Here is a 144,179-nt window from a genome sequence, read left to right as displayed (position 1 = left end):
CATGTGTGTAGTCCTTTTCATGAAAATATGACAATGCCTAATCTGTGAAATTTTCCTAAATGTAGTAATAATAAATATTCATTCTGCTTCTTGTTCCTTTCACTTTTCCTTCAATAGCTTCCTTGCTTATACCTTTCTGATATATTTAATGAAGTTGTTTCTTCTATGTCAATGTATTCAATATGATGTATTTCTGAAATGTTAGAATGCCATCTTATTTTTGCAAATAAAATGAAGACCTTTGTAGCTAAAGGAGTTGAATATGCATTGTTGTGTGTGGTTGGGTGTGTTCAAATTTTAAAGTCCATCTCATAAACAACTTCCTCCTGAAATTCTACTTGCTGAGAGAAAGCACATCCTTTTCTCTTGCATTTTATAACTTTCCTGATTTATTCAAAATTTTGAGTTAAAAAATGATTTTGTTTTGAGTTATCATTTGGGTCAATTGAAATCTTTTTGGAGGCACTATGCTTTGTTCACTTTTTATACCCTTCACAGACTTTAAGAATGTTCTTACATAAGCTAACCACACATATAGTTTCTGTTGCATTGAGCAGAATTTACTCATTTACCACAGTATCATAAGTAATCCTTTAACAACATGCAATCTATTACTAACTTCCATGTGTTTTAGGAATAATTCTTATGTGGCTTCTGAAAGATATGTCTGCTTACATTTTCTTCCCCATACTGATTTTATTTCATATGGCTTCTCTCCTACAGACTCATGAGTAAAAATCAAGATATCATCTTTGACAGAGTTTTTACCCTCACCAATCACATGTATTGGCCTTATCCTCAAAAATGGATTCCCTGGAGAAATGGGATTTAAACATTTTTTCAGAAGATTTTCTCACAACAGAAGCATTTACAGTGTTTCCCTTGTATGAGATCTCTGATGAATGACAAAGTTGATTTCCGAGCTCATTTTTTTTCATAGGTACCCAAAGTATAGATTTTCTTCCCTTGAGGATCCTTTGGTTGGCCTTTTGGCAAAGTGGTTTTCTCAGAATTTCACCCAGATCTGGAGTTTTGTTATACTTTGATCAAATGTTGATTTAAGAGATTATTTAAAACTCATTTTCAAGCAGAGTTTTAAGAGTTTTAACCAATTACTTTTGCTTTAGGGCTTTCCTATAAATAGTTGGTTAACCATATCTTTCAGATTTTTAGGATAGATATATATATATTTGTACTCAAAATTTACAGAAACTCTTTTTTAAGATTGGTCTTTTAGAATCCTCACATTGACATTATATAATCTCATAAGAGCATTTACTTTGTGGATCTGGGTCATTCTTCTTGCTCTCCTGGGAGAGGAGCTATGGAATGCATGGTTTTAGTAATGTCTATTGGGTGATATAATTGGTTTTCCAATATAAGCATGCATTACTGTATTGAAATGACCTAGTCTACTTCTTATACTAAATATCAAGTTCATTCTCAAGTTACAAGATGATACAGGAGATTTGTGCAGGACTGAAAGACTCCACTCAATCTTGCTGGCTTTAAGCATTTTAGCCAGAGGGAGTGTCAGCATTCATTCAAGGTTCTTTGTCTCATAGACAACAAATAGGAAAGTTTATTAAGCAAAAGAATGAAAGCTCCCATAGAAAGGGAGGGATTCCAAATGGGTGGCTGGTGAAGTAGCAGGGTCTAGGGGTTTTTATTGACCTAGTTCTGGGTGTGGCTCAACTTCATGCTAATTAGGTGCTTGAAGGGAGCTATGCTCATTAGCTGATGCAGATTGGAGAGCTATGTTCATGTTTTTAATATCGAGGGCAACCAGCAGTTCCCATTTATATCTGGGATTCCTTTCTCCTCCTTTCCCCTCTCCATGTCAGGGGAAAATAAACAAGATGTTTTTCTCTGTGGTTGAAACATTTTGTGCAAACTTGTATACAAAGTTGTTTTTCAAGATAAGTGGTTACAGGGTCTACTTCCCAGTGGAATTTTCCTGGGACCTGCCCCGCCACCCAGCTATTTTGCCTGCTGTTGGGTAACTATTCTACTTATTCAAAGATAGGTTGGTGCTGCTAGGTGGGAACCACACTTTGAGAAATACTGATATGGGTAATTTCCCAACATTTACCCATTAACTTTTTCATTCATTCATTTAACAAATATTTATTGTGGACTTGGGATATAGCTCAGTGGAGAACCCATGTCTAGAATGCACAAGTCCCTGAATCTGATCCCCAGCACAGCAAAAATGAAAACAAATAAGGAAATCATATTAATGGGATAATGAATATGATCAAAGTAGATTATATACATGTATGAAAATGTCATGATAAAACTCACTAAGATGTACAAAAAAAGGAAGTAAATATATTTACAGAGGGAAAAGTATTTATTGCATGCCTACTATATTTTATGTTTAAGTTTATATTCTTTTCTTTATTATTTATTTCACCTAATCAGAAGAAATATGGAACTGGACCAAAAAGTAGATAAACTAATAAGGTAATTTATGTAAATTATTAATAAATTAATATCTAACTTATATCTCTTTCAAAATAATATGAATCAATCCAGTGTTATTTATTAGGTGCCTGTATTATACAAGACTTTCTACTAGAAACAAAGAACAAATAGTAATAAATTTGAAAATATTATTAGTTATATGAAAATACATCTCTATGTATGATTTGTAAATTTTGTTATTGATCTTACTGTAATAAAATCTGACAATTAAAGTATGCTATTGTGGTCTGTTATGCTAAGTAAATTTTATTTTACTTTCCTTTCCATTTTAGCTTTTGTTCTCTTATTGTTTGAACTCAACTTAGACAAAAGCAATATTGGGTACAGAAATGTGAAACATGAAAATCCTATACTAAATCTAAATTCATTTTAAATTTTTTTAATTGTATTGATTTTCATGAGCTTTTACTTATTATTCAAATATTATAGTAAAATAAAAAGGAAGATTCTGTGAATAGAAAATAATAACTAGACATGATTGGCACGTGCCTGTAATCCCAACGTGCAAAAGCAGAGGCAGGAAGATAGGGAGTTCAAGGCCAGACCAGATTACATAGTGAGTTTAAGGTCCACATGGCCTGCTTAGCAAGATCCAGTCTCAAAAAACAAGCAACAACAATAACAAAAAAGAAAAACAAAGAAGAAGAAAAGATGCCTCACTCTCTAAGACTCCAAGCTCATTCACAGGTTTGTATTTGTAGATGTATGTGTGCATGTGTGCCTCTGGTATTTGTACACACACAAATGTCTGATGGCTCTTCTCTGTGCACGTAATTTTCTTGCAGTCTTGAAGAAAAATTTTGTGTTTTTCAATTATTACAAGTGATTTCCCATTTTCAACAGTCTGCATAATTATTTAGATGGCTCCATAAATTTTTATTTGAACAAAATTTCACCACATTTCTCTTCATTTTCACCTTATAAATCCTTCTTTTTCTCTAATATGAAATGTGGTGTTCTTATGAAATATTCCAAGTAGAGATGTTCCATGGTGAATGCTATGAGCATTTTAGTGAATGTTTATGAGTGTTATTAGGATATAGTGTGGACAGAAGTGTTTCAACGTTTACCATCACAAGAAATTTATGATTTTTATTTATCTGATAGATATTAAAAGTGCTTTTTTAAAATTTAATTCACATATATTTCATTACCAGTTAATTTTTAAAACTTTTCTTCCTATTCTTAGACAAACATATTATCCACATAACAAACTTTTTATGTTTAGTAAATAAGACTGCTTTATGTAACTGTGGATACTATACATATAACACAACCTCTTTACTGAAAGTTTATATAAACATGAAGTAGAATGTGAACACTAAACTAAAATAAACTGAAACTTTGTTTTCAATTGAAAATGAATGTTTTTCTCATTAACATTTTTGGATCTAAAATTCAGACTATCCATAATTTAAATATTCTAACAAGATTTCAGTTTAGTAAGAAATATGTAATTGGGCATGGTAGCTAATTGTCTGTAATCCCAGCTATTCAGGAGTCAGAGGCAATAGGATCCAGAGTTCAAGGCCAGCCTTGGCAATGGTAATGTTGAGAATCTGTTTAAAAAATGAACAAAACAAAACATAAGAAAGGATTAGAGTTATAGCTCAAGTAGTAGACAGCTTGTCTAGAATGCCAAAGGCCCTGGGTTCAATCCCCAGCAACACACACACACACACACACACACACACACAAATTAATAAAGATTTTTTATAAGGTAGGAATGTATGCAAAATAATATTGCTATCAAATGTTTTATTGTCTTTTAGATAATGATGAAACTATATTTCAAATGCCTGAAAAATAAATTTTTTTAGATTAATATTATGGACTGAATTATGTTTCCACCAAATTCATGTTGAACCCTAACCTCCAATATATTTAAGATGGAGAATGGCACTTTTTAAAGGGTAATTAATTTTAAGGTTACCATTAAACATTATTAAATCTCAACAATAGGGTTAAGCTCATAGCAAAATGGCAGCCTATGCAAGCCAAGAAGGTGGCCCTCCTCAGAACTTGACCATGTTGACATCCTGCTGTCAGACTTCCAGCCTCCACAAATGGAAGAAAATAAATACATTTCTGTTTTTTAAACCACCTAGTCCATGGTATTTTATTATGGCATCCCAAACAAACTAAGTAAACTAATATAATAATAATTATACATGTACTTATCCTAGACATATTCATTGGAGACTAATGCAGAATTTTGTTTTGGAACCATCCAGAAAAAGAATTCCAATTCTTTCAGGGCTTTCCCAAGAAATTATAATATTTTTCCTATTTTGTTCTGCTTTTCCCACAAAAGTCATTGGGTTGTTATGAACGGAAGTAGTTTGCTAGCAGAAAAGCATTAGAAATAAAAAGAATTAATGAAGGATAAAATTCCAGGTGCATATTGCACTTCTATATTGCCTGGACTATGTTCTTGTAGTTTTAATCTACGTTATCAGAATCATTGACTTTGGTGCAAGTAACAATACAATTTTATATATAAAAAGAGTAAACTAAACAGATGGTGTTTACATCCATGAGCAGGAACTTCCCTGTCAGAAATGGTTTGACTGAGTTCTTAAATAGCAGAATCTATTATTTTGAGCATGAGAACATGATTTCACTTTAGAATACACTTATACATCCTCCAATGCCTTCCCATCATGGTATGGGTAAATAGTTTCAAAGGGCATGTTTTGGAAAATAACTTGTTTGCAACTTGTACTCTCTTCAGGAAGAAAGTGGGAAGTGGTTAGTTAATCTGAATCATCCCCCATTCTAAGGTAGAACTTCCATAACCTTGCAATATATCTCTTAGCACATGCCGCCAATTTTGCTACATAAATAAATTTAGCAATGTGTGTAACTGCCGAGGAAAATTGTAATTAAATGAAGAAAAAAATGTCAGCTAAACAGGCAAAAAGCACATAGTTTCTAGTACCAGATTTATTGTTCACAATCACACCAAAATCTATTTTGTCTGCATTAGTGAGACTCCATACTCTTGGAGGTAAGAGACTATGATGAATAGTTTTTATGGCCAGGAATCTTTTTCACATTTTTTATTCCTGCTTGTTTTCCTTCCTGTTTATGTAACTGAGAAAGTTTGCTGTGATAAACACAGGCGGGTCACAATATCAGCATATGGTAGGTCCTTTGGATACATTTATTAAACTGAATGTGTTTACCTGTTATCAAACCTTGAGATAAATTCCCGAACTTATATTTATCAACTTTATGGCCTTAAATCAATTACTTTTATTCTCTTAACCAGGATTTTTTCATTGGACATAATAGGTACTCAGTTTTGATGTGATTAAATAAATAAATATAAAATAATATTTATAATGTAGATAACCTGACCCTAAGACATATTAGTTACTTCCTGATGTTGGATATTCTATCCTATCCCCTTCTATTTTAAAAAAGAGACCCCAGGTACTAATGGCTGTAATTCTAGCTACTTGAGAGGCTGAAATTGGGAGGTTTGAGGCCAGACTGGGCAAATAGTTTGCAAGACCCCATCTCCAGAATAACCAAAGCAAAATGAACTGGAGGTGAAGCTCAAGTGGTAGAGTGACTGCTTGGCGAACACAAAGCCCTGAGTTCAAACCCCAGTTCTGCGAAAACACAAAAAAAAGAATTGAAAAATGTTCTATTACCACTTCTTTTAAATCATCTCACTTAACAAGCTTCTCAGAATCAAACATAAATTTCTACAAAATTAAAATATGGGATGTCCCCAATACAATGTTAAGAGATGAGGCCTTATGGATTCATAATTAAATGGACTACTGAGAAGTGGTGGAAACTGTGGCTGGGGAGGCCAAACTGAAGGAAGAGTGTCCCAGGGGATGTTCTTTTGACTGATAGATCTTGTCCCCAGCTTCTTTCTCCCATGTCTCTTCCTACTATTTGCCATGAGGTGAGCCTCTTGGCTTCCTAGTATCCTTTCAGTCATGATGTTCTGCCTTACCATGCACACACCCAGAAGCAATGGAGTCAAGCAACCATGAACTGAAACCTCTAAAACCATGAGTCAAATTCTTCCTTCCATAAGTTCTTTCTTCATGTATTTTGTCACAGTGACAAAATATAGGGGAAGTTTGCACTGTCTGCTGTAAGCTGAATACTTGTATCATCCTGAAATACATAGGTTGACATGCCGAATAGTTGAATTCATGTTTTGAGTTTATGAAATCTCTCTTACACCATCCATATACCTGGATGTTCCATATCCTCTTCACTACTAGATTTTTCCCTTTAGCCATGCAAGCCAGTTTAGAGCTCTTCTATTTTGTATTTATTAGAGAATTAACTGTCAAGACAAGATGATGCCTATCAGGCACAGGCTTCCCTTGGGAATCTGTCTTTTCCCAGGCATGATCATGCAGCACAGCATCTTTGCTCAATCAAAGGAAGCTATCTTTCCTCCCTCTCTGCTTTGTGGACAACTTAAAGTAAGACATGTTAGAGATCTTTTCAATTTTATCCTCTTTCATCTTTATATGATGGTACACATAATGTGTAATCTCTGCCTTACAGACTTCTGTAGTTCAAGATCAAGCTACAGCTTTACATAGTCCAAAACCAGCATGGACCCTTCACTAAAGCAGAGTTGTCCCTGTCTGCCTAGGTCTCTGCAAGGCTTGTTTGCCAAGGATCAAGGGGTCTATGTTTTCTATGAGCTAAGATGACTAAAAATAGCCCTACCTATATCAATGAAGCCACTTGCCTGTGAACAAAGTGGTCATAAACCATAATGATCCACCAAGGACAAAACTCTTAGGACACACAAAAGCCTTAATAATAAAGCCACCCGACAATTTCTCTCACTCCTTCTGATATTTTCATTCCCAAACATTTTCTTGACTTTTTTCAAGGTTCTCAGTCCAGTCATTGGAGTTTGAGGGTGATTAATATGTAACAACATTATTTTCAAGCTTAGTTTAGAACTAAATAAAAAGAGATAGGGAGATGAAGAGCCATAATATCCACTTTATTGACACTAAGGTAAATGAAGACCCTGCCTCTAGATATCTGGGAAAGTGAGCTTGCTAACACTTTACTTACTGAACTGAGCAGACAGAGTCACCTTGTCACCGAGGAATAGAGAATTACTGCTATGCTACCAACAAATGTCATTATGATTCTGAATTTCATTTCTTAAATGAAGACCCAAGAACTGAGAACTTAAATAATCTGAGAAACTAATGTTCATTAATTGCACACTAACATCAAAGAGAGAGAAATGCTCTTATAAATATGCAACATTTTTCTCAATCTAGTTGTTTTGATGGTAATGATATTTAGAATATGCTAGTTGCTTAGGATGATAAGGAGAATCTTTTCTGTGAAGTACTTCTTTGAAGAAAAAATTTCCGCACTCCCTTTGGGTCAGTGCTTATAAGTATGTGGTAGTAAGGAGTGTCGTCACATTCAAAGGAAGAGGGAAGGCTCTTTTTGGAATGCATTGTTCCCGTAAGTTTTGGTAGTCACCTCCATCTTCTCCAGTAGAGAATTTTTTCTTAAGTGAGCTATACAGCTGACATTTTCCAGGATAGCTATGTTACCTTCTTTGGATCACTGGGCCTGAGAATACTTGAAAACCATTACTTTTGAGTAACAACCCATTGTTAGGCTAATTTTTGGCACCCATTTAGGCACTTTATTGACCTCACATTGGAATTCTTAGCCCACTGTCATTACTCTCCAGCTCCTAAGGCCAACTGCTTATTGAGAATCTTCTCTTCCATACTGCTGCTCTCCTTCCCCTACTCCATATGGAAATACTCCCCATAACCTGTTAGGAAAATATGCCTGAGTTGTAACCTTTAATATAGACTAGACTTGCAAGTGATCCATTCTTTCATGCACCCATTTAATCCTAAAATATTTAAGTATCATATCTATGTATCAGATGCTGCAGGAGACCTAAGTTACCATGATGGGAAAGACATAGAAATAGCCATGAAAGAACTTAAAGGACATCCAGAGCTGTGTTTCCCCAGTGCCATCCTTAGAGTCTAACTAAACATGTAGACTTAGGACATTTTGTTATAAAGACCGAATCTTGGGCTTCACTCTACATCTACTGACTGGATTTTGTATTTCAATAACAACCACAGGTGATAGGTATACACTTTAAAATTTTAGAATCATCACCTTAAAACACTAATTCTGTGGTATGTTCCACTATTAAAAATGTTCTGTGTTCAAGTCAGTATCAGAAATTCTGGATTAAATCAAGTTTAAACAGTTTCCTGTATTGAATAGTTTCGTGAAAGTTTTTGTATATAGTTTTTTTATCTCCAAGAAGTATGTTCCCAAAAAGCACTGTATTTCCAATTTTTTGGTCAAGAGAGCATATATAATTCATAATATTTAATGGACATAAGACTATATAATACCTTTCGGAAAAATTGGAGCACCAAGACATTTTCCTACTTTTTTCATTTTCTCTTCTGAAAAAAGTTCTCATTTAGTTACTTTTAAACTCTACCATAACAAATACTTTTCTCTCCAACAGACATTTTTCTAGTAATGGAAATTTTTTTCAGGCATTTAAACTTTCCCTTTCCTATCAATCTGTATCGCTAGTTTAGATGTAACCCATCTCATAGTAATGGACCAGCAAATCAATCGCTGTGTTTCTGATTCAAGGATAGTCATATCAACTATGTTGAGCCAGTGATGTTAGCTGTTATCTGGGGAATGATAAAGGAATAGGAAAGAAGGAGAGAGAGGACAGAGGAGAGGGAAGAGAGGAGAAAAGAGAGAGGATAGAGGAAAGAGAGAGAGAAGAGAGAATAAATGAGATTACTTATGCCTTGAGGGTACAATAATATAATATGAGTACCTGTATATACCTATACCTGAAGATTGTACTTCAGGCATAGGTATATACTTCCACCATTTAAAAAGTTGTTTGAATTAGATGTCTGTTACTTTTATATCAAGGGCCCCTTTTAATGCATCTAGCCTATTAGATACATTAATCAGATAGATATAGGGCCTTCTTGAAAGGCGTGTTACGCTATGGATGGCAAATGAGGACAACATGGCGCAGGACCCCCATTCAGCCAGTGTTCCCCGACTGTCCATTTTCATGCTGGGTTATGGTCTACTCTAAAGACAAAGATTTGCTTATTGATGCCACAGTCCTTAGTGTTAACCTCCATTCATTACTGTTGGCCACCAGTCATTAGTGTTCTCACAAAAAAGCATCTGGTATACCTGAAAACCTGTCTAGATGTGTTTGTCAAACCTGGTTACTCCACCTGGAAATCTTGTTAAACATTTAGATTTAGGGATTAATTTAGAGGCACACATTGGAGTTTGGGGATGGGACCTAGGAACTGTGTCTGTGACAACCTCCTGTCTGGTAATTACTCCTGATAGTGCTTTCATCATGGCATTTTCCGGTTTTGACAAACCCTAATCTCCAGAACCTTTGTTTTCTCTCTGGCTGTCAGTGTTCTCTGGCTGAGCAGTTCCTGTCCAAAACTGTCCAAAATTGCATGTGCAGGAAGGACTCCCCCATAAGTAAAGGGGTTGACAAGATGGCAATTATGTAGACAAAAAGATGGCTGCACCTCATCTTCCGGAGCAGTATGAGACAGCAAAAAATGCTGAACATGAAAATATTTGCTATGTGCGCATTCAAGCATGTTATGTAACCACACATGGCAAGAGGCCACTATTCCCATGAAAGAGGAACTCCTGCACCAGTAGGGCACAGTGTGGATGAAAAAATGCTATGTCATACTTTTCCTCTGCACCTCCTGTCTTCTTTCAATTACCTGTGCTTTGCACACTGTTGTCCTTAGCTGGACCCAACTCTCCAACTTCTGGAGAACAAAGACACTAAAACTCTGTCTTAAATCCTCCTTGAGTATATTTTCCTGTTTCAGAGGGAGCAGCCATATTTACAATCTCAGTGTCTTGGGTCAAAATGGCAAATATTCAGCTACATTTTCATTCACTCCTGAATTATCTCATTCAATCCTTGTTTTGACTTGCCCATTAAAATACACAGCTTCCAGTTAAATTTGAATTTCATAAAAAGTGGGTGTTTTTTAGCATAAATATGTCCCAAATATTGCACAGGAAAAAGTTGTGCTAAAATATATTTATTTGTTTTTATATGAAGTTTAAATTTAAATGAAAAAACTATAATTTTACTTGCTACATCTGGTAGTTCTAATACCTCATAACAACCTGTAAGGAAGACACAGCAAGAGTCCATCTTATCTAATTTTATAGCTGCAGAAACATATTCCATATGGTCCTGTTTTCTCTCTTTCGTACCATTAGTGGGCTGATTTTCTCACCTCTGATCCAGGACTGTGTTTCACCTGGATTGCTTGAGGGATGGATGAAGAATGATTGCACACTGATCCTAAGTACTTAATTTCAGCACTCATGCTTTTAGCTTTTATTGAAGGCATCGTGGTTGTAACAATGAATTGAATTACGACTAAAGTAACGTAAGTCATGTGGAAGAGAAAATTGTTTATATAAACAAGTATATTTCTAGATAATGGATATCAAAAAAAGTGTATTTATTTAAATATTGGTTAAGATGACTCTTCTATAGGTCTAGAGGGCATAGCATACTACATAATGTAGATAAGAACTAAATATAAATCTTCATTGGATTAAGAACCAGGAGGTCTTCTTTTACTGAGTTGGAGAGAGAGGAATAATTATTAGAACCCAGGACTTCAGACATTGGGCTGTGAAGTCAAATTATCTGGGTTCAAAGCTGGTTTTATCTATCCTACTTCTGTGTTTTGGGTCAAATTGCTTAATATCTGTGACTCAGTTTCTCATTAGTAAGATTGTGTTAATTATTGTAAACATCTCACAGTGTTGTGATATGGATTAATTAATTTAATACATGTAAGGAGCTTGACAATTGTGCTTGGCAAGCAGTAAACACTCAATAAACTTGAGCGTCTATGATTATAATTATTTTCCTTCTGCAGCTGCTGCTACCAGCATACATTGTAATTATCCTAGGTTTCCCCTTGTCCCAAATTACCTCTTTCTGATGTCATTTACTGTAATAATGAGTCACATAATTTCAAACAGAGGTTTGCATCAAATCCTCCCCCTATTAAGAGACTACAAGTGGCTTTAAGTGGTAGAGGCTGGAGTCCTGCCTAAACTGCCAAATTCCACCCTAAATTCCAAGAATTGGGACAAGTATAACTTCTATGCTGACCTGAAATGTGATTTTATCTAACTATCTTCTAGCTTTTCAAGTAGAGATGTTCAGGTAAGGAGCCACGTTGAACACATGAATTTATCACAATCTCAAGCTTTATGTCTTATCTCCATTTAGCTTATCAGTGAAGGAAATTTAAAGCAATAAGTTATACAGATAATTTGGAGTGCGTAAGCCTGAGCATATCAGACTCAGGTTGAAGTCATTTGGGCCCTGAAATGAGGCTGGCAATCACAGCCAACTTCTGCAACCCAGTGTGCCCCCTCCATCTGCCAAGAGTTTGAGCATTTGATGGGTTCCTTGCCCTTTTTTCAGCTGATTGCTCTGCCCCATTACTGCTGACTTTAAAATATTCAAACCACTAATGTAATATGCAGCACCTGTGGACTCTGTGAAATATTAGCAGGGCAGTAATGAAAATTGACTGCAAGTGTAATGACAACAGGTGAAATTATTCATAGCCTGCTCATGTAGCCAGCTTAAGATATAAACTCAATGGGCACAAATGGAATAAGTTCATGATAACTATGAAAATATCCCAAACTGCTATAGTAATAAAAGTAAATACAATAAATCTTTCCTGCAACTACAATAAGGTCACTAACTGCAAATGTAATAAAATCTATCAACAGCTGCAATATATTTGGAACATATTATATAGCCTACAAAGAATTATACCCCCTGCTGGTATGACCTCAACAATGTCATGCTTTGTCTTTTTCCAATGAGTCCACATCTAGCAGACTACATGTTGCCCAATATATATTAAGTATGACAGAGTGTTAATACAACCAGGTTTGGTTGAAAAATGAAATTCTCAATCCAGATGTGCTCTTTGGCCATTTTGCAAGCAGAGCCAAAGGCTGTGGATCTCCCACCAGGGGATGAAGTGCTGCCAGGAAAGCTAAGCAGGGAGGTGAGGAATTGATGAATTGCTGGATAACCTTCGATGTGGTATCTGAATTAGAAAAGTGAACACTAAAGGAGTGGGGACAGAGTGACTAGTGTGAGCAAGGGGTGTGGGAGTGATAGCATTCTGTACAGATCCCAAGGCACTATACTATGTATTTTATATCTTTGTATCTTTCCTCATTTTCTCCCCCTTCTTTTTCCTTCTGTAATTCAGCAAATATATGTGAATGCATTGTAGTTTACAGCTACTAACTCTATTCCAGAGACAAAGGAATAAATAATAAAGTCACGTTTCTGGACCTGTGAGACTCTTAAATCTTGTGGGAGAATCAGACAGTAATGAGGTAATTCTAACACAATGCAATTAAATCCATCAGCAGACAAAAGGAGTGGGTATCAGAAAAAAGCTGAGGAATACCAGCCTTGGAGGGTTTGGCAGAGTTGTATCGGATTTCTTTCTTCACAATTCTTTCTCGAATTCAGCTAGATCTTTTTAATTTTTCTTGTTATATGTTGAATGTAATACTAAGCATTGAGGAGCAACAGGCATAGGATATTGTAGGTGAGCTTTTCAAATCTATATTAGCTTCTTCTAAACCAAAAGTAAATTTTCTTCTAAATTATTTTATCATATTTTTCTCAAACATTGCAATTATTAATTATTATAAGTTTTAAAAAGTGAGACATTGAGACAATTCAGCCCCCCTCTGGTCTCCTGTAAAGTGATCAATATTAGCACCTGCTTCATATGTTATTATATTCTAACAGGTCATAGTCCTTCTTTCTGGAAGCTGATATATATATATAATATATATGTAAATAAAATATCTATGTTATATCTGCCTCTATATATACATGTATATGTTTTACTTAATAGTAGCTATAGCATAGATATCTCCTAAAGGCAATAAACACAAAACTAACATTATTTTAAGTGCTGTAAAATACTGCTTTCACTGATCTCTCTCAATGAAGAAAATTCAGATGTTTTTAGGTTCTTTCTTTTTTTAATTATATTCTCCTCAATTTTATTGTTTTCTTACATTTATTGCATAACCAAAAAAAATCTGCAGCAAGCATTTTTGTACATATTGCTTTGCACACGAACTTCATCCCAGAATACTGAAAAGAAGTGAAAAATTAGAAAGTATGGGGTTTTATTTTTTAATAGATGTCACCAGATTACTTTTCAAAATGCGAGGGTAACTCATATTTTACTGGAGATCATTTTGGCTGCTAATTTCTTGCATCTAGCCACTAGCACCAGGCTAATTTGAAAAGTAAAATATGGTTTCTCGTTGTCGCTTCAACTCCCAATTGCCAGTGAAGCTGCTGATCTTCGGGTTTTAGTGGGGAGGGGAGGGTGGTTTGTTTTTAATTAGAATTAAAAGTGCAGAGGGGTTTCCTTGTTATAATTCCATGGATGTATACAGTATAATGTGAAAAAGTTTACCCCCTCCATTATTTTCCTGTACACTTCCCTCTTCCCCTCTTTTTCAGTTTTTGGTGGGTTTCATTATGCTGCCTGCATGTGAATATATGAAGCATACTTTGATTCTCTTCATCCCTTGAAGAGAATCGTTTCTTTTCCCTCTCCTCCTTCCCACAGATGCCCTCTGAAAGGCCATTCTGACATTCATGTCCCTATATTTTTATTAATATCATCATCATTTTAAGTCTAGATTCCACAGATAAGCGAAAACCTGCAAAATTTGGCTTTTTTGAACTTGGCTTATCTCACTCAATATGATGATCTCCAGTTCCATCCATTTTCCTGCAAATGACATAATTTCATTGTCTTTATTACTGAGTAATACTCCATGCCATGTGTGTTTGTGTATTATATGTTATATATGCACATTTATATGTGACATATATATATATGCACATATGCCATATTTTCTTTATCCGTTCATTAGTTTTTGGGCATCTCTGCTGATTCCAAAGCTTGGCTATTGTGACAGAGCTGAAATAAACATGGGTATGCAGTTATTTCTCTTGAATATTGACTTTTACTCATTTAGATATATGAGCCACTGGGTCATAAGGTAGTTCTGTTTTTAGTTTTTGGAGGAAACTTCATGTTGATTTCTATAGTAGTTGCTCTAGTTTACATTTCCACAAACTACATATGAGCGTTCCTTTATGCCCAAATCCTTGCCAACAGTTGCTGCTATTTGTTTTCTTGATGGTAGCTCTTCTGACATGTGAGATAGAATCTTAGTGTAATTTTGGTTTGCATTTTTTTTATAACTAAGGATGTTGAACATTTTTTTCATGTATTTATCAGCCATTTAAATTTCTTCTCCAGAGAGCTGTTCTATTCATTTGCCTAGTTTATTAGTTGGATTATTTGGCCTTTTGCTGGTTAGGTTTTTGAGCTCTTTGTATATTCTGTACTATAATCCTTTATCCATTGAATAGCTCTCAAAGATTTTCTCCCATTCTGTGAGTTTTCTTTTGATTCTAGTAACTGTTTCTTTTGGTGTACAGAAATTTTTTTAATTTGATGCAGTCCAATTTGTCAGTTCTTGCTCTTTTTTTCTGGGCAATTGAAGTCCTATTCAGAAAGTAATTACCTGTGTTTATATGTTCCAAAATTTTCCCTGTATTTGTTGCAGAGCTACAGATCTTACATTAAGATATTTGATCCATTTGAAGTTGACTTTTGTACAAGATGAGAGATAGGAGTCTAGTTTTAGTCTTCTGCAAGTAGATAAGCAGTTTTTTGAGTACCATTTGTTGAAGATGCTATCTTTTCTCCACTGTATATTTTTGGCCTCTTTGCAAAAATGTCAGATGGCTGTAGCTGTATGGGTGTATTTCTGGGTATTCTATTCTGTTCCATTGGTGTTCATTCCTGTTTTGTGCCAGTACCATGCTGTTTTCATTACTATGACTCTGTAGATTAATTTGAAGTCTGGTATTGTGATACCTCTAATGTTGCTCATTTTTCTTAGGATTACTTTTGCTATTTGGAGTCTTTTATGCTTCCACATGAACTTTAGGATTGATATTTCTATTTCCACAAAAATGACATAGGGACTTTGATGGGCATTGTATTGAATCTATAGATTGCTTTCAGTAGTATGGGCATTTTCATGATATTATTTCTGACAATCCAGAAACATAAGAGGTCTTCCCATCTTCTGGTGTCTTCTTCAATTTCCTTCCTCAAGGTTTTATTGTTTTCATTTTAGAGTTGTGTCACCTCCTTGGTTAAGTTTATCCCTAGGTATTTTATCTATTTTTTTTTTTTAGGTTATTGTGAATGGGATTGTTTTCCTAATTTATTTCTTAGCCTGTTCATTGCTGGTATATAGAAGAGCTACTGATTTTTGTATGTTGGCTTTATATCCTGCTACACTGCTGAAAGTGTTTATCAGATCTAAGAGTTTTTTTGGTGGAACCTTTAGGGTCCTTTAACTATAAAATAATATCATTTGCGAATAGGGATAATTTAACTCCTTCCTTCCTTATTTGAATCCCTTTCACTTTTTTCTCTTGCCTTATTTTTTCTGGCTAGGAAATAGTGAGTAGGGTGAACACATTTGACCTGTTCCTGAGTTTAACAGAAATGATTCAGTTTTTCCCTGTTTTAGTCTGATGTGGACTATAGGTCTGTCATACACAGCCTTTGTTATGTTGAGGTACATTCTTTCTATTCTTAGTTTCTTCAGAGCTTTTATCATTGTAAGATGCTGAATTTTAATAAAGGCATTTATTGACCACTCAGATTTCTTATTCTGTGAGTTGTCTATTGATCTAATTTCCTTAATTTTGACATTACGTATACTTGAGCCAGCAATTATTTACATTACTATTTGAGTTTATTTTGGTCTTTGTGTTCATGGAATTCTTTTTATGTCTATTTTCCTTTGTGATATCTGAATTTCTTCCAGTTTGGTGAGTCTGTTCTTTCAAAAACAAGCTATATCAGAGTTCTGAAGTTTTTGTAATATATTGTTTTATTTTTAGTTATTTAAAATATGTGTATAAAGTTATATAATATATTGAGCATGTATGTCATTACTTATTATTACAATACTTACTATTTTACATGTATTATATAATTTGTCATTTTAATGTTAGATAGTCAATCCATACATAAGTTAGTCTGCAATGAATTTTTAGTTTTATGTGGCATGTGCTTTATTTTCTTACAGCTATGTAAATACTTATGCTTGCTTGAGCATGTTGCCATCTCAGTGAACTATAAATTCTTACATATTTAGTCATGCTTTCAGGCTGAATTTTCTGAGTTACTAACATGTTATTTTGCATTATAATGCTGCAATTCTAAGTTTGGTGCCTATTAAGGCAAATTTTTTTTCCTTAGTTCTTTTCTTTTTGATAATAATCAGATATTTATTTCATGAACTTCAATATCACTGCATGCAGTTTTTAACCAATAAGTCAGTATACTAATTCTATACTTATCTAATAGTTATGGGAAAATGTACATTTTGTAGATTATAGTCTTTCTATTGAAACACAGCTTGGCCCTCTAACTGTTCAAGTTTTATATTATTATATTGTTGTTTGCACCTTCTGATGTTTCTCCATTTTCATTCTGAGTAGTAGAAGAAACACCTTTACACTTGATGTATATATAATTTTATAATCATTTTGTAATGATATCTGCATACAACATCTTTGTGTTCATGTGTGCTGTCTTGTTGGGCAGTTCCTGGTATATTAAACTATCACTCATATAGAGAGGATTTCTTATCAAATGATCATGTAGATTTACACACATAATTTTATTTTTGAGCAAGTTGAATTAACTAGCATTTCCAACCAATATAAAATTGTGTCTTGTTCCTAATTTTAGTGGATATGACATTACATTTAATCTTTACAAATGAACTTTCCTATTATTGAGTAATGTTTTACTTACTGTTTGCCTTAGTATTTTTATCTAGAAGTTATTGATGAATTGTACTAAATGAATTTTTAATGTGTTGCTATGATAATTTGTGTTTTCATCTCAATATAACCTTCTTTCATTTTTTGAAAAGTTTGACTTCATTTTATTTATGCTATGCTGTAGTAGCATTATTTAGTAACATAGTTCTCAATGTCTAATAATTATAATTAAAGTGACTTTTAAATTATGCATTATTATTCAAAATATGATTGATACAATTTTCAAATTTTTATCTTGGTAAATTTGAATATTAAGATTGCACTAGTTTCTAAAAATGGAATGAGTAATGAGTGGTTTTCTATCTTTTGTTACCTATAACTTTTTTCATAGCATTAGATTACATTTTAAATATTATATAGAATTCATCTATAAAGGAATCTGATCTAATATCTTTTTTATTATTTTATCATTTTACATTTACTTACATTTGTATAGATTATTTGGGCCACCTTGAGGTAGTATCTTTATAGATGGTAAAATATTTAATTAATTTCACTGTAAGTTCTGTAGCTTTTGTCCAACTTCTATACTTTCTTTGGGCCCTATTTTGGTAATTTATGTTTTGCTAAAAAATCATGAATTTTTCTTCAAACACTTTAACAAAACAAAACAACAACAGCAAAACTCAAACCACAACTTTTTAAAAAAAATCTATATAATTGATATTTGTTTTGTATTATTATAATCACTTCCTTTTGTAAATCATATTCTTTTGTTTTTCAAGAATAGAAGATAAGGCTCCATGGATAAAAGAGCAGACTGGAAGCTTCCTCTTTGCAAATCCATGAGTGTGAAGAGTTCAGTATCAGAGAGGCTATGGTTTGAGGAGGGAAAAGAGTAGATGAGCAACAGTAATCAAGAAAAAGGTGCGAGAACAGACAAAAAGGATGGAGAAACAGAAAGATTATGCAGAGAAAAGTAGGAAACAGTCCATAGCTCCAACTCTAGCTCCCTGTGGGGAGGAGAACCTGTAGCTGCAACAAAAAGGTAAGCCAGGAAGCTCTAATGACAACAGACTTGCAGTCCTAGCCACAGGAAAACCCACAGTTCTTGCAAACCTTAAATCAAGTGCAGGGATTTGTTGTGACAATGATTCTTCCTTCATGCCAAGCTAGTATTGGAGAAGAAATCCATTGCATCACTCTCTGTAGTGCAGTGTTATAGCCAGGCACCATCTTGAGAGGAGGTCTGTTGTTTGAGACTGAGCTATTTGAGGTGGGTGGGGGGCTCACAACATGGAACAATCACAAGTTAGGGAGCTTTGAAACAACCTGCCAGTGTCTGGGTGGGAGATGCTCACAAGAGGCAGTTGTGGAGAGTGGGAGGGTTGGGCAGAGACCAGCTAAGAAGTTTAGGTTGCAGAAATCTTGGGGGCTATGAAAGCACAGTGAACACTGCTCACCTACTTTGTGGTGAGGAATGAGCCCAGTCACCTGTGTATTACTGCAGCAATTAAGAACTCCAAGCTGGGAATAGTATATTGCTCAACTTCCAGATCTACCTTCCTGGCATGCTGGTTTATTACTCGTTGGGACTGAGAACTCTGAGGTTAGTCTCAGCAGATAACTCAATTTCTTCAGCTTCTTCCCTCTTGAATGGTAGTTTATTCCTGACTAGGTTTGGAAAGCGCTGAGACCCGCAGGCAGAAAACTGTGTTCTCTCAGATCTCCCCTCAAGTGCAGATCTCAAGCTTCAGTAGCTATAGTCATATCTGACAAAGTGGACTTCAAACCAAAATCAATCAGAAAGGATAAAGTAGGTAACCACATACTAATAAAGAGAATAATCCAACAAGAAGATATAATGAGGATAAATACATATTCACTGAACTTTGGTTCACCCAATATCATAAAACAAACTGGATATAAAACACAGATAGATCCAGATACAATACTTTGGTATTGACTTCAATACTTCACTATCACAAATAGATGGATCATCCAGACAAATATCAACAAGGAAATTTCAAGTTAAACCCCTCCATACATCAAACAGGCTCAATAGACATCTGTAAAATATTTCATCCAACAATAGTAGAATGCACATTATTCTCCACAGCACATTGACTTTCTCCAAATTTATCACATTTTAGGCAATAAAGCAAGTATTCACAAATACAAAAAGAACTGAAATAAATTTTTGTATCTTAGCAGGTCATAATAAAATAAAATTAGTAAACAGAAAAAAAAATACTACAAAAACCGTACAAACACATAGCAATTGAACAATTAACTTCTTAATGATCAGTGGGTAATTGAAAAAAAAATGAAGTTTTTTAATTCCTAAAACCAAATGAAAATAAAAGTACAATTTACCATAACCTTTGGTCTACCATACCATAAACTGTGAAGCAGTTTTGATGAGGAATTTTATAGCTGTGAGTGCCTACATTAAAAAATCAGAGATCTTAAATAAATAATATGATACACTGTACTGTAAGGCTGTAGAAAAACAAGAACAAACTAAACCCAAAATTAATACATAGAAAAAAATTAAAATCAGGGCAGAAATTAAAGGAAAGGAGACAAATATGTAGCAGATCAGTGAAAAGAGATTGACAAACCCTTAGTCAAATTAAAGAAAAGGAAGGGAAAAAAGACTTGAATTAATAAAATTATAGTTGAAATAAGAATTTTACAACAGGTCTAACTGATCACTGAAAATTTTCTTAGAAAAATATTATTAGATTTCAGTAAGTTGGAAACTACAGAATAAATGAATGTCTAGACACATGTGATCTACCAAAATGCTATCAAGAGTATATAAATAAGCAAAACAGATGTATAATGAACAATGAGACTGAAACAATAATAGTCAACCAAAAGAGAAAAGTCCAGGACAGAATGGATTCACTACTAAAATCCACTAGTACTTTAAAGAATAACTAACACCAACATTCCTCAAATGATTTCATAAAACAGAAAGGGAAGGAACACTTCCGAACTTATTCTACAAAGCCAGTGTTATACTGATAACAAAAACTGGATAAGGATACATTAAAAAAAATGGTACCCTAGACCAATGTCCCTGGTATTCTTGATTTTTGTATTTATGCAACACTTGCAAACTGAATTCAACAACACATTAAAAGATCATACATCATGATCACATTGGTTTCATTTTAGGGATGCAAGGATGGTTCTCAACAATTGCAAATCAATAAACATAATACAATATTTAAGCAGAATCAAGGACAAAATTCAAATTATTATCTTAGTAGCTGCAGAGTAAGCCTTTGACAAAATTCAACATCACTTCTTGATAAAAGCCCTGAAGAAACTAGGAATAGAAGGTCTTATCTTAACATATTAAAAGATACAAACAACATATCTATAGCTAATATTATACTGGATATGGAAAAATCTGAAAGCCTTTTCCCTAAAATAAGTAACTAGACAAAGATGTTCAGTGTTTCACTAACACTCAATATAATGCTTGAAATATTAGCTAGAGCAATAAGGCAGGAGAAAGAACTGAAAGGGTTATAAATAGGAAAGCAAGAAATCAAATTATTCCTATAGGAAAATGATATTATATTATGCTTAAAAGACCCAAAAGACTTCACCAGAACACTCTTAGATCTGATAAACAACTTCAGCAGAGTAACAAGATACAAAATCAACATTAAAATTCAGTAGCGTTTATATATTATAATATCAAACTCACTAAAAAAGGAGTCAGAAAACAATTCTATTCACAGCAGTCACAAAAAAAAAACAAACAAAAAAACCCCAAATCCCTAGGAATACACTTAGCCAAGTAGGTGAAAGACATCTACAATGAAAACTATAAAGCACTGAAGAAAAATTGAAGACACTACAATATAGAAAGTCTTCTCATATTTGTGAATTGGGAGAAGTAATATTGGGACAATGGCCATATTACTGAAAGTGATCTACAGAGTCAATGCAATTCCCATTGCTCCCATGTTCCAATGACATTCTTGATAGAAATACTATAAAGAAAAAAGTCCTACAATTCATGTGGAAGCACAAAAGACAGAATAGCCAAAGTGATAGTGAACAAAAAGGAGCAATGTTGGAGGTATCATAATGCCTGATTTCAAAATGCCAGAGGAATCACAATAATCAATTTCAAATGACATTACAGAGCTATAGGAACAAAAATATTATGGCATAGTCACAAAAAAGGACCTGTAGATCAATGTAATTGAATATAGGACCCAGAGATAAACCCACACAGTTACAGCCATCTTATTCTCAACAAAGTTCCAATTATGTACAATGGATAAAACACAGCCTCTTTAAGCAATGGTGGTGGAAAATTGAATATCCAGATGTAAAAGTTTGAAACTAGACAGACCCCTTTCTCTTACCCTGTGCAAAAAAAAAAGAACAACAATTCAACAACTCAAAAATGGTGGATCAAAGACCTAAATGTAAGATCTGAAACTTTGAAACTACTGGAGGAAAACACTTTAAGATACAGGTAGAAGCAATGACTTTCTGTACAGGACTCCAATAGCTCAGAAAATAACAAGGATTGAAAAATGGGACTATGTCAAGTTAAAAGGCTTCTGCAGAAAAATAAGAATAATTACTGGTGTGAAAGACAACGTACAGAAGAGGATGAAAGAAAACACCACCTACCAGAACCTATGGGACACAGCAAAGGCAGTCCTAAGAGGAAAGTTTAAAGCCATGAGGGCATACACTAAAAAGACAGAAAGATCTCAAATAAATGACCTAATGCTACATCTCAAACTCCTAGAAAAACAAGAGTAAGCAAAATCCAAAACAAGCAGAAGGAGAGAAATAATAATAAGGTCTGAAATTAATGAAATAGAGAAAAAAAAAACCATACAAAGAATCAACAAAACAAAAAGCTGGTTCTTTGAAAAAATAAAAAATATTGACAAGCCCCTCGCAAATATGACTAAAATGAGGAGGGAAAACACCCAAATTAGTAAATCAGAAATGAAAAAGGGAAGATAACAACAAAAAGGGAAGAAATCCAGGGAATCATCACAGATTACATTGATAACCTATTACAAGGGCACCTGCACACCCATGTTTATTGCCGTACTATTTACAATAGTCAAGCTATGGAAACAACCAAGATTCCCCATTACTGACAAATAAATTAAGAAAATGTGGTATTTATACACAACAGGAGTTTACTCATCCATGAAGAAGAATGAAATCTTATCATTCACAAGTAAATGGATAGAACTGGAGAACATCACCTTAAGTGAGGTTAGCCAGGCTCAGAAGGTCAAAAATTGCATGTTCTTCCTCATATGCAGATTATAGACCTAAAACAAATGCAATAATATTATTGGACATAGGTCACACACTAAGGGGAGAATATGAACAGAGGAATAGGGAAAGGGAAAGAAATCTAAAACTTGAATGTGGTTGATGTGCACACTTTAGAGGAGTGAATATAGTAATCTTACACTGGACAAAGCCACTATGGGAAGGGAATGAGGAAGTAGTGAAGAGACCTGGTAGAGATGAACCCATGTGGGTTGTAATACACAAGTACTTGGAAGCAGTGCTAGGACTCTCTCTGTATAGCTATCTTTACCTCACACTAGCAAAAACACTATGTTTTTCCTATTATCTCTTATAGAAAATGTAAAAGATGTTTTCTCTTCAACAAAATAGGAGAACAAGAGGGTGGAACAGGTTCTGCCTGGAAATTGGGCTGTGGGAAGTGGCCCAAACAGTGTGTACACATGTAAGTAAATGTAAAAACAAAAAGTGATAAAATAAATGAATGAATAAATAAATAGGTCATATGGTAACATTATTCCTACATATGCCCACATTTTAAAATTCTCTCCAACAAAATCCTATGCTTCAAGTACAAAGGATAGCAGAACAGTCAAAATTTATTCACTTTGATCATACTTTTTCCATACTTCTTTAGATGTTGTCTCTTCATTAGCTAATTTATTTGAAATTATTTGTTAATTTAGTTTGCATATGTATAAGTACATGTATATAGAAGTAGATGTATTTATATATATTATATACAGTTTGTCATCTTCATTCATGGATCCCAAATCCATGGATAAAACCAACTGTAATAAAAATTGAATCTTTTCTAAATATGTACAGACTTTTTCTTGTCATTTTTCCTCAAATTATACACTATAACAGCTATTTATATATCATTTACACTTTATTGTTTCTTTAAGTAATTAAGAAATGATTTAAAGAATGTGGGAAGATGTGTATAGATTGCAGGTAAATACTATACAATTTTATAACAAGGATGTGAGCATTGTGGGGTCTTGCTAACCTTGAAGTGTCCTCTAGCTTTCCTCCGGGGATACTGAAGGTCAACTTTATGTATACACTTTATGTGTATACAGAAACAGATTTATTTGTTAATAAGGCTTAAAATTGTCAAGGTTTCATCTGCTATTTGTTCTGTCCTGGTCTAAAGTGAACCACCAGTTTCTATTCTTCTCCTTTCCCTACTGAAATTTGGAAAACAGTTTAGAATAATTTTTTTATCAGTACTGACATATTTTGGAGGGCAAATCTCTGTCACATCAATCTATTATTTTTCTTCCATTCTATCCATACAATACATACATAATGCATTTCTCTTTACTCTCCATATGTAACTATAAATATGAAAACAAAATGTATAAAATATAATACTGACATTTTTTGAGCATCCATTATGTGCTAGAGAGTTTTTGTGTGACACAGGGTCCTTATGTCACATGTTTATGTTTTAATCTCCAACATTGTATACATTGACTGGCAGGGAAAAATTGCTTAATTGATCATTATCAGGAACAAGAAATATATTTTAGATTTTAGTAATTGTATTAAGAAAACAACCAACTTGAATATGCATGAAAAGACAACTTATGTAGGAATTTCTGAGTATATGGTCAACCAGAATACTCTTGTCATCTACGACTTTCTTTGCACCATTCTAGGGATTATTTTATAGTATTAAAAGTACTTTTATTTGACCCTTTCCAAAGTTCAGTTAAATTGGCATAACAAGTTTCTTCATCTGAACTCATAGAAAGTTTAAATAACTTTTTCTGTTTCAGAATTTGGGAAAGAACCCAACCTTCTAACTATGAGTCCACTGCTCTTTTCATTACTCACACAGCATCTTAACTGCTTATTTGAATGTCTTTTCCTGTGACATGAAGCCATGGTTATTTACATCTCAGGTATTATGTTCTGTTTCTCCGGAGTTCAAGGGTTTTTTTTTTTTAGGGTGAGTCTTGGTCTTCTATTCTTTTTCTAGGTAACATATAGATCTGTAGATCCTTAATAAATAGCTAATAAGGACAGATGGAACAACATTGCACCTGAGGTTTATTTGTGTACACACTTATGACTTTAAACATCTCAACAGACAAACTGGGCATTGGGTTATGATAATAGTAGGGACATATAAAGTACACAATTTGCAATCTCCAACTTACAGTACAGAAATGGATGGGCCATGCTTCATTTTGTACAGTGCCTTTGGCTAGACCATACATGCTATCTTTCTAAGAACACAGATTATAAAATACAGCCATAGAAAACAAGAAGACAGACATACATTAGTGGGAATGACTATGGTATCTTACTGGACCAGATAAAGGAAGCTATATCTGTCTACTATTCCCCTTTGTTAAGTTGCTTTGATGACATGAAGAGATCTTTGATTAAATATGACATTTCAGTTTTCTTTATAGGCATTCCTACATGTTGTGAAATAAGATCCTCATTTTCTGAAGATGTATCTTTGTGAAGGAAACTGGCATGAGATTTTGTTTCTTCTGGGTGCTGGGGAAAAAATATGTATATATTCTATGATTTGAGGAAGATTGCTATATCTCATCTCATTTCCTATTCTAGATATAAGTTTCAACAACATTATAGCCCCCGATATCTATATCTAGTCTCAGCTAATTCTGTTTTCTCCAGAATATTTTCCCAGAGGTGCTTCCTTCTCATCTTTAGTGTATGACCATAGGATTTTGATGCACTTGAAAATCCTCACCTGCCCTTTGCTGCTAGTATGTTTTTATGTGTATCTTTAACATGATTTGTATTAGAATTAACTCTTTATATCTCTATCTGCTCAGCTAGACATGATCTATTTAGAAGCTATGTTCAAGCCCTATTCACCATTGTATTCTTACCACTTAGTACATACTTTACCATGACTACTAGTGATTCCAGAATTAAACAGGTAGTTAAGAGATAGGGGTGTATCTTAGTGATAGAGTACTTGCCTAGCATGTACCAGGCCCTGGCCTCAATCTGTAGCATGGCAAAAATTAATTGGTTAAATAATTTAATTAAAGAGTAGTTAATTATTTAATAAAATCTACTTATAACAATTGTCCAGATATAGATAGTGGGAAAAACCATTTAAATATGAAGGATTACTAGAGATAAAAAGAAAGGAAAAATTTAAATGAACACCCAGTAGATGGAATATAGACCCTCTGATGATTCCTATACTATTGTAGTTGAAGAGGAGAGAGGTCAAGTTTAACTTCCTGCTTTCTAGTTTGGAGAAAAAGTTAAGTGTGATACTATTACCTGAGATGAGGAATCCAGATGGAGTCCTAAATGTGTACGTCCTCTGATTAGTGTTGCCTCTGCGACACCTGAGAAAGCACAGGGTTTTAGATGGAAATGCATCATGAACAGAGTTCAATAATGTGATTTGCATTCACTTCTCATTCTGCCTGCAAAGTCCTCCCTCCCATTCTTCATTTTGGTAATTGCTGCCTGTTTTGAGAACTTGACCCTGGCCCCCATCCTCTGGGGAGCCTCCCCTAACCTGCAGATTGGATGAAAGTTCTTTCCTGTGAGTACATCTTGCTTCTCTCTGGCATTGAACTTATCATATCACACTGTCTCAGAGGAGATGCTCAACACTTATTCATTTATTTTTTAATGAAGACTTATGGAATCAATAAGAGCGGTCTCTATAAAAAGAAAATAAATTGTTTAGTTCCACAGCACCATGAATTAGTCCTCACTGTAAAAATAGAAAGGAAACAATATACCCCAAGAACCCGGAAAGCACAAATCTTTATTAAGGCCAGATGGACTTTTTTTTTTATTTCTTTCTCAAATCAAGGTCTGCTGCAGCACAGCATTACAGAAGATATTGCTTTACTTTTAATTTCTATTTCCCATTTCAAAATTACCAAAGTTGTCTTCTTCAGATTATGCTAAACTGAATTTGTTCTGCATTATTTTTTCTTAAATAAATGGTCTTGCTTCAGGGGTTCACTCAATTGGTTGGAAGGAAATTCATGACTCCAAACCCACACACAACTTCCAAATTGAGGAAAAGTTATTTCTGGAAAATAATTTAGAGGAACTAAGTCACTCAATTTTGGAAGTAGCACTCACATTTAGGAGGCAACCTTTCTACAAACAATATATTAGAAATAAAGCTCTTTAAAGTGACACTCAACAAAAGGATTTGTCCCACTCTGGGTCTGAAAGTTTGACTGTCACAGTCTTTGGTCCATGGGTCTGGTTTCAATAACTTTCCATAACAGGAAGAGAGTCATTGTTCAGGGAGCTTTTAGAAAGAAAGACAAAAAATGAGAGAGAGAGAGATTACTTAGGGAAATTGAACACTCATGAAAGCCATAGACAGTTTACTGAATATCTAGACAGAGATATTTATACACACCAATTATAAATAGCACATTAGAGGGATTTGAGATAAATACCACTTTTTAAATCATTAAATACAGCAGAGAGATTGACATTATCCAAAGGCTCACATTTCTTTTCTTTCCTTTTAGTTTCATGTATCCTATTGAGGGTGATTCAGGCATTTTCCACTCCATATTTATGTGGTGGCAATAAGAATCATATAATTCAAATCTGTCACATGTTGCAGTGATGAGACCAAAGGAGATGCTTGACAAGTATGCTTTCCTACACTTTTCCATCTAAGACCCCCGGATACAATAGCGGCTGCTTTAGGAGTATAGAGGAACACTAATTTAGCTTTTGTGAAACATGTTTCCACACAGTGGTTTTTCTTTCAATGTGGTATCACTGCAGAGAGTAAGTGAGAGAGTTTAAGCTTTGGCCATCGTGGAGATCTATATATCTGCCAGCTATTGATCCCACTTACGGAAAAGCAGATAGAGCCTAAATTGTGCTGAGCTAGTAGATTTTTTTTTTTTTAAACAGAATTGCATTTCTTTGACTAGGGGCTCCGGTACAGTAATTACTTTTCTTCAAAAGAAAGTTCTTAGCCCATCACAATGGCAACAGACCTAATAAAGCCAAATGGATCCCTGAAGTTATTGGACCTGATCTTCTAGCTGACAAAAGCTGTTTCCTTTAGTGTGAAAAGGAACACATTTCTGGCCTTTATTTCCTTGTTACAAAATTCAAATAAAGTTGCATTTTGCTAGCAAACTCTGAATACTTTGTCTCCTTCAGTCCTTTCTTTGATTTTTGAGTACATTGCCCATTGAAAATTAATATATTATCATTGTTTAGAGGATTAAAAGTCTTTGACTAACTTATAAGTCAAATTGAACTGAGTATAATACATATGGGAATCTTATCAGTATATTGCTAGTATAGCAGTTTGGGGTACAGTAGCCTTGAGTAGGATCCTGGGCTCAGGAATTTCACTTATTGTAGGGGAAAACTGGGAAGGGACCTTGCCCTACTGAGGCACAGACTTACAGAAAGCCTTACAGAGATAAGATAAGTGAAGCAACTGGGGTGCAGTATGAAAGAAGACTTCCCTCCCAAGGTCTCAAAAGTCTCTCCCTTTCCTGACCCTACACCCAATCAATTTATTTCTTTTTTTTGTGTTGGGGGGTAGGAGTTGGAAAGATGCAGGCATTTCATGCTGGGGGACATTCCAATCTAAAGGTTATCATAATGATTATAAATTTATATAAATTAATTACAAATTAATATTCTTTTAGTATTTCTTGATTCACTATGAATCAGGCTCTATCCTAAGTGCTTTATTTTTTCATTAGTTCATTTTATACTATCTACAATGCTATGGTGTAGGTACTAATACTATCTTCATTTTCAAGATGAGGAAACTGAGGCACAGAGAAATAAAGCAAATTGTCCAAGGTTCTCACAATAAGTTTAAGAAAGAAAGAAAAAAAAAAACCAAAAATTAAAACACTGGCACAATTAACTGAAGAGCTAGATCAAATAAAGTTTGAAGAATGGACTGTCACTTTAGAAGAAAATCTGAAGCTTCTTTCCCATACAGGTAGGGACTCCTGTGACAGCCTGTGACTCTGGGCTTGAATTAGTATCAAAGAGTTGATCTGCAGCTAAGAATATAAATAAAAGGAATCAAAAAGACTATTTTGAAAAAAAGGTAGAACTGGGATTGTATTAGTTTATTACAGCTTCCAAACACAGGCTAGGTGGCTTAAACAGACATTTAGTTATTCAAAATCCTGGAGTCTAGTAGTCAAGGTGTTGTCAAGTTTGGTTCCTCTCTTTAATTCACAGACAGCCACCTTTGAGCTCTGTCCTCACATGGACTTTTCTCTACGTATACACACCTCATATTTTTCCTCTTATAAAGTTGCTGTTGGTATGGAATAAAGGAACCACTCTTATGACCTTGCTTAACCATAATTACTTCTTTAAAGGTCCTGCCTTCAAATGCAGTCACATTGAGGGGAAAGACTTAAATTTATAAGTTTTGGGGAGATACAATTCAGTCCATAATAAGTATATAAAGTCAATCTAAGTCATGTTGCCCAAAGGGGAAATATCAGCCAGGAAAGACTAGGATCTGATGTAGTAACAGACAACCTTAAAATCTTAGGAAGTTGATACAATAAGCATTTATTTCTTGTTCACACTGTAGGTACAGTGTTGGTGAGCAATGGCTGTGTTTATGTGTTCCCCCAGGGTCTCAGGATATCAGAGGCATATCTTGATACATGCATCCACCTGTGCAGAGAAAGGAAAAAGAAAACTTGGAACATTATATACTGGCTTAAAAAAATTCCACCTGTCACTTTGCAGTGGCAAAAACAATGCCATAGCTATGCTTAACTTGAAATGAGGTAGAAAGTATAATTGTAAAGCAGAATGCCTACGAGGATCACAAGGTGTTAGGCAGGGAAGCAAAACTCCAATGTCTGTAATGTCCTTGATGGTGAAGAGGCAGTTTTAAGGATATAGTCTGTTTCACAGACTTTTTTATTTGTCCTTTGGTTTTGTTTTGGTTGAGATTTAGAGAAGCAATTTAATTCCTTATTTTGTATCACAGGATGCTTGGCATTTCTGGCCATGTCTAATCAAAGTCAGTAGCTCTGCCCTGCCTCATAGGATAAATAAAAACACCCCTTACCTCAATATATTTTCAAAGCCTTCTCAGGGAGGGAGGTGAGGTTGGGTGTGATGTTGTAATTTAGGAATAGTCACTTGTGTCCAATCTTCATTCCAGAGTCCCAGTTTCTACTGTGTTAGTCAAAGTAGCACAAAATTAATTGTCTCACAAAGTTCACTCATTTTCTCATCATGAGAAATGGAGATGGAATGAAAATACTATCACACTGTCCATGAAGAGTCAGGTATCACTTTGTTAATAACTCTGTAAGAGATTTGACATCAGGGAAACCAGTGAGAAGAAAGCGGATTCAGAGCAAAGGAAGTAAGGCAAGGGCTCGAGTAGCTCTGACATCTGCAGAATTTGCAGAGAGAACTTTGCTGAAATGCCCATAACATTTGGTCTTAAGAAGCAGACTTAAATATTAATTGCAACAAATCATAAATACCGCAATTTGCAGAAAGCATGTGGAAACACTTAGCTGGATGTGTTATGGTCTGCATACGTAAGTAGGGAAGCATATTGGCCTTGCTAACTATGGCTAACATCAAAACTGGTGAAATGTACCGATTTTAATACCTCATTTCATTGTTGTTTTGCAGCAGTAAAATACTTTTGCAATTATATAGCTTCAAGCATTTCTTATGGAAAATTACTTTTTCTTAACATAATGACCTTTTAAGTTGTGGTAATACTTCATTTTAATTTCAAAACTATTTATACTACTGACAGTGCCATATGATTTAAAACTTTTATTTTATGGCCTCTTGTTCACTGTTGTTGTATAAATATCTCCCACTTAATATTATTTTTAAAAGTGAGGGTGGTAGAAAGACGGCAAAAAAGAAGGAAGATTAATATCTTTTTTGTCTTTACATGTTTTAAAGAAACTTGAAAATGTACAGAAAATGGGAAATATTTTCAAGAACTACAGGAATTTATTTAGGTAGTTTAAAAATTAATATACAAAACATGAGCCTGTTTTTACATAAAATATTAATAATTTATGAATGAGAAGAAAATTTCCCATCTATAAACTTCCTAGAATAGATTTTTTTTTTTGAGGGACTGGGGTTTGAACTTGGGGTTTGTGGGATAGATTTAGCAAGAAATATGCATGATTTAGATGAAGGTAAATTTTTAAAAATTCAATCAAGGGGCATAAATAAAGGTTTAAATCATTGAGTATTTTTATTTTGGAGCTCACTATTATAAAATTTATGTCCTCATAAAATTCATCTGTAAATTCAACACAGCCCTAATTAATACACAAATGGATTTTGTTCAAAATAAGCAAGGAATGTTATCCAGGGAAATAATATTAATAAAATAAAAAGACAAATGGAATCAGGCTTGGTGGAGTACACCTATAATTCCAGGAGGTAGAGACCAGGAAACTGTGTTTCAGGCAAAAAAGTTAGCAAGATCCATCTCAACAATTAATCCAGGCATGATGGAGTACACTTGCAATCCCAACAACCCAGGAAGTATAGGTAGAAGGATCATGGTCCAAGACCAACCCCAAGCAAAAACATGAGTCTCTATCTGAAAAAATAACAGAAAGCAAAAAGGGCTTGAGGGCATGGCTCAAGTGGTAGAGTGCCTAGTAAGTGTGAGGCACTTGAGTTCAAACCCCAATATCATCAAATAAACAAACAAACAAATAAACAAACAACACTGAAAGAAAAATATGCTAGGTTGGAGATTACATAATGTTAAACCCCAATAATAATTAATATAGTTTTCTGATGGATGGTATATCAGTCTGAATAGGCTAAGTTGTATTGTAGTTAAAAAACATAAGAAGAAAACCAACATAATGACAAGTAACAACAGAAGTTTAATTTTTGTTCATTCTATAGTTCATTGCAGATCACCAATTTTAGGCAAGTGAACTCTGCCTCAAACTCTTGAGTCCTGAGTATTAAAGATTGATGGCAAATAGATAAAACAATGCAAAAATATCTTGCATTAATAATGAAATGCTTCAGTACCAATACTTCTGTTCACAACTCGTTGGTCAGAAATGGCCCAGCTAATTATAAGAGGGTCAAGAAGTGACATCCTTCCATATGCCTGGAAGATAGTGAGCTGACAATATTTGGCACTCAATTTCAATGACTTATACAATAAGAAATAAGATAAATAAAACAAGCAGGAGCATTCAAAGACATATAGTCTAGGATCTAAGTTTCTAATAAAGTTCAAAATATAGTATTGAAGGTGTGTGTGTGTGTGTGTACCTGTGTATGTATGTGTTCCTTATAAAATAGATAATTATTCCTTTAGGAAAAATTTAACTTTTTAATCTTATGTCTACAATATGCTTAATGTTTTTTACACGTCTGAAAACATTCTAGAGAATAAAACAAACAGAAATTCCTGTCCTTCCTTTGCTTACTGGAAACACGGATCTAATGAATATATGATCCTTGCGCTTGTGGATCTGAATCTGACCTGAACATGTGAATGCTTCTGAGAACATACCTGATTTTACATATATTTTTTAAGCTTGTGAGCATTACACTCACAAATAGATTCAGTACTTATATAATCCTTCATTTTACCTGAAACCATCATATTGTTGGAACACATAACATAATACCCAAAATATGGCACCTTGGTGATTAAGAAAGTTTCAGAAGCTAGAAGGTCACTCTGACCTTTCCCCACTTTTCTATGAGAAGCATAGACACAAAAGAATCCTCTAATCTACCTTGCCAGAGGTCTTGTGTGTCTCCCAGGAAGGACCACTAGAGGGTAAAGCAAGAAGAATCTGAACAAACAAACTATATTGCGTACTCCCTACCCACCTTGTCACCATGACATCATATCATTTGCATCAGGTCCTATCCACACCAGTCCATTCTTTTCAGTGGACTTAGCATAAAAATACAGTTTTCCTTGGGTCTTTGGGACCCTTTATTTCAGAAGGTTCCTATGTCTTCTGAAACACTGACTAAACAATGTTATGCTTTTATTTTGCCAATCTTTCTCTTGTTAATCAAGCTTTAGCTGTAGACCATGCAATGAGTGAGGAAAACTACTTTTCTCAACTGAAATATTTAACTATCAATGAGATAGGTCCTGTGAGGGAGTGGATAGGAGGCCAGAGGGTGAATGGAGGAGCAAAGTAGAGTGAATATGGTTGATGTTCCTTATGTACAATGAAACAATGAAACCTTAAAAAAAAAACAAACTTATTTTATCTGAAAAATAAATAGTAAAATTTGAGCCTTTTGGAATTTTTTTTTGATATTTTAGGCTACAGTCTATAAAACAAATATTTCTATTCTTGAATTTTTATTTCAAAAATGTTTATTTTATATGAAATCATGTCCATTAATTGAATAAGAGTAAATAAAATAGTAAACTAGAAACAGCATGATTTCTTGTAACCTGCTTCCTACACATGTCCATTTTTCATATTTTCATGGGTTTTTCATTTCTTTTTCTTTTTTTTGTCTGTCTTAGTTTAGAACAATTATTTCTTTTTCTATGTGGTAACTACTATATAGAAACAGTCTGATCCTTTAAAGTTTGAAATAATGTAGTAGAAAATCTTGAGACTACCCTTGAGATTTTAATCTTAATATTAAATAATTCTTGGATAGCCAATTCAAATTATTTCTATGTATTTTCTATTACATAAACAAATATATTCTAGAAGAATTTCACAGCCCTAGAAATCAACTGTGATGCGTTTATTTGTCTCCCACTCCACCCACTCCTCCCCAGGCCCTAGCAAACACTGAACACTTTGCTGTCTCAGCAGTCTTACAGATTTAAGTTGATCCCTTCTCACTTATAAGAGTCCCTGTGATTTTGAGTCATTATCCTGCCTTCCTAGAGGATGGAGAGGGAGAGGGAGTGGGAGTGGGAGAGTAGGAATGGGAGAAAGGAAATGAGAGAGAGAGAGAGAGAGAGAGAGAGATTCTTATAGATGCATGTTTTCTCTACAGATGTAAATTTCCCTTACTAAAAGGTAAATCATACTCTGTTTTCAGAGCCTCATCTGTGTATGCTATTTCTCAAAATAATCAGTTCAAAAGAATCCTTCTGCCAGAGAGGCATATTTTGGTCTCCTTATTATAATTATACAGATCTATTTCTGAAGTTTATTAAATCACATTAATCTGTTTTCTATTCTTTCACCAATACCACTCTGCTTTGATTAGCATAGTTTTGGAGTAGTATCAGTTCTCCGACTTTGCTCTTCTCCTTCAATACCAAGGAGGCTATTTTTTTGATTCTACGTATAAATATTTGAAAGAATTTTTTGATTTCCACACACACACACACAAAAAGAGTTGAAAAAACATTTGTTAAGATTTTGATTGGAATTGTGTAAAATCTGTAGGATTTTATACAACTTGGGAAGAACTGACGACAATGTTGAGTCTTCTTATCCATGAACACTGAGTAATTCTCATTTATTTATCTCTTTGATTGCTTTCATCAGAGTTTTATCATTTTCCCCAGATGTTGCATATATTTTGTTAACTTTATGTCTATGAATTTCATTTTTTGAGTGCTGGTATTCATGATAATGTGTTTTTAATTATGTTTTCCTCTTGAGTGGTGTATAGAGAGCAATTGACTCATGTATATTAGTTTTGTTTCCTGAAAACTTTCTATAATCATTGATTATTCTAAGAGTCAGATTTACCAAAAAAAAAAAAAAAAGAATAAAATTATAGCATTTAAGTTTAAATATCTTGATTGACTCTATATAGAATCAGGTACCACTTTGCTCCATAACAGAGGATGAGTGTTTCTGATTGGCCAAGAGAAAACTTTGGTTTTATAGTCAGACAAAAGAGTACAAACAAATGGAAAAAAATGAACTGATAATTTCAGTTACTTGTAATTTGAGGACAGAAAGAGCAGTAGGAAAACATCTGATTAGTTAATATCAGATTAACTTTTGTGTAAGGATTAAAGCAGAGGGAACTTCATTATTATACCAATTAAAACTGGCCTGTTTGGGAAATTTGTCTGTTATCTCTCTAATCCTGATTTCTTAGAAATTCAGGTAAACAGCTTAGTTTCAGTTTGGTGACCTGGAACCTTACTGTCAGTGACTTCATTTTGATATTTAGTCTGTTGAGGTCAAGCAGGGGCTTAATCCAAAGTATTGGCTTCTTGCAATTTTTGTGTAATATACTCTATTTTATAAAATTTGCATTTTCTCTTCTTGGTTTTCTCAGAGTTACTAGAACTGTGGATATTTTATTGTGAGAACCTAAACATATATGTACATATATTTATTTATTTTAACTAAGGACTTAAAAAGTCATATTGTGTTTTCCAATTTATTATTTTCTGTTTTATATTTAAATTACTTTTTCATTTTGTGTCTTTTTGGTGTCTTTTTTAATGCTATCTGGTCTAAATTCTGCTTTGCATAACTGCAGATATTCTCATCTTGCCAGGTGTAGTGGTTTCTGCTTATAATCCCAGAGGATTAAGTGTTGAAGTCTAGCCTGAGCTATGTAGTAAGACCCTGTCTCAGAAACAACAACAAAAATACAAATATTGCAATTCTGCTTTTTAATGATAAAAACATTTGTACTACTTGATTTGACAGAGTTCAACTTCATATGTATCTTCTGCCTAGACTGTAATCCATAATGGAGTATGGAGTCCTAAAGCTGAAATGCTTTCTAGCTCTGGATCCTAGAAATATAGAATGAGAACAAAGGCAAAGTTGAGGACTATGGAAAGGCAATTAAAATGAAAGGCCACCATGTTTAGAAGTTTGTCTTCAAGAGCCTCAGGTGGCTATGCTCTTATGTATACAACATGCAGGACTAACATACATTCAGAACAGGGCTGTCTGAAATTTTTCATTCAGAACATTTCTCAGGGATGCCAGGCCTCTCAACATATTTAAAAAGTGGTAAAAATAATGAGACTACTAGGGTTATTTAATGGTACTGTTTTTGTAAAGAAGATGTGGAAGTGAAATTGATAAAATTTATAGAAAAGTTTTGGATGGATTTTAGGACTAATAGAATTTTCAGGATAACTTTATTTTTAATGCCACGAAAGCAAATATATAAATAGGCTTTATAAACCACTTTCTTTGAGTAAAGAATTTTCCAAATAGGTGCTTATTTTAGAGATGACATTCAGTTAAACAAAAAAGCAAATCAACCACAAAGAGTCAAAAAAAAAAAAAAAAAAAAAACCCAGGGCATAACAGAGAAAAAAGATAGTATCTATTGAGAAAGAAAATGGTTCTTATGCTCAAATTCGCTTTGCAAATTCATAGCATTTATCATCACAGATTATTTAGTCATACAATCATGTTCAGACTTACTGCATTGCTGGACTTCTATTCCCTTGAAGTCTAACTCTTGGATCATTAACTATTAATGAGTGAATGTCTTATGTTTAGGAATAAACTCTGACCCCTTGAGATATAAGAGGACAAATCTTATGCACATATTTTTTCTGTAATGAAACATAACTGGACACAAAATAGAATTCAGACCTGATGTTAATCCTAAACATTATGTGTAGGCCCTTATGTCTGCTTAATTCATGTGACCTCTCTACGCTGGTTTCCTTGTACAAGAGGTCATGTGAATGAGGAAGCAAAAACCTTTCTTTTATGGAGTTTATGGTAGTGGAGAAGTTAGACAGACAACATTTTTCTAAGTAATGGTAAAGGGCTACAAAAATAAAAAAGCAGAAATAGAGGAGACTTAAGACAGAAAGGAAACCTTCCCTGTTGCCTCTGACAGCTCAGCAGAATGAGGTGACAATAGACAGCTTAACGGAAAACACATAATTTCATTGAACTTGAATGGGAACATCACAGTAATGTTTAGGTGGTTATCTGCCTTTCTTCATAGGGCAGAAGTGGAAATGCAGGTGATTTTAAGGGGTAGTAAGTGCTTTTAAGAAAGACAGGAGATCCAGGAGACAGAAATTAGCTCATAAATGATGTTCTTTGTAATTTCTTTTTTATTTTATTGTTTTTACATTTACTTACATGTGTATATGTTATTTGGGCCACCTCCCCCTGCCCTCTTGTTCTCTGACTTTGTTGAAGAGAAAACATTGGAATTTAAATGAGTCAGAATCTATCTTCTGAAAAACTCCATTCAGGTATAAATACATTCTTTAATCTTTTCTGTGACAGAGGATGAGACTTCGGGGAGGAATGGAAGTCAATTGTGTTCTTTTAGTTGGTCCTATCTTAAAGTAAATAAAATTACATAAGAACAAGCCCTTTCCTGCCCCTGTCAAAGAGAAATAATCAAGAGAGAGAAGGTGGTGGAAAGTCAGAGAGACCTTGATTCTAAATCTCAGCATGTTAAAGCACCACATTTTGGGGAACACTTTCTAAACCCCCACAGAAAGCAATACTGTGATAGTGATAATGGGGAGAGAAGGCAGCTTCACAATGAGTGTGCAAGAATGCTGAAACACAATTAATGTAAATGAACCATCCTCAAGATAAGAAAAATGTTTATTTTGGACACTGTGAGTAATATAAAGTCCTTGAGGAAAAAACTAGCTCTGCCTGCTCCAGAAAGGGCTCGGATTTGCCTGTGGTTGAGCAGGTGGTGGACATGATGCTGGAGAGGTGTGGACCCAGGGCTTTGAAAGGGTTTAAACCAGGAAATTAAATGATTCCTCCAGTTGGAGGGACTATTAAGAGTCTAGGCAAGAAAGAAAGGTAGCACAGAAGTCAGTGATTTTAGCAGGTTTGGAGCAAAGTGGTGGGCCCATGAAATAAATGTTTTAGAAAAAACAGCTTTGTACACCTTACTGTGCTGTGAAAATGTACTGTAAAACGTAATTATTATGGTTACTTGAATATATATTTTGAGGTAGCATACCATTATGTAGCCCAGTATAGTAGTTAGCTTTCTCATCCCTGTGACAAAATACCTGACCCAACTTAAGGGAGAAAGATTTATTTTAGCTCTCAGTTTCAGAGGTTAAGTCCACCATGGTGGAGAGGGCAGAAATATTGACATAGAATTCCTGCACTCTCGGGTTTTCTTCTTTTTCCTTTTTATTCTGTCTTCTACCAGTGAAGATTTCCCTCCTGTCCTAAGTCTCTATTTCCATAAGCTGAGTCCCCAGCTTATGAATGGTGCTCCCAACATTCAAGGCAAGCCTCCCCCCACACACCCTTCAGTGAATCCTTTCTGGAAATGCCATAACAGACACACCCAGAGGTATGCTTTAGTAATGTCCTAGGTGCTTCCTAATCAAATCAATTTGACAGTCAAGAATAACTATCAAAAAAAAAAAAAAAAAAAAAGAATAACTACCATCCCCAGCAGCCTCAAACTCTAGATCTTCCTGTCCCAGCCTCCCAAGCACTAGGATTACAGGAGTGTTCCCAGCCCTAATATTTTTAATAAATTCATCAGGATAATTCCCAACATCCTTTACTCTTCTTTTTCTGCTTTTAAATAAATTAGCACACTGCTATACTATAAGCAATCTTTGCTTCCCTAGTCCTTTTTGAATGAAACAAATTAGCTTTTGATAAAACAGTATCCAGACACATAGTTGCTCCTTTCTAAATATGTGCCATATTAATGACTGCATAAATAAAATATGGCAGGCTTGTTACAAGGCTGTTAGATCAAGGAGATATTTGAATGAATGAAACAGATTAAAAGAGTTTACAGCTACAAGATAAAATCAGTTTGAGAGACTTTTCATTTCAGGATGGGAATTTTACAATGTCACTGACTCTGGGATATGTTTACATGAGATTTCTTGGCAACATTAGCTTAGTCTGGTAGCATGAAATAATGTATATAAATGAGTTTTGAAAAGAAAAAGTGCCACGTCAATAATGGTAAGAATTTCTATCATTTACTTTCTGACCTCTGTGCATCAGATTTCATCCCAGCATTTCACATACATTATTTTGTTTAATCTCACAAATGTCATAGAGGGATGATATTATCCTTGTGTTTTGAGACTGAGGGAACTGTCACTCAGAAATGTTATTTAACATCTGGTTAAATATAAAGATACAGCTTTCAAAACTCAATTTGACTTATGCCCTTGCCTCAATGAAGAGGTATATTATTATTGTGATTTTGAAATAAATATTAAAGTACAAATATTCAGCAATCGTTAATTTTTTTGGAGAATGTTTTAAAAATTGTGCTATATGTGTTCCTAGAATCATCATAGAAATACAGATTTTAGAGACTTAGAGACAGATCTGTAAGTAACTAGATAGTTCTTCATATGTAATTCCTTGCTTGACTTTCACGTGCTCAAGGTCATTGGAAAGCAAAGTTGGGATTCAAATCCAATTTGGTGCTCTTTAGACCATAGCATAGTGACTCAGAATCTGACATTTTGTTCATCTCTATGTTTACAAGATGACTAAGATAAAAGACCCAGAGAAATCTATGAAAGGTTCATTTTGCCATCAGTGAAAGGAATTTGTGGTGTATTTGAAAGAAAAAGATGACACAATAAAAGTAACAAATAACTCTGGGCTAAAAAAAAAGTATATACTACAAAATGCCTACAAATAATGAAACTAGGGAGCCTAGCATTATCATGAGGGTGTATTGTTTCAATGTCAAGAAATACAGAAATGAAATGGAAGCTGGAGATATCAAAGGTAAACTTAGCCAGGGTCAGTGAGTCAGTAACAGAAATCTCTGGAATGCATGACAAGGAAAGCAGGAGGAGGTAGTAAACAACAGAAGGATCACTGCCCTTCGAATTCTAAAAACTTCTCAATTGGAGAAGGATTTTCATATCTCTGATCCCTTCAGCTCAAAATGACCTCTAAGTGACAAATACTCAAGATACTTCTTCCACTCCCCCTCCAATTGTAACCTCTGAGTGGAAACGAACAGGGGCAGAGAAACACAAGTCTGGGAACCAGAGGTCCTCCTTCCACTCAGGGCTAATCCCTCTTTCATAAACACTCAAAATGTTTCCTCTGACCCCATTCATAATCAATTCAAAATGCCCTTCAGCCCCACCAAAGTCTTCACAAGTATCTGAATTCCATACCATGTAATTAAGACAACTAATTTTTTGTTCCAGAAAAAAAAAATGTGGTTTCATTGAGCCCATCTACCAGTTTTCCTTTAAATAGGGGCTAATTCTTATTTCTTTTGAATATGCAGAATCCTAGTTTTGTTATGGATTTCAAATTAATCCAGGGTACTCACTGGCATTCTCAGAAACTGAATGTTAATCATACCCATGATGGAGTATGAAAAATAACAGAAGTAAGGTCATTAGATAAAGCTGTAATTTACTATAGTCTACAATATTAGTAAGCCTGTACCCTATGATGACATATGTTTTTCTGGTTTTTTCATACTACTTGTCACATTGATGGCTAAAAGAGAATTAGAGTTTCCAGGTTGCAAGTGGGAAAGAGTGTCATTGGGAATCATACAGACTAATGTTTGAGAGGTGTCATTTTATTTATCATGGCAGTTTACACAGCTGCTTCTCCATTGTACTATGATCCAATCACAGCTCACTATTTACCCTGCTCCACTGATATATTGGGCTTGGAGAGCCTTCAATTCTCTATGAGAAGAGAGATAAAGATGTTTTCAAATAAGGGAATTAAATGTATGGGAAAACAAATAAACAAACATAAAAACAAGAGCCAGATGAACATAAGAAATAGGCTTTCAATGGAGGATGTAACTACATCATATAAATAAATCAACCTCAAAATCTTCCATGCCTTTTAGTCTATGGCATAACATACACTACTATTTTTCTATCTAACTGCCATCACATAGTAATTAATTTTTATGTGATTACTTTGTTTGATATCAGAGCTTACTCTATAATTATTTTTAGAGCAAGCTTTGACTGCATTGCTTTCCATGTCAATCCCTCACTTAGCAAGGCCCTTCATACATAGGAGATATTTGGCACATGCTGGTTGAATGAATGAATGCATATTCCTCTTCTTTAGTTCCAAATATTTTATATTTTCTTCTGGTGATTCTTCTAAGAGCTACTGGCTTACTGGCTGGAGGTTTTCACTTTACCCTGTTCTTCATGGCCTGATTTCTCTAAGCTTCCATCTCTATGACAAGGACTGTGCTGTTTATCTGCCAAAAATTGACAAGGCCAAAGTATGTATTAACAGGCATTTATTTTCATTTTTTTATGTATTTTCTAAAAACATTTATTGCCCTTGCTATCTTTTAATATCACATTTGACACTGGTGGCACGAGATTAACTATCTTGGCCTTTTATGCAAGGAACTTTAGTCTGTCTTTTGGAGGAGACAGATCAACAAATAGTGTGCATTCTTCTGTCTGAGTGTCTTCAAAAGCCATGTGTTAAAACTTCTGCATTGTAGTAATACTAAGAGATGGGGCCTTTTGGGAAGTGATTAAGTCATGAAGATTCCATCTTATGAATGGATTAGTGGCTTTAAAAGGTCTGGAAGGAAGTAGCTTAGTCACTGTTTTGCTCTTCCACTCTTATACCATATGAATACACAGGGTTTGTCCCCTCAGGAGGATGCAGCAATCAGGCATTATCTTGGAAGTGGAGAACAGCCCTTACCAGTCATCAATCTGCTGACATCTTGATTATGGACTTCCCACCCTTCAGAGATATAAAAAGAAAGAAATTTCTATTATGTATAATTATTTATAAATTACCTTGTCTGTCGTATTTTGTCTCAACTGCACAAATGGACTAAGATGTTCTAGTTCACACTATAGAAAATCAGAAAGGGCACAGAGACTTCTGTGGAGTGGAGAGGAGAGGAGAAGACTTGGTTCAGTCCTGCAGGGTGGTCTCTTTGGAGATCCCTTCTACCCTTCTTCCTACTTTCTTTCTTTCTTTCTTTCTTTTTTTTTTTTCTTCCTACTTTCAACATTACCTTTGTGCTACTGACTGGGATGAGTCATACTCAAAGAGTTTGTGACTTCTTGGTTGTCTGTGCTCTTCCTCCACCATCTCCAGCCAAGTCTCAAATATAAACCACACCAGGTATACCTTTTAATAAGATATCTGTCTGTCCCATAACAGAGACTGGTTTGCTGTATTCTTTGTTAATGCTTCAACCTAAACTCCACCTACTTGGCTAGTGTTCTAACATGCAGCATACTACCCAATATGTACTTAATGAAAATGTATTGTTCAGAGCACTAGCTTACAAGCCTACAGCTGTTTATATTCCTTGTTGCTGGGACACATTCCTGAGAGCCAAGTTCCCACATTCTTCTAACATTTGAAATTTCAAGCTCATTCTATCAAAAGTGACCAGAGGCCTAATAATTATAGGTCATACAGATTTTCATATGATTTTATATTTAAATTGCCTAAGTTTAATTGAAACCTTTGACTAATGATGGTCCTTCTCTCAAAAGAAAGTAATTGTAAAAACAAAATCTATGCACAGTTTCTCCCATAAATCTAACATTTCCTTGCAAAAACACAGCAAAGTGCTTTCAGCAGAATGGGGAATGTAACTTCAGTTCTGATTCTTCTCAAAGCTCCAACTCCCAGAAAATTAGTGAAAAATATTGGACTTCAATACAGAGTGACCAGAGTTTCTGCCACTTCTCTTCCATATGACCCAGAGGAAATCATGGAACTTATTTGAGCACCAGTTTCATTCCTATTAAAATTAAATGAAAATGACTAAATTAGTTGTTGAAGGTGTTAAATAAATCATAATGAGAGACGTTCCTTATCCCGTGGCTATTGTGTGAGGGACACCATTTGAAGCATTTCACATATATTAACTCAATAACAACCATATGGCTTAGGGGTTAATATTGTGCCTATGTTTTAGCTCCTATGTTCTAAGGCACAGAACATTTACGAAATTTACTTACCAAAGGTGGTACAAGAAGTTGGAAAACAAGAATCTGAGTCCAAGCAGGTTGGCTCCAAGCTTTTATCAGTCTTTATGCTGAAGCACACTTACGGCTTAATAACCACTGTGAACTGTCAGTCTTCCTCCCTGGCTTGGATATAGTATATTCCACAGAGTTGCATTTGTGAAAGCCTCAATTCCACAAAGGTGCTGCCAGGAAATAGTAGAACCTTTAAGAGGTATGGCCTTAGGTTACTGGTGGGCAGTTCTCCAGAGACCCCTTGAGTTCTTGCAGAATGTTATAAAAGGAGCATTCCTGTCTGTGCCAGTCATCTCTGCTCCCAGTTGGAGATGTAATAATTTCCTTTCTCTTGCATTCATTCCTGCCATTGCTATCTGCTCCATGAATTGATACAGCACAGCCAAGGGGTGATCTTCACCATAGAGCTTTTGTCATGCTCCTTTGACTTGGAACTCCAAATCTGCCAGTTAAATACACTTTTTCATGAAGAGCCTGAGTCAGACACTTCTTTATATGTATACAAAACTGACTAACATATCTCCTTTCTCTGTCTGTATACTGATACAGATTTCAAGTAATGAATGTAACACTGTCACACCAACTCATTGGGAGCTAGCACATGGATGTCTTTAGGAGTACAGCAAATAGTAAAGGAAATTACAATATTCAATTCAAATACTGATGCATCAGAAATGAGTAAATCAATTTAACTTCTCAAAAATATTGATATTCACAATTTATTTCTACTTATTTGAAAGACTGTTTCCAAAGTGCTATATTCTACAGTGTCTGAAATAATCATCACAATTTGTTTTAGTAAATGACTTACATAGCATTTAACTTCCCCAGTGCTACCCCTACACCCACATCTAGATGGAGAAAAGCCCTATTTTAAATTATATAGCTCTCTTACTCCTTGGTACATGTATTTTAAGAGTTATTGGTAAGCTCTGGGTTGCAAGTGAATTATTTGAAGTTTGGGAGGGTACTGTGGAGCCACCATGGCTAAAAGATGACCTGGTGACCCATTCTGTGGTGAGTCTCCAAGGACTGACAGCTTGAGAAGGAGCACATGTGCTTGGAGAGTTTTCCAGGGACAGTGGACTGCATTTTTGTCTCTTTTGTTTCAGAATGCCAAAGCACTATGGGGACATGACTGTTAACAATAGCGCTTGCCATTGTTGTGCTGTTATATTTTCTCAAGCCTTTCTGAGTGGCAGTCCCTGGGGAGAGTGAATTATCAACCTGATGTGTGACTTAACTGCTCCTTTTGTTATTCTGCATAATTGCTGTCACCCAGGTAAAACTAAATTGTTTTTCTCCTTGGTAAATTCCCCCACACTCAGCTTGGAGCCCTTCTGGCCAGACAGGCCTAGGGAACCTGGCTATTCTAAATGCCTACTTGACTGGGTTTAAAAGGCTTTGTCTCTGAAAAACAAGTGCCAGGCACAGTGAGGACATTTGTTTAAATAATTGCAGTTGCCATTTATTTAGCAACTACAAAATTAGGATTATAATTGCTGGACCACATAGGGTAGGTTGGGAAGATTAAATTAGATGACACATTAAAACTACATAGTCCAGTGTATGGCATAAAATAAGATCTCAGTGTTAGATTTTATTGCTTTGTGACATTACATGTCTAATCATAAAGCCACCTTCTTAGATTCGTATTATGGGTCCCATTTTCTAGACGAGAAAACAAGAAAACAAATTTGTTGGAGCTGGAATTTAGAAATAAGTGGGTTTATCTCTAAGCAGATGAGCTTTAGAAAGCCAAGATGGCTTTCTAAATTCACCCAGTGTTTTTTGTCAAGTAAAACATTGAGGCAGTTTGTCATGGGAGAAATGAGCAATCACCGGACTGATTATAGCCTACAAGGCTTATCAGAGTTTCTGCTATTTGAGTAAATTATCCCATTTTTCCCATTAAAAACATATTTTCATAAAATTAATATAGTTGGTTAAATACAATAATTAACTTTGAAAAACAACTTCTTTGACCCTGACTTTGATTTCACGAAGGGCCTGGGGCTGATAATAGATATTGATAATGATGCTCACAACAATAATATAATCACAACAATAATGATGACAATAACAATGCCGATAATGTCTACTGCTTTCTGAGTACTCCCCATGTGTCAAACATTGTTCTAAGCATACTGTAATGATCTTATGCAAACCTCATCATAAAGGTGTTATCATTATCCCTGATTTACATATTGCAAAACTGAAACTTGGAGACATAAATATACTGAAAGTTACACCTGCTAAGTGGGTGAGATGGAATTTGATGCCAGACTGTCAGATCTGAGTTGTGTTCTTTTCCATAGGTAGTAAATGTTAAGTCTTAAACTCAACACTCCTTTCTCCTGGCTCACATGCTTTCATTTTTGTTCAAAAAGACGTTGAACATGGATGTCACTTGAATCCACTTTCTGCTTTGTTAGCATTTGGTCAGATTTTCTATGCAACTAGGCAATGACAGTTTAGAAAGTGCAATTTCCTCAGACTTTAGGGTAACGTATATTGGTAATGCCCAAATAAGTAAATCAGAGTAAATATAAGTACTTCCACTGACCACATGGATGATTCTCCATCAGGTCTGGAATTGGGTTGGAGAGCAGCACAGAGAGCAGGATAGAAATGTGGGTTGGAGAGATTGGGAAGTAAAGGAATTCTCTTTGGATGCTTCTTAGTATTTCTGGAAAATGGATATGTACTTTAACAAGTATAGCCATATATCTATTGTTTTCATTATATTTAAACTACAATACATAAAACTCAGCAAAATATTTGTTGATGAATATACACCACAGGTTAAAAAAAAAGGCTAAAACATTTATGTAGATGTGTGCCTAGTTTTTACTAACATATATTAGGTTCAAACCAACCTGGGCTTAAAGAATGACCATACTTTTGAGTCAGTTAAACCAACTGAATCTCACCTTGATCATGGTTAAAGCAGAGATTTTGATACTTTTCTTGTAGGTATGGTTTTTAGCACATGCTAGGAACTCAAAATTGGTACATATTTTTTATTATGATGGTCATCTTTTTTAATAGCATGTTTGAAATGACATTCCTTCGCTGGCAAAAAGATCAGTTGTTCTGATAAATTCACATCCACACTAAATTTTCTTGATATCCTATAATCTATTCAATATCTACATCTATAAGTGCCAGAAATTGCAAATATACTCAACTTTATATACAAGAAATTCCACTTTACACACCATTCTATATTTTGTTTAAAAAGCAAAACATATACATGCTTTTTTTTTTTTTAAACTCCTGGCCATGCACACTGGTAGAAAACAAGGTTTGCCATCCATCCATTTTTTTGATGTAATTTTTCATAACTTGTCATTAAATGTACAAAGACTTGGGTGCATATTGATAAGCTTTTAAAATAAAGTATAGACCAGTCATTTCCCTCTGGAGATCTGCTATGTTGCAAATTTCAGCTACATTCTTTAGGGATTGAAAGTGAGGCGTCCCTGAGAAACTGCTCTTCCCAGTGATCTGCCCAGTTGGCATTGCTGCCACTTTCTCATGGTCTGGACTTTACACATTGGGGTCAGATAGTTTGCAACTACTTGGCAGTCAAAGGGAGGAATTGATTTTTAACCTAGGATACCAGCCAAGAATTATTTATCAAAACTTTTCAAATAGAAGGCAGTATTATTGGGCCCTGCTGAGTCTGGGGCTGCTAGCCTGATTAATTTCCATGAGGAGGAAGGTCTTCAGATAATTTCTGTTAAGATAGCAAAGGGCAGACCCATCACCAAAACTCAAAGGTAAGCAGAAAATAGAGACAATATGTGAAACCTTTCTTTTCTTCCATTAAAAGCAAACAAACGTGGTTGATTTTTGAATGCATTTTCTCCACAAGCATCATTGAATTTTGAGCTGGGAAGCTACTCACTGATCAGTCTCCTGGCTCCCCTCACAAAATCTCTGTATAATAAAAGCTGACTCTAAAGCACCATTTTTTCCAGGAGTTGAGAAGTGTCAAGTTGACTTAACTCAAACCTGCTTGAGCACTGCCTTTCAAGTTGGGGACAGTAATCTCTTCCAGGATGCCTTTCTCATCATTTTTCTTTCTTTCTTTTTTTTAATGCTTTGACCCCCTGATCTGTGGTCCTGACAGGGCCTGCTGTTCCCCTCTCAATTTAACTGAGGGGTTAAATCAGAACAACAGGGTGACATTTGGTTTGTAGCAAATAGCGGTACTGCACTTGCCTATTAAAATTTTCTCTAAGAACAAGTTTGATGAAGGAAGAAGAAAGAAAAGGAAATCGTGTGTGTGTGTGTGTGTGTGAGTGTGTGTGTGTGTGTGTGTGGTGGGGAAAGATATGCTTGCAAGCCTGATGATAAAATCAACAGAGATTGAGAAGTACATTATGGTTTTATTTTCTGAGCAAACCATGTTGCTGAGGGATTTGACTGCTGTGAGTAACGGGAACACATTTGTCAGACTTTTCACTTCAGTGTGTGCTTGTAGAGCTGGTAAATAAAATACCTGAGCAGATATGAATTGCTCTGGTGTCCGGTAGCTGTAAGCAGAAGGGTTTACCTTACAGTTTTGCAAGTCTTCCTCTGGCTTATAACAGCTTTATATTGAGTGAAGATATTTGAGCGGCCATTACCCTACAGAAAAGCAGCTGAAAAATCAATTTGCCTACTAAGAAGTGAGCTCACAGATGTCAGGAGAAAAATGAAGTAAATGTTGATAAATGCATTTCAGAGAAATTCAGTATTTTTGTCCATCTTGTAATTTCGGCATAAATTGTGGGACATAATACACACTTGATAAATGACTTGAACAAATGCATGTACTACTTGCACATCACGTAACAGTTCACTGTTCTGCTCTTGGTCTGGGTAATGGGTTAGTATGATGTTAAGGAAACAAGCTACTTAGAAAACAAGTCAGAAAACAGACCAGCTCAACAGAGGTACTCAATACACATTGGCTGGGTAAATTAAAAATTCACCACTGAAAAGTATTGTCAGCGAAATCCTTTTTTGCTGTGTTTTTCTGCAAGGTTACAGGACTCCACACATAAGCAGAATATCAACCAAAAATATCCTTGTGGTAAATGATTGCCATTCCTTTTTACAGCAGAGAATTCCCATGACAGTCTAACTGAAGATTTGTCTAAAACAGTTTTCTAATTCATAATTAAAACATTTTCCTTGGTTTTAGAAAGGAGAGAAGAATTGAGCCCGTGGCTGTCCAGCTGGGAGTAAAGGGCCTTCGTGAAGAAGGAGGTGACATTCTTTCCATCCATAAATCAGTGGCTTAATCCTTAGCAACAGACACTAATCATTGCTTCAAGCTTTGCAGCTAAGTTAAGGAAACATCTTGTTGCATATTTGCGCGCGTGTGTGTGCGTGTGTGTGTGTGTGTTTGTGTGTGTATGCCTAACAACATTATTAAGGTATGATGACATATAAAAAGCTGTATTTGTTTAATGCAAAGTTTTTCATCCCATCTCATTTATTATTTTATTATTAGGTATATATTTGGTAAGAAAATATAACAAAAGATATATAATCTTAGAAAAGTTTTAAGAATACAGTATTGTTAGTTATAGGTACTTTGCTTTGTAGTAGTTCTCCAGAAATTATTTTGCATAACTGAAACTTTGTTGTCCATATATTGATTAAATATTTCACATCATCTATGTTTAAGGTCAAAGGGAAATTCTCCCAGCATCCTATAGTGACTAACTACTGAGAGAAAGAACAGTCTGAGTCTGTGTTAGCACACGCTTGGATGTATCTATATTAACAACCTTCACCTAACCTTGAACAAAGGTATCCCTATTCCCCACTCATTTTAGAAAAAAGATGCAGGGGAATATTTGCCATCTCCTGAATAACACTAGCCAATTTCCTTTTAACAAACCACGATATTTATTTATAGTCAGGTGCGGCATATCATGCTTCAGTCAACAACGAATTACTTAGTGATGTCTTAGCCATCTTTGTTTGTGTAAGTGAACTCTGTGATGGTCACACAATAATGAATGGACTACCAATGCATTTTTCGGAACATATCCCCATGATAAAGTGATGCATGGCTACACTTAGTATTTTCCTTATTACTTTGACTTAGATGGAACATAGGGTCAAATTTCCTACTCTGCTGTAGACTTCATAAAGACCAGGAATTTTTCATACTATCCATGCCCTATAGCATGCTGAAAGCTTTTATGGATATCATTTAAACACCATTTTTCCATTTCAATTTTAGCACCCTTATTTATGTGTGTTTTGTAAACCACCATTTACTTTTTTTGTATTGTGTGATTTGCAAATAACACATTTTTAAATAATTTAACAACAAACTGTACTAAAATCATAACTTGGTTACCATTTTGAGCAAGTTTCAAAACTTTTCTATGCTTTTGATTTCTTATCCATAGAATGGTAATCATATTTTCTTATAGTGGGTTGAGGAGCAAATTAATAATGCAAAGTATTGCTTGTGAAGTGGAATTTTTGCCATTGAACTCTGAGCTCTTGATATTGTTGCCAGGATGAAGTGTAACTAGTTTTAGATTCTCAGAGCCTTTGGCCACAGCTGGCACTACAAAAGATATTCATGTCAATGGCTTTGTACACAGAATCCTGTAGATATGGGTTGTCTTTTTGGTGTCTTCTCAAAGACCAATTATAAGGCAGGGTTATAGCAGAAAAATACCATTGAAATAAGTGTTACATGCAGGCAGGTAGTCTTCATTTAAATTTTTTATGATTTGTGGAACAACCTAAAGGTCCTCTGCTCTATCAAAATATCTTCTTACTCAGCCTTAATGAATGAATGAGTCCTTTTACTTGATATGTTCTTTTAAAATCCAATAGCCCTGGGAAGGAGCTGCTAATTAAAACTAATCCACACTGAGGAATTAACAGCAGGGCATAGTGTAGAAAATTTCTAGATGTAGAGTTAAAAGACTTACTAACTTGCCTTGTTACTTTGAACAAGTCCTCCCTTTCTTATCTGGAAATTACAAATGATTAAATTGACCGATAGATTCCTACTGTAAGCATTAAATAATGTAACATATGTGAAAATGCTGTTTCAAGCTTAGGAATGCTGTTTTTGTCCATCTTATGTGACATTCTTATAACTAAAAGCCCAGGACACCATATGCCTAAGATGGACACATTTTAAGATATTTTCCCTGGACTTCAAGTATTAGCACAGTAATACCTGCATGTATTCTTTTTTAAACAATGAGAGTTCAGAATTTGTGGAGTATTTGGGAAAATTAAAACTAAAGACTAACTGACTAATAATGGTAGTGCTATAAGATTTCTCAGATGCCCAGCTGCCTTCCCATGATCTTATTTTTTACCCATTACCCATGACCCTTCCAGACTTCTGGCTGTCCCTTTTGCATTTGAGAAAATAAGAAGACATTATTCAGCTCTTGACTTGACTTTTTCAACCTAAAATGGAAGTTATATTTCTACATCAACTTAGAGACATGCTGTTGAAAGGTTATCTATTAAATAGTTAAAACCAATGTCTAATATCAAGTGGCAGAGAGTTTCTACTCTATTCATCTGGAAACCTAAGTAGGATGTTTTAGAATTTATTGATCTAAGTCCTAAGAGTAAGACAAAGTGACTTATTGCATTTCAGGGATGATCACCTGAATACTGTGCTTGTCAAGGATTTGGGAACTTTCTGCCTGTTCTCTTTTCTAAAATCCCATTAACAGAGACCTTGTAGTCTAACCAGGTATTGTTAAATGGTCAGCATTACCATGTGGAGAGTAAAAACTTGCCACCTAGACTAGAATCAATCACTTTCCTGTACGCAAATTCATAGTCACTTTATTCTGCCAGACATTTTCACAAGCTTTTGTCTAATTTAATTTTCTAGTAAATCAGTTTGTTAAGTATTTTCATCCTCTCTTTGTTACAGAGCTACATAAGTTAAGTGTGTGGGGCTGAAATTCAAACATTCATGCTCTTTCTTTAAATACTTCATCTATACTGCTAATAACTACAGTATGAATGAAGCATTGATGAACACATAGGCTAGTCTCAACACTAAATCGCGACACAAATGGCAGGTCCACTTCTAACCCTGAATTGAAGCTCTGCGGAACTCCTGTGGTTCTTTACTTAAGTCCCTTATTGCTTGCATTCTGTTTTTATATCAAAACCATTTATGACCGTTTCCCAAACGAGAATACAGAATTCTAGAATTTCCCCAAAATCCAAGCATTTCCTCTTTATATCATATCCATCCATCCATTCATTCCCTTATCCATGCCATGCCTCCTGTTTTCTTCTGTATGTGTGTCTCAGGAATAGAAAAGTAATTGTAAAGTGTGTGCACAGTGGTCTCACTCTAACTTGTATTGGATGGATCAATTGCAGCTTTCTTGACTATTTGAGTTCCTTCCCCCAAGTCCCTGGAGATATAAATTATCCTTTCAAAGTGCTTCACTCACACATGTTTTTTATTTTAGGATTTTTTCCACACTAGGCATGTAACAAGTGATACTTAAATTCTGGGAAATAAGTTCTCACATGGTAGAACCTTTTGTCACCTATTTCAAAGGCAAAATCCATGTTTCACCTTAATCTCACTTTTGCTTTAACAGTCATAAAACTTGTCTGTATTCATTAGAATTGTGGTCACTGACACAGAGAATTAGCCCAATATGTGAAGAGTGTTTTCAGAATTTTTCACAAAACCGAGGAAGAGTTCCCTGGGTGAATTTTATTCAGGTTCACATAAAATTCTTTGCTTACATGTCATATATTTATGAGCCTTTACATTTGAAGTTATTGACTTCTGTGAGGAATATTACTACACCTTGTCTTTTGTTTATTTTGTTTATTTGTTTATAACTATTTTCTGCCATTGCTTTTTTCTTTTTGACAGTTCTGGGGTTGAACTCAGAGCCTTCACTCTTGCTAGGCAGGTGCTCTACCACTCGACTCATGCCTCCAGCCTCTGTCATTGCTTTTTGAAAACTAATTTTGCCTTCAGAATTCTTTCTTTTATTTACATACAAGTTGCAAAAATAATAAAGTTCTTACATACATGTCATCTTTTTTTTTTTTTTCTGTTATCAACATCTTAACATTTCCATGGTATATTTCCCTAAATTGAGATACAGGCAAATTATTACTACCTAAAATTCAGACTTAATTTTGACTTTACTAATTTTTCATTAACAACTTTTTTATTCCAGAATCTAATCCAGGGTACTATGTTGTGTTTCATTGTCATATCTTCCAATCTGTGACAGTCTTTTCATGTTTTTCATTACTTTGACACTCTTGAAGATTACTGACCAGATGTTTTCTAGAATTTCCCTCCATATGGGTTTATTTGATGCTTCCCTCACAGCTAGAGTGAAGATGTGGGCTTGAGAGAGAACACTAGGGAAGCGAATTGCTCTCCTCAGGGCATTCTATCAGGAGCATGTGATGTCCAAGTCATCACTGATGATGTTATGCTTCACCACTGGGTTAATAAAGTAGTTTCAGGTTTTCTCATTGTAAAGTTATTTTTCTCTTTTCCTTTGTTATCTCTTGGAGAGAACTGCTAAGTTCAGCAAACTCTCAGTGAAGATGGAGGTAAACTAAACTATGTTTTTCTGAGAATTGAATTAGACTTATTAGGCAAAAAAGATTTGCTTGCCTCAACACATTGATTTATTTATATCATTATGGAGTCATGCATTTATTTTGTACTATAGAGCATAATCTAATACCGTGTTATGTATTGTGCTGCTCAAATTTTCCCAGCTCTGGCCATTGGGAGCTATTTTAGGTTCTGCCACTGCCATTTATTTTATGTGGTATCAGAAGTAAATTTCTACTTACTTTTGAGAATTAATATAGCCAATATTTGATTACCCAATGGCAAATCAATATGAAAAAATATAAAAAATAATATATGCCAAACTTGTCTGTAGAATTGGAGCTGATGAGGTCAGAGACATCGTTTGGTATACTATTGGGTCCAGTCTTAGTAAATATCCCACAATTATTTTGAATTCCTCATTTAGGAGCAATATGTCTTCTTCAATTGCTTGACGAGGACTACTTCCTCTGACATCTGTATGATCTGTAGTTGTTGTAGGACAGCTCAGAGAGGTGTGGCACCAAAGCTTTCAGGAAGCAAGTTTATTAAACAGATGGCAGTGACTCCATGGACTCGAGTCCAAAGGCTGAGCCGCAGGACAAAAGGCGGCTTGACTCATATACCATTTAGAGCAGGTCACAGAAATGGGGGTACAGCTTGTCCCATACATGGTCACATGCTATTTCATTGGCTATTTTAACCTTTGGGAGAGGTGACCCTTCTCTGGTCTCACCCCAGGTGGTACTTGACATTCCCAAAATCCATTTTTTTGTTTGTTTGTTTCACTGTTGCACTGATTGTCTCTCATTACCTCCCTTTTCCCCTTCCCTGCCTTCCTTCCACAGTTCCTCTTTCTCATCTACTTTCTGTCACACAAATGCACCAGCTTGTATACACACACACACACACACACACACACACACACACAAGCACATGCACACATGTACAGGTAAATGTAACCATTGTGAGGTAGGGAAACACAGTTCACTTCTTCACTCCTTTCTTCTTTCCCTCTTCTCTCCTCATTTACTTTCTCCAACTTTGGAAGCCTATCTAGTCTTTTCCTTTCTGGTCTTTCTTATTTTTAAACTGTAGCAAGTAATGTTTCTCTTACTACTGATACAGGGAACTATTAATGAAGTGAGGGCAGTATCTTCTATAAATTTAGAAGTTTGATGATAAGATAGTATGATCCACATGGCAAAGACAGAAAGTGTTTTTTAATTGTCAGCAAAGAGCTACAAACAGTATATTTCTTTAAACATATAAGCACTCATAAAAATGTTTTCTATTATTTTATTCTGCCTCATTAAATGTTTATCCAACAAATGCAAGTTAAAGTTTTACCATGTGTTATGAACCTTTAATTTGTAAAAAGGGGAATCTACCTACTACCACTGTACCCCACACCAATGAATTTTTAGGAGCTGAGTGAAAACAGTGTGTATTTCAAGTTTTTCAAAGTTACTTGTTATACAAAAATAAATTCCTTTAAAGACTATTGAATGACTTTGTAATCATGTAACTGTAAATGTCTTCTCCAGAGGACAGTAAAGGTTGCTCTATTTGCATTCATTCTTTTCCATGACCTCCAACAAGCAACATTCCCTGTGATCCTTGTTTTATTTCATCAGCAAATTAGGAATCTAGCCTCAACTGTTTCCTAAGTCCCTTCCAGTTAAGATACTCTATTTTATAATGGGAAAATAATCATTTTGAATTAATAGACTTAGACTTGAATGTTGGTGCCATTATTTTAGACATGTTTCTAACATCTCTGAAAGTCAGTTCTGTGATGGTAGAGAATGATTTAACATAATGACTTCTCAGATGCATTTAAACTATGTAATATGTCTACAATGCGAATGAATACAGCCACTGTTGAAAGCATTCTGGAGATTCCTATAAAAACAAAAAGCAGAAGTACTAAACAATCCAGTGATATCACTCCTGAACATGTACCCAAAGGAAGATAAGTCAGGATATTATAAAGACACTTGCACATCCATGTTTATTGCAGCAATATTTACAATAGCCAATTTATGTAAATATCCTAGACACCCTACAACAGATGAATGGATTAAGGAACTGTGGTATCTATACATAAGGGAGTACTACTCAGTCATAAAGAATAAAATTATGTTGTTTGCAGGTAAATGGATGGAATTGAAGGAGATGATGTTAAGTGCAGTAGGCCTGGTTCAGAAAGACAAATGCTCCATGTTTTCTCTCTAGACCCAAAAGATAAACATACACAATTATATATACATTTATAAATGGTACGTCTTTGTAATAGTGGAGCTATTCTGTGGAACTCTGTGGAGGAGGGAAAGGAAAGTGAATGATAGTCAACAATACTGGAATACATTGCATCCTTCAGGTAGATGCATAAGGACACATACATACTAAAAGCTGTTGGATAATAGGAGATAGCAGGGAAAGGGTTGGGGGAGTAATAAAGTGCATTAAGCTGACCAAAAAACAGTATCTTCACAGCTGAGAACACTGATGTTGAATGCTGATTTTGGAATTAAAAACGAAGGACAGTACTAAAATAGGTCCTATGAAGGGATGGGTCTTTGTGGCAGGGGATAAAGGAGAGTGAATATGGTCCGTGTACCTTGTATACATATATGAAATAGAATGATGAAAGCTTTTGCAATTGTTTTAAGTGTGTGCCTGTTGGGGGGAAGTAGAATGAAGGAGAGAAATGGTGGAGGTGAACCTAATCAACGTACAATGTAAGCATGTTCAGAAATGTCACAATGAATCTTCCCTGAACAACTAATGTGTACTGATAAAAATGCTTTAAAAATAAGCAAAATATACCTCCATAAGTTCTGTTTCACTCCTTGTCTTTAGTTTCATAGCTATAAAATTAAAATAACGATAAAAAAGCAAACAAACCATTTGAACCAAAAGACATGTTCTCAAATTTTGACCCCATCCTTGGGATGCAATGGCTGATGTAATGACTTTCATTTTTATTTTCAGGTGATTATACGTAGGAAATATCTCAATACATGATAGTTCTTTCTTTTGTTAGATACCATATTGATTTGGTTGTGTTTGTCAAGAAGAAGAGGCAGCATTAGGACAGAAATTCCATCCCATGTTGTGAACAGGAACTTCAGAATCAGGGAGACCCAGAAGTGATTCATGGCTCAATGATTCATTCATGCTGGCAATATACTTTCAGGCTTCTCTGGTTTCCTCACTTATTAAAAAAAAATACCGATAGTATTGGGGGGATTAAACCAAGATTTCACATTCAAAATTCATGTTTATATTTTAAGAAAGAAGCACTAAAAACTGTACTTCTAATACATAACTAAAATTGGGATTTTGCCTTATATAGAGATGCATATGTGTAAGTGTATGTGCTTGTATATGAAAAATTATAACTAGATTAATCTCATGTTAGAACTACAGCTCTGCACAATCATCAGGAGAAACTGAGTGATAATGGTCTTTAGCTCCTTTATGTATTTAATCTCTTATTCATATATTCAAGTAATATTGACGGAATACTTACTGTGTGCTGGTGTCTTCTCTGGTTTGTAATTAGTTCTAGGCTGAGAGCATTCTTTCCCATGTTTTAAGGTGATGTTAACAAAAAGTCATAAGTTAAGTATTTGTGTGGTCTTAAATATTTGGTTATCAGCCCTCATGCACTGCTGGTGGGAATGTAAGCTGGTATAACCACTATGGAAAACAGTAGCACAGGGTGGGGGGTGTTGGCACAGAGTGTGGGGGGAGCTGGTGGGGAAAGGGGTAGGAGGATGAATATGGTGCAAACAATGCATACACATGTATGTAAATGCAAAAGTGACACTTGTTGAAACTGTTATAGGAATCAGGGAAGGAGAGGATGGGGGAGAGCAGTGGAGGGGAGTGGAATTCAAGTATGATCTACTTGATACACTGTAAGAACCTTTGTAAATGCTACAATGTATCCACGCACAGAACAACAACTAAAAACAAAAAACATTTGGTTAGCGGACTGTGAATTATGAGCTATATTTAATATCAAAAATGAAAGATAAGACATTTCAGTGCAGTAAACATTGCATTTGCATAGATGTTACCTAAAGTTTGCATAATCCTTTCTATTTGAAGACCGTTAGGTTTTCACAGATGGCAAGATGATTTACCTCAGGTAAGTCAGAAAAGCACTGAAAATTTCTTTGGAAAGCATCTTAAAAGTACTGAATTTTCTATAAACTTTATGGATCTTTTCCCCTGACTTTGAAAAAAAGAACAAGTATTAGTTCTGGAGCAAAAAGGATTCTAGGAGAAGATGCACAAGTGTCGTCTCTGCTCTCAGTTGAACAGTGTTTTTCAAGGATTTCTGAAACTTGGAAGCCGAGTTTTTTCTCCAAAAAAGAACTAATTGTGCAGTTCTCAACATGTTTATGTGTCAACAATAATTGCCTTGGGAAAATTAGCCCACAGTGAACCTGATAATTGAAGAAGAGCAGTCCTTTTGAATTCTCTCTCAATGCATGATTATTCGTCTGCTAAATGATGTGGCAATAAGAAAAAGATTAAGTGCGTAGTTTTGGGGACATAGAGATGTGAACTATTTGAAAAGGTATGCATGCGACACAGAAGCATAATTGTTAGAGTTAGTTTCTGGGGGCTACTGTTTTCTAATTATGTGGGCTTGAAGAAACTTCTCTGACTTGTAAAACTTGGCTTCCTCTTCTACACAAGTTGAAGTCAATGTTCTAACTCTTGGAGTTGCCATAATGACTCAATTAAATGCTTCATCAAAAGTGCCTAATGCACCCAATGAATGTTCAATGTGTGTGTGTATGTGTGTTGGTGATACTGTGATTCGAACTCAGGACTTTGTGCTTGCAAGGCACCACTTGAGCCAAGCCTCCAGGCTGAACGTTCAATATTTTTGCAGATTTTGGTATTCTTATCACTGTTGAGCGATGATAGTGGTAAGAATGGCTGAAAGCAATAGGAAGGACACCCTAAACTCTTCCTCTCTTTTAGTTTTGTACATGGTTTATTTTGTAGATATTTCCAAAATATTTCAGCTTCCTTGAATTGTTTTCATTTTCCACTTCTTTTTGCAGTATGACTCACACTGAGATTTTTTTTCTTTGCAGAGAATATAGAGGGAGCTTGCAGAATAGAAATAAGAACGCACTAGCAAAATATAAAAAAGGGTTTTTTTTTTGTTTTTTTTTAGAGGAAGCTTCCTGAATTTTGGAGTCAAACAGAACTAGTTTGGATTGTCCTCCCTCGTTCGTTATCTCTATGACCTTACATGTGTCTTTTAGTCTCTTAATCCTCAGATTCTTATCAGTTAAATAAAAAAAAACAATCACAGCCACATCCCAGGATCAGTATGAAAGCTCAGCAAGATAAAGAAACCATACAAATCAATAAAACAAAAAAATAATTAAATAGCAAAATGAGCAGAAGACACAAGCAGATAATACACAAAGGGAATCACGAACGACTGTTAAGTGTATGGCAAGCTTTTCCACTTTCTTAGTAATCTGCAAAATGTAAATAAGTCAAAAATAAGATATATAATTTTACCCATAAGAATGGCAATTATTTTTAAAGTCTGCCAATATTTAATATTAGAAAGGAAGTAGAGGAATAGAAATATGCAATAATGGTGAGACAATAGATTATTGTATCATTATAGAAACTGTTAACTAGTACAACTGGAGGTTTACATACATTTGGACCAAATAATTTTGCTATATAGTTCTAAAAGAGGAACAACTGTGGAAAAGTAGAGGATATGAAAATGATGGCATTTCTTTCACCATCTGTATACCAAAGGCTTTATACTGACTTTTATTCTTTCAGACATTCTGTAAATGTGGTTCTTAACTCCAGATAAAATATTCATGTGGCACGATCTTTGTAGATCGTACCCTAAAGTACCACTTATAGCTCCCTAATTTAGTTAAGTACTGACCTCTCTGCAGATATACATTTAATGTGTCAGTTATTCATCCAGGGGGCTGATTGGATGCTATCGTCAAAAGGACAGAAAGGGTTGGGTAGATAATAATGTGTTTTATACCTTGTGTCAGGTTTAGTGGTGTTAATTTTAACCTCTGCTGAAACTTAACCATTGGCCGGTCTTTCCAGCAATATTCACAAATTATTCTTCACACAAACTTCACTCATAAATCACCAGTTTATTTTACATATTTTGGGCATTCATCTCCAGATCCTAGAACTTTTCTCCCTCTTTTTACAAGGTCTCATTTTAATTGATGGTATAAAAATACATAAATATAACATAATATGCCACTGTGTATTTCCACAACAAAAAACTTTAAGCACTTTTTTTTCTCTTTGGATAGGGTCTTGTCATGCAGCCCAGGATGGCCTCTAACTCCTGATGCTCTTTCCTCAGTCTCCCTGAATGTATCCAGTAACACTTTTCCTCTTTGCCACAGTGCTGGGCTTTGTGCATCCTACGCGAGCAACTCTACTACTACTCCAACCCCAGCCATGAAACAAGCTCTTTTAATTAAGCTTCATGTAATAGATTCATGAGACAAGCGGAGTTCCTTCTTCATGATGCATATTGACATCCACAGCACTTTCATTATTTGTGGTTTGGCATCTCCTTCCTAGTTTGTTGACTCACTGTCATTTTAACTTGTTGGTCTGTACAGACCCAGTTTCCTTCTATCCCTGATGTGCTTATGTCAATGAAACTTCAAATGAAAATTGTATATAAGATGCATTATGGGTGAAACTAATGCAACTCTGAAAGAAGAAATGTAGAGATGGACTAAGACATGCCATCTTTATGTTCTTTAAGGTAAAAATATTGTTTCTAAGCTATATTCAGTATTTTCTATCTATTTGATCAATTATCCACATTGATCAAGTTTGATAAAAGGGACTCTAGAATGGTGATGGAATTTCAGCGTCTAATATGGACAATATAAAAAGGAGAAGCATTAGGCAGTATTGCATGTGCAAAGAGAAATAATAATAATAATGATGGACACCTATGATAACTGAAAGCTCCATACTGAAAGTACTTTTAAGTAGGTAAGGGTCTGCCCAGCTTTTGGAGGATGTTATTTCTGCTTCTCCTTAGAGATCCAACTTGTATTCTAAGGATTTATGCATACATAAAAATCTGTCTATCTGAAACTCTAAATTCAAGAACCAAGAACTTTATCATTTAAAAAGAAAAAAAATTTTTTTTGGTGCTAAGAGCTAAACCCAGGGCCTCAGGCATGTTAGCATGCTATACCAGGGTCCTACCATTAAAATTCCCAGCTAAACTTCTATCTTTTAAGAGTAAAACATCATGCTACTGCCTGCATGGAATTAAATTCTTCAACTATTCTTTTCAGGATTAACATTAAACGTGGAGGTTGTATGATTTCTAAGAGCCTCTGTGGGCTTTCCAGGGTTTCTAGATGTAGTTTTTTTTTTTCCTCTGTCCAGTTCCAGGAGGTGAACCATACACAGACTACCTAATTTAGACTCCAGCTCAGTTAATACTAAATATGGCCATAACTTATCCTTGTGAAATTAAATATGGTGCCCACAGAAATTCTCATGCAATCTTGGCATTCGTTCTCCTGATGCCACGATGAGCTTATTTGCCACTCTGACCTTTCAAAGGAACCATCATTCAGGGGTCCTGTCTCTCTAACCACTCCCACTTTTCAAGTATGAATCTTGTTGCAATGAAGGCGTGGACCTTCTCATTGCAAGTAAGTCATATTTTCCATTATGTAAATTGAACAGCAATGACTAAGGGAGTTCAGGATGGTATGGATTGAAATCAAATGAGTAGAGACCTTGGGAAATCAAATAGGCTAAATGACATATCCGCAACCCTTTTCTGAGTAGCTTGCAACTTGCTGCTGTCTTTATTAGTTGTTCATTGGAGACATCTGAGCTCCTGAATCATTGATCAAAGTCAAACCTTAACTCCCCTCTTCCACTCTAATAAAAATAATTGCTAACATACATTAGGACCATATTATATACCAGGAGCCATGTTAAAGATGTCACAATTTATTGACTGCTTTAAATAAATGCCTTTTGTACATTAGCATGCCCGAGAAGCTCCTGGAGAGCTGTAAAATACACATTCCTAGCTAATGTCCTTTCCCTACTTCCAATTCTGACTCAGAGGTCTTGGATAGGTCCTAAAATTTGCATTTCTGCCAAGTTTCCAGGTGACAGGATGCTGCTGGTCCAATAACTGCTCTGTGACTACTCTAATCACCCTATGTGATACATGAGATAACCAAGTCTGACCATGAGGATAAGTAATTTTTCTATGATCAAAACATAGGAAAAGGTAGAGCCAGGCTTTGGATTTGATGAGAAAAAAAAACCACTATCTCAAAGTCAGCATATATTATACACTGACCCTGGGTTCTATTTCTTCTTTAAATTGATTTGTTAATTAAGTCCTTCACATGTCTGGGTGTGTTTGACCTATAAACCTATGAACCACATACTCTTATGGCAAGTAGAGCAGAGTGAAAATATTCTTACTGGTTTCTCTTTTACCAAAGGAAACAGAGTGGCAGTAAAACCTAGAGGAGCAAAACTCCAGTAAAATATTTTGCTAATTTAAAACTATGGAGTTTCTGGCTCAGGTTGCCAGGGTCTGTGAATAGTAGCCAAACCACTGGCAATATCCCAAGATCTCAGCAGGATTGGGGATTCTGAGTGGACAATATTTCTTTGTTGAATTCTTCAAAGTAAAATTAATCATGACTGGGTATTGTTTAGAAATTATCAGGGTGTATACTTTCTAGTAATTGATTTCTTTCCACATAGACATCTTTTTTTCAATATAAATGGCTCTCCTTTATGGGTTGGTTTTATTCCTCTTCATGTGTGCCAGGGGGCAGTGTGGTTTAATTATAATAATCACATGTTTCTTGAGGCCATGTCACTTTATTTTCGCTGTCTGAAATCTGTGCTTGTAGCCTACAGGAGGATGGGGTATGTGAATCTTAGTTAAGTCTAGCTTCTAAATCAGCAATCTTGTCATTGTTTTTGCTTCCTAAATATTACGTTTCTCCAGACCAGGAACTCTAAGTCAATCTGAGTTTTGGAAAGCAGCTTTATTAACAAGAAGATAATGCCATACTTTGTGAAATTGCACAAGTCAGTGCTGAAGATCCATTTAAATATTAGAATTAAATGGAGGCCAAGTGAAATTAAATCCAGCATTAATATAAATGTGTTCCATTAGCAGGGTGCTAAACCAAGAAATGTCATAAGGTGGATTAAGGGGAAACTTTGTGACCTTTCATGACTTTGGATAGTCACATAGGACAATAGTGAATGCAAGGATACTATAGGAATAAAGACATTTGTGTTTTTATCTTATGACTCGTGCACTCACTATAAGCTCCCTATCTTTTGGAATATTTTATCATGATTGCAGTTGTCTATGAGTCCTTACAGGCTTATAAAAAAGATGAGTCTATTTGTTATTGATATTTGGCCTTTGAGAACCTCCTAAACATGTGGACACAAAGGACTCCTTTTACATTCAGTAACACAAGTACAATGATAAAGTACAGAACTGTGAAATCAGAATGTCTGTGTTTGAACACCGCCTCTGCCTCTTAACAAGTTTTGTGACCTTGAAAAAGTTGATTTCTCTGCCCTCAGTTTTCTCCTCTGTAGAACCAAGTCTGTGGGGTTGATGAGGTGAGAAAATGGGTTAATATATGGAAGGCATTTTGGTAGTAACTGGCACCTAGCAATTGTTACATTACATATGAATGATAGCATAGGAGATTTTAGGCCCTATGTTGAAACTCCTGGCTTTCATAAACCAGTTAAGGCCACTTACCTGACATCCCAAATAGGGGCAAGTAATGGTGAAGCACAAAGGATGTTTATTATATGGCACAAGCACACCTGCAGGAAGAGGAAAAGTAGCACTTCAACCCATCTTCCCTGTATAAACATTTACTTTCACTGAAATAGGAAGAAGAATTGGAGGCAACGGGAGAGGTATGCATGATCATTTAACAGTCACAGTCACAGGTGTGTTTGGGTGCTCAAAAATAGTTGTAGGTGGCAGCCACAGGTAGTCTGGTTGCTCACTGTCTCAGGATTTGTCAGGTAAGGCATTGTTGCAATAAGGGTCATTGCTGCCTTGTAGGTAGTCTTTGTCTCCTGTCCTACCCTTCCTTGATTCCAAGATGGCTACAAAGTGGCTCAGAGAAAGGAAAAGTTACAAAATGGAGACTGGATACCTAGCTATTATCCCACTTTTAGTTAATTTATGGACCCAAGTAAGGAGTCTGTTCTTTTTAGCAAAAGCAACTCCTAAGTACTTGTTACATTAAGAGCAGACTGGTGAGCCACTGTGGCCTCTTTTCCTAGGTCTTTACCCTGACGTTGGTCCTTGCAAATGTCTCATTCTTAGATGAGAAGAGCCATAAATGAAAGGATCCTAAGGAAAAGCAGCAGTTTACTTGTGTATTCTATTCTAGGTCTCCTTAGCTCTAGACTCCACCTGGCTTTGACCTAGAAAGATATTTTTTTGATGAAGAAATCAGTTGTCTTGTTGTGACAACTCTAAAGAGCACACTGCAAAGAGGAATGAATTAAGAGTATTCATTCTAAGAAAGTTTCTAAAACTCCTTTATTTTTCTTTTTGAAGGTTTTTCCCTTAGGGTATTAGTCCAATTTTTTTTTTCCCCTAAGAATGAGTTTTGTCTGCAACTTATACCTCTTCACCATCAACTTCTTAGATGGTTCAGAAATAGGAGAAACCATCTGAATCCACTTTCATGTTAAAGGACAGGACACTAAAGATCCTGGTCTAGAATATGTTATGGATTGAACCAAATGGTTATATTTTCATGGCAGTTTGATTCTCATCTCTATGGCTACCCTACTTGGATTTAAGCAGGGTCAATACTTGGCCAGCCAGAGAAGAATCTGTTTTCCTTCAAAATTAAGAGAAATCTGCCTAAATCAGAGGTCTAGAAGAATGACCCAGGTGTGGGACTCTGCTTGTCCTATATACTCATGCACGTAAAAGGAAGAAATGGTGGAATGCAAGAACAGAAGAAGGAAAGCAGTTGATTGCATCTTCCTGTATAATATACAAGGGATTTGCAGTTGGAGTTCCCTCTATTATACTTAAATGTAACTAAATCAAGGGCTGGAAGCTATGGTTTCAAAACTGTGCTAAAGGGGATATCTACAACTAACTGATCAGTGCTACTACACACATGCTTATCCTATGTCTTTTACAGTCATGAAATTAACTATATTTAACCATCTCACTGATTAATTTTCTATTGCATTCACCTGGGACACCCCCCATTTTGCTCAATCAAAGCAATTATTTTCCTGTGAAAAAGGATCTGCAAACAGATAAGGTTGCAAGTATTTTAGAAGAGTCAAAAATGTTCTTCAGATGCAACTGAATAATTAAATACAATCAGAAGTCATGTGCAATCCTAGTGTACTTATTCCCTAAAATCACCTGCTGAATATTGAGGGGCAAAATGACTTTCTAAGTAGAATGTCCATTGCATTGAGTGTAGAATCTATCACAATTGATTTCTTTCTTAAATTTTGTGTGTGTGTGTATGTTCATAGAGTCAGAAAAGGGACTAAGATGATCTGGAACTTTATTTACTAGACATTCTGAACAAGCTTAAAGCAACATCTTTATACCACATGGGGTAAGGCCTTTCTTGTGATTGAACTACTTTGTTTTGTTTGCCATCGGCATTAGGTATACCAAATCAATGTCAGAAAATAGAAATAGCAGGATGAAGGGGATTCAAAGAGGTTTAAAATGACCATTCAAAAGCGTTATTATAAGTGTTTCATGTTTTCCATATCGTGCTAACCTCTGTCTCTAGTTCATAAATCTGTAGCTCAGTAGTCTGTACATATATTCAAAACTAATTTTTCCAGATACCATAATTTTTGTTCATGGTGCCTGAGTCAATGTCCAAATAAATACATTCTCTCAGTGATGCAGAAAGCAGTGTATTAATATATTTTCTGCCAAACAGGTTTCCTGGATGGAGCCACTTTCTTTCCCAATGAATCGAATCCCCTAAAATGTCAATATGAATAAATTACTAATAACGAACTCTTCACTTACCTTTAATGCTTTGCCAAACACCAGCTTGATTGAAAAGCTGATATTTAGCAGAAAGAAGAAAGGGTGTATCTCAAGGAAGAATCAAACTAACAAGGGTAATAGAGTAGAGAATTTCTGTGTCGAATTCCATCTGAACAATCCTGTTTTTTTAAAGGTCGGAAGCTCATACATACTTGGAATTTTTGCTCTCTGCCTTTGATTTAACGCGCAAAATCAAAAGCCTGTTCTATGAAAAGAAGTGCACTTGAGCAACCCAGGAATGTGCTGAAGCCTTTCTACAAATTAATCTCTTCTTTAGTGAAGTGAAACATCGGGACCATTCAGCGATAGTGGGAGGGGCTCAGGGGGCTTGAATTTGAGCCAAGCTTAATGAGAAGGAGTTGGAGGCAAAATGGAATTGAACTGTACCTTGTTAACTGGTGAAAGCTGTGAATGAAGTGGACTTACTGGCCAAGAATTCTTTTGCTTTGTTGCAATTAACTATAGAGGACACTTCTGAGGTAGTTTGTGCAATCTTCAAATATCCTGATATATTTTTTAAGCTTTTATATATTTAAAATATTTGGGGAAGTAATTTCCTAATTCTGATTTCTAAATTTGGTGCTGTGTTGAGGATGCACAAGTTTATGTTTTAGTGGAGTAAACCTTATTCTTTTGGCTGTCTTACTTGAAATCTATATTACTAGCCATTAGATCAGGTGCAGAAGGAAAAGCAATGATAATCACAGACTGGCTCAGAGGGACTCACATTCCATTGAGAGCTGCTGGAATCTCTCAGCCACAGCAGCAAAAACAGAAACCCAGAGACCAAGTATGCACCAGGCTTTTAGCTGAAGTTCTCTCAGCAAATCATTCCTCTTAGGGACCACCAGCACATACCTTTCCCAGGGAGACCTTTCTGTGGTATAAGTGTTGTTTACTCCATAAATTTCTTCTATAGAAAACTTGCTGAGTGGGAAGGCTGGTAACCCTGAGAACAAATGTTCAACTAGAACTCAGGAAAACTTGGTTTTCTGACAAATAAATTCATCCCAAACAAGTTACTAAAACGTTCTGTGACTCAGGTTTCTTTTCATGAGCAGAAGATGAGACCTTTTTGCAGTTTCTGCAAAGCACATGCTGACTGCATTTTGCAATGGCTTAATGTGAGTCTCAAATTGCAAGTTACTTGTTTAGCACCTTGAGATAAATAAGAAGATGCACCTGATTTTGGATTGTATCTTCTCTCTTAAAACATTTAAAGGGTAAAAAAATTTATTTGCCAAGAATGGCCAAGGGACTGAGTGTGGAATCTCAGATTATTTTAAAGGGCCCTTCTAAGTAAGATGTGGTCTGTAGTGTCTGAAGAAAATATTCAACTGTTTATGTTTTTTCCTCATCTGTTACTAGTTTTCAGGTTTACAAATTTCATAATATAATACACTAGAGTATCAACATGTATACACAAATATATAATTTATTAAAAGTATATATGTGTATACACACACATATACAGAGAGAAGTACATGCTCAATTGTTTTAATTCATAGTCATAAGAATTAGGAGACTCCTGTTTTAGAGGAGGAACAATTAAATTAGTGAGAATATGTGTTTCTCTAATCAAAAGAAATAAAGGGTTCAAAACCATGTAAGAAGATAACATTTCAGCTTAATTCAAATTGTCTTTATTATGAATCTAAAATTACCCTTCCAAATATGAAAAGTAACTAGTTTCTATTATCATTTGTCAATTTTAATGCATACACAATTGGAATTACCTCTGACTTAGTAAGAGATGGAAGTCTATAAACACCAACTTTGGGGATTCTTTTACAACATGGGAAGATTACAGAGTGAAACACATTAATGAATTCTCTGGAGTGATTCTTGACTTTGCAGGACATTTGCACCTTCAGATCTACTTTCCTCCCTTTCCAACTGCTGTGACCTCAGGGTCTGCCGACCTCAGGGTCTGCCGACCTCAGGGTCTGCATCAACTAAAGGTCTTTGGATTCTTATGTTTCTGAAGCGTGAAAAAGAAAGCATCGATCACTTTAGCTCCAGCATGGCAAAGTGGCAAGTTGGCACTGGCAGAAGGGCAGTCCTCTGTCCTTCATGCTTCTCTTACAGGCCCTCTCTTTCCGTTTTCAGTTTGTGATGAAATGAGAGAAATCTTGCTATTACTAGATCATTGCTTATTGGCTTCCCAAATTGTGTCTGTGGTAGTAAGTAGACCTAGCACTGAACTCTTTAATTGCCCCTTTTGGTTTATACCCATTTCCCGTCAGTACTCTGATTACATCTCCATTTAAGTTCAACCCACATCTGTTACCAAATTATAGAAGATACATAGATGGATAATCTATGACATGTCTCAAGTTTTATGCATTTATCTATTCAAAGAAGGATTTTGATGTGATTCTTATTTAAAACAAAGTTTATAAATGATATATGTGGAAGCAATCTTTTAGCAGAAAATCTTATACCCATGATCTTTCTTTTCTGATGCAAGCATATCTATAGAAAAGGAAGCAGTTATCTTCTTAGACAATGGCTATTTAGGAGCCACATACCAAGAAAAGATGTTACCATGTAAACACAAAGTACAAGATACAGTGGTAATATGCTCAACAGATTAAAATTAGAATTAACTAGAAATAGAGGGCCAGACCTGTCCTGATGGGGTGAGTTGACCTCCCAAGGAAAGCACATATTCAGTTCATTGATTAAGATACACAGAGACAAAAGGTTCAGAGGAATATATAAATTGGGTTAAGTTTGGTTTTTAGAAAGAATTGACATTTCTACTATGAGTACTAAAAATTACATGGGAGTTTACTAAGGGCTTATTATGTACTTAACATGTGGTAGCATACCTAATTTTCACAAAAACTGATGAAACAGATACTGTTATTATCCTTACTTTGTTCATTAAAAAACTGAAGAAGGTATGAAAAAAAGTTCACTCAAGATAGAGACCTACACAATTTGACTCTATCTGTAAGATGATGGGTTTAGAAAATTAGTGGGAAAAGCATAGTGACAATGAAAAATATTTGATGGATGAACATAATTTTTTGCTCCTCTCCACCATGTAGTATGCTTGCCTCAATATTAGAATAACCCCAAAAGAGTTTTATGTCTAGTCTTTCTCTTTCATTTTAGGAACTCCTTCTCAGCAGTTACAATAGGATTATTTCAGGAAGGGAGAATAAAGAATTCTAGGATTCCTGTGAAATATATTAAAGAGATACATTAAAAACAGAGACCAGGGGATTGGCTTTTTAATAGTCATAATATTAGTGTGAAAATCACTTTTGAAGCAAATAAAGTAGAGATTTAACTGTCCAAGTCCTCTTCCAGGCCTTATATCAACTGCTGAGAGGCTTTGGGTGAAGTTTTGAAACTATGTTTATAATAGTAAATCAACTTGGAAATCTACTCACTTTGAGAAGTTGTGATGTCTTCTGGATGTTTAAAATATGCTACCTTGGTTGTTACTTATCACATTCAAATGCAAGTGTTGCCTAGGAGAAGACACAGAGTTGGCAGACTATAGCCCTGAATGTGCTGGATTATGTGGTTTCCTGCATGGCACAGGTGGGAGGGACCAGATGTTCTGAGTTCTGGACTGCTCTGACACTGAGCAGGCCCTGGCCTTGCTCCCAAAGTTGGCTGTGGCTGTCTTTTGGCCAGGCTATCTTGAAGATCAAATGCATTCCTTTAGAAGATCTCTTCCTAACCTTCTAGGATTACCTTGCATTTCTGGGACTGAAGTTCAGACTGTAGAAATAGCATTTCCCACAGAATGGAAAGTGTGAGTTGTATCAAAGGACTGAAAGAAAACACACGGATACATATCCATACACACACAAGAATGCATGCCATGTGAAATCATTATTAAGAACTACAGTGATTTTTGATACAAAATTCCAGATTCCCTTTGAACAAATGCCTTCGGGCAAGTCCTATAGGAAACAGAGGAATTAAATATAATATGTCATTAACTATGCTTGTCATTTCCTTTGAATGTTTATAGTTGGGAGTTAGGGTATGGAATGCATAAATGTTATACAAAAATTACAGTGCAGTGATTGCTTCCTTTGCCAGTTCACTCTCAGGAAACTCATGAAAGCGCAGTGGCATCCCTGGTATGTTGGAAACTTAAACTTTTACCTCTATTGAACCTCAGAAAACTAGGTCTGACCTAGAGTCTGTCTCATATAGCTGATAGGCATTTTGAGTGACTTTGGAAATGTGGACCTCCTCTGTGGCCAAATTTAAAATCTCTCCAAACGAGAGGCACCTTTCTTGGTCTTCTTTGTGCTTGACAGTAAGGAAGAGACAATGTTTCTTGGAAAGAAAGAAACAAACAAAAAATAGCAGAACTGGTCCCCACTAGTCACTTTTGATTTGTCATCGTTTGGGAAATGTGACTAGGGAGAAATTGTGGGCTGCATTTGGTGAAAGTTCAGTGTTAATTGGGGTCACAGCTCACTGGTCTCTTGTTTCTTGAAGGTTGTCATAACTCTTTCCTCATATGGTATAGTTATAACCTTTTGCTTCAGGATTATGGGGTTCTCAGACCCACATGAGGCCTAGGCGGATGATGTACAATTGAGGGATGTTGTGCTGGTATCAGCTCAGCTGATCTCTGCTCTGAGACCATGAATAACATGTTTAGGTTCTCTCTAGGCTTTATTTTTCTTTCCCAAAGGGCTTCAAGAAGCATTTGCATGATTTGTGTAGCAAATATCTTATCCCACTTCCAGTTAGGAACACAGTTTATATTTCTTCTATACCCCAAGACGTATCTTGGATTTAGAAAAATGCTTATTGACTCATCAAAATAGACCCAATGGTGACAAATATCCTTTATAATGTCAAGTAGTAATAATACTAGTAGTTAGTTAATGTTAACAGAGATAACCATAGCATTGGTAGTTACAGTAGTAATAGTAGTAGAGCGACTAACATTTGCCAATAACGTGATATTCATGAAAGGTTAATATCAACTTAATTCTCACAATAACTGTCTGAATCAGGTACTATTACCGCATCCAGCTTATAGCTGAGGAAACTGGAAAGAAGAACTCTAAAGTTACTTGACCAAGGTCAAGAGCAAATAAATGACAGAAATGGGAAGGGCATAAAGTTGGCTCTAAAATTCACATTACCACCCACTACATAAACTGTATGCGTTTGGATACTGAGCAGTCCTAATAAATACAGCAACCTCTTTATTCAGTCTTCTTGACTACTGTAGAGTATTTGACACATGAAGACTGATTCAGGAAGTCAGGGCTTAAATAATTAAAGAACAGGAAAGTAGAAATGGCATAATTCTACTTGACTACTTTCCTAATCACTGGACTCCCACCATGAAAGAGTTTTAGAAACTGAGAAATATAAAGCTCTCTGGCACCTATGTTCTTGGTCTCCTTTACAAACAAAGTAAATCAGATTGTCTTTGGTTTATTTATCCTTGTTGGGATAAGATCTAATTTGCTCCTGTTCAGAGTTTGAGCTTAAGGCTGGATTCTGTCTACATGTAGATCAGTATATTAACAAACTGGAACTTAATGCAACTTTCAAACTAACTGCATTCTTGAGTAAAAACACAAATACTTTCAGCTGTGTTTGTTTGATGATGTTCAATTTTACCTGTGGTTCTTCATACCTTTAGGGCATTATTGATCCAACAGATTTTTACTTCCTGATCCAACAGGTCTTTACTCAAAGAAGCTAAAAAAAGAAAGGAAGAAAGAAAGGCAGAAGGAAAGAAAGAAAAAAACAACCAAACTTTTCCATTAGTATTTATAACTGGCACACCAAGAAGAAGGTTATTGGCTGGAAAAGATTAGTAAATTTTAGACATCTTTAGGTCAGTTTCAGTATGGTGACTGCATTTGGAGACAGGGCCTTTAGGAAGTAAAATTTAAAGAGGTCACAAGGGTTGAGTATTAATCCAAAAGGATTGATGGCTTTATAAAAGAGGAAGAGACAGAGAGATCTTTCTTTTTACTAAAAAAGGAAGGACCATGTGAGAACGCCCTTAGACTAAAAGGCCTCCCAGAAGCCTGGAAGAAGGTACTCACCAGAGACTTATCATACTGGCACTTGGATTTTATTTTCAACAGAAAATAAAATTTCTGTTGTTTAATCCACTCAGACTATGGTGTTTTATTAATTTCAGGCCAAGCAGAATAAAACAACTGGAGAGCTACTTTGTTTCTTGTGTATATGTGTTTTCAACTCAAAATACTTGTTTTGCTTTCATTTTGTTTCTGTTCCTTCCCTTCACCTTTTTTTTTTTTTTCGTCTTTTGAGACTTAATTCTTTCCTTTTTCAATTCTTAAAATTAGACACAATACCTGTCTTTGAGACAGCCAAGTTGACCTTTTTTGGAGACAGAGTTCACATGACTTAGTTTTTTCTTTATTAGCTGCATCTGAAGAATATAGAAGGCAACTACTTTCTACGTTTTCAGTCTTTCTTCCTGAATTTCTCCAGCATCACACCCTCTATTATCTGATGCTCTATCCTTTATTAGCTGCATCTGAAGAATATAGAAGGCAACCTTACTTTCCACGTTTTCAGTCCTTTCTTCCTGAATTTCTCCAGCATCACACACTCTATTACCTGATGCGAAATTCAGAATGTGCTATCCCTCTTCGTGCGTACATGTGTACCTGGTACTCTGGACCTAGCTACCGTGTACCTAAGAGAAAGGTGCTTTCTTACTACAGACAGAGAAAATCTTTGTTCTTGATTATGGACTGAATCATGTCCCTGAAAAAGTCACATATTGAAGCTCAAACACTAGTTTCTCAGAATGTGCTATATTTGGAAATACAGCCTTGTAAGATTGTGAGATATAATGAAGTTAAAATAAGGCTATTGGAGGGGGTAGCTAATTCAATCTGCTGGTATCCTTACAGAAGAGGTGAGCAGGAGGCACAGTGATGCATGGAAGAAGCAAGTGCACATACAAGTGCAAGGGCAGCTGAAGAGACTGTAAGGGAAGATGAGAAACCTCAAGAGAAATCATATTGCTGATACCTTGATCCTGGACCTGTAATCTCCAGAAACTTTGATAAAATAACTAACTTTATGTTCTTAAACTAACTAGTATGTGATATTTTGTTATAGGTGCTCCAGGAAACCAATACATTCCCTGCAAAGTATTTGGAACATCCTGAGTGATGGGTATAAGTTTTGAGGGAAGAAAGCCTTCTCAGCATCTTTGATGTCCCATCAGTCAATAATAGTCTACTCTAAGTTGATTTTTATGGGCAAGTAGGATTTTCTTCTAGGCTTGTTTAGAATCATAAAACCATTATAGCCTTAGATGTTATCTCTTCCAATGGTGATAGAATGAGCTTACCCAAGGCTGGACATTTGTTAGTGGCCATCCCACTGGAGTTCAAACATCCTGACTTCCAATTCTCTCTTCCTGTTACCATCTAAAACACTTTATCTTGTTTTCCTTTTACCATTACTTCCATTTTAGTGTTTTGTTTCCTAACCTTTTCTGTCCATGTGTTTATCTTTTCAATATATTTTTATTTTCCTTAAGTATTTATTTTGGAATATATTTTTCTCTACCTGGGCCTATTCCCTTATAAACAAAATGACTATTTTGAGAATATGATAATGAGTTTTTTCCATTTCTTAGTTCCCTTAGTTAAAAACATTACAATTGTGTTCACCTACAATTCTCAGCTTTATCAAAGGTTGATTTTTCTCAAATAAACAGGTGCACTGTTTGTTATTAAGTGTACTGTATTTGTAAATATAGATCCCAAGTAGATTATGGTCACTGACTTTGAATTTTCTTCACTCCTGTATTACCAAACTTTTGTCCTTAGCACATAAAAGATGGTCTCTAGCTGTTTCCATTTTTAATTCTGCTTTCCTGAGCTACAAAAGAGCTTTTGTTATACCCTCACAGGAACTGTTGATGCCTTGTGAAGTCTAAGGATGGCTTTGTCAGATAGAGTCTTGGCATGGCCTCAAATAAGTACTCAATCTTCATATGTTGATGCTATGTATAGACATGTGTGGTACTGTGTAGGCATTTTGAAGACCATCTCTGATCTTTTTCAAATAAGGCAGTTTAATTTCAACATCAAGTTGAAGTTGTGCAGAATCTCTTTTTTAGTAGTTAACAGGGGATTTTAATAAAAAGTTTATCATGATGATGAAAGTAAATGTTTCTAGGGAAATTAACAGTGCACAAAGCTGTTTCACATACATGATTCCATACACATGTAGGAGTTTCCAGGATGAATAAAGTTGCATCCATTTTTTAGGTGATGCAGTGAATAATAAAAAATCTTAAATGACTGACTCTAGAATAAACCACTCTTCAGAACTAAGAAATTTTTTTCTCTAATCCTTTCCTTCATACTCTCTTCTTCATAATTCCTTGCATGTCACATCTCTATATTGGATAGGATATGATTTTATTTGCAAAATGTTTTGTGGAGTTTCTTCTAAGGAGTAAGGATACAAATATAAGCTTTAATTAAATAAAATTAATTATGAGTTTTAGTTATGGATCAGATGATTTTAAAACCACTAGTTTTTCTTGTTTCTTTTTCAAATTAATTTACACTATTGGTAAAATGTCAGTCTGTAATGACCTAGAGTTTTTAGTTCAAGTTACAATCCATAATACTCTGCTGTATGAGAAATATGGCACCCACAGCCTAAATGTGCCTTTCTCATTGGTTATTAATGTCCATTTGACAATATACGCCAGCTTAGAAACATGGAAAGGGACTGGTATTGTAGAGGTTAATAGCTTTTCAGACTTGGAATTAGAACTTGTCTTTTATGAATAAGGCAAGCTACCTAACCTCTGTGAGATTCATTCTCTTCACTATTACAAAAAGAAGTTATCATAATATCCTTGTCACAAGTTTGTTAGGAACATCAAATATAACAGTATATGAACTCTGCTTAGCACAAAATGACCTTTGGCTTCTAAAGTTTACCTCACTAAAATCAAAGCTAACCAAAACTCAGTGTTTCAGATGTTTCTTGCTTCCGTTATTAAATTAAAATTATGTAGTTTAATATTCAAAATGAGTCATAATCTCAATTCATTTTACTATTTCAGTGTCATGCCCCCCCACCTCCAACATACTTTCATTTCAGTCCCTGTGAATGCCACCTTTGCCACTTTTTCTGCCTTTTCCTATCTCATGAAACATTTATATTTTCTTTATCCCAATGTCATTTGTTGCCAGGCTAACTCTTCTTTCTGCAAATGTTCCACATTCCTTTAAGATGAAGTACAAGGAGAGTTTATTGCTTTGTCCTATTTCCTTTTATCTATAGGGGGTAACTATACATTATTGTCCATACGCCTGATTTATTTGTACCTATTTCCCACACACTTGACTCTTCCAGTAGACTTCAATGTCTTCAGCGTAGGTGTCCCGTTTGATTAATCTTTGACTTATTAGTCCCTGGTATAATGACAGGCATAGAGGAGGTACTCAATTTCTGCTAGGTAAAATTGAATTAATCAATTAATCCATAAACTAATGCAGAATACCTACTATAGTACTATGTGTCTGAGAAATGCCTTGGACAACAAAGCTTTGTCTGAAATATTTAGAAAGATAAAGCACTTATTGATCAATTGTTTAATCAGTTGAGATGATCACTATGAACTACTCAGCATGGTGCCTACAATAATGCAGCAGCTGAGAACACTTAAGGCTTTCACCTCAAGGAAAGAAAAGTGCTCACATTTGAAATGAAAAAGCAGAACTGGCTCTGTGAGAACTGTTCTAAGACTGCTGAAAAACTACCCACATAAGGTATGGGGTATCATATGCAGGTAACAGTGGCTTTTCTTTTTTTTTCAGGATACAGGATCTCACTGTGCTGCCTAGTCTGGTCTCCAGCCCCTGGACTCAAAGGGTCCTCCTGCCTTAGTCTCCTGTGAAGCTGAAACTGCAGATATGTACCCCACCACGACTAGCTTAGTTGGTTTAATCAGTTTTGTTCTGGTGATTTTAATGTTCTTTGAAAATGCATCTCACATTAGAAAATTTCAAGTGAATTCATGCAATTCATATTCCAACTATCATTTGCTTTGTATGATAGTAATAAAATCAAGTTTTATTTGTATTCAATTTGAGCTGTTCCAACAAACTATGAGATTGTCATAGACTAAAACCAAAAGATGTTTATGGAGATAGAACTAACTCCTTTTATGCTTACTTTCTTTATTTGGGGTATAGAATTTGAATCTCACTAAACAAGATGTGTTAAGTTTAATAGTTACTTGGAGCCTATTTGTCCATCACTTTTAAGGAACTAGAGATGCAATGAATAACTGGCTATGTGTCTTTATTATTTATGATTCTGCAGAACCAGTAAAAGGTTTGTTTTTTGGTTATTTACTCACTCATTCATTAATTCTACAGGAACCCACTTGGACGTGCCATTTTCTTAATCAGAGGGAATAAGTTTGTTGCAGAAATACTTAAGTACTTCTTATTTGTTTTTATCCTCCAGACAATGTAGTCCTTAATCAGATTTTTTTTTAGGCTTAAAACTTCTATTTCCATGTTTTTCTTTACCTTTTGACAAGCTTTTGGGCTTGTGAAGTTTTAGCTTACTAGTTCTTTCTTGCTTTCTCTGTGTCTCTATCTTGCTCTTTCTTTCTGTCTCTCTCTTCTTTCTTTTCTCCCTTCCTCTCTTCCTTCTTTTCCAAAATAATCCTCACATCTTCACTGATTTGCTCATCTGTTTCAGAGTGTACTTTTTCCTCTTATAGTACTTACATCATTTTGGTAACTTATTACCACTTTTGAAGGGAAACATGGAATCCAAATAAGAAATGCAAACAAAGGTAAAATATTTTCTTCAGTTAGTTACCTGTTTTAGTAATGAGATTTATGTAAATGTAGATTTAATTTAACTATTAAGGAGTGGTATAAGTTTTCTGATTTTAAAAAAAGTTGGGTTTAATACTGGGGTTGACCTCAGGGTTTCTTGCTTGCTAGGCAGGTGCTCTACCATTTAAGTCATACCTCCAGCTCAATTTTCTGATTTCTTATTAACATGGCATTACTAGCTTTCGAGGGCAGACCCAAAATGATAAAGTAAAATTGTATTATATTGTATTCAAGAATGGATAGATGTTTAGCTACATGTGTGATATTCCACTATTTCTGTATTTCTCTCAGTTATGCTTCATCGATCTGTCATTCATTTCTTAATTGACTTAACCAACAAGTATGTTCAAGATAAACACTCAGGAACATTTCCTGTTTTTTCTCCTTTCTTCAGTGCTTCCTATTTAACTTATCAGCAGATCTACAGATTCTGCCTCCTAAATGTGTACTGAATCCTTCCATTCCTCTCCATACTCATTTTGTAACCTAAACTAAGTCATTTGTTTCTTCATCTTCTCCAATAAGTTTCTTTTTTAAAAAAACATAACAAAATTATTTAGTCAAAGTTCTATGTGTTTCAGGAGGCTTCAGAATAAGAACCCAAAGACTCAGAGTAAACTGTCCATTTTTAAGCTTAGGTTTGATGAAGCACAGACTACAGTGTTGAAGTATGATTGGACAAAATGGTATTACCTAATGATAATAGATTCAGTAGGGAAACTCAGCAAGGCCTTTTTATCCAAATTCTCTTTGGCCGCTGGGGGCCAAAAGAGGACTTAAGTAACTAACTTAAAGTATCTATTCAGCCTTCTTTTTTCACATACTCATTTGAGGTCTCTGCATAAGATTTATTACTCTTTTATACTGTATCTTCCTGCTTACTTGCTTGTTTTTTAAATGCCTGCTTCTAAAATATAAATGTCCTGACACTAAAAATTGCTCTAATTTACCAATACATAAAACAATGTCTGGCAAACAGAATGCACTTAGGGAATATGTATTGCATTAATGGATGAAAATGTAAGAATCATTATCTGGGGACTATGCAAAGCATGGTTTAAGAGGAGCAAGCTTAGAGACAAGAGCAGTTAAAAATGCTTTTTAGTCAACTCTGCTTCTTTTGCCCATTGCACCAGTTTTAGCTACAGCTTGGATGGGCACTTGCTGTAGACTGGCAGCAAACAACCTCAAGGGCCTCACTTAATTAAGCTCTTCTGCCTCAGGGTGAATTTTTGGATTGGCCCAGTAGTTCAGAATTTTATGCTCCTGTGGACAACTCTGTCAACAGATGATGAAGGAAGACAGGATGGTGATACATTTCCCATCCTTTAAATAGACAATTCCAAGGTACATCCTATACATTCTATAGAACTATTCCAATACACTGAGCCCCACTGCTCAAACTCACAGCCAGCACATGACACACCTGTGGCTGACTTTTTTTTTTTCTCTGTCTCCTCCAGCTTTTCTACTCCTATTCCTCATCAACTGGATCACTTTTCCATCATACAAAACTCAAACCATTGCAAGCCTTTTGGATTAATCTATGCCAAGAGAGATGAAGATTCTCATTGGCAGGCTAAATTAACAGAATTTTAAGATTATCTGATGGTTGAATGTGGAGAAAACATAGGAAAGATTCAAGTATGACTCAAATGTTTGTTGGTGTAATCCATTTTAATGGGAAAGAAAAAGAGGAAATAAGATAAATACTTCTATGTTGTAATACATTAACCAACTACAAAAATCCAGAATGTAGTCAAATGTAAAAGTATGGATCTCAGACAAACATCTGAAAAACAGGTACAGATTTTTGGAGTCAATATCTACTTCATATGAGAAGTAGGTGAAGCAAAGAAAAGATTCTACAGAAGGAACATGTAAAACAAGAAAACAATAGGAAAAAAGAGTAAGGTTGCTGGGTGTTGCTCAGTGGTAAAATGCTTGCCTAGGATGTTCTAGGCACTAAGTTCATCCCCAACACTGAAAAAAAAATATCCTTGTGCAAGGACCCATCCAAGTCCTGGATAAAGAGAACTTCACACTTGAATGGCTTCAATGATTCTATAGTACAATAATTTGATTGACTACGGATTAGAGTGTTGCACATTAAGTAATCTATGGTCAAATATATTGAAAACTAGCTTAAACACACTCTAAATAGAGTTCTCAATTGCAGAAGACTGTTGACACTTAGACATAATTTGAAATTTTTCAAAAAGGAGAACATAATATATGGCATATTTATTTGATGTTTTTCTCACTTGAAGAATCACAGTGAATATTCTTCAGGAAAGCATTCACTGGAATGTTTTTTGTTTTTCTCAATATTTGTGCCCTGCAAAGACTCTCACATATTCTTTTGCACAAACATCCAAGGTGATCAATTATTAGGTATACATGTGGAGGGGATATTCACTTGTAACCTGATTCTGTTAATTGTTTTCTAACCTGTCTGATATCACTTTGGTATTTTATATTGCTTACCACTTCCTCTTTCATAAAATTCTTATCTCCTTTTACTATAACCACATTATTTTCTGTTCTCTTTTTATTTATATCGCTTCTCAATCTATTCTTTGTTTAACTACATCTTAAATATTTATATTACCCCTGCTCTTTAATTTAGTCCCTTTGTTACTCATCAATGAAACATGGTTTCAAGATGCTTAGGTGGAGTAAGAAATATATCTCCTGTAACTATGGAATATGCCCCATCATTAATTTATTCACTCATTCATTCACTAAATCTTTAATGAAATGGTCCTTTCTTATACACAATAATTCCTGCTCTAACATGTGGCCTCCTTATTCTACCACTATATCTGGAAAGATAATTAAGATTAAAAGTATCTCAGCATCATTGTAAGTGCATTAGAATTCAATGGGTGACAAATAATAGAAAACAGTCTATTCAGCTTGTGAAAAAAATAGGAAGGAGAAAAAAGATTAATCAGAATAATACCGAAGCAGTTAAGAGAATCCAAGCATAGGGAGGTAGCTGAGCCTTGGGAACAAATTAGAACCAGATATTCAAATGTCGTTTTTTCTGTCTCATTATATTAGTGGGATTATTGCCACTATAATGCTGCACAATATTTTTCAAGAGCATAAAACTGAGAAAATAATTTTCCTTGCTCACAGGTCTGTAGGTTAGCTCAGGAAGCTTGCTCTAGGCTATAATTTGTGTGGATTTAGCTGGACATGGCTGGGCTTCTCTCTAGCGGGAGGATTTGGTTTATGTATATGACAAATGCTTTCTCATTCCACTTGTACAAAAAGGATTCACCATGAGCATGTTCTTCTCATGGTGAACCCCTGGAATATATGAATCTGTGCAGAAATAGGGATATCTATTAGAGGCTCATTCTACAATAGGTATACTAACCCTCTGACCTCCTATTGACCAAAGCAAGTCACCTGGATAAGCCCAACATCAGTGTAGGGTCATCAAGTGGGAGGCACTATTAAGGCACTTGGCAAAAGTGTAGCCTTAAAGAACTGGGGAATAACAACCCAATTCACCGAACTCAGCATTGCATCAACTCATCAGGAATTCCAAAGGTGTAACATCACTCACTCTGCCAGGCTAATGTTTCAGAAATGCCTGTGACTTATCAACATTCACAATTCTTTCTCTCTAGCCAATCAAAAAATTTGTGTATTCTTTTATAATATCTTAGAATAATATAAATATAATTGATAAATTATGCATAATTTAAGTGTTATTTAAATTATAAATAATTTAAATATTATTTATAGATAATTGATGTATTCTTTTCTGGCTCCTAGCCTCTGTTTGCTGTTATCTACAACATTGGAGTTCCACATTTCATTTTGAAAGTTCAATTCTGGGATTTCATTGCTCTTCTGAAAGATCTCTAATTATTTCTCATTTTCAGGAATTAAAATTTCTTAGTGTGCATAAAAGTACTTTCATAATTTTCTCCAAACACATTTTTCATTTTTAACTTTCTTTAGTCACCCAGTATGAAAGCACACTCCAAACACAAATAACCACTTGTCATTCCTGTACAAGTCTATGTGTTGTGTGTGTATTTTACCTTTACAACTTCCTGTTACCTATCTCATATCTTTGAGTGGCTTATTCATTAGATTCCACCCCAAATTCCACCTCTCCTGGGTAGCCTTAGCTGAGTTAGCCCTCTTTTCTTCTGTACCATCACAATACTTCATATAGCTAATATATTATTTGCCATAGTATTTGAATATGTGGTATTAAACAATTTACCATATACCATATTTATGTTTTCCTTCTATTGGATCCTGAAGTATTAACATATACATACCATATATATTTTTTGTTCCTGTTTTGAACCTTATGAGGTGAGCATTAATATCTTCATCTTACTTATGGAGAAGTCAGGCTCAGAAAAGTTCATGAAGGTCATTATCCTTTTTAAGTGAAATGAATAGTGTTCAAAGCCAGGAGCATTTGACTCCATGGAATATGTTTTCAGATGGTATACTATAAGACTGCTCAATGTGGAACTACAGATTCATATGTCTATTTTTCTACTGGTGTGATGTAATCAAAACAGAGAACTAATGGTGCGGTAATTGGGCTAGAGGCATAGCACAAGTGGTAGAGTGCTTGCTTAGCAGGTACAAGGCGCTGGAACCCAGTTTTATTCATTTTTACACTTGACCCCAGATATCTGTTAGACCATTATGGCATGAATAAATGAAAACAAAAGTGAAGTATAGTGTTCTTCAGTATCCAGGAAGGACTGGTTCCAGGACATCTAAGGACTTCAAAATCTGCAGCTGCTCAATCAAGCCCTTTATATAAAATATATATTTGCATATAACCTGTGCAATATCCTCCTGTATATTTTAATCATCTCTGGATTACTTACAATACCTAATACAACATAGATGCTACCTAAATAGTTATTATTCTACATTGTTTAGGGTATAGTGACAAGGGAAAAAGGTTTTTATTTGTTCACTACAGAAGCATTTAAAAAAAACATTTTTGATCTATAATAGTTTGAATCAGTGAATGTGGAACCCACAGAGAAAGGCCAAGAGGACAGTAAAATAACTGATAATCCATTGATAGGTATCTGGGAACAGGATAACAACAAAAGCAGAAACAGTAACAAACAAACACAAAACTAGAGAGAGAGATTTAAAAAAAAGACATGGAATTTTAAGGAATAGAATACAGAGAGAAACTAGAGGGAAAAAAATTATAGTTTTTTTTTTTTGTTTTTGTCATAGATCAAGGAAAATTGTCTTATAGATCCAAACATGTGCCCTCCAGGATTTCTAACCAACTAATGGCAATCTCAGTGTATTATAGTTCATGTTTTATTTCATTTTCTTCCTGTTGTAAAAATGACTCTGTTCTGTGGTGAGAAAGTGTTTGCTTTCTTGCTTTTTGAATAATTTCCTGGGGAAAACTGCTAGGTTTATGGGAGAAGGGATGGAAAAGTTCAAAATTGGTATTATTATGTAGAACATTTTGAAAAGACCATAAATACATCATAAAGTGCCTTTCTTTTCAGAAGTCTGATTCCTAACTCCTCAGACTATAATTATTAACATAAACCCTTGAAGGCACTCTCTTGTCATGTGTACCTGAATATCCTATCTTGTTTTATCTGTGATTTTTTTCTACTGCTTTATTAGTTTAAAGAGCCCTTGGCTACTCTCTAATGAGAGAAACCAAGTTTCTATAGCCTAGGTCACCCTCTATTGCTTGAAGGTAGACAGAAGAAAGTTCACTGGGAGGTAAAAAAAAAAAAAAAATGTTCTGGCAGAGCAAATCCTTAACATGCTGTTGTAACTACCAAAACCAACTTGTTTAATACTGAATTTTAGTTTTTCTTGAACTAGTTAAAAAAAAAAAAAGAAAGGAATCACAGCCCTACAATACTTCCCCTTGGGGAATTAGCCTTATCTCGGTGTTCTCATCTCTTGTGTGATCTCTAAACACTTACAAATCTGCTAAACAACAAGCCCTGGTGTTTCCTTCTGAACCCCAAATTCTGTCCTTAGAGCAGTTGGCCTGGGGTGAGGTTTTTCAATCAGTGTCAGCTTCAAGCCAGCAGCTTGCATCCTACTGCAAAATTTATGGAGCATGCTGATGAGAACAATATGGCTCCCTGGGAAGATGACTGGGAATTGGCAGAGAAGTTTTCTAGGTCTGAGTTTTGCAGCTGGGCCATTGATTGTTCCTTCATCTGGTTGGACTTCAAAAGGTTGCATGCCTTGTTATCTGTTTTGCACCCTTAACCAAAAAGTTACTTTGGGAGTTCAAGGCACTTAGAATACATTAGATTACTTTCTGCAACCAGTCTCCCCTTTGCAAAGATCAGTCCATATTCAAGCTTTGAATTTCTAGGGTGATAGAGGAGTAAAGCAAGTGATATATTTCGGTAGTAAGTTACTTGATTTGTCTCCAATATAAATGGTGGGGGATTAAAAAAAAATGAATTGGGTGTATGGAAACCAAAGCATCTGGCATAGTGCCTATCATGTATATACACCAAAACAAGCATTTGGAGAGGAAATAGGAGTGTAGACACTGAAGCTAGATTGTCTATTTTTAAATCCTGGCTCTTTTCTTTATCAGCTGCATGGACACTAGCAGTCACTTAACCTATTGGTAACTCTGTTTTCTCATTTACAACATACGGACTGTAATGTTACCTCCTAGGGATGAGGTTAGGCCTGTGGGAGAAAATGCATGTACATTCTTATAAGGCCGTCTTGCACATAGCCAGTGATTAACTAATGTTGGTTTTTGTCGAACAACAACAACAAATAAATAAAGAATATAGATTTTAGCCACTTTCAAGTTCCATTGTGCTTTGTTTTTTAAATAAAATCAGTGATATGACTGAAAATAGCAATACCTTTTAATAGTTATTGTACTACTGAAAGTGACCTAAGGAGAAAAATGATGATTGTAATACATATATAAAATATCACATGTTATGTAATATGGCTTATACTTTATATTATATATATATATCAAATATGTATCATATACAGATTTTTACTTCTTAAATGTAATATATACAAACCTGATTTATATATGCTACGTATATCATCCTATATACTACTATATTTTATATGTTTTTTAAGCATACTTCTGATACTGCTGCTAAGTTTGAAGTCATTATGTAGAACTCTGAAATTTGAGTCCCCACACTGTGGCTGGTTTTGCGTTGACCGTCTATTCCACCTGGTCCGCGATTATCTCCAAGAACATCCTAACCTGTGGCTCCAGTGTGAAGGTGAGAGCCATCAGGGTTTAGACATAAGACAGCTGGGAATGATACAGAAGGACTTCTCTTTGTAATTTCTTGGTTCCTATTGTCACTCAGTGACATCTCAGTTTTTGGTTGGTTTGTTTAAATGTAGATTTTTTTACAAAGAAGCTGATGCCAAACCATAAGAATTTTTTATCATCGTCAGTGATAGACACAATAAAGAAGTCCAGAGAATCCATAGATGTGTCCAGATAGACATTTCCAATTAGAGAGAGGCTTTGACCAAATTATAAATCAAAAGTGGCAGCCAGATGTGGTAGGAGAAGAGGCTTTGGAGTCAGATGGTGCTGGGTTTGATTCTTGCTATCAAATGGATGTTTGTGTTCCTCCCAAACTCATATGCAAAAGTCTTAACCCCTGCCATGATAGCATTAGGAGTTGGAGCCTTAGGAGGTGATTAAATTAAGAGGGCAGAGCTCAAACAAACAGAATTAATACCCTTATAAAAGAGACCACCATATAGCTCTCTTGATCATTCTACCATGTAAAGACACAAGAACAAGGTGCTGTCCATGAATCAGGATGAAAGTCCTCACCAGAAACCAAATCAGTTAGTTGGCTGATTGAGCTTGGACTTTCCAGCCTCCAGACCTGTGAGAAATAAGGTTGTTATTTATACATCACCCAGTATGGTAGTTTTGTTATAGCAGCCTGATAGGTTAAGACAATTCTCCATTTGTTGGTTGGTAACCTTGAAGTTTTAAATTTCTGACTTTCATCATTTGTACTTGGAAACATTCTTGTTATCTCTCTGAGCCCTACTTTCAACATGGAGATGATTATACCTTCTTACTGTGGAGTTTGAAATAAGATACTGCCAGAGAATTTGAACAATCAACTTGAAAGTTTTTGGAGTAGTTTCATATTTTTTAGTGATATGAATTAAATCACTAACATGCTATCTATTAGAACTGTCAAAGCATAACCTAAGTTTTGATGAGGGGAAAATAGCATAGGTTTTGGAAGAAAGGTAAACTGTACCTGACTCTTAGGCTTTACTTTTAAGTGTGTTAATGTATAGCAAGTTAATAGCTATTACAGTCTTAGTATGCTCGCTTGCAAAATAAGAGTATCTGGAACCTTATTTCCTACACCATGTAGATAATATTAATGTGCATTAGCTTTCTCATTTTCTTTTTATAATAGGAATTTGATGTACTGGTTTTTTTTATTCATTTAGTCACATGTGCATACATAGTTTGGGTCATTTCTCCACCCTGCCCCCCTCTCCCACCCTCTCCACCCTTCCCACTCAGTTCCAGGCAGATCCTGTTCTGCCCTTATCACTGATTTTGTTGAAGAAAAGACACAAGCATAATAAGGAAGACAAAGCGTTTTTGCTAGTTAAGGATAGCTATACAGAGAGATTCCTAACATAGCTTTCATGTACCCATGTGTTACAACCCATGTTGATTCATCTCTAACTGATCTTTACACTGGTTCCTGATCCCCTTCTCATGTTGAGCTCTGTCACTTTAAGATTTCTGTATTAGTTCCTCTGGAGTGGGAACATCAAAAGCTTTCATATTTTGGGTTTTCAACCTATTCCCATATCTTCCGTATGTGCTCTCCCCTTGTCATATGATCCAAGTCCAACCACATTGCTGCATTTGCCCTAGATCTAAAGACCACATATGAGGGAGAACATATGATTTTTGGTCTTCTGAGCCTGGCTGACCTTGCTCAGAATGATGTTCTCCAGTTCCATCCATTTACCTACAAATGATAAGATTTCATTCTTCTTCATGGATGAGTAAAATTTCATTGTGTACAAGTACCACATTTTCTTGATCCATTCGTCAGTAGTGGGGCATCTTGGTTGTTTCCATAACTTGGCTATTGTGAATAGCACTGCAATAAACATGGGTGTGCAGGTCCTTTGGAGTAACCTGTGTTGCATTCCCTTGGGTATATCCCCAGGAGTGGGATTGCTGGATCATATGGCAGGTCTATGTTTAGAGATTTAAGAAGTCTCCAAATTTTTTTCCAGAGTGGTTGCACTAGCTTGCATTCCCACCAGCAGTGTACGAGGGTTCCTTTTCCCCCACATCCTCACCAACACATGTTGTTGGTGGAGTTTTTGATAATGGCTATTCAAACAGGGGTGAGATGGAATCTTAGTGTGGTTTTGATTTGCATTTCCTTTATGGCTAGAGATGGTGAGCATTTTTTCATGTGTTTTTTTGCCATTTGAATTTCTTCTTTTCAGAAAGTTCTGTTTAGTTCAGTTGCCCATTTCTTAATTGGTTCATTGATTTTAAGAAAGTTTAGTTTCTTAAGTTCCCTATATATTCTGGTTATCAGTCCCTTGTCTGATGGGTAGCTGGCAAATATTTTCTCCCACTCTGTGGGTGATCTCTTCAGTTTAGAGACCATTTCTTTTGTTGTGCAGACGTTTTTTAATTTTATGAAGTCCCGTTTATTCATCCTTTCTCTTAGTTGTTGGGCTGCTGGGGTTCTATTGAGGAAGTCTTTGTGTATACCTATTAGTTCCAGAATGCTTCCTGCTCCTTCCTATAGTAACTTCAGAGTTTCAAGTCTGATATTTAGGTCCTTGATCCATTTTGAGTTGATACTAGTACAGGGTGATAGATATGCATCTAGTTTCAGTTTCTTACAGACGGGTAACCACTTTTCCCAGCAACATTTGTTTAAAAGGCTGTCTTTTCTCCATTGTATATTTTTGACACCTTTGTCAAAAATGAGAAGGGTATAGTTGTGTGGATTCATATCCGGGTCCTGTATTCTGTTCCACTGTTCTTCATATCTATTTTCTTGCCAGTACCATGTTGTTTTTATTGCTATTTATTTGTAATATAGTTTGAAGCCAGGTATTGTGATACCTCCAGCATTGCTCTTTTTGCTGAGTATTGCCTTGGCTATTCATGGTCTCTTGTGTTTCCAAATGAATTTTAGGGTAGATATTTCAATCTCTGTGTTGAAAGTCATTGGGGTTTTGATGGCAATTGCTTTAAACATGTAGATTGCATTCAGTAGTATAGCCATTTTTACTATGTTGATCCTACTGATCCATGAGCATGGGAAATCTTTCCATCTTCTGTAGTCTTCTGCGATCTCTTTCTTCAGGAGTTTGTAATTCTCCTTGTAGAGGTAATTCATATCCTTTGTTAAGTTTACTCCTAGGTATTTGATTTTTTGAGGCTATTGTGTATGGAATTGTTTCCACATATTCCTTCTCAGTTTGTTCATTGTTGGTGTATAGAAAAGGTAATGATTTTTGAAAGTTGATTTTGTATCCTGCCACCTTACTGCAGCTGTTTATGGTATCTAAGAATTTTTGGATAGAGTTTTTTGGGTCTTTAAGATATAAGATCATATCATCTGCAAATAAGGATTTTTTGACAGTTTCTTTACCTATTTGTATTTCTTTTATTCCTTCTTCTTGCATAATTGCTCTGGCTAGAAATTCCAGTACTATGTTGAATAAGAGTGGGGATAGTGGGCACTCTTGTCTCATTCCTGATTTTAGGGGGAATGGTTTCAGTTTTTCACCATTAAGTATGATGTTGGCTGTAGTTTTGTCATATATAACCTTTACAATGTCGAGGTAAATTCCTTCTATTCCTAGTTTTCTTGGAGCTTTTATCATGAAGTGGTGTTGGATCTTGTCGAAGGCTTTTTTGCATCTATTGAAATGATCAAGTGGTTTTTTCTTTGCTTCTATTAATGTGCTGTATTACATTTATAGATTTGTGTATGTTGAACCACCCCTGCATCTCTGGGATGAAGCCGGATGGTTCACGGAGCTCAGGAGGTCTGCAGCTGTGTCCCAGTCACCATCTTAGATCACTCTTACATGAGTATGTTTTTGAATTCCTCAATTTCTTTACCTGTGATCACAGCTATGTGGGAGGCACAGTGTGTGTGGGGGTGTTACAATCTGAGGCTGGTCTAAGGCAAAAAGCATGGGACTTTATCTGAAAAATAACTGAAAACTAGAAGAGCTGGGGGTGTGGCTCATGTGGAAGAGCGCTTGCCTAGCAAGGCACAAGGCATTCAACTCAGTCCTTGCATCCAGCAGGAGAATTCCAGCAAATGCAAAGATTCAGTGAAAGTAACAGTTTACTTGAGAGGAATAGCTTTCAGTCTAAGGATTATCTCTAGAGTGGATGTATTATTTTTTGATTGAAGCAAAGGAAATATTCACTGATTCATGTGTTGTATAGTTTTGGCCTTTGGCATTCTTTTCTTCTGCATAGAATAGTCTTCTTCCCTTTCTTCTTTACCTAGTAAACTTCTGTTTTTCATTCAAGTCCTATCTTAAATATCAGATATCTCTATCAGATATCATTTTAGCTACTTGCATGGATTATTCTATTCAATCCTTATGGCACCTATGAAATTGAGAAGAAAGAACTGGACAAGACCACTCTACTCACATGTCATGGTGACCTAGTGGATTTGGGATTCTTGTCTACACTTATATATCTCTAAATTACCAACCAAATTCATTTTATTTCTCTCTTTTTCTGCTCCAAAAGGACTATGTACCCCTTTTATTTCAACTTGTGAAAATTTGGTGAATCATTTTCACATACTGTGTTTACTATTCAACAATGAATATCTCCAAATCAGGGGGTTTCACTTGTTCATCATTAAAGTCCAACTCTTGCAGCACTCTCTGGCAGACAATAAATATTTAGTTATTTCTGGGGTTAATGCTTGCACCAAAAATTGACCTCCAGTTTCCAAACATGTAATCAACTTATCTTACAACAGTTTAATATGATGCTTACAGGATGCAGTCTTTCCTGTGTCATGCAGAAGATTCTACAGGACCAAGAAGAGATTCAGGAGAAACATGCTATATTATGAATATCAGTTATCAAGAACCAGTAAGCATAAAAACACATGTTTTATGCTTTATACCTTTATAGTTATTGTCTGTAAATTTTCAAATAGTCAAATGAAAGTCATGTTACTTGACAGCTGTCAATATTAAAAATCTCAGTCTGGACCATGCAGATGTGTGGACATTATTCATGAGTTTCTCTAGTATTTGTAGAGAGATTAAAAAAAGGACCATTTGTGGGATTTACATAGATAACCTGAAGTTAAAAAGATTCTACTAATAGTCTGCTGAAAATTAATTAAGTCACTTTAATAAGGGAGCCAGATTTTTCCCACTAATGTTAGCAACTTAAGCTTTAAAAATAACATCTTTTCCGACCATATATATAAGAAGCAAAATTTACTGACCTTATTTGATTGGTTATCTATTTTTGTCAGTCCCTGAAGTAGCAAACAATTACTCTTGTCAGTTTTTGTTACAGTCTTGGAAAGATCTAGGGCAACTCTTTTTCCTTTTTTTTTCTTCATCATGTTTAAATGCAGACAACAAGGACACTTCACAGGCTGATGTCAAAGACATCAATCGTTTTTTAATGAGGCCATAACCCTGAGTAGCTCATGGAATATTAAAAATAAATGAACATATTGCTGTCACTGGGGATTATACTTTCTTGGCTGAAGGGTATCGATGAGAAAACACAATACCAGAACACAATACACTGAACTGCCTGCATTTCTAAAGACAGTTAATTAGCAGATGCTATATGAACAGTGCTTGTCCAAGTCCTTGGGTCACTCAACTTATGCCTGTGTCAGTGAGAGAACCATACACTGCTTTTCTCAATAGAGGACCAGTTGGCTAGTACACATGACCAGGCTTTATCTACACAGTCAATTGGGAGAATTAAAAGGTCAGTCATTCAGCAGGAAAGATTTCCTTTTAGTGGCCCTGTCTAGCAGGGAGATTATCCTCATGAATGAACAAGAATGAGAACAATAGTTTGTGAAGACCTAGACCCAGTCAATGAGACTACTGAGGGAAAGGAGGAGGTGAGACAGTGGATAGGAAGTAATCATAATGACGTTTAGACTCTTCGTCTTCACCTCAGCTCCCTTGCTAACTTCATTTTGCTTCACTCACTGTTACACAATTAGTGTAGAAGCAAGATGGAACTCCCCTATTTTCCTGTTTATACCTGCTCTCTCCTGCCTGCAGACCATTCACTGCCCATGCTGTTCACTTCCTCTGTGACATCCTTCTTGCTTTTCCTCCTAGCTCATGCCTAGTCATGATGCGAGTCTCAGTTCATGTATCACTACTTGTAGGAAGCTCCCTTGGTTCTTTCAGTCAGGAGGTGCTGGCCTACTGTGGAGACCTGTAGCAAAAATGGTTAGAACTAGCTACCAAATTTCCACCAAAAGGAGCTATCTCTAAGAAGCAGCTTCTTGGACAGAGACCACAATTTCCAGATTTCACATCCTCTAGATGGGATTCTTTAACTAGTTTTTGTCATGACCTGTGGATAGAAATGAAGCATATTATTTTAAGACTTATGTTGTTAGAGAAGTGGTTGTATCCTCTACTCTTCTGTTATCCTGAAGTTGAACATAGACACAGAAAGACCGCAGAGAATAGCCCAAAAAGGAAGCAGACAGCTGAATAACACATGGAGGCAAAAACACATTTCTACCATCTGGGAACACCCGCATTCAAAGCTATTGAAATTTGAAATTCATAAGTTTTACCAAGTAGGGGTTTCCTGATAATGTAATATCCAAGACTTAATTTAATGCATTGACTCTGCCACAGAACCTGCATTTTAAAATTAACTATAGTATGATATAATTACTGTTTTTTCATACAAGTCTTTTTGCTGGTGGATGTAGGAAAAATGGTATTTCATCTTGTAGCTCAGTTGGTTAGCAAACTGGTTAGAACTGTAATAGGGACATAAAAATAGAAGGAATAATGATGACCTGTAAAACTGCTCTATCATGAAAAGCTTCTCTGCGCAGTGATATATGACATTTATCTTCTTTAATCTGAAATTCTTGGGTAGTAAGGGTTAATATCTATATTTTCTAATGTATCACAATCAATTTTTCATTTGAATATATGTTGATTTGTGATTCTTTACCAAGTATTTTGAAAGAATTAGAGATAAAGCTGTGAAAAGAGAGCCTGTTTATTTATTTATTTATTTGTTTATTTTGTTCTTTTGTCCTTTCAAAGGTTGTGATCACTAGAGTAAATTCATCTTCAAATTTTGTTTTCAGTGTCATTGGGTAAGCTTTTTAAAACTCCAAATCCTCACTGGTTTTTAAGTCCAGAGTCACATAGTCATCCAATATAGTAATGTTATCCAAATCTTTCTGTTCAAAGGTATTTTTTTCTTGATTTAAAAAGTTACCAGGAGATGGGTACTATGGGTACTTGTGGCTCATAGATATAATCCTAGTCTCCTGTGAGGCTGACATTTAGAGAGTGGCAGTTCAAGGCCATCGTGCAAACATAGTTCGTGAGACCCCATCCCAATGGAAATAAGCTGGGGTGGTGGTGTGTGCCTGTCATCTCAGTAATTGCAGGAAGCACAATATATGACGATGTTCTCAAAGCCACCCTAGGCAAAAAAATAAACCCTATTTCAAAAATAACTAGAGAAAACAGGTGTGGCTCAAATGTCAGACTACTGGCCTAGCATGCTTAAAGCCCCAGATTCAAACTCTAGTACCATGCACACAAAACGTTATTAGATTCTCTTATGTTCTACAAAGGATATTGATAGCAGTATCCTTTGAAATTGGAGTTTAGCTGATGTAATTTGGTCCCATTATTTTTTGCTCCAAGAATGTCTGAAGTGTTACTTTGTATTGATATATTGGGAAGAGAATTCAGTGTACTTGTCTTAGTGTCTGATGAACCGATTTATTGTCTAAATTCTAATTGCATTCTGCTCATGCAAATGAATTTTTACAGATGACCTTCATATCCACAAAACTAATGAATGGTACAATACCTGATTTCTTCCTCACCGACATCTGTGCAACCTAATAATGCTAGTCCTATGCCCATGTAACAATCTGTCTTTGGCTTAGAGTCTGAAATTCATTTGCTCAACAGTTAAAATTCATGTTACAAGGTCAATTATTATGAATGATACTAGCTTGAAGCTAAGCTTTCTCCTTGTCTTTGTTTGCATGTCAGCTGAATTTCTGTGAGTGTAAATCTCATCAATACTTATCCAAGGAAACTAGTTTGAAGAATAATTGAGAGTGCATCCAGGCAATGACCAAGCACAGTTTGTTTTTTTTTATGCTTTCAGAATAAATTTCAAGGAGTGCACAGCAGATATCTCAGTTTAGCAGCTATATGGATGCATTTATAAAGTAGGGTAGACTATAGATAGGGGTTCTTTGTCAAAAGATAGTGAACATGGTTCCAGGGGCTGCTATTCTGCAGAAGAAGCAACATAGATTAGTCTCCATGAGCTTAATGACTTCTGTCACAATGCAAATGATGAAAATCATCCCCAACCATGAGAAGACTTAAATGTGATAATAGATACACTGTTCTTAGCTAAAGTGACTGGTGTGTGTTGACTTCTTGCTAAATGAAAACTTTAAATATTATTCTATGATACATTTAAAAAATGTAATTTTTCTAGCTGATCTTAAATAGGAACCTGCTGTTCCCACATTCTATTACCAGGATTCCCAACTTTTTCTTGATTCACATACTACTGCTATGAACGAAAGATTCACCAGCTGGGATTGGGTCTGGGCAATGCTAGAGCATCCACTATCTGGCAAAGCAAGGGAACCAAGCTTAACCTCAGATTCCATCTCATTCATAATTCTTGCCCTGATTACATCTGCAATGATGTCTTCATTAATCATTTTCATAAACTTGCAATAAAAATCATCTGACATATTTCTCTTTGCTCATTTATTTCCATTACCCACCTGACATAGAGCTCATTTCTTGAAAAGGAAAATAATAGTTCCTATTGCTTGTTATCAAATTATCAACAATTCTTTTCAATGCTATCCATAAAATCTAATTATCAACAATTCTTTTCAATGCTATCCATAAAATCTTAATGTATCTTAATAAGATATACTTTTGACTTTAAGAAATGACACTAAGTTAAAATAGTAATAATAATGATATTAATAATTTTAAAAAGGGAGGAAAAGAAACAATGGAAAAGGGAAAGAGGAAGAAAGAAAGAAGAAAATAGAGGAGAAAAGAAAATAAAAAATAATAGAAATCTTTTATTTAAAGCCTGTATGTAAAATGATTTTTAAGTTCCTTTTTTCTATTACCTAAAACTTTAACTTAATAAAAGTGAAATCATCATCTCAGGAAATAATTTTTAGCAGTAATCTAAAAATGCTAACATAAGTGAAAATGTTCAGTTAAATTCTGTAATTAATGAGCCTTCTATGTATTAAATTTTCTGTAGCATTATAAAAGAAAATGTGTTTTGCCTAGTGTAACATTACTTAAAGACAGTAAAGTGGACTTGGAGACACATTGAGTTTCAAATGCCAGCTCTAACATACCTAACTTTCCTTTGGGAAAGTGTCTTTAAATCTGTTACTTTTCCTACATGCTGGCAGTAAAGTTGCTGGTTTTATAGATTTTTTTTCAAAGAAAAGTCTGACAATGGCTATGAAGTATCAAGAAGAAGGTCACATACACAGATAAAGCAGATTTTAGTTTATGGCTGCCTGCCTTGGATTTTCATTGCACAGAGTAGCAAGATGCATGTGGTTATTGAGCCACACAAGCTGCTCAGGTAGTGTGGTTCTCAGAGAACTTAGAAGAGAGACAATGCTGGGTCTCATATATCAGCAAAGGTTGGGTTTCCTGGAAGGAAAAGAGGGGAGACTTTGCTACTTTAACTAGTGGCAATGGAATCAGAGGTGACTAAGACGAGATGAAAAAGGAGCTAACATTTGTTCAGCTCCCATGGGTGTCACTTACAGCTTCTTTGGCAGAATTCTTGGCTTGGGTGTTGACAAGAATATGCTTCCATGGAATATATAAAATCACCAAATAGAAACTTAGGATAAAGATTCTGCTGACTTTGGCTTTTGGAGGAAACTGCCTTGTTTGTGCCACATCATCCCACCCTGTAATTGGGAGGATCTGGACATAAAGCAAAGGAAGCTACATTTGTATTTCTTTCAGGACAATGATCAATGTTCATAAGCATTTGTTGAGTGTTGCTATTTTTAGTCACAATGCTGAGCTCCTCATACAACATGCTGCTAGGTAAGTATTTTTAATTAATTGTTAATTAAATGGAAAAAAAACTGAGGTTATCATAGTTCAGCAACTTGATCAAATTTCCAAAGAGAAAGTGACCAAGTCACTACATTTGGATTCTTCCCCCATCCCAGGATTGTTAGCATTTCATTTTTAAGTGTTTCTTAAAGTTATGATTAATTAATTATAAACTTTAGAACATACATAGATTCACATAACCAGCATCATAATCAGAATTCAGAATTATTCTATCACCTCCAAAATTCACTTACGCTATCCAAAGTAGGTCAATCCTCACTCCTACTTCTGGGCCAGTGCAGAGACTAACACAGCATATAACTGTCTGAGACTGGCTGGCTTCTTTCAGTCATTGTAATACCTTTGATGCACAGTCAAGTTACTGTATACATCAATAGTTTGTGCCTTTTTATGGAAGGATAATATTCTATGCCATGAATATATCACAGATTGTTTATGCTCTTATCCACTCTAAGGTAGGAACCTAGATTCATTTGGTATTTCTGTCACTCAGCTAAGAGGGCTATTCTATAGACCCATGGGAAATTTTTTGCATCTGCCTAACAATGTAGAATGTTGATTTTTCTCAGTTCTACTTTCCTTTCTAACACATTACTTCTTCTTTCTCTTACTATGTACATATATACTCAGGTGAGTGTAATGATAAGAGTAGTCTATAGCCAGATGGCTTAGTTTTCAAAAATCTTAAAAGTCGCTCACTGTGTAACATGGGCAAGTTACTTAATCTTTGTGGGTTTATTTTCCTATCTGTCAGACAGGGATAAGAATGTCTACATCATAAGCTTCTTATTAAGATTTCAAAAAGTAATATCTGGAAAATTTCTTCAAAACTGCTTGGTATATAGGTAATACTGAAAATAATGCTATCCCACTGCATCAATTTTTGGGTATAGTAAAAATAGTATGTGAACAAATTTGAAAGCACAGTTTTAATATTTGTATACATATAAGGAATGTATGAGTTTAAGATGAATTTCCAATGTCAAGTGCTGACCCTGTAGCTTAGAAATTAGTGTTAAGTGTCAGATATGCTTGCAGGATACATAGAATATGGAAAAATTAATCAATATCATCCATGTCTGTTAGAAACCCATTCTGAGAACTGACAATAAGAAGTGAATCAGGTTTTACATGGTAAATAGAGAATTATGTTTACAGCTATAATTGAATTTTAAGCACCAAAATAGATGTGTTGGTTCCTTCTACCCTTTGAGAAGATTAAACTTCCATTTCCTATATTCCCCTCTTATTTTTCTCAGCAAAGAGCCAGGACTATAAAGATGAAATCAAAGGATTCTCCCTTTTCTCTGTTGTTTACTGAAAAATGAGATTTTTCTTTCTTTTTTCATCATTGATCTTTTAGACATGTATACTTTTGCTTTTTTCCTTATTCAGAAAGGTAGTGGTGGAGATTATGTGTGGAAAGAATATTAACTTTTTGCTATTTAACCAAAGCTTATACAAATCTATTTGGATCACTAATACATTGTGATTACACTGAAAGTCTGTTAAGATATGGATTTTTCTTTGAATGTTCAAGTGCCTCTGGTTTACAAATAAAGCCACAATGTTTAATCTGAACACACTTAGAATAAGATAGAAAATGACGAATTTACCCTCCTCTTCAAAACAAACAAAATCCAAACTCTTCTGTTATCTCAGCAAAGAAAGAAAATATAGACAAAATAAAATACACCTGCACACAATGCAGTGCAAATCCATAGTGTCTGCTTCTACAAAAGAAATATAGTCATGTTCACTTCTCTTTTACCCATTTTTAGACAATTTACTCAAGATTTGTCATGCACTTAATAAATTTCTCCATTTATCTGACAAGAATTACTGAACTCTGTAAATGGTCTCTATACTTGTATGCATGAAGTCTTATTGTATTCTCCAAATTACATAACAATTTCTTAGACATTTGACAGTGCTACTTGTCTCTTTTCAGATTTTATTTGACTTAAACATTTTATTCTTTTTTGCCATCCCTTCTGTAACTATGCCTAAGAAAGCCAAGTTTACCTTACAATTAGATTCAAATAAGTCTTCCACTAATCTTCCTGTCCTTAATTTCTCCTCCTTTGCTCATCACCAGTTTGAACCAAATAAATTTTAAATCACTCCTTTCTCATTTCTCTGCTTCAAAGTCTATTTATTTCCCATACCTGTTCCATCTACAGTTCCCTAAAAACTTAATTGATAGCAAATTCTACTTCTCTTTTTGTCTGGTAAAACCTTTGTAGTTGTTCCTAATTCATGTTCTTTTCTCATATAGACTTGTTTATCAATCAATTGGATGATCATTTTTTTATTCTACATTAACTGAATTAGAAGCCAAACTATTCTCATTCCTCCACTGCCATCTCCCTATGGATTAAGCTATACCTTATACCTTGTTTACTTATAGTCTCATAGACTTCTAAATTATTTCAAATCTTTGTGTGACTTTAAATAATATTTTATTTTCCCCCATTATTCTTTGGACTGTAGTGGCTAGCTGGGTGGTTCTCATTGCCTTCCATACATCTACAGTCACATGATACTTGAGATTAGCTGGCACTTGATGCTGGGCGATTATTCCTGTTCAGCTGGACCTATCGACTGGGCCAAGTACATATGAACTTGCCTAGTAGACTGGGTTTCAAATAGCATGGTACCTGAGTTCTTAGCTGGGTTTATTTTATCTATTTATTTATTTATTTTGAGAGTGAGCTTCAAGAGATCTAGTTCAGAGCTGTAGGACATCTGATGAAGTACTTCTACTTTGATCTCTCCTCATTAGCCAAACAAGTCAAGACAATCAACCTCAGATTCAAGGGGAGGGAAATGACTACACTTGTTCATGCTGAAAAGCAGCACTTGCATGATAGAGAGGGAAGAACTGATGATGATCGCTTGCAGAATCTTGGAGATAGCCTCTCACTTATTTGTTTCCATTGTTGTCCTTCTTCAATTCATTATTGCTGAATCATCAAAAATAATCCTTTCCAAATATCACTGATTTGGTTAGTCCTATGCTAAGAACTCTGCAATGGTTTCCAGTTTTACTTGAAATGAAGGTAAAAATCTGTAGCATGATTTGCAGAATATTTCACAATTTTGCTCCCCGTTACTGCTGTAAACTGAGTTTTTACAATTGTATGCATTGCTACTGTTTTAACCCCACTGGATTCCTCACAGTTTTCCTTAAACACTCCAGGCATTTTCTTGATATAGTTCACTTGCACTGGTATTTCCCATTGTCTGAAATGTTCTTTATTCAGGTATCTACATGGTTACATCATTCATCTCTTCTAAACTTTTGTTTAAATGTCAGCTTCTCGATGAGGTCTAACTTGAACATCTAATTTAGAATTACAGTCTCATTCCACTTAAGGATTCCCCAGTCTAAGGCAAAAGGTTTTTTTCATTTTTGCTTTAATAGTGATTTTGATGTATTGAATGGTCTGGTGCAATTTTGTTCTTTTACAATCAAATGCAGGTAAGTTTTGGAGAACAGTAGTTTTGGCTTGGTTTAAGAGAACATCACATTGTTGGGAACCAGATATATCTGGAATGTGTCCTCTTGAATCATCTATACTTGTCTTAATCCGTTCTCTCACTGAGGGGCAGCATCACTTCTGCCACACTTGACCATGCTTAGCTTTTACCACATTAGTCTCCTGCTTTCTTTTCTCCATTGATTTGCTCTTTTTCCCAGGTGAAAGAAATGTCCTTTTCAATTCTCCTTTGAACCTCTGTCCTTGCTCCACCTCCTCCATTGATTCAAGCTCCAAATTCATCTTGTGAATATAGTCAGTTTCATGAGAGTAACTTCAATATAATGACTCACAAGTGTGGGTCCTGATGGTCCTGAGTCCTTGAGGCTCCTGAGGTCCTTTAGATAAAAATAGTTTTAAAAATAGAACTATGAACTTATTTGTCTTGTTCATTCTCTCTACAAAAAGCATTAAATCTGTAGCTGTTGATGAGTTAGGTTCTGCAATACAGCTCAAAACATCACAGCTTGTGAAAAAAAGAGAAAAACAAAATGAACTCTCATGTTTTCCAAACAGAGTGAACAAAAGAAGAAAAAATTATAAATGCAAGATTGGATTTTAAAAAGCATAATTGAAAAATCAAGTTAAAAGTTGATTTAGTGTGCAGCTCTGAGAAAGACTACCAAAATGTTTTCTTCAGTCAAAGGAATTCTAGCCCTAATTATTATCACCTAATCATGATATCTCAATTGTTGGGTTTGAGTCCTGATTGATCCATTGTCAATGATATATGAGGTGTTAGACTGAGAACAAAGTTAAGACAAGGTGTCAATTACTACATCTGGAATGGATTGAGTCCTACTTCCCAGCTGTATTGTTAACAGCCTCTTAACACCTTTCATTTTATACAGCATAGGCCAGAGAGGGGTAAGCTAAAGGGCAGGTGAGACAATACAGCTGGAAGTACTTGTATTCTGTACATGCAATCTTCTTCATGAGAAGACTTATTCCATACTCTCAATAGACTTGAATTCTGCTTGTATGAACACTTTCATCTTCCTAACTCTAGTCCACATTTTTCTTAAACACCCACTCCCCTCTACAAATCAAGGAAAGAGTTGAAACAAATTAAATGTATTGGTTACCTATTATACATATATATATATATAAATATTATATATATACTATATTCTGAGAGATCTTATATCAACAAACATACTGAGAGATCAAATGTCAGCAAGCCTTAAGTTTTTAATATCTTTCCTCCAAAAGATTATAGAATTATACTGAATAAACCATATTTCCACTTAAAATCATCCTTGTAAAACTAAGTGATCATACTCACAAGGCAGCTTTAGTCTAAAAACCCCGAATAACTGTACTCACAGCAAAGAAGTACATAATACCTCAGTTAGTCCATGCGTACTAAACAATGGATCAAGGAACTGTTGTTTCTGGGACTACTAAGAACCAGAAGATTGGAAGCTCAAGTCTGGTCATGAAGCCATCTAAGAGTGCCCCTGCATTTATGTAGGTGCCACAGTCTTTGACTATAAAGTTGGGAAGACCTTAAGCTCCATGCAGATCTGAAAATCCTATGGCTTTATGTAAATATGTACTTTTAAGCCCGGAGATGTGGTAGAAATACCAGCTGCAGGCATTTGTCCTCTGAAGCACATCAGTCTTTGATGAGGGAGTCTGTTTTGAGCGAAACTGTCACTCTGATTTCTCTCAGGCCTTGTCCCCACCATCACTCAAAGGACAAGCCCACTCAACTGTGCAATACAAACCAAAAGAAGTGACAGGCAGCCAACAGTCTTGGCCACCAACATCTGTTCCCACTGGGCACTGCCATAAGCATTCAACTCTTGGAGCCACAGGGGGACAGACTGAGGAAAGAGGCAGATATATCTACCTAATAAAAAGTATGGCTGTCTGAAATTTTCTAGGGAATCATGAGGGAAAAGAGAAATTTGGTGATCTAAAATTATATCAGAATGGATAACTAAAGGAATGTGTTCTATGAGAACTTTTGGTTCCAAGATAGAACACTTATTCTTTTGTTGTCCAAAAGATTAATCAAATGAATTCTTCAGAATGCATTTTGAGGGGCTGGAGGTGTAGCTTGTGGTAGAGTACATGCTTTGCCTGCTGAGAACGTGTGAGGTCCTGAGTTCAATACCTAGCACCAAAAAGAAAAAAAAAAAGAAGAAAAGAAAAAGGAAAAGTGCATTTGGTATAGCCTGACTCTATAGAAACTTTATTGCAAGTTGGCCTTAGTTTAAGTGTTTGCATGTAATATATGACTGATATTTTTAATCAGAACCACATTCATTTGTGTACTCTAAATCCCCTACAGCCCCCATTAAAAATGAAAAGTCTTCTGTCTAATAACGCCTGAGGTTGTTGAATTTCGCAAACTCACCATTACTTCTTCCTGTGTTTTATTTTACTACTTGGTCAACAGGAACTGTTTGCTGTGTTTGGAGATTGCAGGTCCCCAGTTGTGTCCAGTGTAAAAGTTAGCACTGGATTCCAAGCTAGATTTGCCATTTGAAACTTATAGGGAAGATTGTTCATGAAATGAAATACTCTGCTAAGAATGTTACGGTCTCATAATCTCTACTTATTAAGTTGTCTTGTGTGGTGACAGTTTTTATTAGCATTTCCTTCTTTTCCTTTTTTTTTCTAACAGTCAGCAATAAAACTTTCCTCTTACCCTCAACACACACCTATGAGTTGATAATTATTCCCATTTCAGATGGGAGAGTTTTGTGTTGCTGAGACATATTTAAAACATTTTTTTCAAAATATATATACCAGACTTAGGAATTACCCTTATCTCTGTGTGATGGTATAAATTGGTTGACTTCTTTCCTTATAATCTGTATTTTTTAAACAATCTTCTCCTAATATACAATATTTACGTGGTTTTCTTTAGAGATATTTCCTCAGAAATCTTACACATTTATTCGTATCTACCATGAAAAACTCTTCAAATGTCAATGGATGATGCTAAGATATTTTTGATAGATGGCGTGGGACTTCACATAAAGTCAAACGTGGAAGGCAGCACTCGCAATGCAGAGGTGAAATAATTGGCAGATGAAAGCAAAACTGGAAATGCTCATGATGAGGAACATTCTTCCCCCTTCCTTTGCCTTCCAGTTCATCACAGGTAATAGCACTGACTCCACAGGGACATATGTGCCTGCCATCTTAATAGTCGGAAGAGTTAGCTTGACTTCCAACGATAGCTGCACAGAAATACCAAGCAATAAAGAGCCTGGGAGCCCGGTGTGAGAAACAATTAGAGAACACTTCATTAATGCTTAATGATGCAGAGCAGGCATACAGCAAAGCTGATTGTGTGCTCTCTCTTAGCCAGTGATCCTCACACAATGCCAGTGTGGTGTTACAAATGCCCCCTCTGTAGGATGTGGATCAAAGAAGGCAGGAGATAACATTATCTGGGAAAGCTGGTATGAGATTGGAGAGAAACCAGAAAATGACCACTGTGGATCCCACTGACTGACAATCTCAGTGTGCATTGGGGAAATGTTATATACTTCTCCTATTTGGTTCCCTCAGCCTAATTCCTAATAGGCATGTTAAATCCCACTGAGGATTTCTGTTCCTAATAATGCATTAAGCATCTCAGTTGGAAGGTCCCATAAAGCATTTTCCCCTGCCTTTTTCTCTATCACACTGCAGTGAAAAAGGATTAAAAAAAATACTGCACAGGTGCAGGTTGCAGCTGTTGAGGGTAAACTTGGTTCTACTATATTAATTCACGTCCCATTAGGGGAATTAGAGAATAGTGTAGTTCCCATAAAAAGAAAAAAAATTGTCTTCATCAAAGAAGAAAGAAGTTTCCCATCTAGAGTACAACATTGTTTCTGGCCAAAGGGACTTTTCTAAATGCAATTTCCTAACTCAGCTGAACAGCCACAAAGACAGAAAGGGAATTCTTTGGTTTTAGTTTAAAATTATTTGTTTAAAATTAAATATATGTTTGCGTGTACATGCTCATATATACTTACACAGTATCTCTACAAACTCTAGTGTACTGAGAGATAGATAGATGATATAGATATTGATATATATAAAGTCCCAAGAAGCCATATTTATAGATTTCTTTCACTGTACTTATTTCCAGGGGGGAAAAAAGAGAAGAATCAATGACAACATATTCGTTTTACTACATATTTATTTCCAAAAGCAAATCACATATTGGGCTGTTCTTGGTATAAAAAAGTGTCATCCTCTTCTTTACCATCTACACCTATTTATGCTTAACACTAATGCTAAAAACCATGACCCTAAGGATACAAGACTGCAACTATTAAGTGAGAATTCACATATGTTTAGTGTGATATAATGGAAATAGTAGATAAGTAGTAAGGATGGAAAGAATAAAGGAAGGAAGGAGAATGGAAGAAAGAGAGGGAGGAAGGAAAAGAAGAGGACAGGAAGGAAAGGGAAAAGAAGGAAGAAGGAGCAAAGGGAGAAGGAAGGAAGGAAGGAAGGAAGGAAGGGAGAAGATATCAAAAAGGGAAAAGATAGCAGAAGGGAAAGAGGGAAGCAGATAGATCTGTGGCACATTGTCCTCTATTCATTTGCTCGAGTGATTTTAAACTGCTGAAATCCTCAGATTTTTCTGAGAAGATAATTGTTCCTGAACTGTTTACCTTCCAGAATCATCATAAAAGTCCAATAAAACAACTTTTGAAAAGTTTTAGTCTGTAATGAACTATATGATGATTGTTACGGTTTTAATATAAAATCTTCCCCATGGCTTATGTTTTGAATGTCGGATGGCCAGCAGGTGGCTCTATTTTGGGAGGTTGTGGAAACTTGGAGGGGGAAACTAGCTAGAAGAAGTAGGTCATTGGGGATGTGATTTTGAAGGTTATACAGGGACCCCAGTCTTTTCCTCTGTCTCTGTTGCTTGGCCACTATGACATGTTTGGTTCTACCTTACCTTACCCTCCCTGCTATGATGCCACAATGGACTGACATCTCCAATACCAAGAGCCAAAGTAAATCATTCCCTCTTAAGTAATTTCTGTCAGGTAGTTGGTTACAGTGATGATGAAATTTACTTACACGATCATATTGTATTCTTTGTACTCAGATCACCCTATTCTTTAATATTTCTACATACTCATCTTCACATCCTATGAAAATCTGTGTTCTTCCTGCTTCTACCACACCTTCTAACCTATTGGTATCTGTGCATCTGGTGATCATTCTTTTCTCTGTGACCTGACTACATAGATGAAATTCCTTGGCATTCATGAAGCACTATGATGCAAGCCGTGTTTGCCACAGAAGTTCACCTCCAGCACCTGTGCACTGCTTGACCTCCCTGTCAGGGAGAATTCTCATGCCTCATATTTCTTGGTCCAGCCTTCATTGTTATCTCCCTCTATTCCCTTTTCTCTTTTCTCATTTCTCAGGCACCCACAATTGAATGTTCATTTTTTATAGAGTCATATATCTGTCACTGATTTCTTTACTTTTCTACATAGAGCATGTGGAAAGGTTAAAGGTGTCTCAATGTTAGCACCCAAAATAGCAAATAGAAAAAACAACATACATTCTAGAAAAAAATTGGTGGCATTCTATTTAATATGACTAATATTAAATATTAATATTAAATATATTAAATATATTTAACCATTTATATAATGGTTAACTATACATTCATAAATTTAGAAGTAACAATTTGTGGCACTACATCCCCAAGTTTCTTCATTGAATCCATGGTAGAAGTGGCTAAATTAGAAACCTGATCAATACAGTATACTGGAATTGGTACAACAGATTGTATCTCTTTGCTTTCTATCTCTTAGAATTTATGAACTAAGACAAGAATGAGAAGCATTACATTAATTATTTCAATGTTTGTGTATCAACATGTTTGATGATTGCTCAGAATATATAAATATTGGCTTTCATAAATTGAAAGAGACAGACATGTCAATAACTGAGACAGTTTAACCTATTATATGATTGATGTATGCTTGGGACTTTGTGGGACACCTGAGTTCTTCATGCATAGCTGAGCATGGGAAAGACTTCACAAAGGAGAAAACCTTCAAATCTGTCTTGGGGAAAGGTTGATCAGGAAGGACTAAGTTACAGTTAGGTAGGAGCAAGAAACCCTAATGTACTATTACACAGTGGAGTGAGTGGAGATCACAGTGATGTACTCTTCATTGGAACAAGCTAGAAGAAAGTATCTTAAAAGATTTTAGCATGAAGAAATAGTAAATTTTGAAGAAATAAATATATTTTACCTGATTTATACATTACAAAAAGCATATAATATTGAAACACTACACAGTACTCATCTAGTATGCACAATTTTATGTCTTGCCCTGAATTCAATCTCCAGTATGGCCAAAATAATTTAAAATTTTTTTAATTAAATGAAATATAAGCTAATATATTTGTCAAATCTCCAAGTTTGATTTTGATTACATACTCTTCCTCAACAATATTCCTTTTTCTCAAATTATTTCTGGTTGTATTTGTTTATTCAGAAACAAATTTATTTGTTTAGTATGGTGATGCTAGAATTTTCAGTCTTTAATTCCATGAGACTGCTGTCTAGAATTTCTGTGCATTTCTTCCTTACAAGGAATGCTGCAGTGACAAGGGTTGTACAGTGCTCCAGACATCTTGGTAAAAAAGAGAATTATGGAAGCTTAAAAAAAAATTTAAAGAAACACACACACACACATACACATATATTTACTATATTTTGCAAAATTTTATACATGTCCTTATAGAGTAAGTTTTCTTTCTCTGGAAAAAATAATAGAATTTATAGCTGTTATTAAGCTTACATTCATTATAAAATGTATTATATTTGAAAATTACAGAACTCCTTTACATCAGAACTGACTACCATCTATACAGTAGTCCTCCTCTTATCTTGGGGTCATGCTCTAAGACCTTTAGTACATTCCTGGTTTTCCTATGCATACATATCTATCATAAAGATAAATTAATAAGTTAGGCACATGTAAGAAATCAAAAATGCTAATAATATGATGGAAGAATTATAGCAGTATAATGTAAAAAAGTTGTATAAATGTAGTCTTCCTATCTCTTTCAAAATTACTTATTGGATTGTATTACATTTTTGTACTGCAATTGTCTATGGGCAATTTCAAACAGTGGATGGTGAGTTAGCACTGTACCAATCTTCCCTTTAACCTCCTGACTTTAGATGTACAGCTTAAATACTCATCTAGTGCATCTGTAGACCAGTCCTTTGTCTGTCTGTCTGCATGCACAGGAGTTAGTTCACTGTCTGATGCATATTAGGCACTCCATAGCTGATAATTATTACTAACTTCACCTAGCTTGTGGCTTTCACCTTCCTTTGACTGAGCCTACTTACCTATGGAAGCAGACACTCCTACAGGACCCGTCCCCCCATCATTGGCCCAGTGCCATAGGTTTTCTTGCTCCTTTGCTAGTTTTGGGTTTGTCTGTTCTCTTGGATTGCTAATCTTTGCAGGAAACACACATGCTTACACCTACTTCATATCATAGAAGCAGTAGAGGCAGTTTCCACTGGGCTTATCAGGAGCAAACCTAGAAATGTCTCCTTTCCTCTGCTATCTTTTCCCCTTCCTGTTTTTAAGCCAACACAAAGACTATACAAATATAAACAGGTTTACATATTGAAAATTTGGACAGTGCTCCCCACCCCCAAATAAGACAGTAAGAGAGAGATTTATATGTATAATGGAGATGGGAAGACTCCAGCTAGGACATGGATCTTCCTACTGTGATTTCCTCTTCATAAGACCCTCCACTGGTCTGACTCCTCTGCTATGAACACAAACAAGCAACTAAGTGGTCCAAATCCAGCCTAAGTAATTAAGAGTCTAGACAAAACTCAAATTGTGGATAGCCATATAATTTAATGTAAAGAAATGACATTAAAAATTTGAAATGCCATTTTATGGTGAAGTGTCAGAAGATCTGGCACTATGAGTCTTGTTTTTACTTAGCAACAATCATTTATAGATTAGCAGTCACTGGCTTACTTTTAATTAGTCACATACTCTCTCACTGCCTATTGCTTTATTCAGTACTGCTTCATTTATTTACACTGTGATCTATCTACTCATGTAGATAGAAGGTGAATAGTACCCATTAAAATCTGTGTTTGGAAAGGAAACATTTCTTAATTAACACTGTAGCTCACTTTTCACAAGATTCAATGATCCCATCTTCGTTTTACAGAGCAGTGTTTCTGAAGACATAGGCCCAGGATGCTGTCGTGACAACTGTACCTGTAATGCTCATTTTTTATTATTTTATGTTCTCCAAATTGGCATCCTTTAGCCTTTAGTTTTCCTAACCCAATCTCAATCTTGATATAGGGCTACTACCTCAAGGTGAGAACAATTCCAGGGTTAGAATGACATCTGGATTATGCATCTTTGTGTGAAAATATTTTAGCACAGTCACTCATTCTCATCTGGTAACAATTTTGTCCCCAAAGAACGGTTGGCAATGTCTGGAGACATTTGTACTTGAGTTGCACTGAGAGACTTTGTGCTGCTGTCATCTGGTTGGAGATGTTTCCAGAGATGCTATTAAAAACATCCTACAATGCACAGAAAAGTTCTCATACCAAAGAACTATCTGGTTGAAAATGTCAAAGCTCCTGAGCTTTGGAAGTACCACTTTAGAATTTTGTCAAGATTGGGAATGCCCTAAAAAAGCCAGGGCTATCTATTTTGCTCATAGTTCTACTTTTAAGTGAGAGCCACAGAAAATCATTCTGCACCTTTGTAAAGTTTGGTGAGGACTTAAAGGAACTTTCAGATGGAACAATATTACCTTTGGTGGTCCTCAGTTGCATACAGTTTAGAAGTCAAATTACCTAACCTTACCAAATTACCAGTCCTCAAGCATTAATACATATTAGAAACATCTGGAAGGCTCATTAAAATATGGCTATATGCTTCTTTTATTTTGGCTATGACGAGACATTTATTTTATTCTTTTTATCATCATATTATTGTTGTACTGGGAGTACATTGTGACAATATATCCTAGCTAAATTCACCCCCTTATGTATGAAAATGGATATCTGCACCTTATCAATGGGGTTTCTAGTTACATAGGACTAGGGTATTGGTAAAAAGTAGCATTTGTTACAAGTTCCCTGGGGGTGCTGATGCTTCTGGCCCACACCCTGTAGTCTGTTCAGTTCTTTCAATCAGGACCAAGAATGCCTATCATGCATCTATAGCAAAATCAGACGGAATTCCTTTTTTAATTTCTGTTTATAGGTAGGTTCGGGTCTTATTTGTTTCAATTATCTACTTTCTGTTTGCTTATTTTTATAGTGACATCTTAATTCTGTTCTTTTTACTCTAAATGACCTTTATTGCCACTTTTCATAATATCTCCTTTTAAGAAAATAGTGATAGGAAAAAACAAAACACAAGTCAAATCTATAAACAAGAATTCTGGGTCTTTCCCTTTAATTGACTTATTACTGTTGATTTAGCAACTGATAGTATTGTTTACATTTAGTTAGAGGTAAATTGGCATCCCTACACCTAAACAGAAATTAACTGAGTAGTATGAATTCTGCCTTGCTAATATTAGGCATGGTTTTTTTCACTTACGTTTATAAACCCTGGTTTTGGCACCTTGTTGTTAAATTTTATTTCATGAAAAATTTTATGAGCAGAAAAGATGGGCAAGATATAAGTAATGAGTAATACATCCTTCAGGGCCTATTAAAAATGCAGCCACACATAAAAAAATTTCTTTGTGAAATTTTCTTGCTCTCAAAATTCTGAAATCATATTGCAATGATGCTCTCTTCTGAATTCTCTTAGAACAGTATCATGGTCTTTATATGTCAGGACTTTTTAATGTTTTACTATTTTGAAGAATGTAATATTTGATAAGTTAATGGAAAATATGCAACATAAACAGAAGTAAAGAAACATAGCAATAGAACAGAAGTTCCTGAACCCACTTGCTAACTTCAGTAATTTACTGCTGTAAGCACTTCTGGGCAATCCTGGACATGTGTTCTTGTCCCATAAGTTTGAGTTTCTCTAGGACTGTTTCTAAAACATATCTGAGTGGAGCTGCCAGACTGTAGGGTGTGTATATGATTATTTTAAGAGATGCTTTGAATTGTTTTTCAAAGTGGATGTGCCATTTTACACATTGCAACAGGCACGCGTTATTCTTTCTTTAAAACTTAAGCAATACTTCAGTAGAGTTATATTAAATACATTTTGCTAGTCCATCCAAGGTGCAAAACAGCATTTCATTACGGTCTTGTTTTTTCTGTGACAAAACTTGCACATTAATTTGTCTTACTTTTGCCTGTCCTGTTTCTAACTATGAAATATTGCTTACAAACTTTTCTCCCAGTTGACCCTGTGTGTGTGTGGTGGGGGGAAGGCAGGCATAAATATATCCTGGGGAGAAATTGATGAATGCGAGTTCTTCATTTTTTTCCCTGTATTGTTGTGCTAGGTGGGGGTACATCATGGGTACAAAGGTTATTATAATATATCGACTATATCATACTTGAATTCACACCTCTCTCCTTTATCCCCCCTACTATGATTCCTGGAATACTTTCAACAGGTATCATTTTTGCATTTATGTACATGTGTACATATTTTTTTATTCCTATCCAGTTTCCCCGCCATCTTCCCCCTCCCACTGGTGCCAACCCTCCCCGCTGGGCAGGAGCTGTTCTGCCCTGTTGTTGTCCGATTTTGTAGAAGAGAAAAGAGAAAAGAGAAAAAAGAAAAAGAAAAACATGACATTTTTGCTCATTTGAGATACAGGGAGTTTCCTTGTAATATCTCCAAGTATAGATGTTTATCTCCTCTAATTACCTATGTTCTATCTTTGTCTCTTTCTTGTGGTGGTTGCACCAGTTTAAGATTTCTACATTCATTCTTGTGTATGTAGAGAGTATATCACCCATATTCAAGTTCTCAGTTTCCTTCTTTTACCCTACCCTCCCACGTATGACCCCCTTTAGTGTGACCAGTATTTCATAATATGCTGCGTTTGTGCTCGATCTATATTCCACATGAGGGAGAACATACGATTTTTGGCCTTTTGAGCTTGGCTACCTTCACTTAAGATGATGTTCTCCAGTTCCATGCATTTGCCTGAGAATGACAAAATCTCATTCTTCTTGTGGCTGAGTAAGATTCCATTGTCTATAAATATCACATAATTTTAATGCAATTGAATTTACCAATCTTTTAGATTGTACAGGTTTTGTTCTTTTTTAGGAAAACACAATTACAAAGGTAGCCTTCTATATTTTTAACAGTTTTGAATTTTTCTTTCTCATTTTATTCCTCACTTGTTTGGATTTATAAGTGTGGTATATGGTGGAGACTTGTCTATACTTATGATCTACATTGCCATCCCTTATGTAATTTCAATATATTAGTGGGTTTTATTTCTGGAATTTTTGGTTTATTCCATTTGTCATTTTACCCACCTTTGTACTAATATCACAGATTCTTACATAATAAAGCTTTACATGTATATTAATGTTTGACATAGCATGTTTTTACACATATGATGCTTTTTTTTTTCTAGCTATTCTGTTTTGCATGTATTTAGGACTCTATTCTATAAATTTCCAAAGAAGAGAAGAAATAATGGGAATTTCATCAGAATTGCATTGTATCTGTGACTCAGTTTGAAAGGAATATTATTATGATGATATTGAATCTTCTCCCACACATTCATATGGTATTTCTTTCTATTTACCTTGGTGTTCTTTTATGCTGTTCCTCAGAGGCATATATTTTTCCTGTAAATAAATTATGCATATTTTGTGAAATTTATTCCTACATATTTTAAATTTTGTTGCCATTATAAATATTATCTTCTTTTAATATATTTCAATTTCAGCTCTATACAAATATAATTGGTTTCTATATTGATTTTATCTCAGCCACTCTGCTTACCCATTTAAAATAAATTTATTGCTTTATTTATAGATGGTAAATTTTTTCAGAATGGATATCTATATATATGATGACTTTTGTTTTATGATTTTCTGTGTATTTACTTAGCTACCTATGTGACTCTAATTGACAATGTTAAGCAGGTACAGTGATGTTATTATCTTTCCTCTTCATTCCAATCCTGGGAAATAGGAGAGTGCCTCTCAATTGCTTAATATGGAGAATGATTTTTTCTATACATTTTAAAAATCAGTTTTAATTGACAAGATCGTCTACATTCATGTATTCTGCATTTCCATTTTGGAGTAGACAAAGTGCATATACCCTTAATAAGATTAGAACTCCATTCTAATCCTAGTTAAGCAAGATTTTAATATCATAGATTTTAAATTTCATCAAATTACATTCTCTTAATCTGTAAACTCAATGGATTAAATATATACATATATATATATATATCTGTCTATCTATCTATCCATTTCTTTTGTTAACCCCTCTTATATTCCTATGTCAAATCTGAGGCATTTGTGATAAATTATTTATATTACACAATTATTTTGAATACCACTGAATTTTGTTCAATAATATTTAATTTAGGTATTTTACCTGTATTGGTGTGAGACATTGACCTGTAAATTTTCCCTTTTGTACCGTTTGTTATCTGTTTTGGGCAATAAGGCCACATTGGTTTTAAAGATTTGGTGGTAGAAGTGTTTTTAAACAAATGTTATGATATATTTCCTGAGGGTTTGGAAAAATTTCTGAAAGCCATAGAGGCTGAGATTTCACTTGTGATAATAATCACTTTGCAACTGTTTATATATAATGGAATAAGACATTTTTTAATGCATTCAAATATTTTTTGATTATCTATGCATACCTGAGGAGATATTAGTAAGGAAGATTTCCTGAAGTGGGTGATATGTGACAAGTTTTATTTTGTTGTTTGTTAATTTTTTTTTTCATTGCTGGGCATGGAACCTGCTACCTCATGCATACTAGACAAGTATTGTACCCCTGAGTCACACCACCAGCCCCTGAGGGCTTTTTTTAATTTGTTTTTGTTTGTTTCATTGTTTCTTTTCTTCCTTTCTTCCTTTTCCTCCTCCTTCTTTTTGGCTGTACTAGGGGTTAAACTCAGGGCCTTGAGCTTGATAGGCAGGCTCTGTGATACTTGAGCCAGCCACACCACCAGCCCTTTTTACTTTGGTTATTTTTGAGATATGGTCTCATGTTTATACCCTGTGTCAGTCTGGATCAGGATCTTCCTATTTATGCTTCCCACTGTAACTGGAATTACAAGCATGCACCAGTAACTTTCACTGGATGAGATGGGGGCCTAGTGTACTTTTTGTCCCAGGCTGGCCTGGAACCATGATCCTCTTGGTCTCCGCCTTCCAGAAAGCAAGGATTATAGTCATGAGGTACTACCTGCCCGGCCTTTGGTTTTTTAATAATAATTTATGAAGAAAAAACAAGACAGTGAGCAGGAAGATGGTGGAGGGTAGTAATACACAAAAAGATCAACATGTGCAAAAACATGAAGGCATTTTCAAAATTCTGGCAATGTATGGAAATAGCAGCAGATCCAATCCTGCTAAGATATAAAGCTTTGGTGGGGGAAGCAAAGGCAAGATCAGGAGCATGATAAGAGCTTGGTGCTTTAACTATGGTCACGGTCATCTATATGAAAAAGGCCACAGGTCTTTGAAGTTGGTGTGAAAAGTACCAGGGATTCAAGTGAAAGGACAGTAGGTGCTCTTGTATTTCGTTACCCATTACTCCAACAAAATGAATTCTCCCAATGTAGCTTTCCCTTAGCAAAGGGTGGAGGAAAACACACAAGACTGCAAGCTTTTCTCAGCTTTGGACTTCATTTCTTTGGATTTAACATCTTTGAAGGCATGTGAATCTATCATAGAAATTCTAACATCCGTTACAATAATAAGATCTGAGATAAAGCACATAATGAGATCTTTACAATAAACATGGAAAGGAAATGACTCATACCAGTAAAGTATATGGAAAATTTTCCCAAGAAAAAATATGAGAGTTAACAAATTGGAATACTTCAATGGCTTTATCAGGCAAACAATCACCAAACAGGAAGTGCATGAGAAGTGGGAGGGATTACAAGTTTTGGTTAATAAGATTCTCTTGTGTGGGATTTTGCTCCTGAAAGTGAGTCTGGTAAAGGACAGAGAGGTATTGGATTGGTGTATTTACCTGAATTTTAGTTTGAGTGAAAACACTAAAGGTGGATTTTTGTCTCTTTAGCCCAAGACCTGTTTAAATCCCTGTATATTTCAGAGAATGGTTAGAATCCACACAGACTAACTGAAAGATTATGATGCTCAGAAATTACTAACAGTAATGGAGGCAATAAGAGGGCTGAAATTTCCTTATTTCTAAGAAAAGGAAACATTTTGTCCCTTGCAATAAGGGCATTCTCTTTGTTTCTTGTACATGAGAAACTAGACACAATTGTTAGAGAGTTGGCTAAATAAATGCTAACACACACCATCACAATTCTTCAAGAATAAGGAATGCTAGGTTAAAAGCATGGTGCCAGGGGTTCAGTTACCTGTTGGTCCTTTCTGGGCCTCAGTTATCCATTCATAAAATAGGCTAAACCCATTGTATATTGTTCTTTCTGGATACAACATGATAGCATTCTTAATAAACATGCATCTCCCTATGTGCAGTATACATTGTTTTGCTTTTTACCTGACCAGTATCTATTTTCTTTTCTTCAAATAATAATTTAGATTTGGTTTGTGAATAAGCTGATATCCTATTCTCTGTCCATCATAACAAAAGTAGTTTAAGTGCAGATACTGATGTATTTCCAACATGAGTCAACCTACAGGAAGGCAGAACTGGAAAAAAAAAGGGAGAGAAAAGAGAAGAAGAGGGGAGTTGAGGGAAGAGATAGGGAGGAAAGGAGAGGGAGAGCAATGATGGTATGAGGTAATGCATGATGGTACTTTGAGCACTTAGGTGCATCCATTCTTAAAGGAAGGTCATCTCCTGGACTTTTTAGCTGTAACTTAAAATGACTTATTTATTCTCTTTAAGTCTATTTGATTTTCTGTAATTTGCACTTAAAAGAATATTAACTCTCTGGAAATGACTGGGAAACAAGGTAGAAGATGGAATGATTATGTTTAGGAAAGGGAAATAGTGGAAATATAGTCTAAAATTAAATAATAATGATATGAATAGACCTTTCCAGCTGCTTTCTCATTCTGAAATCCATTAAATTTTAGATTTGGTGATCAAATAAAACTGCATGAAAAATCCCAATTCTATGTTTTTATGGTCAGGGTAGCTCAGTGCAGTCTGTATTAGCACACAGAAATTGTTCAATTAATTGTTGAGTGAACAAGTCAATAAATGAACAAACAAACTGGGACAGTTTTCCTAACTCTTCTGTGCTGAAAAGGTTGTAAGACTGTAATAGTGCATTACAAACTTTTAAGGACTGTGCAACTCCTTAATATACTGTGTTATCAAGAATGACTTCTCTTCCTTATATCTTGGGGATAAATTACACTGAGAATTGATATATCCAGGATGAGAGAGAGAGAGAGAGAGAGAGAGAGAGAGAGAGAGAGAGAGAAATTAGAAAGAAATTGAGTGAAAAAAAAGTCAGGCTCATCGCTTCCAATCACACCAACAACAATGTTCTTAAATTTAGGCTTTGTGAAAAGAGTTTTGCATATAATCCTTATGTTTAATAACATCAGATAATGCTGTCTATTATTCCTATCCACTTCATCCCAAATCACTGCCCACCAGTGAATAATGGTTTCTGTAGTGTGGGATTCAGAGCACAAGCTACATTCTCACGTAGGAATAGGATGCAGATTCTCTTCCATGGGTGAAGTTGATTTGATATTTCATCTACAGGTGTCATCTGTCATGCACCTCCACTGTTCTCCAAGGACAAATGATAAGGCAGCATTTACTGTGCTGCATAGCAAATTACAGTCTACAGGATCATAGAATCAAAAGGAAGGAACCAACTGGGAATAGTTACTAGAAGTGTCAAATAGTGTTATGCCAATTAATATATACACATGCTTGTGATGTTTACAGAAAAACGTGGCATGAGAGGATTGCTTGGTGTGAAAAAATTTGCAGTAATCGGCTTTGTTGTTTGCTTCTCAAAACCAACATTTATGAATTATTTTTCACATTGAAAAGTACAGATGTATCAGTTATACCCTTAAAATAGCTACTCTTGGAATTAGAAATAAATGATTCAGAAAATAAATCAGCATTTTAATAACATAAAATTGATTTAGATGATTTTAGCAACAGGCTGCTATAGATAAGAATTGTCCACAGTTCATTCTTCACAAGTGGCATAGAGAAGGAAAGAGAAACTCCTGAGATGACAAGCCAACTGTTTATTCATGTACTGGCTTTCTGGAAAATTATATATGTGTATAAATGCCTTGTGAACAATTAGGAGTCAATCGACTTTGCAAAATCTGTTTCAGTGCTCATCTCTCTCTCTCTCTCTCTCTCGATATATATATATATATATGATTCCCCTTACAATAACAATAAAGGTCTCTAATATCCATCACAATAGCCTTATTTTCCCTAAAGTTATCTATCTTTAGAGGGGTTTTCTTAAATATGGTACAGGAGGGCTTCCTTCATAATAACTTGGAATATATGCTTAAAAGACAGTTTCTGAGCCACACACCAAACCCATATTCACTCTGTTAGTGAGGCATTGGGAAAAACTGCATGGAGTATTTACAATTTGAAAATGACTACCAGAGGCAATATATGTAGTGACTAAAAGAAAATATTAGAACTAAATTGCCTGGGCTTGAATTCAGATTCCACCAGTGTGAAACACTGAGCAACTTACTCACCTTCATTATACTTCAGTTCCTTGATCTTTAAAACAGACACAGGCACAGATTATGTAATGCCTATATGACACATGTATGATAAAGATTAAAACAGTTAATAGTGTAAGAATCTTAGAGAAGTACTAAGTTCTAAATACATGACAAGATAATTTCAGAGACTACCTCATAAGGGAATTACCTAAATTCCCCTTTTTCATCATGTTTGCTGTATTTTCATTCTAAACTATTTGAGTGTTAGGACTGTCTATGCTGATTTGCTCACCTCTTTGCATAGTGCCTGGGCTATTGTACTCTGAATGATTAAAAAATTGATTTCATTTAATATGGGCATTTTTCTTTATTAGAAACAAAGGTAAAAGAACAATGGTTGACAGATTTATATCTCAGAAAATGAAGACTATTTAGGACTCTCCAAATCTATTAAGTTTCTGGACTTTATTAAAATTTTTCTTATTAAAAATAGGCTTATATTACTTATCTTGTGCTTTTTTCTTGCTTCACCTTAAGCATAGAAGGTCCTCCTTTGTCTTATCTCTGCTGCCTCCCAGCTTCATCTCTTTTTGGATGTATTTATTTAGGGACTGGAGTTTGGACTCAGGGCTTTGCACTTGTAAAGCAAAGCAAGTGCTCTGCCATTTGAGCCACACCTCCAGTCCATTTTGCTCTGGTTATTTTGAAAATGGGGTCTCACCAAAAATTTGCCTGGGCTGGCCTTGAACCATGATCCTCCTTATCTCAGCCTCTCAAGTGGTTCATAGTCGTGAGACACCATCGGGTGCAGGTGGGTCATCTCTTCTTAGATTCCCTCGTTCTTATACTAAGCTCCAGGCACATTAAACTACCTGCATCTTCCAACAGAGGCTGCAAGTTCTCTTAGGAGTCACCAAATATTCTATACTTTCTACCTCAAAACTCTTTCCCAGAATCCTCACCACCTCCATTCTAAATTGCTGCTCTATGAGTCTGGGTTTGTCTACTCCGTAAGGAGTACCTTGCAGCAGCAAACTTGTCTCATTAAATCCTCAGATCTCCAGTATCTAGGAGAGGGAATCAAAGAAAGAAAAACAACTAAGGAAATTGCCACTTAGGACATGTGTTCTATTTATTATGGTCACCTGTTCAGCATTTGTATAGACATAGATATAAATCTAGGTTAGCATGATCTCATCTAGAAACATGGTGTTGGAAGTGCTAAGGAATAGACTAGAAAGCTAGAGAGTGATCAGGCTGAGGAGCAGGTCCCAGAGGGGGTTTCCAAGCAAGCCTTACAGAAGGTTCAAGGCTTCTCCTAAGCTGTCTCAGAAGTCACTCAACCACACTTCTGTTGCATTCTCTCAATTAGGCCAATATCAGGGAAAGCTCAAATTCAAGAGAAGGGGGATGACAAGAACTCACCTGGATATAAGAGACTGCATTCATCAGTGAGGAGAAAGGAGACCTTTCAAGACAAAACACCTTACTCTCTCTCATCTTTTACTGCTTCCTAGATGAACTATGGAGGAAAGAAAGTGTGTTACAGGAATACAGCAGAACCTTATATATCTGCTGCACCCTGGCTTCAGGACTTGTTTCTTTCATTTATCAGCCATACCATCAATAAGCAGAGAGAGGATTGGATTTTTGTATCTAGTCATGACTTTATGATACTGTTGCTAGATACAAACCACTGTACTGGTTCCCTACCAAAAGTGAAAAGAGTGCTTTGTAAGGTGTATTATCATCTTTGTTTCATGTTATCAAGAAAATGTGAACAGCACCTATCTACATTGTAAGGTTACTCTGAGAAGTAAAGTGACATAGATCAACTTCTGCTGTAAGTGGGATTTTGTTAAATGGTAGCTATAATGCATAATAGGTAGCTGTGGTGCACATTATTTTCATAATTTATGAAATAAATTTTTAACATGAGAAACAGATGAAACAAACTTTGTTGTTTTCACTAAAAAAGTCTCATTCTGAAAATCATTGAAGAGTATAAGATTACATATTTTCATTTCAGTTTCAATGTATTTTATATACAGGTAGCCCCTAAATCTGAGATAAAATCAATAAAGCTTAAATGTTCCATTGATTTCAGTTTACCAACAATAGTGAGAAGCCAAAAGTTTGCAAATATCCGATATCCAGATGAATTGTTTATAAGACAGTGTACCAAAATTCTTGGACTTTAAATGATAAAATTAAATGCCTTTTGCCAACTAAAGAAAACGGTTTGCATATCTACACTGTCTGAACTTACCTGTTTTGTACAATTTTTGCATACAATATGTTACTAATCCTTCTGCCTTTATTTTTAGGAAAGTGTGCCAGAGAGTTTATATGAGTTGACCAAGTTCATTCAACAAGTTAATGGTAGGGAGAGGATTGGATTTTTCTTTATATGAGTTTATGGCATTGTTGCTAGATATCAACTGCAGTACTGGCTCTCTACCAGATGTTGTCAAAGATGAAAAGAGTGCTTTGTAAGGCATCTTTCTACTTTAGCCATCAAGGTATTAAATTTTGATAGACAAGCAAGTCAAAAGTCCTGGAAAAACAAAGGTCAGGAGAACATTATGATGACATTACTGAATAAAATCATAATCACTGACCCCTGAAGATGATTTGTTTTGAGATTTATGGCAAAATGAAATTCCAATAATTCAATATTCCTTACAACTTCAAGCCTGACAAGGATATTCAGAGGTCAGTTAGTACAGTCTCTTGCTTCTAAGCAAGACCCAAATATACTTCAATACTGAAATAACGGACCTTTCTCTTAAAATTAATATGAAAGCTTTTCTCTTAGTTTTTCCATAACATAGGTAATAAATCATTTAATCTTGTATGGAAAAAATACTCCTTTGGCCAGCTCTTCCTTTTTCTTTTTTCTGAATATGGAGAAACAGAAACTCAGAGTCCTTGTCTGGTGTACTTTACCCATGCTAATTTTGTCACCACACCAAACCTCCTTACTGTTCTATAGATACTATCAGTTACTCCCTACAATATCTTCAACTTGTGTTAATAATATGGATCATGTATTATCAATATTAGTTATCAATTAGATCATAGAGTTTCATAAGAACAGAAATCACATTATCAACTTTGATTCCCAGTTTCCCTCACATTGACTGGTAGAAGTCATGCTAAATGAAAGAATGGAGGAGTGCATGAAATTACTACCACAGCCTTACTATTAGTAAAATAGGCAAATAATTCTATCTGCACAGAAAATTTTTACAAATAAAGTATATCATAAGAATTAACTACTCAGGCAAAATGCAAAAACCCTGTTAAAAAAATACATCATCGCTATTAGGAAATCCCTCTCTTTTTTCTTCTTTTTCAGTACTGGGATTGAACGCAGGGCTTACACCTTGAGCCATTCCACCAGTCATTTCTTGTGATAGGTTCTTTTCAAGATAGGGTTTCGTGAACTATTTAGCCCAGCTAGCTTTGAACCACAATCTTATTGATCTCTGCCTCCTGAGTAGCTAAGATTATTGGTGTGAGCCACTGGTGCCTGGTGGAAATCACTCTTTTTAATTTTTTTCCTATGATATCACAACTTGATGGTCTCTTCCATAACTTTGCTCATGGGTGCCATTTACTGTGTTTTTTCAATGTGTGGTGGGAAGTGTACTAAAGCCCAAATATTCTACTTCATTTAATTCTTATCACAACCTAATTGAACAAACTTTTGGAACTGACTCTCAGTCATTCATCTAATATGACAGAAAGTTAATGATGGAACTAGCAAGTGATGCCTGTTTTCTTGCTCCAAAGTACATGTCCTTAAATGTGATTTTTCTTCTTTCACAAGATAGTAATGCATTAAAATTCTTTATTTCCTCTATTATTTCATAAAGTGGAAAAGAATTTCTGATCATATCCTTTCACCATATTTTGAGTCAAGCATTACTGAAATATACTTTTCCTGTCCTGAACTAGATCTGTCTCTATTCTCTTACCGGCTTTCCCTAAGTGAGGCAGTGCTCCTTCACTAGTTGATCAGAATTGGAGACATTTACAGGAAAATACTGAATGAGTGGATTGGGTTCTGATGTCTTAAAAGTGAATTTTTTCCCACTTGCCTTTTTCATGACCATAGACTACTAAGAAGTTAGATGATTTTGTATAGGAGGAAGTGCCAAATCTTTCCTCTACTTTTATCCCAAGGCATATTAGAGGATTAATGGTCTACCAAAAGTAAAGTTTTATCTGGGCTTACTCCATCTTACTGCATTCCCTATAATACTGGAGGGTAAGTTCTTATCACATTATAATGGTAAGATTGAACCCTGATTCAGAGAGGAGAGACCAAACAAGATTTAAGTTTAGGAAGGAAGAAACTCATTTAGTCACTAAGCCCTGAACCATTGAGAAAGTGAAAAACAGCCCTGTTAAAAACCAGAGTGCAGCAGTCCCAATAAGACATAAATATTCCTCAACCAAGGCAGACTGTAGCCACTCTCACCATGTATATATAAAGTATAAACAAGAGTCTTCGTGACCACAAAATGGCATTGACTAATGTGAAACTCTGGAGCAGGGCATCCTCAACTCCTTATGTACATTACCTTTAAGTGACTGCTGTTCCTTTAGTATGAAAATCCTAACTCCATCTTATTACCCTACCTCCTAGATAAAATTTATGATGACACCTTAATTTCCCTCATTTTTGAGCAATATTTGAACCAAAACTGTTATCATTTCCCTCAACTCTGCTGAGAATTAACTGTCTTTCACAAGCCCAAATTTCATAAGAAGGATCTCCCAATTTTCCCTTCTCACCTAGGGACATAATACTTTTTTTCCATATCAGGAAAGATAACCTAAACATTCTTTTGATTGCAATATGTTCCTGAAACCATACAGAGGCAGGCTTCCAAGTCATGCTTTTCAAACCACACCATATTCTCCAAATACAGTTCTGTATTATGGAGTTCTGGGCCCTTGCTTAGCTATAAATCAAAATTATATGGGATTATTATGCTTCACATTATAGTTCCTTTTTTAATCAATTTAGACTGCCAGAGCAAAGTAACATAGATGAGTTGGGTTATTTTTTAGTGTTCCTGAGGCTGAAAGCCTGAGCTCTAGGTGCCAACAAGCTTGTATTCTGGTGATGGCCCTCTTGCAGATTGCAAACTGATACTTCTCATTCTCATTACATGGTGGAGAGAGAGACCTAGTTAGGTTTCTGGATAGCTCTTTCAAAAGTGTTAATTCCGTGCTTGAAGGTGCACTCTAATGATCTAATGACTTCCAAAAGACTCCACCTTAGAATACCCTCACTCTTGGAATTTCAACATATGAATTTGGGGAGGAAACAAACATCCAGTCCAATGCAATTCCTTCAGTCAAGAGGTTTATTAGGGCTGGTGGAATGGCTCAAGTGGTAGAGCGCCAGCCTAATAAGTATGAGGCCTTGAGTGCAAACCAAGTGAAACAACTTTCTGAACCATATGAATCAGGGATTTCTGCCTGCCTTACTCTTTTACTCTGTCTTGGTAGACAAGACCAGATGAAGATTTTAAAAGGTAGAAATGCCAAAAACTATTTCTTTTTCTTTTTATTTATTTTTGCCTTTATTCAGCTCTTTCCATGGGCTCTTGTTCTGACTTGTAATCAGCTAATCAGCCCATGCTACTGTGCACAATGGAGAGGAACTTTTCCTAATACTGCTGGGTAAGGTCAACCCTCCAGACTGGAGACCAATAGAGGAGGAAGAAACAAAGGATCCATCTGACCTTGAGCCTAAGCTCCTTCTTAACTGAAAAGCACTGTTTGGAAGTGGGGTATGTGTTTGTGTGTGTGTTTGTGTGTGTGTGTGTGTGTGTGTGTGTGTGCACACGCACATGTATATAGGGGGTAGAGGGGTTATTTTATAGTTGATTTGCCACTAGGTTGTAAATAGAAGGGAAGAGAGCGAATGTGAACTAACGACTATGATCCCATAGCCAGTAGCTGGAAAACACCCGTTAAAGAGCTTTCTGTGCATCAGCAAAAGCAAACATTAACCAAGTATTCTTAATAACATGGGATTAGTGCTTATGAACAAATTCAAGAGGCTTCAAGAACTTAGAGAAAGTGAACTGAATTTAGGGTCCTCAAGGGGCATTGCAGTTGAGATTTGAAAAATGAGTAGAAGCTCATGTGTGCTATATTGGCCAAGAGTACCCAGAGCTTCCACCATGGCCAGGAAGCTAGGGAGACCTTAGAGTGGAGGAACAGGAAGTAACTGACTATGAGCTGAATGTCTCATAAACTCCACCCCCAAGATATTCACATGTCAAATAGCATCACTTTGGGATTAAGGTTTCAACATAAGAATTTTTGGAGAACACAAACATTCTGCTCATTGCAGCATTATCAGTCAAGAAAATGATAAGGTAAACGAAAATAAATGAGTATAATTCAGAATAAAATAGTACCCCAACATACTCATATGATAAAATTCTCATCCCAAGTTGATGTTTTAAGAGATGAAGGCTTTGGAAGGTGACCACATCATTGGGGTAGAGCCCTAGTAAGTAGAGCCAGTGCCCTTTAAGAAAAGGCCTAAGAGAAACCCTTTGCCCCTTCCACCATGTGAGAACACCACAGTCACTAGGTATGATCCTGAAAGTGGGCACCCATCAGACACCAACTCTGCCTTCATTATGGAGTTTCCAGACTTGAGAACTATGAGAAATAAATTTCTCTTGCTTATAAGCTACCTTATCTTTGGTATTTTGTTATAGAAGCTTGAATGGACATGACAAAGTCATATTCCATGACTTTGTATTGGATGAGGACTGAGGTTAAATGCTCTAGGCTAGGACTGAATCATATTAACGAGCATAGATTTCTTGGTGAGGGTTATTGGTCCAGTCCAAACATGAGTAGTTTTTGAGTCAGAGAAAAAGACTGCATGTTTATCGTCATTTACTACTGCATCAGTAAAAAGTGATTTGCTCCAGGCTTCTCTCCCTTTCTCCTAGTCAGCTTTGAAATGTTTACTTCTGTTACCTATGGTACTATTGTTCTTTCGGACTAGATTCTTCATGCTCAGTAGCTGGTGTATCTGATATATGGTAAAGCCGGGTTCTGTCCTGGCAATTCTCTCTAGTCTCACTCTTCTGGACCACAGGCATGCTCAGCGCATGTGAGCAAAGCAGCATACCACACATTACTTGAGAGAAGTCGCTCAACTGCTTTATGCTTGATAAATAGCTATAATAACATAAGTTGTTACAATGATTTACTGCATTGTTTAATGTAAAGCAATTTCAATAGCAGCTAGCATGCAGTAAGCATTCAATAACTGTTATCTCCAGTTATCTGTGAATCATATCTATTATTCTGTGCTGCTCATCAGCCATTCTTGTTTCTAATAAGGGCATTAAAATGTACTAGTGTTCCTAGGTGGAGTGGGATATAAGTTCACCAAGGTAAGGTTTCCTTCCTGAGAGTGCAGCCAACATAAAGCAAATTCGACCTGAAGGATGAAAAAGAGTAGATTCTGAAAATATTTTTGAGTACATGGAGATACTTAAAAGAAAACATCATGTACATTATTTAAAATCCATAAAAAGTGAATCTGAGTTTGTTGTCAGTTTCAGAAAGGTGTCTTATATCCCAAAGAGCCCTAAGCCACTAGTTTCACCAAGTACTTTCAGATTTGTGGACTGGTCAGGGAGAGATGATGCATAGTATACCACAAGTTGATGCAAAGGACCACTGCTGAACACAATTCTTGTTAATGCACCCATTTTATACTCTTCCACAAAGGAAATCTCTCTATGTCTTCAAGTAACTTTGACCTATGTCTCCAGCAATTCAGAATGTTTGGAACCTACCAGAGACATCTGGTTTGATTTCTTCATTTTCTATGCCCTTTTGTTCTCCTGGGCTATGTCATCATCTATGTTTGTTTGTTTTCTCATCTTAAGATAAGAAATTAATACCATAGCCAGTGTTAGTGAGAAGAAATCACTGAATAAGAGAATTGAAGACTGGCAGGGAGATCATTGCCTAACTGAAATAAGTGGAAAATGCATAAGAAAATACATCCAGCATTTGCATCAAGTGAACAAACTCAAACATGGAAATATCAAATTAAGCACCTAAATAGCAATCAGCCAAATATCAGTTGTACTTTGGTCTGCTGTGTTCACACATTCATGAGAAAAAAGAAAGTCTTGCTTTGTTTTAATAAATTCTAAAAGGATATACAAAGGCTTATTTTTTTTCCATCATAAAGAGCTCTGGAATCATTGTAGCATGCTTTGATTTCCACCTCCTCTAGCTACTAATAAACTGACCTTGAAGAATGTTCTAAACCTCCCTGACCACCTATACCTGTTACATAGAAACTATTATCATTATTGTTCTGACTTAGAGGACTGCCATCAAAACTAAACAAGACATTGACTATAAAGACAGTTCCTATACAATGAAGTCTGGCAAAAATAATAATTATACACATTAGTGCTATTTTCATCATTGCTATTATTTTGTGGAGCAAAAAGCAAAATAGAGACTCAATAGAGTCCAATGAATCCCTGCTGTGTAGATTGTTTCATAACTGGCTCTATCATTGGGAACATTTTTTTTCAAAATGACAAAAGCAATACATCAGGGAATTGAATCATTCTTCTCCCAAGGGGAAGGTACTGAATTTATGGTGATTGATTATGACCTTGAAAATATAATTATTTCCACAGGACTGAAAATGCAATTTATTCTTTTCTGCACCTAGGACAAGTGGAGGAATCTCACACTGACCTGTAGAAATTGTGGGAGGGCATCTGCAATTCAAAATACAAATGAAACCATTGTAGGTCTATAAAGCCAGTTTTGTAGTTGTGTCTTGAAAATAGATTCAAGCATGCATCTTTAAAGTGCCTGTATTTTTAACCATATAGTTTATTTGTTATGAAATCAACTGTCAATCAATAAACTTAGAGAAAAATCCAAAAGATCAACTTTGTCTAAGAACTTCCAGCTAGGTTTGATGTGATTCTACAAGAGATCTTCAGTATTTAAGACTAACAGACTGAGAGAACAGATAGGCGTTTCCAGTATTTACCCTGACTATATTGTATAAATACATGGTTTCAGATATTTTGGGCCAGAATACTTAAGCCCAATATTTACTAACTTTGTTTACTCAAAGCTAAGAACAGCACTTTTGGTCTCGGTTTTGTGCTTATAAGTGGGAACATTAATGACTTCTTTGTAGACTGATGTCTATGATGAGCTCTATACAGAATAGATGTTTAACGTATGGTAGCTATTCTTATTATTGGCATTTCCAAATTCATAATCTAAAAGGGAAAATTGTTTTATATTGAAAGCATCTACCCATTCCTGAAATTAGAATCAGATTCAATTTTATTTGCATAAGTTAATTGTACAAAGGGGTTTCACTGTGATATTTACATAGGTGCATATTAGGTCTTCCATCAAATTCACTCCATCTGTTTTACTCTTTCTTAGCCCTTCCTCCCTCCCCCATTTTAACAGTTTTTAGTGGATTTCATTATGCTATTTCCAAACATGTACTGTTACTATATATTATTACTACTTCATACATATACTATTATGTTTTCATACAGGTATATATTGAAGTACATATACACATTCTTCATACTCATCACCCATGGGGATTCATTTTTGTAAATGTTTTTAAGAATAACATTTGTCTTTGTTTTCTTAAAGTACTACAAATCTGACTCTGCCTAATACATAGAACTTCTAGCTTTGTGCATTTTCATTTAGTTCATTCTCTTCAAAGCATGGGATTTTCTTTTTTTTTTCTTAACTACACATATAATTTTATTAACTGTTGCTGCAAGATTTATTCTGAGCCTTCTTCAATTCATTTAGCTGTGAAGAATGGATTATGTGCAAACAGAAACTGCAAAGAACTATAAGGGGGTTAGACAAACATATTAAAGATCTAATTTTATCAGATCCATAAACAAGAGAATTAAAAAAAAGATAGTCAACATATAAAACAACAGCTCCCAGTAACTTCTTCAAGCTTTATCTTCTTCATAAGTTGAGTCATTTCAGTTTGCCTCACTCTTAGAAGCCTCCACAAGATCTGGAACTTTATCATCATAATCATTATCATCATCCTCTCCAGGAGGAGGTGGTGCTTTCCATCTATACATTGGGGAAAGATTCAGCCATTCTTCTATACTAGCCACTGTCTTCACCAAGCTAGTTTAAGATGCTGCAAAGCATTTCTGTTGACTGTTTTGTCTCAGCATAGTCTTAAAGGTGAAAATTTTTGCTGCCAGAGGTACCTGAATGTCAAGGTTGTTAATGCAGATTATTGTTCCTTGGTTTGTAAACATATTCATCTTTTCAATAGTACAGATATTGTTTACCACTAACTTCTTCTAGGAGAATTGAAATATTTTTATCCTCTGCTATAACTAACCTATGAACCTCCATCTTCTTCTTTCTGGGAGCAGTTCTTTTTCACCATGTGCACTTGAGCCTGCAGTTTGGTGAGGTTTTCCAGGTTTAGATTAATTCTTCATTCTGTCTGAGCAGGAATAGGGTAGTGTGGGGTGGGACTTCCATTTTGGCAAATCCCTGGACTCTCAGTCATTCCACTTCCTACACAGTATGTGACAAGTACTCTTCTCCGTCCTTTCTACACAGGCAAATTTTATATTTCCTTTGAAGCATAGATTCAATATTTCTGAGTATTGCAAAGCTTTACCTCTTTTATGGTTAGCAAATGATGTAATAAAAACAATAGATTGTTTAGAGTGTAGAATAAAGTTCAGTATGATAGGCAGAATAATGGTCTTCCAAAGACATCCATGTCCTAAACTACTGAACTGTGAATATTTTTTGCATTACATAGCAAAGGGGAACCAAGGTTGCAGAAGAAATTAAGCTGATTAATCATCTGACTTTAGGATAGGGAGATTATTCAAGATTATCTGGGCAAGTTTAACATAATAACAAGAGTGCTTAAAAAGAAGAAGGCAGAAATGCCATTGTCAAAATAATAATCATGAGTCTTTAGAAATGGAAGAGGAGGTCAGAAGACTAAGTGTCAGAGTAATGTGAAAGATTTGACCAACTATTACTAGCTTTGAAAACAGAAAGGATCCATGAACCAATGGATACAGATGATTTCTATAAGTTGGAAAAGGCAAGGTGATTGACTGTCCTGGAGATATCAGTAAGAACATAGCCCTCCCCACAACTGATTTCCAGACTGAAATAATAAATCTGTATTGTTCAAAGCTACCAAGTTTTATAGATGCAATTGAAAACTTCTATAGTCAATAAACAATTTCCATAAAGGAACAGAAAATAGTTGAGACTTTGAAGGCTGTACTGTCTTTAGTCACAATTATTCTATATTGTCATTATTATCTGAAAGAAGTCACAGAAAATAAGCATGTCTATCTTCCAATGGTATTTTATTTATAAAATCAAACAGCAGGCCAAATTTGGCTGTGTGTCACAGTTTGCTGAGGGCTAGTGATGTTTACCCAGGAACCCACACTTCCAAAATCTTGACTCTTTGGGCAAATTATTCTATATCTTTGAGCCTTAGTTTCCTTATATGGACAATGAAGTCACTTACACTCATTTGTGTCAGAGAAGACAACTATCTTCAAAAATTCCTGTTCCCCTTTCCATAATGAAAATTGTATCTGGAAAGCAGTTGTTCTCTTAAGAATACTTTTGTCTCATTCCTTGCATTTGGGTATAGCCATGACCTTCTAGCTGTGGGTTAAGAGGCTAAGTGATGGGTACCATTTCCAGGCTTGTCTGCATAAACTTTCCTCCAGGGCTTTTTTCCTCCTTGGGCTGTAATGGGGGTGACCTCAAGAATAATCTTGAACCACAGATTTTGCAGATGGCAAGCCTTTATTCTTAGGTTCCTGAATGACTGCATGGAAGTTAAGTGTCTCTTTACTGATCCAATAATACTGTATGAACAAGAAGTAAAATTTCAATATGTTTGAGCTGTTATAAATCTGGAATCTAATTATATAAGTTAATATTCTCTAAGTAATATCCTATGTTTAGAGTTCTGGTGAAGATTAAATGAAATATTGTGTATAAAGTGATATACAACACCTGAGCTAGTACTCAACATATATCAATTATATACTCCCTTATTTTTTGTCTTCCAAAATTCTATTTTTTTCATTATAATATACATTTTCTCTGGGATACAGTCATGTCTATCTATTTTTTCTTTTTACAATGCTGAAAATGAAACCCAGGGCCTTATATTTGTTAAGCAAGTGCTCTACCTCTTAGCTATACCCCTAGACTTTGTCTATGATTTGATCTGGACTTTGTCTTCTACTTCTGAGTCAGCATGATATAGTATCTTTAAACATAGGTCTTAAAATTTACTGCACTGGGCTTCACTCATCTCCAAAACTGTTTATCCTTTCTTGTAACCTCTATTTCATAGTGTATAGAATAATTTTCAGTAAATGGCAGGTAGCTATTATATTTAGCTCTTATGTGTACATTCATGTATGTCACAGTTTTAGTGCATGTTAATAAGTACTCCACATCATCCATTTAACACTTACACAACATAAAAGTTTTATATAGTATATGGATAATGCCTTACTTATTTAATTCTTTTGTGATGTATTATGACATTGTGATAAGTAATTGAGCTTTAAAAACTGTGAAGCATGAGATAAATAGAAAAAGTAATAATTGAGGAAGATGTCTTAGGCTAGAGTTTTATGCTCCTGTGCATACTGCTATGTAGTCACATTTTCATATAGCCATGATTGTATGCTTACGTACATGCCATCTAACTACAATTTTTATATGCATAAATTAGAACAATCTGGATGGGTTTTAGAAAAATTAATGATAATATGTATATACTTCTAATATAGAACCTGATGCATAATTATTATTGCTATCTCTGTAATTGTAAAGCTATAATTACAAATGCTTGGTAATAATCATCATTTTTGAGATTGAGTATCATTATCCTAATGAACAGAATTGCACTGTGTTGCTGACACCTTCTTCACACAGAGTTAAAAGTCCTTGTTCTAGGAGTGGATAGAATCCCAGTGCACCATTCTGAACTTTGCAAGAGTAACAGGCTTGACTTGAACACATATTGGCTAAGTCCTGAAGATGATAAATGATTTTCATTAAAATTCACCCCAGTCTATGTAAACCCAAATACTGTATGCTGCTAGATCTTCTGATAAATCAAAAGATTCTTGTGAAAGCTGAATACAAAACGGAGGTCATTTGAAAAATGAGACTGATTAATCAATTCATTTGCATATATATTTAGACATTCTGTTCAGTTATCCACCAAGCAATCATCAAAACATAAGTCAGTCACATGTTGGCTTTATATTATCAGATACTACATAGCTATGGTACTAGGAAAGCAATAGATCACACCAGCAATATTTATTTAAAAGTTACAATCTGGTAATTAAGAATGCACCACGTCAATAATGTGAAGCACCTGAAGAAAGTTCTTTCTTCCTGGATTGATCAAGGCCATAGTTGTAACCTCCAATCCTGCAAAGATAGACACTAGACAATTCCATAACCCCAGTTTTTTATTGTTTCCCTACCGCAGGTTTGAGTGTCCATTTGCTTTTCAATTTTCAGGGCTGTCATTCCTCCATTTCCCAGGCTCAAGTTTCACAGATATATTTGACTCCAATTTTCTCTCTTCCTTCATAACAATTGGCTATCACCCTTCACAGTTCCTTTTCTGAACATCAGTCATATTGCTTCTTTATTGCCTCTGTCAACTTCCTTGGGAAGGTCTTTAATACTTTACAAAATCACTTCTGAAATGGTCACCTAATCTTTAGCTATGACATCCTATTTTCAGAAAATATGTACATGAGTATGAAATCCAAATGCCTCTGGGACCAGACAAATGATGCAAAAAGTGAAGCCAGATATATATACAGCACATTTTGGATATTGTATTATGGAACACAGTGTATTTGCACAAATACACATCTGCTCTGTTTTTCTTGAATGCATGTGCTTTTCCTAGTTTTTATCACTTGCCAATTCATTTGTTTGTTTTTATTAACTTACATTTGCATGTTCTACAATGGTAAATAGCACTAAAAGTGTAATAGAGAAAAAAGAGCAGTTCTCTTCTCATATTTTCCACTCTTAATTATTGTTTCTTCAAGTAAAATGCTTTTAGTAAAATTATTTCTTCCATTAGGACTTATTTCTATATATTTTGAGGATCTGCTAATATTAGTGGGCTGATTATTCTGTTTTCCATTAACATTTTGCCCTGGAAGAGAAGTGTTCAGCTGTCATAGTCTCTTCTAAGACCTGCATTCACACCCATTTAATACAGTAAGAGCGAAGGTTTTCATGCTGGCCTGAATAGGGATGGGTTGGTTGATAGGTCTTTACATCATAGACCATGGGCTTCATTCTCAGAGTATCTGATGCAGTGGTTCTGAAGCGGGAGTCAATAACTTTTATTTCAAATCAAAGCAGAGTTACAGTCAGTTTCTCACATGGTCCCAACACTGATGGTCTTGAATACAATTTGTAAAACACTGAATTATTGTAACATTAGTATTTGTAAAATCAATATTTGATATTGTCACTTTAAACACTCAAATATCATTCAGGTTTGTTCCACTAAAGTGTTCAAAAGTTGTAATTTTATTACTATGCAACTCCTTGTTATTCATGATAATTTTTTCCATTCTTCTTTCCAAATTGTGTAACAGAATTAAAACATATCCATGTTCCAAGACATCCAATAATGTACCAATTTATTTTGCTTTCTGGAAGCACCTCTTCTGTATATACATGTATATGTATACTGTGTATACACATGTATATGTATGCATATATACAGTTTTGGCCTCATTCCAACTTCTTGCTCTTTAGATCTTAATCATAGCTTTTGTTCACAACCAGAAATTATACTGACTCTTTTCTTGGATTAGATTTTCTCTTTTCCAGATTCTATTTCTTACATTTTCATGTTTTTACTGTCAATTTACCAAAGCCATCTTCTAATAGCTCTCCTTAAATGAATTCTTATGTGAGTGTATTCTTACTGTATCTACATACTTATTTATTTAGTTAACTAATCCCTATAGATTAGAAATTATTTTCTGTCAGTATCTTTGAAGCATTGCTTCATTTTCCCCTTTTACTCTTGCTATAAGAAATCTAATGTTTTAACTGCATGTCTTATGTACGTGTTTGTGTGCATGCATGTTAACACACACACATGTAAATTGAAGATTATATCCTTGAACGCTGTGCTATTTTAAACTCAAGAACAGTGTGGCAGAGACTTGCTTAAACTTTTAAATGGAAGTGCACAAAAATAGTAGAACCTCTAATTTCACAGAAAGGAAACAAGTAGAATCTTTATCATAAAAAGGAAATATATTTTCCTGAGATGCAATTTCTCTGTGTAGCAGAACATAGTTGAAAGTATGAGTGAGTGTGTGTGTGTGTGTGTGTGTGTGTGATGGGTTCTGCATGCTTTCTGATTCTCATGATCCTTCAAAACGTTTGTCTCTGACTCCATGTGGACCCTTTGGAGCTGCTGATGATAAATTCTGTCTTTAACTTTGGGATGGATAAATGACCCTGGTTGGCTGATAAAAAATGTTTCTATATATCAGATCTAGGAAGGTACATGATCCAATATTAGTGAATTTGTTGGATGAAAATCCCTTTTTATATTAGGTTTGCAAAAGTGGGAAACTATGAAGTTTTTTCTCTTGGTGGCCAATCTTCTTACCAATCACTAAGATCCATTCTGTGAAGAAAAGCAAAGAGAGACAAAGAAAACTCAAATCTGAAGACACATTTGGGTCCCGAATACACTCCTGCCTTTCTCTGATACAAGGGGAAAAATCATTTTTAGATTAAATTTACAGTTCTTTTTTTGATACTTGGGATAACTAAAGCCTAGAAATATATGCTTTCCATCCACATTTAAAATTGTTTTATGCCATTGAGTGGAAAATTATTTTTGGATTGCATACTTGCAAATATCAAAATTTTAAAGGATTAAGCTTGATCATTTGGGCTTATTCTCAAGTATTCCTTTGTAATTCAGAAAACCCTTTTCAACATAAGTGTAAACTTAAAATCTAAAGTGACAACAAAGTGATATAGTATATGTGTTCAGTAATCTGTAAAGGTTATAAACAACTATTGCTCTCATTTTATTATAATTTTTATTAATATCACTAGTAATACAATGCCACAGATTTACTACTCTAATGGGCTATACAGTTTATAGTTTTTGACATATTGATCAGTGTACTGTACCATCATTTATTAATGAGAATGATATCATATCAGACAAGTTATATGACAGACCATTATATTTCTGGAAAGTTTTATTATAGTCATGCTCCTTCTCAGTGGTACTATTCTGTACCTTTTTAGTGCCTCTATTTTATGTGCTTTGCCTCTTATCCCCTTCAATCATAATCTCATTTTAATTGCCTCTTCTCTGGCAAATATAAACATTATCTTCCTTACTCCTAGAATTAATAACTTCTCTGATGGCTTATCATCTCTTTTGTTCTCCAGTGCACGTTTCCAATTAAAATGGAAATTAAATGAAACTGAATATGACAACCAAAATCATGTATGTAGCTTTTGGTGGATTTGGATTCTACCGAGTGCTACATAGAACTCTTTATATGTGTGTATTTTTCTTATTCATTGTTTCACACACATACACATATGATATTTATGTATACATAAACAATGAGAGTCAGACCAGTAGAGGTGTAGGATTGTATATGTGCATTTATGTGGGGGGGGTGGGGGGGTGTTACTATTCATTGATTTTTTTCATTTCGCAACCTGGAATTTTATAATCCATTTCAACTGACAATTCCATTTTTCTCTGTTGTTGACTCACATTTGTTTTCATTTGTTTCATCTCTTCCTTGTTTGAATATAATTCTTCATTCTATGCATTTATATTTATTTGCTTCATTGTATGAATTTGAAGGCTGCTTTGAAAAGCTTGTGTTGTTTGACCTGCCAATGTCCTCTTCACTGCCCCAGTCCACCTTCCTATAAACAGTCTTGTGCTTGATCCTCTGATACTCCCATCTGCAGGCTCAGAGGGGTTTTCATCCATAAGCCAATTTTGACCAAGGCAAGATGGACACAAACTGCTTCAATATGGGTTTACCCTCTTCCAGATGTAAAGAGTTGTTATAGTAGGTCCTTCTACACTCCCTGGAGGTCATTGACCTACCGTGAGTTCTCTTCTCATTTTACATACTTTTATCCTGGTTCATGGCCATGATCCCACCCCTTGCTGGTACATTTCATTGCTTTTGGTGGGCAGTTTTTTAGAGTAGAATTTTGACATTTCCTTGTTTAAAAGTCAAAATAACTTTTGCTTTACCCCATTAACTTCCACGTACATTTTTTTTTATTTACTCATTTTTATTGGACAAAAAGTAATTCATGATCATTAGTAATAAAATGAAAATAAAGCAGTGGAAAACTAAGCATAAATTAAAATTACCAATGATTCTAAGATATGAGAAAATCTTTGTTCAATATTTTGGAATGTATTTTCTCCCTTTTAAAAAATCTTATGTCACAAAAATAGTTACCTTTAAAAGCTGAGTTTATATTTCATGCAATTCTTCACTAACTTCATTTTTCTTTTTAATAATATACTGAGAATATTTTCTTGATCAAAAAATTATGTCTGTAGCAGTGAGTTCAGGCTGCCAAAATATAATTCCACGGACTGAGTGGCTAAAACCAAAGAAATTAATTGTTTTCACACTTCTGAAAGCTAAAAATTAAACTATCATCAGGAGGTTTTTCTAGTGAGATCTCTCTTTGTGGCTTGCTCATAATTTCCTTTTACTTTGTCCTAACATAGCCTTTGCACTATAAGGAGAGACAAGAGACACATGAAGAAAAAAAGATCTTTTCAAACACTATCTCACAATAAACTCACCTAGGAGATTAGGACTGCAACATGAACTCTGGGAGTTTTGGAAGACACAACTCAGACCTCTGAATGGTTGTGAAAATTTTAATTATATAGAGATACCTCAGTGTCCTTCATGTTACATTTTGTATACTTAGACATTGAAATTACAATGCTGCAGTGAACATCGTGTCTCATATAACATTTTACATTGTTTCTCAGTTGTTTCCCTTGAATCATACAGTTATAAATAAAATGACTTACAAATTAGGTTTGAGTAAAACGCAACCAGAGAAGTTTCAGACATAATATCAGTTTATTCTCAGAATAGTATGATCAGTATGGTAATTCACATATGTATCCATGTTTTTTAAAAAATATGTGTGATTTTGACACAAGAACACCTTTTTCTCATATTACTATTTTTCTTTCCACTTTATCTTATTGATAACAGAGCACATCATGCTTCAACTCTTCTTCTCTTGAGTAACTGGTACTATTTGCTTACTATAAATTAGACATGACTGGAGTGTGCCCCTCAAAGATTCATGTATTGGAAGTTTGGTTCGTAATGTGGTGGTGTTGAAGCGATGGAACATTTAGCAGGTGAAGCCTGGTGAGAGGTAATTAGGTCATGAAAGGATAAGAAGAAGAGGTTTATTTAGTTCACAGATTTAGGTCTTCAAGTGTATGATGCCTGCATTAACCCAGTTCTGATGAAAGCTCTGTGACACATAATGGATGGCAGAAGACAATGACAGGACTTTGTGTTGGGGTAAGTGAAAGGAAGCAGAAAGAGAAACATGTCCTACAATCCATTCTAAGTGCATGTGACTAATAACTTCAGGACTTCCTAATAGGCTATACCTCTTGGAAGCCCATGCTGTCCCTTAATAGGGCAACACCATGGGCTAAGCCTTCAATCCCAATGGACCCTTAGGGGCCCTCACACAAACATAAAGCAGAAAACTTAAATCCGCTTGCTCAAGAATTTAATTCAACCTGATTCATGTTAGCCTGCTCTCCTGTAGTTTGAGACTTTTGTACAATAATGGGAAGTACTGCCATTCTTGCTGGATCTAGCTATATGGTGGAGATTTTTAGAAGGTGTAGATGAATAAGGTGACTCTCAAAATATAACCAATCAGAGTGGCTTTGCTGATTTCAATACATTTATAGTCATTACAAAATTACACATGTTCCTGTTGCTTAGGCATGAAAAGTTCTCTAAATAATGTTGTTTTCTAATGGTAGGAACACAGAATTTGAAGTGGTAAAATGAAATAGGTCAGTGGTAGTACTCTTAAAATTGTTAGGTTGGTTCTGCTAGTACAATTTCACATAATTGATGGTAAATAGATTAAAAAATGTTTAAGAGCATCTAATAAGAGTGTGGTACCCAATAGAAACTTAGTATATATACAAACTTTAAATTATTACCAACATATCCTTTGAACAGTTTCATATTATTGTTATATGAAAATAAATTAAAATCCTCCAAAATTGCCTAAGACTTCTCCTTTGAAAGTGTTTATTGATGATGTTTATTCAAAAATATATTTTCTTTTTTAAAAGATACATTAACTTTGCCTAAATAATTCAACTTCAGTAGCAAAAAAGGTCAGTTATGATACATATGTGATATCGCAGTGGTTGCTCAAAAAAGAGTATAGTTGTCCACTGGATTTAAAGTGTTCACAATAAACATCTAGTTCCTTGTTTAATAGAATAGATATATTTTCAGTGATAGTCATATTAAATTTCAAGAGAAATAATTTCTTTTTATCTGCTTGGACACTGATATTTTCCTTTTCCTCCTGGGCATCTGTAACGATGAATTATTATTACATTTCAAAAGATATTCTTTACATAGTGCTTAAAGTGCTGTGAAGGAAGAATATGTAAAAATAACAAAAAATATGGTTATGAAACAAAGCTCTTACTCTCATCACAGAATACAGAAGTTTGTGAGTTGTTACATTATAGGTAATTATTCTCCAAAGAGAACGTCTTTTAAGATCAAAATAGCGCAGAAGCTAGTACTGAGAGTTCAAAAGGCAAACTCATGTACAGGATCTCAATTCATGTCCCTGCACTTTCCAAGTCTGTGAGCTAGAGCTCATCTGGTCATCTGGCTTCCTAGGATTGTGGGGTCCTTTAAAGGAGCGTTACTGTTAGCACAGAGTCTGAAACATGGGAAGTGTTTACTGAATATTAGATTCTAGTTTTTACTCACATAAGAGTTTAAGTGAAGATTGTGATGGCTAGTTTTATATATTCACTTGACTAGAACATGGGATGCCCAGATGTTTGGTTGAACATTATTTCGAGTGTTTTTACAAAGTTATTTTTGGATGAGTTTAATGTTCAAATTGATGGAAAAAGCAGATTAATAATGCTAATATGAGTGGACCTTATCTAATCAGTTGAAGACCTACATAGAACAAAATGGTTGACTCTCCTGTAAATAAATCATTTCTCATACCTAACTGCCTTTGAAGCAGGAGATTGACTTTTTCCTGCTTTCCATTAAAATAGAAACATTGACTTCTGGGTCTCAAGCTGACTGGCCTTTGGACTGGAGCTACACCTTCAGCTCTCCTGGGTCTCCAGCTTGTTAACTGAACTTGGGGATATGTCAGTCTCCTAATCACAGGAGCCAAATCCTTGTAATATATCTTTTCGTGTGTGTGTGTACTGGTTCTGTTTCTCTGAAGAACCCTGCATGTTATAAAGATAAAAGAGAGAAAACCAAGTGAAATGCTAAAAAGCCCCACTGTGCTAATTTCTCTGACACTGTCTTCAGTTGTCATTTCTCCACCGTATGTTGACCTGTCGGTGTCACATAGTCATTAAAGTGCAGCCGGTGATGATATAAATTTATAATTGGTGTAATCCTTATTGCTGACACGTCAATATTTAACTTGCATTAACCTTTCCTTTGAGGCTGACAAATTGTGCATCTGTGGCTTGTTCAGTCTAATTTTTCATGTCATTGGCTTGCAAAGCATACAGATTTATAATGTCACTGTGTGATGGATGCAGACAACTCCTTTGCCTTGGAGAAGTGTTTCAGCCCACTTAGATTATCTACTGCTTTATTTATTTATTTCCACTTCCACATACCCTCTATTGTTAAAGGCCTTCAATGAATTTCCCTCCCAGAGGCCCATATTTCGAGGGCAAATGGAAGGGTACTCTGTCAGTATTCGTTAACACATTGCTGCTGGGAGCCTACACATTGTTCTGGCCTGTCTCACACAGAACAGCCCTCATTTATGTGTGCATGTTGTCAGTAAGAATTTGTTGATGGAAAAGGAAGACCAGTGCAGGAAAATTAGGTCAGAATAGTGTGTGGGAAGCAGAGTGACATTCTTGTCAGTTTTGCCTAATCTCTAAGAACAGGGCTTCCAGAGTGATAATTTCCCTAGGACATGAACAGCTGAGACTTAAACTCAATTATTTCTCTGTCCTTTTTTAAATTTAGAAGTTGGACACAAAATATAGGCAAGTGTCCAAGCGTTCTCATTGGAAACTTTTGGACAAGAATACTGTGGATTTGGGACTAAAGGAGGCTTAAGAGAACTGAGTCATCTCATAGGTGTTCAGCATTTGCTTCCAAGATGGGTTTATGTAAAGATCACAAAGGGTGGCCTGTTAGCAATCATTGCTAAGTGTCACAACACTGTACACATTTCACAACACTCTCTCCAAAGGTCGGTGGACTGTTTTAGAGCAGGGGAGTTATACAACCTCCCTGCAGTAAGTAAATTTATTTAAAGTTAGATAAAGAATAGGAGCCACCAGGACCATATATTTAGAGATAGGATGGTTATTTTAATTTATATTTTATAGAATTTTTGAGGAGAACCCAAAAAAAATGACAGTGAAATTTTTATCTTTCTATGGCAAAATATTATTCATGCATGTGCTATTAAATTGGCCTATTTTTTGATCCCAGATTAAACTAACATATTTTGAATGTCCTGGATGGTTTATGGAAACTAGAGATGATTAGTATATGTGCTTGAATACAACTCCAACTAATTCTTCATTTCTTATTTAGCCATATCCTAATCCTAAGAACTCATAGCAAAGCCAATGCTATACACTGAATAGCTGCTTAAAATGTTTATTTTTTTCCACTTCTCAATTTCTAAGCAACATATATTGCATAAACAAAGCTAATGAATTTCAAAACAAAAAAAAAACACAATGCCTTCTGAAATTAGTTGTGCCAATGCTAAGACTATGCTGACAATCGTATTTATAGATTTCATTTTATCATAATGAAGCATAAATTTGTTGAGCAAATGGAGATAGCCATTTCAATCAAACAGTGTAACAAATTAGTGCTAGATTATTTTTCTCTTTTAACAATCAGATTTGTTCTTTAAATACTAATCCTACTTTCTATGTGGCCCATTATAAGTAATGGGTGGAAACAGAAAACAGTTGAGCAAAGCCAACTTCCACTGAAGTTTTGAAGCCAAAGTTACAAATATCACTTGTGTCTAGTTCCTCCTCAGAGCTTGTACATTATTTGGTGCTTGAAAATTCCACAGTCCCTTGAACTTTTGATTTACAATTGAGAAAACCATAGCTGGAGAATATCAAGTGTGTGGCCCAGTATCATATTTTAACTAACAAAGACAGAACTAGCAATCACAGCTTTAAGTCCAGCATCCTTTTCATTAGATCAAGAAACTCCCACACTGCCATAAGTTCATTAATTTATTCAACCCAGTATTCAGCATGCATCTGTTATGTGTCATACACTTTAATCCAGACTGGAGATACAAACATTTTTATTAAAAAATCCCTGCCTTCAAAGAGTTTTTATTTTAGTGGAGGACATAAACAATAAAAACATGTATTAGTAAGCATTATAAGTTTGGTATCATGGAAAACATACAGATTTATCTGTGTTTGTTCAGAAACCAGTCAATGGTTGAATAACAAGTTTTGACTTTCATTTTGAAAAGAATTATTCTTCAGACAGTATGAAAGATGAGCTATAGGGAGGCAAAAATCAGCAGCATGCTTTTGTACAAAAAATAATGCTGATTCTTTGCCTCTAAAATAAATTCTCCCTAAAGTCCTTGTACTATTAGTTTAATTTCTGCAATGATTCCCAGATATTAAGCCCACTTCACAGACTGGAAGTTAAGTGAGTAAAGAAGAAGAAGGACTCATATTTCAAGTCCAATATTTTATTATGTCATAATACTAATTTCCTCTGATTGATTGACAAGGTGGGAGTAGACTGTCAAGTTTCAGCTTTGAAGGGAGATCATAGTTTTTTAATTATATCAACATACTTTTTTTGGTATATATTATATGTTGGGACCACTTTATGTACCAGAGATTCAAGTGAAAAATTTAATTCCCTGAACAGACTAAGACTACTTTGGGATGCAATGATAACAACAGTATTTTTTTTTTGTAATTCCTAGCTAAGCACTCAGTGCATGCTAAATAATTTAAAAGTAAACATATGCTTTAATTCTTCTAATAATTATATGTTATAAGTTCAGTTATAATCAATATTTTAAAGATGACAAAATTAAAGAACACAAGGATTAAACAACTTATACAAAGTCATCCAGTGTATAATTTGTGTGCTTTGATATTCAAGCTCAAATTTACCCCTGTATTCTCTTAACCCTCTGCTATTTTGACTCAAAATTCTACGCATTTCAATGCCTTTTGGATTCTTTATTCATTCTTTGTACCTCTCCTAATTGTTTGCCTACGTTGGTCTGTGAATTTGTGGTCCTCATCAAATGAGTTGGTAGGACAGAAACTTCACTGGGCTAGAGCTGATGTAAGCAAACATGCACTGCACTGTACAGAATCATCACCACAAATAAAATCTCGGACACACAAACACAGACTCCCATCCAACTTGTTGGTTTTTCTTCAATTGCACAGGAAGTTCTTGTCTTACAATTTCCTGTTTTAGTTTCCCCAAAACTTAAGACAACTTGAGGGTGATGTCAACTTCCAGATCTCTGGTCTTCCTGTGCGTTCACAGGATCTGTATACATTATCAGGACAAAATAATTTTTCAGTTAGTCAAACTATATCTCTTCTCTGATAACCTGATATGAGGACTATATCCTTTAGAATTTTATATGTCTTGTTTGGGAAACAAATATTTAAGACCATGGACCCTGAATCTTAATTTAAATACCAGCTGCATCTCTCACTAGTAGGTTTATTGTGGGTGGCTTATGTGACATTTCTGTGCTTCATTTGCTTCATTGGTGAATGTGGATATTAATAGAAACTATCTCACTAAATGTTTTTGATAAATCAATGAATTAATAATACAAAATGATGTTGGCATAAGTGATTCTTTGCTATTATTTGGACTCACACATCAAAAGTCTTTCTTAAAATTCAAGAAGTGGTTTGGACATGGAAGATATTTTTTTATGAATAAAAGTCATAACCATTGTGTACCTCACAGGTCAGAAGAACTTTTTCAAGGAAGAACCACAGAGTAAATATGTGAGATATTTAACAGCATACTCAAATCATCTGCTCAGTGTGAATGCTGTCACAGGCAATAAGTAAAAACACAGAATGTCTGTGTTTTAGCAAAACTTTATTTACAAAACAAGTGGTTCCTTGTTTACCAACCTCTATTGTATACAAAGAAAAAAGAAGAGAAAGAGAAAAACGAGGGAGAGGAAATGAGGCAGAGGAGGAAAGAAAGGAAGAAAGAAAAAAGAGAAAATGAGAAAGGAAGAGGATGAGTGAATGAAATAAATTCAAACTGTTTTGTGGAGGACAGATGAGAGGGGTGGCAGAGGTGGAAGCAGGAAGCAGGAATAATTAGAAAAATAAACATTCTATTTATGGGCGAATCAGTGAAGGAGTGAACATGAGGGTGGGAGCCTGTTCATTTTGAGGTACACATTAAACTCCTTACTAGTGGTATAGAACAAGCAGTTGGACATGAGTCTGGAACTCAGACATTTGTGAGAAGTGATACATTCACCAATTAGAGCCATAAGATATAATGAAATCACCAAATGTTTAAGGGCTGCTGCAAGATGAAATCCAGGGACCAATGCTGGGATGTGGGAGGTGGTGCTTATGTTCAGTGGATAATGTCAGGTTTTGTGGGGAAGGAAATAGCTAAGAAGCCACAAAGAATAGAGGATTAGAATTGTGACAGAGTGATTTCTTAAAAGCCAAATGTATAAAGTAATTTAAAGAGAATGGGTATTCAAATATGTAAGTATCACTAAGTCTAATGAGATGGAAATTGAGAAGTTTCTTTTGAATTTAGCAAATGCAAGTCATTGGTAACTGACAAAACAATTATGGTGGGTGTCGTGGGAGGAAAGCCTTCCTGGGTTTAAGAAAGAATGAGAAGAGAGGATGCAAAGGCAGGAAATGGAAACTACTTTTTTTTTTCCTGTGAGAGATGCAAATATAAATATAGGACATTTGCTCTAAGGAAATTGTAAGTGGGAGTCAGGGAAGAGTATTTATTTTTAAAGAGGGGAATGTAATAGATGGTATATGCAGACATGAATGACTATGATGCAGGATGCAGGAAAGGTAGTTTCTTTAAGGAGTGAAACTGGGAAGTAGGGAAACTTGGAAGAGATGCAAAGTTTGAGGGGATGAATTGTGCCTGGGAGCACACTACATTCATCCATTGCAACAGGAGAGAGTTAAGATGAATGGGCTAGGCTGGGATGTGTGATCACAGGAATGTGTGCACATCCTCTTCAGATCACTTCTATCAGCTCTGTGAGTTAGGGAGAAGCACCTGTGGAAAGTCAGGAGAACAATGTGTTTGGAGATTGAGGAAACTGAAGATTTCACATCATCTTGTACATGGGAAAAGGAAGGACAAGGAAATTATCTGTTGCTAATAAAGGGTGATGTTCCTGAAGCAGTTGTGGAAATAAAATAAAATATATTAGATCATGTAGCTCCATCTATGTAAGCTCTGACTGAGGAGGGGACTTGTGTTTTAACTAGAGTTAAAGCCTCACTAGGTAGGTAAGGGTTAGAGGGAAAACAGAAATTACTGTTAATAATGAATTATGAGGTCAGGTAAGGGGAAAGTAAAAGAGATGAGGAACAGAAAAGAGATTGGGGATCTCATGTAGGTACAGAAGTTAGTGGAAAAAAATGAGCTAGAGGAGGAGAAATGGGAACCCACGAGGTGATAGTTAAAGAAGAGAATCATTAAAAACTAAGCATAGAGAAGGTGAAATGAAGGGGAGATTATTGGTGATAACAATATCTAGGCTATGATCATCACTGTGTACAATTATTACCTTTTATGTTTTAAGGAATTTTAAATTTCATAATCTCAACAGATTTTCACATCCTCTGAAAATATGTTAGGGCAACTTTTTCTTTTGAAGCAGCATACTTGCCCAGAACTTTTCACATTCCAGTATAAAAATGGTTAATTGTCCAAGTCAATCAAAAGTTTCACTGTCCAATAGGGTATCCACTGGCAACATTTGGCTGTATAAATTTAATGATTTTATTTTATTTGGTTACCACCAAGTTCTCTCCCTTGATGGTCAAGGCCGGGGTTTTACATCCCAGCCTTTTTTGCTGTTTAGTTATTTTTCAGTATCCTGTTTTGGCCCTGGTGACCTAGACTGCCACCCTCCTATTTATGCCTTTTGCATAGCTGGCATTTCAAGTACACACAGGTTGCTTGGTGAGATGAGATTTTGCTGACTTTTTCCCTAAGCTGTTCTCAAAATGCAATCCTCCCAATCTCTGCCTCCTGAGTAGTTAGGAGTATAGATGTGTGCCACTGTGCCTGTCCTATAAATTTTAACTATTTTTTTATTACATTCAACTTAAAATTCACTTCCTCAATCTCACTAATCATATTTGGAGTCTTCCAGAGCCATAGTTTCCAAGTCAATACTGTACCAGACAGTACAAATCAAAGACTTTCTATCACTACCAATAATCCCTGGAATGATGCTTTTCTGAAGTGTACATAGAATCATTTCAATGTACAATATTTCTGGCACACAGTGGAAATTAAATTTTGCTTTGTAACTGCCTAATCAGTTTTGCTAGAGATAGGATTTATCTGACAGCTACTATGATGCTACATTTTCCCAGTTAACATATGCTTTATGGTGTCTATATGATACACAGATCATCACCATGGTTACTGTATCACATAACGTGAGTTAATGAGGAGTAATTTACTAGTTAGGAATAGGCAATGTAAAAAACATGCTTAACTAAAATTATTATTTCTCATATGTTCTTTTTTGTCAAAGATGTTGATTATTTGGGGGTGTAAGGTTTGTGATGTGAATCATTAGCCCTTACCATGGTAGTGTACCTACTCTTAAAATCAAATCCATGCTATGACTCAAAGTGGAGACTAATATTCAGATGGAAAAGCCAATGACTTTTTGAAAACCATGAAGCCATCAATTTACTTTTAGGCTTACTTTTTTGGAAAAAGAGGATGAACAAATAAGTACTTTCTTATGAGTGAAGATGTGGTTAGATAAACACCTGCTTTATTCAAGCCAGGTGGCACAATTTTCAGAGGAGATTGTTAAGACTATATAACCAAAATGTCACAAAGACTCATTTTCAGCTTTAGGAGATGTTGTCATTTGGTAAAGTTTTGTAGCATTTAAGCACATGTAGAAATATACACTATGAGAGAAAGAAAGGAAAGGAAAACCAAAAGAGAAGGAGGTAATATTTTAAATACATAATCTATGCCAGATCTGTTTGAGATGTTGAAATTATATCAGGATGCTTAAATTTTACAAGTATCTGGTATGTCTTACTTTCATCTCAGTTTTGCAGATTAATTACTTAGAAACATTAAGATCAAGTTACCTGTTTATATTCTGTGATTTGATGATAGCTGGAGTTTGGAGTCTTCCTGACTCCAAGAAATTGTGAACATATATAACTGAGATGTATATTACTTGTTATGTCTCCTGAATAAGTCCGTGAACCCTAGATTACTCCATTCAGCCAGTTAATTAGAGAATCAACCATGTTAGATGTCACAGAAATACAGCAGGGATGGACAGATATAGAGAACTGTCAGGAGGACACAAAGGTTTACTGAATAGCTGGTCTGAGTTATGTGTAAGATTATGCATTTAATAAGTGAATTATTTGACTTTCAGTTGATGGTGATGAGGTAGTGCTTTTCAGTCAATATGTTGATAAGTTACCTACAAAATTATCCTGAATTATTGCCTATGACTTCATATAAAGTGTCTCTAGAAGAGATGCCAGTTCCATCAATGTCAACTCTTACAACTGTTAAAAATTCCTTAGCTAGGTACTTGTCACCCACACTTGTAATCCTACCTATTCAGGAGGCAGAGATCAGGAGGATCACGGTTTGAAGCCAGTCTGGGGAAAGAGTTAGTGATTCCTTATGATAACTTTATCTATTTTGGAGAGAATCTTCTCTTACCTTATCAGTATAATTAAAATTTTGTTAATTTTGTTGTGTGTTTGAAGAAACCAGCTTTCATTTTTCTTGATTTTTGTCTGTTACTTTTCTGTTCTTCATTACATCACTTTTTACTCATCTTTATTATTTTCTTTTATCAGATTGCTTTGTATTTAATTTACTCTGATATTCTAGCATCTAGAGACTGAAGTTTAGGTTATTTATTTGAGATTTCATTTTTTTCCTGGAGGCGTTGGCAGCTATAAATTTCCCTCCAGACACTGTTTTAGCTGTACTCCATATATTTTAGTTTATGATGTTTTCGTTTTCCTTTGCCTCAAAGTATTTCTTGATTTGTTTTGTGATTCCTTATTTGACCATTCCATGGTTTAAAAAATTTCCACATATTTTGAATGTCAAATGCTTACTTATCATTGATTCAGTCACTAGAAGCTTACAGATAAAACTCATAGTGAACTATTGCTTCCTACTCATGAGGATACCTTTTGGAAACCTCATATATTCTTAGTGGTGATGTAAAATGGATAAACGCTTTGGTATTTCCTCTGAAAGTTAAAATTAGTGTTACCTTATGACTTAACTATTTCACTTGTAGTTATACACTCCAGAAAACTGAAAACATATGTCCACACAAAAATCTGTGTATGAATGTTCATATCAGCATTATTCACAGTAGCCAAAACTGGAAACCTCTCAAATGCTCAACTGATTGATGGATAAGCAAAAGGTTGTGTGTACATACATCAGAATATTATTTGACTAGAGAAATGAAGCAATAATCACCATACGAGAGGAACAAATATTGAAGTTTAATGGTAAATGAAAGAAGTCAGAAAAGACAATCCATTGTATAGTACTAGTTATCTGAAATTTCAAGAACAAGTCAATCAGAATTAAGAGTACATAAAATAGCACTTAGGGAAGGGAGAATGAGGACTGAGTATTGAGTATTAATGGACACTAACTTTCTTTGTGGAGTGATTAAAATATTTTAAAATTAGATAGCAGGCAGCATGTCTATATGAATATATTTATAAACACAGAATTATATAAGCCTTAAAGTATAAATACTATGTGAGTTATATCTCAACATAAAAGACAAAGCCTATACTTTATTGTCAAGGGAGAATATCTTAAATTTTCATTGGATCATTCTGCAAGAATAATCTCCTTTTTTGAACAAGCTTCCTTAATATGCTACAGTGACGTTTTTACCTTGTAGGATCATCATTTATATTTCATTGCACTTATCAAAGTGTAAATCTATTCATTGTGCATATATTCCTTGGCTCTCCTGGAGACCAGAGATCATATTTCATATGCATATATTATATTATATATGTTTATTATAGGATAAAAGTTCTACATGGTGAATAAATAAATGGGGCCATGAACTGCAAGGAAAGTGCAGATGAAGCACAGAGAACAGGTAGTAAGAGACATAATATTCATCACAAAATTAAGCATAACAAAATCCTAACAAGTATGACAGCTGATCTGTAGGTAAAACTATTGAATATTCAGGTAAAGGATAACAATTTCAAAAGTTAAAATATATCAAAGGAAAATATTTGAAGGAGAAGATGAGAAGGCAAATTAAAGAGAGAGAAATGTTGGCTTTTGCATCTGAAGGCGCACATGTTCCCTTGGGAACAGTAAAGCTCTATCAGGACAATTTATTCTGCTGCCAGAAGAGCCTGTCAGTGTGACCCATTGAAGTTGCAGGATTTCAGTAGCTGCCCATTTAGGGCAATCCATCATTTTCAACCCAACTATTCCATCCTCTACTAGCAAAGTGGGTGGCAAATTCTAAAAGAATCAAATGACTGACTTATGCAATGAGATACTTTTTCACAAATGCTCTCAGATCAAACTTTCTGTGGTGAATCAACCTGGCCCTTCCCTTGCTCCTTAGAGGTGAGATGCAGGTGTATCAACAAACATTTCAAGAGTTTCTGGAAGCCATCAACAAGAATACCTGCCTCTGTAGTTCTAGAGTCATGAAAAAGACTTTGATGGCCTCAATTCCATAGCAACAGAGAGGAGGAGGAAAAGTTACTGTTAGAAATTCATTTGGCGGGTTAACTGCTGTAAGTGTGCCTATGTGGTAACATCATGACGTCCTGTTCAGGCGTAGGTTGCTGATTTCATGGTTGGAACCATAGCTGATGAAACACTCAGAAAACGTGTACACCATCAGACATTCATTTCAAGTCCAAATAACATGATCCTAAACACTTAGTTTACAGATGATAGTGTTCCTGTGTGGAATTTTGTTGACTCTGAAATTTGCATCCCAAACCCCTTTCACATTTTCTTAATTCTGTACTTTCTAGTACAGAATTTGCTCAAGGTTCAGCTACTCACTCATTGGCACCTGTGAGGGCTCTCTTTCCTACTCAATTTCAGTTTTTTCAACCTCCACAACCCATTCAATCCTCTTAATACATGCAAGGGTTGGCATCCTCTTGAGTCCTGTGCCATTTTTCATAATTTCCTTGAAGAGAAAAGGATGGGCTTTGTACCCTGACGGTGGAAGATATATGACCTCTCAGCATGTCAGAGCAGCAT

General features: G+C 35.3%; 1 long non-coding RNA gene across 3 annotated transcripts; it reads left to right on the top strand.

Moving 5' to 3' along the window:
* The first annotated feature begins 46,387 nt into the window (after window positions 1-46,387).
* On the top strand, window positions 46,388-102,769 carry LOC141411006 (uncharacterized). 3 transcript variants are annotated; one of them, XR_012435862.1, is made up of 5 exons: window positions 46,388-46,516; window positions 47,929-47,993; window positions 74,338-82,646; window positions 86,392-86,503; window positions 87,442-102,769. It is a non-coding gene; the product is annotated as an uncharacterized lncRNA (long non-coding RNA). The 3 variants fall into 3 exon arrangements; XR_012435863.1 differs by lacking the exon at window positions 46,388-46,516 and having other exon boundaries at window positions 47,857-47,993; window positions 74,338-74,964; window positions 82,495-82,646; XR_012435861.1 differs by lacking the exon at window positions 46,388-46,516 and having other exon boundaries at window positions 47,857-47,993.
* The last annotated feature ends 41,410 nt before the right edge of the window (window positions 102,770-144,179 follow it).

Source organism: Castor canadensis, chromosome 9 (genome assembly GCF_047511655.1).
Source record: "Castor canadensis chromosome 9, mCasCan1.hap1v2, whole genome shotgun sequence".
Lineage (NCBI taxonomy): Eukaryota > Metazoa > Chordata > Mammalia > Rodentia > Castoridae > Castor > Castor canadensis.
Note: the sequence above shows the minus strand (reverse complement) of the source record. Positions and strands in the feature narration are given on the sequence as shown.